The sequence below is a fragment of the Glossina fuscipes genome, unplaced genomic scaffold, assembly GCF_014805625.2.
Source record: "Glossina fuscipes isolate IAEA_lab_2018 unplaced genomic scaffold, Yale_Gfus_2 0, whole genome shotgun sequence".
Classification (NCBI taxonomy): Eukaryota; Metazoa; Arthropoda; class Insecta; order Diptera; family Glossinidae; genus Glossina; species Glossina fuscipes.
The window spans coordinates 19,157,809-19,292,837 of NW_023998414.1; the positions used below are offsets into that span (position 1 = coordinate 19,157,809).

Here is a 135,029-nt window from a genome sequence, read left to right on the forward strand (position 1 = left end):
CATAAAGAACATTAAGCACTTGTCAATTAATCTTTTAGAGATTTGAAATAATTCGCGAGTAGAGCTAACAAACAGTACTGACGGTAATTTTTGTTATTTTGTTGTGATACATTCTTTTTCTGTTTTTTGTTTTTATTTTTTATTGATTCACTTGCAGAATTGCCAGGCATCTATTTTAAGTGCACAGAATGATAGCTTGTCTCAATAAAAGAATTGAAGAAACAGTAACATTTTATCTCTATATGAAACTTTGCAAAAAAAAAATTACCTGCAAGCATGTAAATATTACATGATATTTTTCTTTATTTATCTTTTAGATTTTGCATCTCGAGTTCGTTAAATAAAAGTCGATCAAGAACAATGGCTTGTGTGTTGCCATTTTTTAATATTTTTCAAAAATAATATTTTATTTAATTGATTACCTATTGCAATCGTTTCTTCCCTTCAGTCTGAAATAAAATTTCTTTCTTCTTCTTCTTTATTCTAATTTTACCATATGGAATGGATTTTTTTCTTACTTAAAAACTATATAACTAGTTATCAAAACTTACGAATCCTAATCAAAAAGTGAAAGTTCTAACCTAATTAAAAAATTTCTATGGGAAATCCTCATTGCTTTCAATGTGTTGTTATTTCAAACGACAAATCCTTAGTACAACGATATATAGAGTGAATGCGAACTTTTAAGAGCACTTTTATAAAATTTTCCTTTTATTGAACTTTTCAATTTCCGATAGAGTTTCCTCTCTATTGTCTCTTTGGGAACAATGATATTTTTCTCATAATTAAATAATCGTAGAACTGACTTCGCTTTAATAGCGTCAACAAAGATACATAAATAATATAAGTAGAATGCTCAAAAAATGTTAAAAATATAGTTTAGCTCGCACATTACAAACTATTTGAAATCTCGTTAACTTAGCAGAGATAGCGGTGTTACATCAACAGCCAAATGACTAGTTTACTCTTTTATTTTTATTCTTTAGATGGGCAAAAATATTATTCTTAAGTCCGCTTACCATACATATACCATAGGCTACGCGTGTACGGCTACGAAAATGAAAAACGAGGTAACAAATATAATTTACTTTCGTTTCGTCATTTATATTTATTAGCCCACTTTGTATATTTCATCAAATGTTTCAATTAATTTCAGTGGAAATATGCCACATGAATATGATGACGTTTTTCATAATTAAAAGAAGTCACATTGTGGGAATAATTTACTTTTGTTTAATGCAGGCTAATACATATCATTATTAAATTCAAATGTCACCCATAAGGGATTGCACACCGCTAGATGGTTGATTTTTCGCCACATATTTTAGGCTTACGCCGCCTAATTTCTTTAATTTAAAAACGAGAAAAAAAGATTATAGCGTATCGCTGTACATTGTTAATACCTTATATCACCCTACAGTTATTCATATAACGGCTTTTTAAAATAAACTGTTATATGGGAAATGGTGGTCTGATCCGAATCTTTTTCAATACTGTTGGTCCTTGAACCAAAACACGTCAGGTGATCAATTTTCATCGGAGTATCGCAAAAATTGCGACCTGCAGCATGAACACAATAAATAATACATGGACAGACATCAGACGGACGGATGGGCAGAAGGGCTTAGATCGATTTAGAAAAAGATTTTGAATTCGCCTTTCTGGGTGTTCCATAGGTCTACACTAATTTCCCTATATGAAATGCTTCTAACGTGCTAATGTAATGCTTAGTGTAAAATTTTGGTGTCCATCTGTTAACAATTCTTACATTTTCTTTTTAAGGCATTGCTGTAATCGTTTGTTGATATTCTTTCTTTTTTGATAACAACATGCAACGTGCTTGTTTCATATGATCTTCACTGAAATCACGTAAATCTCAATACAAAAATATAGATGTCATGTCTTTTCTGTTAATTACCTTTGCAGCAATATGTATGTTTATGCTGACACCAATCATTTCAAACCCAATGTAGGCATAAAAAACGTACAAACTTTTCTTGCTAAATTTCCTGATGCCGCAAGAGCTCTCTGCTCCCATCGGTTGTTTCGATTCTACGAAATCATTTGAATTCTAAATAACCCTGACCACTTCGTAGATGTAAATAATCAACTTCGCTTAAGAAATCATCTTAAAAATACTATTCTCTCATCTTTATATATTGTATTGTAAAATTTTATTGATCATATGCTTGGTTTACATTAAAATCCAATAATGGCTAATTTATCGATCGCAGATCTTAACCAATACGGTTGCATTTTTGACGAACTGCCATCAGTGTATACAGAGAACGGACGGACGGACGGACGGACAGATGTATCTTGAAAAGATATTAGAAAACTTTATTTAACTAGCAACTCAATCGCGGATCGCGGGTTCAAATCACAAACGCCGTGGAGTTTTCAAGCAGTCTCATACTTCCATAAATATGTAAATTTATTTACAAACTGTTAAAGACAATAAATAAATAAATTAAATATTACAAAGAATCAAGCAATAATAGCTTACAGTGAGAGATTTAAAAAGAACCTCACATGAGAGATACGCTCCTATGCGACTGGTTTGTTTCAAATGTAATTTGTTTTGTCCATCATTTCAGCCTCATCAGCAATAGAAAGATGAAAACTCTTATGTCATATTATCTTCGCTTTAATGGGTCGTATCGTAAACTCTCCTTGACAGATAACAATGAGGTTATGAAGAGACCGAGGCCGCCTGACAATAATACCTTATGCTCTATAATGGATGAGGTATCCATCCCCTAGTTTCACTTAGATTCACTTGGAAGATATCTGTTTTTACTAGGATGAAAGCTTATCTATCTTAAATTTCGTAACCTTCGAAAACGCTTGTAGCACCCAGAAGGATTTGAGATAGGCGGATCATGCCAAGAAGGCCTAGTTGTTAATATTTTAAGATGGAAATTTGCTCATGATAGTCATTTGATATAAAATGATTTCGAACGAACTTGAACCACATTGGCCTTTTGCTTGGAACCCACTTCCCATGCATTAAATTCTGAAGAATAGTAGGACCCGGCAGGAAAAGGTTTTAATTTTTAATGGTGCGAAATTTTGACCACTAAGATATATAGGGATTATTATGAAAGGCAAACTTTCTGTGTATGAGAAGAAAGCGTCATTTCTAATTCCGGACATTATCCAATAAGCGGGCTATCGTGAGTAGTGTGTGTATTATTGCCGATTGATATATTATTAGCGAGACGAGTGAATAATTATTATTGTCAATGCCGTGTAGGGTAATTAAGGGTCGGCCCGGCCTGGCGCGGCTATAATGTCTTCACTTATATTAATTTTCTTTCTTTTGCTTCGCGGTAAATTATAATATAGCAAAGACACGACCCTAAAAGTAATGAGTTATCTTGGTGAGAGATTCACTTCACTTCTTCACTTCACGGTTCCGTGTCAGTCAATACATATCTGCATGCTTCTGACATTAATCCCCCGCCATTCGCTCAATTGAAAAAAAAAAAAAAAAAATGAAATAAATAAATTAACTGTAACAAGTAAGCAACGATGGGAACACAAACCGCAAACATATTTCTTGTAATTTCTTTATTGAATATTGATAATCAAATTTAAAATGTAATTTATGTAATAGTGACGACATTTCTATTTCCTTCCTATTTTTGCTTTTTCATTTTCTGTTTTTGAATTTTTTTTTTTTTTTTTTTGCTATTATTTTAATATATTAATTGTTGATATTGAATTATGCAGAACGGAAAAAAAAAAAAAAAATTGCAAGTATGCATTGTATGCTGATCAATTTTCATAAAATTTAAAATTATTACTACTACAATAAATGCGGGATTATTAGTAATGTCTGCATATTTATTATTGTTAACATGCATCTCTTATTTATTTATTTATTTATTTTTTTTTTTTTTTGTTGTTCTTTAAATTCTTATAATATATGTATATGTAACCATATCGATAACCTATGCGATTCCATACATTATTCATGTGGAATATGCGTTAGTGTCATTAATAAAAAAAAAAAAATAATATTACAACCTTTTCGTTGACATCAAATCTCAAACCAAATCACAACTTAAGAAAGTTTTGAAATCCAGAGCTTTTCAATTGTTCTTAATATTGGTGGGTTTTCATATTTATTTATTTATTTATTCATTCATTCATTTATTTATTTATTTATATGAATATTTTTTAAAATATACGTTTATTTATTTACCTTTTGTTTTTTTTTTTTTTTTTTGTTTTTTTGTTTTATATATTGTTTACAATTATAAAGGGAACGCATTCTAAAATTGAATGGAATATTTATATTCTCACAATAAATAAGCATAGCTAGGCATAAGCATAGTATGTATATATCATTATATTCATTATTATTGTTGTGGGAGCGAGTGGTTGTGCATGATGGATGGATGTAACTGCCCGGATTTAAAAATTCAACAAAAGAAAAAAAGAAGAAAAACTCATTCTTAAGTTTATGAATCGGTTTAGACCACACGAATCGTCTTCGCGAATCGTCTTTCGAACAATTTCATTATTATTGCCATTATTTATTTTAACACTGTTGAAATAGAAATATTTAAACCTTTGCCGGGGAAAAATACGATCATTATGTACTTAGGTACGTACGTACATCCCTGTTAAGTTGTTTTACAACATGAAAATTCGTTTCATTTATCGGTTCTCGGTGTCGCGGTGAACATTTGAAATTATCATTGATAGATAGTCTATAAATTTATAAATCAGTTACAATGCGTACAAGACTCCCGCCCCGCTGATATTCGTCGGGCAGGAATTTAACTTACGCCATTTTCTTTTCATTTTCCAGAATATTTAAACAAATTTTTTTTACAATTTTTTTTCATAAAAAAGGCAAAATTACCCAGAACAATGATTTTGTTATTAATTAGTATTAAAAACGGGATTTTTCTGAACTAGAATCGATAAACAGTATCACAGTTAATTCATTCATTTTTTTTTTTTTTTGTTTTGTTTTTTTCTTTTTTTTTTTTTAAAATAAAAGCCAAACGTTTGTCTAAGGCCTGTACGTAATTTTATTTAAAATATTTTTTTTTTTTTTTTTTTTGTCCATCATTTTCGAATAAAAAAACTTGTGCTTTTAATCAAAAGCGAAACAAAAATCGCAGCGTATGCTTACAGCGTATAATCGAACCGTGTTTGTTGTCTTAATTTCATTTATTTATTGTTTTTTTTTTAGTTTTTTATCGCATTATTTGCATTTACTTTTTAAAGGGCGGACGTGGTTTGTGCAGGTTACCAAACCATAGACAATTTTCGCATTAAACTCAATCTTGAAAAGTTGAAAGACAATTTTCCTTGTATTTTTTTTTTTTTTTTTTTGGTAACGCTAACCTCAGATTACGTTTAAAAATCGCAAAAATACGAACAAAACTAAGAAATACATATCCAAGCTTAAGAGTATGAATCACGAGCAAATTATCGAGAAACAATGATCTTAAGTGCTATTGCCGATAGTGTAAAGAGCAGTCGCCTTATAATACCCATTATGCACAGAATGAGGGGAAGGAGGAGTGTATCTGCTATTTTATCGAAACAAGCAAGCTTCAAAGACAAATTCTTAACAGATTTAATAATGTCTATCCGGCCGTCCTTCTATGTAATGTCATGATCAACACTATCCTGATCACAAAAATGAAGCTATCTATATCAAATTTGGCGAAAACATTGGACGTCCATATTGAGAATGGAGCAAGTTGGCCAAAGCACGCAGCCACAGCCCAATATAGATTGAGGCCGCTTTACTTTTTTTGAAATTAAAAAAATGTTGCTAATTTGTAGGCGATATCTTCGTTTAGGAAACGGGAGAACGCCTACTACGGGTACTACACAGTTAGGTGGACGAACGGACCGGCATGCTTAAGTGTATTCCGAATTTGAAACTGGCTAAGAATTTGCATATACTTAAGGTGTTCTTCAAGCATGCTTCTGCGCGCTATAAAGGTCTTGAAAAAAAAACAATAAATTTTCATAAATTATACTAGGTCGAGACGTAAATAACTTGCGTTTTATTATCAGGCATTTACTTGCCTTATACCTCTTGCTATTACTGCGGCTATTGCCTTCATGAAATGCTCAAAGCATTACATGCCGAATATACGCTTCTTGGCTTTCCATTTCAGAGATTAAGAAAAACAGTTGTAACATTGTAATGTAACATGCACCACATGAAACTGTTGACAGGAGACTAATTGAATCCTGCTCATTTATGTAGTGAAAACAAAAACTCGTTTGTTTCCGTGACTGGACCTAATAATATTAGATAGGCGTGGTCAATTTTTCTCTTTTTCTGTACAGATATTATATATATATATATATATATACTCTTTTCGTATTCTCAGCGTACGTTCTGCCGAAGGCATGTTCTTCGACCGATTTGACATACTTTGAAGAACTTCCAATGGTCCTGCCAAATTTGAGGTCGATACCTTCACTCTCGCGGTCAGAGGAATTTTTACAACAGACATTATACCGAATTTGATGCTGATCAAGAATATATATATATATATATATTGTGGAGGTTCTAAAGTTTGGAGGTACAAAAAAGAATAAGGCTAATATTTCGGATAGGTGGATACGGTACCGTAATCCATAAAGAGCATAAACTCTCTTCCATTCACTATATGACTTTTAAAATGAAAACATTTTGACACGAGCGAACGTTTATGGGCGTATATAACGAACGAAATGAAAACACAATCGTATACTTTCCCCTATTCGGCGGTTACGAGTATAAAAGAAAATAAATCCACAAACTCTTAATGTTCCGATCTTTGCACGTGTATGCAATTAATACTTTTTATAACCATTGCCAGCTGTCCATACATACAAATACCGATGATTGTATTTCACTGCAATATTAACGAAAAATGGTGCAAGAGTGTAAAAGAGAGTAAAGCCAAAAATTTAGAAGATGGAGCACGCATTGGTTTGGCAGTTGCAAGCTTAACTCTTTTGCTACAGATAATACGCTATATTATAATAAACGTTTCTTTTCGTTCAAAGGCTAAAAGAGAAAACGCATTAGCTTAAACCGAATAGTTTGAATACTACTACTACTACTACTACTACTACCACCACTACTACTACTAGTACTTCTACCGATACTGCTACTATTAGTTGTTTTCCTTGGATTTTCGGCAAAAGTACTCACAAAGCTCAAGGAATATGTATTGATTACTATCCCCGAGTAGCTTTCGCTTAAAAATTGCAACAGCAATGTTAACACAATCGTACAACTCCAACATAACATATAGGCTGACATTGTTAGAATACCATTCGTGAGCCTTGTGTATAAACATGACATAGGAAAACGTGATTAATGAAGTAAAAAAAGATACACTAAGAAATGTACTTATTGTTTTATACCCTACACCAATTGTGGTACAGAGGTATATTAAATTTTTGCGGATGTTTACAGCATTCAGAAAGACTTGAGATAGACTCCATCAAACTTTTATTATACCAATCGATTCAGGAACTTGTCTATCCACCAATCTAACTGCTGATATATGTCCATGTACTCTTATGTTTAAGTACACCCAACGGATCACAATTTTCGAGATGCTTTATAGAAATTTAGTACACTGATATGTTTTGGTCCAACATCGAACACTATTGACCGCAATTGCTTTGGATCCGATATATTTCTCACTACAAACGATATATTTCTGACTGTAAACCGATTTGAAAAATTTGTAAAATTATCCTGACAGGAGGCTTGGACACAAAAACCTTCTAACTGGTTATTCTACTTCCAAGTTTGTATTCATAAGTTCGTCAAAGAACAAATAGGGATAAATTTATTTCACTATTTAGAATGGTCAAGTGTAATTATAATTTAACGAATCTCCGATGCATATTGCCATGCGCTACATATAGTTGACAAACCCTTGTATCCTTGTGATTTTGTTACATTGGTAACGATATGTTGTGGTTACCTATATATTTAAATATTTCATTGCTACTATTCCTTTCTTACCTTTCTCTTGATTATGATTAATTCTATTATTTTCTAAGCGTTTGAGAGAACAAGCGAAATAATTATTCGCAATATTTTTTTCTTTTGCATTCGCTTGCAAAAGTTGTTGTTGTGCACAAGATAGAATTAAATAAGTAAAAAAGTTATATTCGCTTTAGAACGAATCTTAAATACTCATCACTTAAAGTCGAAAATTTAATTTTTGAGTTAATACGAACTTGCGTTTTAAAATTAATATTTAATTATTGAAATACGTTTACGTCCGCATATATATAAAACTTTTAGATGAAAAATTTTCTTCAAGGTAATTTCAGTCTTTTGGCCATTATAAGAGTCAGTTCGTGAACAGATCAAATTTTCGGAAAATTAAATTAAGCAAATATTTAAGAAGACTCGACGTTTCTGTACAATTTCCAACAGCGAAAAGTCCTCTTAACGGACATACAAAAAAAAAAAAAGTACGGAAGCGGCCAACTAGTAATTCCTTATCTTTGCGTGATGGGTATGAATATTATACATTTAAACGTACAAATACTTTCCACTTAAACGTAATACTAAGCTGTACAAATGACCTTTAATTTATAATTATTATTGCTTGATATAATATTAGGAAGGGTTCTTTTCCCCTTTTGCCATACATACGCACGCGCATTCACATACGTATGCAAGCATGTCTGATTTCCTTATATTTCCTTGATTTTCAAATGCCTGATCTGGTAACTTAATTACTTAAATTTTCAATACGATTGGAAGGTAAAGAACCAATTAAAGTGTTGGCATTACCTGGTAGCATGGAATTACAAACAACTGAAGATACACTGGTTCCGCCGATAACAACACCACCGCCAATATTTGACGAACTGCCTTCACTTTCACTCTTCCACGAAGTGACGGGAATGTGAGGAGCTGGCAAACAGCTGCGCAAAGTTTGTATAATTTGTATGGTATCCACAAGAGCTTTTATAAAAGCAAAGGTTATATAATAAAAATGTAAAACCAATAAGCATACGCTAAGCCCATCATATTAATAAAAATATAAAACTTACTTTTCTGCAAGGATTCACTTTGTTTTCCGTATGGCTTGCACATTGACGGTCTTATGTAAGTTTTAATGCGAGACATATTCCGCATTAGCTCAGAAAATATACGTATAATCTTGTCTTGTCCTACTGGCAAATTATTACTATTCGAATCGTGACCACTAGAAGTCCAGGCGCCATTATGTAATGCAAGTAAATCCTTATTGGATTCCAAAGATTCCAAATTTGAACTGAAATTATACTCGTTGCAAGTAGTGGAGTATATCGGAGGTTCACTTTCTACATACCGTAAGGTTTCTACACTTTTCTGAACCATTTGTTCTACCGAGTGCACGGAAGTAGAAGATGAAATGTCATGACGTGAAGAGTGTATAGTTGGAGATTGCGTTGGCGGTGGCAACTGGTGATGAGCAGCATGATGATTGTTACCAGGATTTAGGGTGTTATTATTGTTGGACGTTGGTAGACCTAACGAAGTACCTGGCGAAGGTTGCGCCGCTGAATTTTGGCCAGCTGCAACCGCAGCAGCAGCTACAGCAGCCGCTTGGGACTGCATCAAACCTTGCATTTGCAAGTTAGCGGCAGCAGCTGCTACAGCCATAGTTGTTGGATCAAAATGCTTAGGATCAAGTTGTGAGAGAACCCTTTGCTTTTCCAAAGCAGACAAGCTACTAAATTTCTCTAAGCTTTGTTGAGCTAAAGCACGATTTTGTTGCTGTATTAGTGCAGCAGTGAGATGCTGTTGTTGTTGCTGTTGTGCTGCGGCAGCAGCAGCAGCCGCAGCCGCCACGGCAGCCTGCTGCTGTTGCTGATGATGCTGTTGTTGATGTTGCTGTTTAGCAGCTGCCGCGGCTGCTGCCGCAGCGGCTGCAGCGCTTATTTGAGACAGTTGTGATTGTATATTATTTTGTTGTTGTTTAGTCAAATGCTGAAGTTGAGTGGGCACTTTGGCATGCGAATTGTGAGATTTCGCAGACAAGTCTACCTCGCCACTACCTCCCGCTGAACTGCTAGTAGTTGAGCTACTACTACCTGCTGAATTAGGACCGCTTCCAGCGCCACTCACAGTTTGACCACTTCCTATATGAGAACTATGGGTAGGCGGCGGCGGTGGTGGTAGGTGAGGCAAGTGCTGAAGAAATTCAGAAGGATTAACTCCGGGAAATTGTTGGTCGATAAATGGTAACGGAGAAATGCCAATATGGTTTTTATAATAACGGCACGGCGCATTGGGGCACGATTGAACCACTTCAATTATAAACTCTTTTTCCATGCCGAAATTTTCCCGACCTATGGTATAGGATTCCATAACGGCTCTTACTGTTGCGTCGACGCTCAGGTGGAGGCCATGAGGACCAGACATGTGCTTGAGCATGACTGCATTAGCAAAGTGTTCGTAGGGAAGAACAATCTTTCCGTTTTCTCTTAAAATAAGACGACCTTGTGCATCGAGGGTTAAACGGCTGGCTAATACTCTAGAGAAAACCAATTGTGAGTTATTAGAGTATAAAAGCAAATAAGTAAAAACTAGAATATTAAAGAAAATCAAATTTTTCGGATTGGTATTATATTTAGCGACTTACTGTAAGTATGCTGCACTAGGCAACATAGCATTATCTTTCAAATCAGAGAAACATTGCAGTAATTCAGCGCTTGGATTCCAGCCTTTGTTTTGCAAATATAATTGCAATAGCATATATAATTTTTCAGTTACGTAGCCGGCTCCGGACAAACCACTGTTACCAGTATTCATCTCAGAGCTGTGACCTCCGCTGGATCCTGAAGGAGCTAGCATATTAACACCGGACCCTGGAACTCCAGCAGAAGCTGAATTAGAACCTCCTTTAGACAATGCAGCCTTCATTGTTTCCGACAAATCTAATTTATAATTTTCTGGATAGAAATTCTTTACGTGGTCCTTTATAGAGAATAAAACACCAAATTTATAAAAAAATATACATTTACATATGTATGTATGTATAAAACATGCACATATATTTACAAATCGCGAAAACGTATACATATGTGTATTTATACATTACCAAATTATTCATTTTTCCTGATGAAGTTTTCGCAGTGGCAATGGCCACGACAGAGCCCGGCGAAGGTGTCTCACCCCCCCTAGATGCCGCCCAAGGACTATACGACCTAGCAATTTTTAAAGCCGTTTCTCAAACACTTTAGAGATTTCAACTTAACGGTAAATCAACTATAATAAACTTGTACTAACAATCAGCAAACCCATTAGTTTCAGATTCTAATAAGATTGTTAGTAAAATTTTTGAGCTGCAAAAATTTGTTGAGACGCGAAATGAAAAATGAAAAATATATGGGTAGATATTCCTTCATGCAGGATTTTTTGCGCTTTTCTTTCATTCTTTGCGAATTGCTTTTAACTGACATTTCATTGTAATATCGTATATCGTAAGATAAAAATGCAACTTTGTTAGGAAATCCATCTTAATCAAATATATATTTGATTATATTTAACATCCCTGATTTCGTTAAATACAATGTTTACTAGAACATTCATTTTTATATAACAAAATACCGCACCGTACTTGATTGTTGTTAAGGTAGTATCGTGCTGCAAAAGTAGTACCGCGCATGTATTTTGATGTTGCTAATCTGGCACCGTCTTCTTGTAATATTGGTACCGTGCGTAACTCGTCGTTGCATTTTACGCACATGTTTATTTGTTTATATTCTTCAAAATTGTTGCTACTTCGGTGTTAGTTATCATATTTTTGTATATATGTAACTGTTAATATTATTGTTTATTATCATCAATGTTTAAAATCTTTACTATCGAAAAAATAATAAATTACCAATTTCACTTTTGCATCACTTCTTCTGGCCCACTTAACTTTTATAGTACATATGGTACTATCAAAACATTGTCAATGTGCTTTGCGGCATATGAGCGCTTACGCTTCATGAGACTGTTGATGTGTTTTGTCATACTTTACTTTCATCTACGCCATGAGGGTTGTTTGGTGAAATACTCACGTTGCGCACGTTACATTTGGTTTGTTAGATAATTTGGTCCGTTAGATAATTTGGTCCGTTAGATAACACAGTTGAATGGCGTTACCATTTAAGTTGTTAGTTGGGCACTCAACCACAATTTCAAATTATTAAAAGAGCTTTGTAACTCACGAAATCTGTTAAAGGAGCTTTGTAACTCACGAAATCTATTAAAAGAGCTTTGTAACTCACGAAATCTGTTAAAAATCATTGCAAAATGCAAATTAAACGTTTTAACGTAATATGAAACCCCCTTCCACTGTCTAAACGTAAGTTTTTTTTTTGGATTTACCTGAGGATAAAATTTTATTTTTGAGAATAAAATTTACTTTGCTGCACATTTTTTATGGCAACGTTAGCAACGTATTCTCAACCTGAAAGGAACGAAATGGAAGGGAAAGTTTTTTTTCAAAAAAGCCCAATGTGTGCACTTAAAACCCTAATTCGTATCTGATGAGGAGCGTTTTAACTTTAAAATGAAGTTTTTCGATTCTAGACGGTATATTCAGAATTGTTAAGTGGATCTCCTTTTAGATTTTAGATAGACGGACAACAACAATCCATAATAAATGTATTTTTATATTATGAAACGTGGCTCCCCAATGCTATTTGATCAATATTTGGGGAAATATATTGTAATGCTTAACTTGTTAATGGCAACCTTACCTCAACGTTTTTGAAAAAAAAAATACTTTCGACCGCTAATTTAAATACCGTTCATAACGCAAACTATATATTGCCAAATCAATCGTCTCAATGGGAAAAATATTGATATGAAATGTTGGTACATGTTTCAGCTTGTTTAGTAAATTTACAAGTTCTCAAAAATTATTTCTCATGTGTTTCATATCTCAATGTTTCAGAATTCAGTGTCTCATTCGTTTATGTGTTGGTAAAGCTGATTGTTATCATCGCTTATTTTTTTATTTGTCTTTCGTACAAAAGTAAATTGACATTTCGCGGTTCTATGAAATCAACACGAGTACTTATTATTAAAAATTAAGTTCTGTGTAAAAAGCAACACGGCAGGGAATTGAATTGGCTCCGTAGGAGGTTAAACACAAAATGAAGGTGCAAATGATAAGCCGTAATCCGGATGATTACGTTAGAGAAACGAATAAAGAACATCATCGGAGTAAGATTAATAAACTTTCAAAAGTTTGATTTTCAATTGTTTCTTCATTTTTTTAACAATTGCTCTTATTAAGTACCACGTAATTATGATCCCGCTTTACATCCTATGGAGGCTGCCCGGGAATATGTAAGAGCTTTAAATGCGACAAAACTCGAACGTGTTTTCGCAAAGCCTTTTGTAAGCAACTTAAGTGGTCATCGTGACGGTGTTTCTTGCTTTGGCAAGCACCCAAAAAGGCTCTCGACTCTTACAAGTGGTTCCTATGATGGTGAAATCCGCATCTGGGACTTAGCTAATCGCGAGAGTTTACGCTGTTTTGTAGCGCACGAAGGTTTCATAAGGGGCATCTGTTATTCCACGAATGGCGAAAGATTGTTTACTGTCGGCGATGACAAACTAATTAAAGTGTGGAGTTCAAATGCACCCGATATAAATGAAGATGAACAGCCCATTAATACAATATTAAGCCGGACTATTATTACTAGCATTTCACACAATCGTAAGCAAGCAGTTTTCGCTACTTGCGGCGAAGTTTGCTCTATATGGGATGAAAATCGTAACGATCCCGTGAAAGTATTAAAATGGGGCGTCGATACTCTTCATGCCGTGGCTTTTAATCCGGTTGAAACTTCAATCTTGTCTTGTTGCGCTAGTGATCGCAGTATAATTTTATACGATCAAAGAGAATCAGTTCCTTTACGTAAAATTATTTTGTCTATGAAAAGCAACAAATTATGCTGGAATCCAATGGAAGCATTCAATTTTACGGTGGCAAATGAAGATTGCAAGTAAGTGTTGCCATTAGTGATATTAATTATAATTTTATTAAAAACAAAACACTTATGCGCCTTCTATAGCCTTTATACATTTGATACACGTCGACTACGCAATCCTTTAAAAATTCACTTTGATCATGTCGCCGCTGTTACTGATGTTGATTATTCCCCTACCGGAAAAGAATTTGTCTCCGCTAGTTATGACAAAACGGTACGCATTTATAATACGCATTATTCTCACTCGCGTGATGTTTACCACACTAAACGTATGCAGCACGTTGTGTGCGTAGCTTGGTCTCAAGATAATCGTTACATATATTCGGGTTCCGATGAAATGAATATACGTATATGGAAAGCTAAAGCCTCTGAGAAATTAGGTATCACTCAGCCACGTGAACGCATGAATTTCAATTATCAAGAAGCGCTTAAGGAGAAATATGCGGCACATCCTCAAATCAAACGTATTGCGCGCCATCGTCAAGTGCCTCGACATGTGCTCAATAGTCAGAAGAAAATGCGCACGACAAAAGATAAAGAATTACGAAAGGAAGCCAATGTTCGTAAACACTCTAAGCCAAACTCGGTACCTTTTGTTTCCGAGAAAAGGAAAACAATCATAAAAGAAGAGATTTAGAATAAATTAAATAAAATTTTTTAAATTAACAAACTGAATGATACCGATTCTATTTTTAATTTTATTAAAAAGACCATTAAGTACATGTTTTGCTTACGTTATTAATAAGCCGAAACTGCTTCTTTATGGTCGTTTAGCTTCTCAAATCTGCTCACTGGCGACGTTAACGTTTAAAATCTTTTCATTTAGAATTGTTAAGTAAAGTCCAAAGTCCAAATGTTATATGTATAAAATTAGCAGACAGACTGTTCAAAAAAAAAAACAATACTAGCGACTTATGTTGCCAAATTTAGAAATGAAGTTTCCTGACGTACGGATATTTAACGCAATTTTATAAAGAGATAAATATAATACTACCAATACCAGCACATATTTATTAAGCGAGCACAGATAATGCCAATTATTAAAATAATACAAACTGCGAATTGCTTTTCTTATTTGGAGAGGGATTAAATTAAACGTCGCTCGAAGGTTGCGCTAAGTACTATGCATCATTTACGCTTTAACACGTTCTTCTCATTACAACAAAAACAATAACTTTAATAGAATTGGCACGTAATGACAATTGATAAATTTTTCATTTCATTTTCTTTTTTTCTGTTGGAGCATAGCTCTCTGAAAATTTTGTAAAAATTACTTCTATTAAAACGAAAAAAAAAAAAACTGAAAAACGTGTAAATTTTTGATTATTTAAAAAATCCGTAGATGTAAAATAGTTCATAAAAAGAAAAAAGAAATAAAAGTTTGCCTTAAGAGAGAGAAAAAATTCAGTTTTCTCTTTAAATATTCTGTAAATTGATTTCTCTGAGTGGCCTTACGATACGATTACGGTTGTTAAATTGACAATGGACATATTAGGGGATTTATTAGCACCTTATAGCAGTGTCATTGCCAAATGTGTTTGTACGGTAACATGCTTGCACTATATGTCTGGCGCTTTTCTTTTGAATGAAATACGCAAAGTGGGATGCAGCGACGGTTTTCCGCCGGATCCATTCCTAGGCGGTGTAGTTTTGTAAGTAAATTATATCAAACAATTGCAAATAAAATGAAAGAAAGCATTATAATCGGACAAGCGCTACATCACCTCACCTAATACATTTCATTCAATGATATACTTATTCATATTTATAAATTATTTTAATAATGAAAATTTCCAATTGTTAGAATGAAGCTCTTGTAATAGCAGCACGAGTAGGCACAAAATGTGGGCTAACATGTAACGATTTAAAATAACAAAATGTATTGAACGTATATTCTCTTCTTTAAAAAATTAAAAATTCTTCTTGGAAAATGTTTTGTTTGTAAAGATTCCAATTTGCTGCACACTTTTTGAAAATGTCTTTAGAGAAAAAATTGACAAATTTTTATGCAAGATTAAAAAAGCTCCAGATGTCCATTTCAATATATGAACACGAATCAGGACGTTTTACATGTTATAGCATAAAGTACTTTATCGTTGTTAATTCCGTATAGTTATACCTACGTCATTTTTGTTCTCCCTCGTATGTTTAAGAGGAAAAACCGCCCTGTACAACTTCTTTTTTTTTTTTGACAAACGTCTTTTAAATGTGTTTATATTCATAGAGATAACGGTGGCTGAGAGCGAATCGAACGCACTCAGCGTCTTTGATAAGAAATTAAAAGTGTATAATGAAATTGTCGATCTTAATTATGAATTCGGCTTTAGAACTGAAACCTGAGATTCGGTCCTCGCCAAATGCGAGAAAGCTGACCTTTCTAATAATAAATCTTCAAAGGAAGAGAATGGGGAAAAAATATTTATTTGTGGAAGTTCAGTTCTATAGTCCCCGGATTGCAGACTAAGAAAACATTAATAAAAAATCTGTTATAGTAAAAAAAATATCTATACAGCATTTTAAAAGTCTAGACGCGTTCTCCTCGGAACACGATTTTTCAAAACGGGGCGGGATATATCATTATAGCATCCTTAAAATAACACTATAGCGAATAAAGTAGGACATTTGCGAAACGTTAAGTTTCCCATTTATAAACTAAAGGTAATTGAATCGGACACTGAATTTTTCTTTCAAATACTCGTCAATAGTTTTAATATATGCTTCGTACTCCTCTAATTAGAGATACGTGGATTAAGTGAATTATCTTTTCTTTCGTTTAGATTTAAATTAGTGCCAGTTCCATTGCATGGCCAGAAGAGTGTTGCCATATGTAAATATTTTTCAAAAAACATATCTTTCTTAAATTTAAATATATGCTTAACAAATGAGAACAAACATTATTATTTGATAACTTTTGCTTCGATTTCAAACAAATGTCCAAAAAATCCACTACTTTGGCTTTTACCTGGCGTCCATCATTAATACGTCTTGATTTCCTACATTCTGGTTGCTGTGATTGTTTGGTACAGGTATTTCAACATGAGAGCGACAGGGAGGGCGAGATCGAATGTGTTTGCAGCGCATATTTGACGTTGGGCTTGATATAATATTTTGGCTTCACATGCGTCTGTATGTTTATTTAATTGAGTACCCATCACCGTAGCATGGGATTATATTCTCTTCTGCGACAACGTTCGCAACATACAGAAGAAAGAACAAGAGCTGGGGACCTCATAAACAATGCATATTCTAGATCAAAACTAAACTTTGAATCGACTTAATTCCTCTTAGCCGCGTCTTCAAATTTTGCAAAAATATTAAAAATTTGTACACACGATAGTAGTGAAGACAGACTAAATCAGTTGAGGAGTCCACTCGAGTGTTCAAAAACAAAGTAAAAGCTTTACTCACTACTCTTCAATTTCAAAGTTTGCAATCTTTATACAAAAATTGGGAAAAATCAAGCACGCCCACGCAATATTAAAGACTGTCGAAATTTCATTTCCGTCGAGTTCTTTTTTAGAAAAAAAATGCTAGAGGAGGCAACAGGTTAATATATTTTTAGCTTAGCTTAGTTTTTAAGCATTTCCTTTTGAAAATGCTTTGATTTTAGAGCTGTTAGACTGACGCGTCAAAACAAACAGTAAAATAAGTGATTGAAACTTCGGGTAGTAGTAACGACATGGTAAAATCTACAATTTTTCGTCTTTTGCAGAACAGTATTAAGTTGCAAGCTGGGTACATTGATGGGCGATGAGGCAATGGTGAAGGTGAATATGTTCGGGTTTTGTATTAATGTTATCTTTACTCTGACACACTTTTGGTATGCGTCGGGAACTTTTAAAATGAAAATTTGGACAAAAATTGGTGTGGCCGCTGTATTTACTATAACCTGTTTAGCTTATGCAAACTTTGAAGATCCTTATAAAATTGAATTCCGTTTTGGTATGCTAATAACTGGCTTGCTAATATATTTGGTCGGTATGCCTCTGCTTGAATTGGATGCAATCATAAATAGGAAGACAACTGATGGCTTGTCGTTGCCGATGACATTAGCCGGTGCCGTGGTATCCGCGGCTTGGGTTATTTACGCCATTTCCATAAAAAATTCCATGCTAACGGTACGTGTAGTAATTTTATCATTTATTATATTTACGAGGTCACTTCTAATTCAATCGAATTACTTTTTTTGCAGTATCAAAATGCTTTGCTTTTAATATTGAGTTCGATACAATTGTCACTATTTGCTATATATCCGAACACAATTTCTTTAATGGACAAGAATCCGTCATTATTATTCTTGGAACAAAAGCGTTCTAATAAAAAGACTAGCAATCCTTCAAAAGATATTCATAATAAGAAGTTTAATTAGATGTATTGCAGGGTTGTTGGCTTTCAAAAAATTGGAAAAGAAAAAACAAACTAATTATGTACTACGAAACCATGTGATCTCCAAGACGTTCGAGCTAAATGTGTCGAAAACTAAAACTCAAACAACCACAAATCATTAATCAATTTTATAAACTTTATGACAATAATAATAATCTTCCAATAAAGGTAAATTTAAAAATATAGCTTTAAAATTTAGCTCTTGTAAATTTAACTTATGAAATTGTTAATACGTACAATTTATTGCAGCTTAAGTCATATTAAAAATGAATTAAAAATTTTATAAAATAACATTCAAAATATATATTAAAATGAATATTGTAATAAAATATTAGCGCGCTGTTTGCTTATACATATCTTGATTAAAAAATAAATAAAAATATCTTCAAATATAAATATTAAGAAAAACATTTTCAGCGGACAATTTTTTGCACATAATTTTACAAGCCTTTGTTCAATTTGTTTACGACAGAACATATCCCAACTAACAATGATGATAACAAAAAGAAGAGAGAAAAAAAAATTTGACGCAAGCTATTCGCCGAATAAAAAATGTTAAAACATTACTGCAGCGTTACGATTATTTTGTTTCACTTTCACTTTAGTTTAAATACCTTTCGGCAGGGTTCGTTTGATTGTCGTCACTTGGGTAATCACCGTCAGTTGTAGCTGCGGATAACGGAATTGTGGAGTTGTAATGTTCACCCAAACTGTACATATGGCGGTGATATGTAATAACTAACGGATCGCCGGTGAACTCGTCACCTTGTATGGTGGGCGAACCATCGGCCTGGATGATTTCAATTGGAACTTTCAGAACGGAAGAGAGAGCTTTCAACTCAATTTGTCCACCCCAAGCTGGAGTACTGCGTACATCGTTGCAATATTTTTCAAATTCATTATCAGTAATTAAATCGCCGGTTTCTGAGTTGGTCATATAAGGTAAAAGCATATCCTTATTTATATATATGTAATTTGCAGTTTCATAACGTAACTGCTGCACCGTGGGCGTACCCAAGTCATGCCGCATAAGCTGGTGTCGTATTGCGTTGTATAAACAATCACCATCGGAGGGTATATTGTAAAGAACCAAGTCTCGTTTCTTTAATTTCGATTGTAATTTTCGAGCTTCAATTGTTTTTGGAGTATATGTCGTATCCTCGGAAGCCGCTAGGATTTCTTCTTCTCTCAATCGAGCCTCCCGAGCTTTCTTATCTCGTCTCTTTTGCGCTTTCGTTACACGCACGGCAGGCTCGCACTTCATCTTCTCGTCACTTTCTAACACTTCAAAGTTTTCTCCATTACTTTGACTTTCCACTAATTTGGCTGATTGCAATTCTTCTGCTACTTTAATTTCATCCGCTTGCTTCAGATCTAACTCCGTTTCCATACGTGCCACTTCCTCCATGACTTCCTTACGTTTTTTCTTGTTTGTTTTTGGCGTATTTTTCTTAAGGGCTTGAATTTTTGCCTGTAAATCCTTACGTTCACGACGATGTCGGCATTGCACATCTTCCAAAGATATTTTAACCAATTTCGCTGTTACGGCCGTTGTGCTTCCACTCTCCGTATCGTCCATTAGTTTTTAATGTTTAAATGTGACCAAATAGAAAAAATTCCTTTCAACATAAAATTTACTTTTTTAATAAAATTGCGAACAGATATATGAAACAAAACAGCTGAATTTTGTTCAAAATGGAATTCCAGGGTTTCCACATCTCGTAAGAGATATTTTATTTCATATCATTTTTTTGGATATCAAACTGCCAGCATTAAGAAACGTACGATTTCGTATGTACATATGCTTACTATAAACTCAAACTCTCGCGACAATTTCAGCAAATTGTTAAGATATCATGTTCTTGCTATAATAAAACGCTCTTATCGCTCCGATCTCAAAATTTTCGGAACAGTCTCGAGTCCTTGCGGTACGATATCACCTTCTGTTTATAAATAGGAGACGTGCCAAGATAGTTATCAACCTCATTTCTAAAAGTGAAGACATGGGAAATGATGTTTCTGTTAACGCAACAGAACCAATTTTATCTAGTTGACCTTTCATTGGCTTTATTGTTAAAGCTTGCTAGTTTTCTTTACGTGACGTCGCCCTGTGTCGCATGTTTATACATACAGAACAGTCATAAGAAATGTACGCCAAAGACAACAAATTTTTCTTGGAAAAATTGAAATTTATTTCAATTTTATCACTTTTGAATTAAATAGGCAATGCTTTCAATTTCAAATTTTATAATTTTTAAAATCAGTATTTTTTTGTCTCCACAATTATGGTATAAACTTTGATTTTAATTGTTGTTGTTACATCCAATTAGATTCCTTTAAATGCCACTTCTTGACAAAAATTTTATTAGCAAAACCATCGTGATAAAAAGCAATGAAATCGTTAAATCATTGCATTGTTCATTTAGTGGACATAAATTGCTAAAATGCGGAACTGGCATCAAATTATATATCGTCGTGCGCATATTGCGGCGTGTGGAACGATGTAATTACGGGGCTGTTAAAATCTTTGTCAGCAACGTCACGTGAGCCATTTGCAAAAGCAATCGTCTTATGTCTTAAATATAGTTCCATTTAAATACAAATTGAATCTTAGTTTATCGGAGTTTGGTATATAGAGAGATTAAAATCGGACATGGAAATTAATTCATATGGAAAATTTTGCAAAACTTTTCATATCTACTATACAATGAGAATTTATATATTGATTTGACATCGTTGACGTAGAATTTCAAGGTACACTATGGATTTGACATATATAGGGTCTTTATGTAAGCGTGCTATAGCACGGTTTTCATATTCATATTAGGGATTACTGCCGACACAAATAATTCTTCTGCAGATTCGGATGACGAATCTGATAGTATGGCTACAGAAGTCTTCAGTTGCCTACATAGCAGCAACTTCGCAAATCGCAATGCCTATGTTACGCATATTTGCGACCACATTATATAATTAAATTTATTAGTAATATATAAGATTTCCGAGTATAAAATAGTAAATAGATATACACATAGCACTGGATTATAAAGAATGTTTTTGTATGGGTGGATTAAGCTTTTGTCTTATTGAAAGAAAAATTTGATTGTAGCCAAATACGATTTCCTTTTCGATTTTTTCTTTTCTTAAGTAAAGCAATTCACAGAATGGCAAAAGAGGAAAAATAAAATATTATAAAGGTTATTTTATGATCTTATTCTTGTGTTTTTGAAAACGGTTTACACCTTGGCTACCATCTGCTTCACTATTTGAACAATCGGTCGCTTTAAATACAACACATCGCGGAATTCTTGAAGATATCATATACCAACTCATTGCAGCCTCGAACTCAGCGTGATAGGGTTCTCCTTTAAGCATTTCCAAATTGACTATTATATTTTCAGGATTGTGGGAAGACCCAGGCGAATACAATTCTATGCCTCCATAATATAGAGAGTTAACATTTACTGACAATGACTGATCCAAAAAGAAAACTGTTTGCAGCCAATTCGTTAGCGGTGACCAAGGATCAGTACTAAAGGCCAAACGAGTATGCGACTTGGTAAAATACACGTGAAAAAACAAGACAATACCGTCCATGCGTCCACTTCGCTGCATATGCAGCTTATATTTGCTACGTATATAGAGATCCTCGCAAGTGGCTTTGTTCAAATTTAACATATGAATCGGGTATTGTTTACTTAAGAGCTAAAAACAATTTAATGCAGTTCTATTTTAATTGTACAAACTACCTTTACTCTTCAATATTCACCTGTTCAACTTTTACGTGGTGATGTCTAGGTTCTCTTATCGCGACTTCTCGCAGACAGTTCATTTTGAATCCATAGACATGCTGCCACCATTCGATATTTTCATTTTTATATCTCTCATCTTCTATGGCAGCCACAAATAGTCTCGCCTTATCTGGGAATATAAGGCCGCCGGACTTCTTTAGCCATTTATCGCGTGCATACAAAACGTCAACGCAAGTAGACTGATACAACAACGCCTGTCCCATCCAATCACAAACAATTATATCGACCTCATCCACTGGCAATTCTATCTCAGTAATTTCGCCTTTCATCACTTCTATGATATCATTGTAGCCGTTATTTTGTACTATTAGCTTAGTGTAGTAAAGTACATTTGAATTGTCCACCGCAAATACTCTAGCCGCGCCAGCTTTTGCTGCAAACAAAGCAAAAAGCCCTACGCCGCAATTTAGATTTAACACGACTCGGCCCCTAAATAAATGTTTGTTGTGCAGTATGGCACTTTTAAATGACACAATACGGATCTTATCCTTTAGTGATTGAGTAATCATCTCAATGCGGGCCCGATCGTCCTTTGAAAAATCAAATGATGTCATTTTGTCTATTGGGGAAGTCAATGGAATCGTAAAAGCGCTTTTATTTTCAGCATGTCCGGAACACTTTATTAACTTTTTTAGTTTTTTCGAATTCATAACGGGTCTTCCTATAAGCGCCCTTCTATTTATTTCTCTGGGGAATAAGCGTCTTCTTTTTTAAAAAACTATGAGCACAAGCAGCAATGGAAACATTTGTCAAAGTAATTTTATGAATAAGAAATTATATTATTATTGTAATACAAAGTTATAATTATTTGCAAGAAATACATATATAAGCAACAAAAAGACTGCGGCCAATATGTTAAATGTAATTGTGGATTGTTGTGTTTTTTGTAGTGATAAGAATAGTGTTGCAAACTTTCGCTGAAAAAGGAGAAAAATACCGATTAAACGTAAAAAAAAATTATCGTATGACGCTCGGTTTTTGCTGCAAAGAGAAACCGCGGAGACCACCATATATAATCCGACAATGTCAAAAGAACTTCTAATACCATCAAGCGTGTGATATCTGAAGATGAGATGTTAAGCAGACTCAGCAGACTATTACAAACCTCACAGACATCATTTTTAAATATACTTCATCACTCACGAGTCTGTAAGGAATTTTGATTTCGCAGCAATTTAACGAAGCCCATGGTATGCGTTTACAGATAAATCTGGGAATTATTTTACCGAAAAGGCGAATGCATTTGGCGCGCACAGTCTCTTTAAATTCATCATTTAGTTTTTGGAAGTTTGAAGTCCATGTACAATATTATGGATTAAAAGCAAGGGCGAAGCACAGGCTGAAAATATCGTAAAAAGGCTAAGAAAGTGGTCAAATATCGAAATTGTTCTTAACGCTCTCAATCGCCGAACAGTACGTTCAGGTGTTTAAAGGCTTGATAGTCAATAATTCAATCGCGTGGTCAAAAGGAAAAATCTAGGTTTTTTTTTTTTTTTTTTTTTTTTTTTTTGTTTAGAAATGGATTGGACCAGTTAAGTTAATGTTAGATCCATAATCCAGAAACGAAGTTGAGAGCGATTGATGAAAAAATTTAAGCATAGGTAGACTGATGTGGCAGAGTGTTCGCAATGAGAGGCTCTGTACCGCTGTCAATCCATAAATCACCGTATTTGGTACTGTACTGTCAAGATCCGGCTAATAATGCCGATAAAAGAAAAAGTGTAGGCGATTCGTAATTGTAATAGAAATACTCAATGTAAAATTAGAATGAAAACTCAACTGATTTGATAAAGGCAGTCAGTCAAATGCCTAAAGTTACCAGCACGAAAAATTTCATATAAATTGTTATACAGGTTAAATATACTGAAAGATTGTCTAAGGATGTCAAACCTCCTGCACTCAAAAATAAGGTGCTCGGCAGACTCAGTAATATTGCAATCCTCACAGATGTCAGAGGAGGAGACTTTGATCATTTTAAAATAGACCTTGTCGTAGGTGTGATTACTCATAAGACGGTGAAGAACTTTAAATTCCCATGTTGTGAATTTTCCTTTAGGTAGAAGCGAGGGTGTCAAAAAAGGGTAAATTTTGTAGAACAGCCGGTCACTTTTTTCTCTAGCTAGAAATCTAGATTTAATTTAAGTTCTTAACAGTCCCATCAACAAGTTTTTAAAATTCCGATTGCTTTATTTTTCTTCGTAACTTCAAAATTATTAAAATTTCTGAACGTGCGCATATATATAAATAAGGTTACTGACTATGTGTTCTTCGTTCTCATTTAGATAGCGTATCTTGAAAGTTAATTGGTTGTTATATATCGCCTTCCTTATTTGAAATGATTTCGAAAAAATAATGGAAAAATTGGACGTTTATTTGCTTACAATGATATAATGAATGACAAAATCATACGAACGTAAATAAAAGCAAAAATTATACAAAATTTTTGATAAAATGAAATATTTTCATATAATTTTCTATTTCTATTTATTAGGAAAAGCTTGATTCGTAAACTTAAACTTTGAATTTTAATATACATCGTATATATATATATATATTATAAATTACGAGTATTAATTAGATAATTGGAGTAAAAAGCAAAACGGAAAAGAAATTAATTTAGTTACCTTTCACAACTTTCAAATTTGTTGCTTTGTTTCAGCTGTTTGTTTGTAAGTAAAGAATTTTGATTGGAATTCATTTTATTTTTAATTTACAGCTGTTTTCTCTTATAAAATACAACTCTAAACAACCAATATTTATTATAACCATAGCTGTCTTGCTTGTGCCTGATTTGAGAGAACGTTTTTTGCACCTTCTGTGCATACATACAGCAAGGAAACTCGAAATAAAATTTTGCGAGCTTCATGCACATTCAGTGCCAAGTATTCGCATGTAATTTTTATCTTGTCATTGGTTGATTTATTTGTTTTATTGATCGTTTCTAAACGGTTAATCACGTAGTTTTATTTCAAAATAATTTTAAAGCAGTTATTTCTTTCATAACAAACGATCAATTGGTTAAAAATAAGTTAAAACAAACTTGTTTTCTGTAACACAATTAGAACATTTCTTTCTCCAGACATGAGTAAAATTTTACAATAACAATACTGCCAAAAATCCTCTCAGACAACACAATAAAAGAGAACATCATAAAAGTAGAAAAGAAAAGTAGAATAATTTTTTGTATAGTGAAATATGCACTCTATCTAAGAAAATCTATAGAAAATTTTTACTAGCTAACGTTTAGTGCATATAATAGTGTATACAAGATGAACGCCAACAATTAAAAATGGACCGGATGAGATGGAGAGCATTTTATTAAATGTCTATGATCGTGTGGCCGTCGAATAGGTGAAAGGTAGTAAAAACAAACTACAAAACTGCCGACGAAAATGGCCGAAGAAATCAACTGTTTGAGGCCAGCAACTAGTGTTCCCGTAGCCAGTTGTGAGGGCGAATATACTTGGACTTACCGTGAACCTCTTTTGCATTTGCAAAAATATTCGCCGCTAATTCGTTTAATCGATTTTGTTGAAAATATTAAATGTAAACGTTTTTACGAGCCATCGGAGCGCTTTCAAATGTTAATGTCGGCTTGCATTCTGCGCCAAAATTCACCATTCTGCCAAACTCGTCGTTTTCCTGAAGACTATTGGGTCAACTTATCAGTAGGCCAGATGGCCAATGCCTTAGATAATCTTGTTACTGCGCTTGATATACCTACAACCGAATTTTATGGTCACATACAAGTGGCCGCAAGCGATCTGGACAACTACAAGCAAAAATTTAATTCTTCAATGGAAGAACTGCGGCGTTTAGTATACTGCACTGATTTAGATAAATTAGCTGACATTGGGGTTTACAATCGACAAACGTTTGAACAACGTTTCAATATGCAATGGTACGAGCATGGCGGACTAAGAGCTTGAACAACTGCGTGTATGCGTTTTGGATCTATATTTCCATATTTGCGAATCTTGTCGCTGAAATTACTTAATTAGAGCATGTGTCAGGATAATTGGAATTAATTTTAAATTATTTAAAACTTAGCTTTAACTCAACATTATGTTAACACGTATGTGTATCATGCCGCTGAATCGGCTGGATTACCATATGTGCCAGGTTATATAAATTATTACTTTAATAGAACAAATATATTTCCAAACGCTGAATATCTATGCTGTGATGGGATGGCCAAATCTTATTATAACTTTTAAATAATAATAATAATAATATAAAAAAATTTGCTATCCCTAAGAATCGCAACTTTTTTATGGATTTCATCAATCTTGTAGAGTTACAAGAGTATTAAAACCTATATAGAGAAATATATTATAACTGTTACATCCAATTAATCTCGATAAGTTGTTGTTTTTTTATAAAGAAAAGAATATGTAGAAGTACTACATTCGCTTACCAGTTGCTTCAAAGCTCATCTTACGTCACAATCATCCATGTAACGCATATCTCATGCGTATAATTCCTACCGACAAAAGCAGGAGCATCGCAAATATATATCGTCTTGAAAAGCAAGAGTCGTTGTCATCGTGTCCGAATTGTTATTGTTACAAGTTACAAGTTTGAGGGAGAGAAAGTTCTAAGTTTGAGTTCGACCAAACGCGTCCATAGCTAACAAAAAACGCTTCGAATTTGGACGCGTTAACGATTCGCCTCAAATTGAATACAATTTTTTCAGTTCATTTTTGCGTGTATCCAGAAACGTCAATTATTAGTAATCTTAATAAGCAAGGTGTTATGTGCATGTGCTCTTAAAAAAAAAAATACATCAAATCAGAAACACATTTCGTTTGATAACTCTTTTGTAACATATGCGAACATTTATTGGAAATGGATAGATTTTTTTAAAAAGAGATTATATGCATGTGTAAGGCAAAAGTTAAAAGGTCTGTAAGATTTTGGTGGAATGATCGGCCAAACGTTTATCAAATTGCATTCTGTGTTCATTTTTAAGAAAACGTCTCATACCTTGTAACATGTAAAAAAGGCATGGCTTGCCTAACATTTGGAATAGTACATCCATTAAATCACCTATGGTATTGTCAGTCTTATAAGATATTAAAGCGGCAGAGAAAGCCTTAAAATCGTCCGAGGACAGGGAACTACGTAGCTAAGAGTGATATTGTTATAATATGAAAAATAATACATAAATGAATTGGATATTAACTTACCACTCTTAAGAACTCAACACGTTCTTCAGGAGCTTTTTTGTTTTGATCATTTTCTAAACGAGGCTTGTCGATAAATTTGAACTGATCTAGTGAAATTGTGGGAGTACCTGAGGATTTTGATGGCAGAGAAGATGTGAGACGCGTATTGTCTACTAATCTGTATTTCCTTTTTCCGTCCGTATCGTTTCTAGCGGTGGAAGACGTTGAAGGTGAATTTGTAGGACTGCGCCTTCTTTTGTTTATCTGAATTTGACTATTCGAAGGAGTGCCCACATCTTTGCTATTAAAATCGATAGTTGAAACATCGCCGTCCAGGCGACTCATAAAATCCGCAACGCTCGGAAGTTTGTTGTCAGACGGTCGCGCAGTAGCTTTAGCGTAATCGTTGAGAGACCAGCCTTCAATCATATTTGTTTCTTCAGCTTGACTAAGAGAGCACCAACGAAGAGCATTAACAGATTTGATATGAAATTAGCAAAGCAAAAGCTTACATGGCATTATTTAAAGCCGTTTGAAATCTCCTTCTACCGGGCACATTGTTTTGGGAGTTGGGAAAGTATTTACTGCTAACGATATCACGTGCGTTCACGAATTCGCAACCTTCACTCACCAAAGACTCGACAATACGCTCGCTGGCTTTAGGCATCTAATCGCATGCAAAAAAAAAGTAAATATATAATGAAATCATGAAAGTTAAAAAACTTATAAAACTTGCAGTTTTCTCAGCGTTTTTGAAAAAATCGCGCAATTCTTTTACTATGGGACCAAATAATGAAGATTTTGGCTGATTGCCTAATATTTCACGTATCCATTTCGAAAGCTGTTGCACTTGCGTAGATTGCTGAAAGCGTACATCGCACAACAATATAGCACCATAATCATGACGATGTCGTATAACGCGCCCTATTGCCTGATTGACGGCACGTGTAGCTTCCAAAGCATACCAAGCTTGTCCAGACAGTAACTGATAATTAAGAGTTTACAAAAATATATATAGAAAACAAAAAATGTTGAAAAATTTTAACCTGATTTTCTTTAGTCCGATTGTCATCCAAATATTTTTTTTTTAATATAACCTTTGGATCTTTGAAGGGCGGAAACGGAAGACCTGTAATAATAACTGCACGACCATTGCGATCAGCAAAATCTAAGCCCTCAGACACTTTGCCGCGACAAACCGCCATAAAGCAAGCGCCTTTTGAACTTTTAATACTTTCGTAAAATCCCTCCATAGTGTTGAGGAAATCATCCTTCCCTTTTGGTTCAACAAAAATTGGTTTAAAACGAGATAAATCTGCCCATAGCCCTGAAGCTTGCCAGGAATTTACACACTGGTTAAGTAACGGATACGAAGGGAAGAATACTAACAGGCCATCGGGTACAATGCGGGCCACATTCAAAATTGTAGAGCCCAAAGAGCTAACATATTTAGGATTATCCCTGCATTGGTGTATAAGGATGATATCGCCAATTTTCTTTTAATAATTCACGATTTTACCTGTTTTGGAAATTCGACATCAGAGGCTCTCGATCGGGCCCAGAACCAATAATTTTTACATAAACTTGCGATTGCGAAACGATGTGAGGATTTTCAAGCTGTTGCATAACCGGTAAAGCCAATTCAGCAATAAGCGGTTTCAATGGAGCCAACGTACCGCTTGTTAATATAATACTTCGTATATTTTTATTCAACAGCTGCTCCATCCTTAAGGAATAGAAAATTTTTTATAAGTATTCAACTTTCAGTTCACCTAAAAAATTATTAGCGATGTCTTACCCAAAGCCTGGGTTAAAGCACCAATAGTTTATAATTTTTGCAGCTTTCTTCTCGGAATTCGCATTGGAATTCTTCGATAGCCATACGTCTTTATTCGAATCGTGTCTTTGAGATTGCTTAATTTCTTCCAGTTGGATGTGTACTTTAAAGCTTTTATAAATTTTTTCAATTTGATCTTCCTTGTTGATAAATACGATGTTTAGCATGTCGGCTAAAGTCTGATAGCTTTTGCCTTTCCGCAGTCTGCTGGTTTGCGATTGAACAGCTAAAAATTGTACTAATTTTTCCAGAAGCACTATGACGTGTTTTGATGTTTTGTAATTCAGCTAAAATGTGAAGAGCAAGAAGATAATAATATTAAAAATTATTTGAGGGAATATAACACTTGCATAAATTTATCTTGGTATGTTCTTGCCACAGATGATGATTTCTAGATATGTTAAGCGACCAATGAAAATTGCTTTCAGGTTCAAGATTATATATATACGAGAGTAATTTTTGTGCATCTACAAGGACTATATTAAAACATTTGAGACATGGTCTATGAACTTTTGCCAATTTGCCAAAGAAATAGAGCGGTTGTCACACATTCACTTATGAAGATAATGTAAATTTACCGAATCTTCAGAACGTTAATGAGTTTCAAGTCTTAAAAATTGCTTCCCGCTGGTCAAATCAAAACTTTCTATTTATTTAAATTTTACGGCCTATAACTGTTTTTATAAAAAATGTAAGGTAAATCCGTTTGTCAGACACTTGGAAAAGAGGTCAAACCAATGTTTTTTTTTTTTATCACATATTAAAGAACATTAACTAACATTTGCTTTCCCAAGCAGGTCGTATATATAGGATGCTGGAAGTGTAACTCCTTCTATTTTGTTTTCCACTTCAATTTCATCGATGGCCTTTTCCAATTCTAAAAGCATTTCTTTAAGCAATGTCAAATCATCGAGTGTAAAGTCTTTAGATTCGTCTTCGCAATCTTGGCCATCAGAGCCTGAAGCTTTTATAGCGGCCATTATATGAGTTGTATCATCGATAGCCATGGCAACATCCGATGATTTTATTTGCACGGACGCGCATTCTTCGCAAATCTTTTCAATGTTATGAGCTTCATCTAATATAATTATTGTATTATGCAATTCCACTTTATTTGCCTTGCGAGCTATAGGATCAAGCAAATAATTGTACGGCATAAATGTTATATCGGCATCAGCTACAAGCTCTTTAACCGCATAATATGGACACATTTTTAGTTTTTGTCCCACTTTAACCAAGTCCTCTATATCCATAATTGTGGGCCCTCGAAAACTTGGATCATCCTTACGAGATTCTACGCGAGAGTGAAATGAACATGTGCGAGTGTCTACCTTAGCTTTGCACATTTGCACCTTATTGGCATTGCCTTGCTCCCTCATAACTTCTGGATGTATACATAATTGATCTCGTGAACCCAAAACTACGGCACGCATAGAAGAATAAGCAGTTCGTTTTAATTCTTGCATGGCTTGAGTTAGTTGGGAATGGGTGCGAGATGCATAAATTATTTTTGGGGCACCCCAGTTAGCGTCTTTTTCTCTAAACCGACCTTTAACTTCTATTTTATCTTGCTTATCTGAAGCACTTCTAGGAGCAATGCCATTTAGGGTTGATTTTGCTATTTGTGCTTGAATTTCTTGTTTCTGATGTAATAGCCAGGCTAAAGAAGAACACAATAAGCTTAAAGTTTTGCCAGTGCCGGTAGGGGACTCCAGGACACCGTTAGTACCATCACGTAAACACATTATAACTTTTTCCATATAAGCGCGCTGCACTTCATAGGGTTCGAATGGAAAAACCACAGGTATACCAGCTACTATTGATTCCGGCATCTTATTTTTTCTTTTATCAAGTGTTAAATATTATATTTCGAGTGATAAAATTATTTATTAAAACTTGTACAAATATTTATAAAAAATCGAGCCTATTCATATATATCTTCTTCTTCTGCAAATTATCAAATCAACAAGCAAAGAAAAACGCAGTGTTGTCTTAAAAAGGTCAATGTGAAAACTAACTTTTTTCTGTTTGGGCCCTAATAAAGTTGATAAATTACTTGAATATAGATACATAAATGTTATGCGTGAAATATCTATATATATATATTAAGGTAGGTTGGCGGGCAATGCAGCCAGGGTACTCACAGCTTGATTGTGATTCTGTGTGAGATTTGGATATGACGGCTATGACCGATATGAAGAATACATTGAAGTTAGTTGGTTAGCCTTAAGGCACGTTTAAAGTTACAATAAATCCAATAGGTTTTTTTTTTTAATTTTCCACAATTTTTGCGAAATTAAAGAAAGACAGCAGCTCAACTTATTTGCGGAAATGCAACTCAATGTTGATAGTTCGAAACAGTAGGCACTTGGTAACGATAGTAGACCACTTTAACCGTTCGTTTTGTAACATTTCGACCCAGGCCTCAGATGCCGTTTTTCTCACCTCGCTTGCTTATCAGGCCACAAATAGCTCGAACATGAAGAGTCGCCTGCGAAGGGTTTATCGCATGGTTTGAGGAGTCGAGATAAGGAAATCAACGAATCTGTTCTAATCGATTCAAAATTTGCTACCGATGTAGAATATATATACTTTGCATCCCTCTGAGCGCTACCGTCTTTTCGACAAAGTGAATAAATTGCTCACTCTTCGGTGATGGGCACTACTTTAACATAAAATAACTTTTCAGTTAGCATATAGTGTGTATGTTTATATACCCTACACCACTTACGGAATAGCGGTATATGAATTATTGTGCGGATGCATGCAATACCCACACAGACATGAGACGGATCCATCTGTTATTATACTGATTGATTTAGATAGTGACCCCGAATCTGAATCGATCTAAGTTTGTCACTTCGTCTATCCGTCCATCCGTCTACCCATCTTGTTGTTTTTATTCAACCTACAAGTCTCAACTTTCGAAATATTCTGGTGAAATTTGGTACACAGACATTGTTTGGTCCAAGAACGAACGTCATTAAAAATGCTTCGGATTGGACCACTTTTCTCACTACTTCTAATATAAGACTTTATTTTCAAAACTCATCACACGGATAACTGTACTAAGCGAAGTAGTGTATGATATTTAATGGTGAGAGAAGAATTTCCAATCTTTCTCCCAAAATTGAAGCCGATATGTTCATTTTTGCGGTCAGGTGAATGTCAACGAAGTACACCATCTAGAAAAATAGGCAGACTTAAATTAAACAAAGAATAATCAAAACGGAAGAATTAACAGAGTAAATGCTAAGAATTCTTCATGGTGCACAACTATCGTTAGTAACGCACATCTAAGAATTCGAAGGAATGTTTTGACGAAAACTAATGCCTACCTTTCCGCTTTTGTGGGAGGACTCACAAGACGAACGGACTCACAATGTTATTGATAAATAAACTGGTAACTCATGTTTAAGCAAATAAGAACATTATAGTCTATACATGGTGTATGCCAGCCCGATCATTAGATACCCTACACTACTTTGCCTAACATAGTTATGCACTCAATGTGTTAGTAGTAATACATCATGCAAAGATATACTTTTCATGAAAGTCTACATATTGGAGGATGCCCAAAACATCACAGGACGTGATCCGAGTTTAATAACCTTTACCTCTTAAAATCCCGTTATAAATAAAAATCTAGAAATTATACTTTTTCTCCAAATAAGGGCTTGCCTCTCTTTGGAAAATTGCAATTTTTTTTGAAGCGGTCGAAAAAGTGGATCGATCCGAACCGTTTTTTGAAAATAATTTTAGCGCAAATGTACATTTACCCACATCAAACGGAGAGACAGACGAACTTAGACAGACAGGCAGGCTTAGATCGATTCGGAAAATGGTTCTGAATCAATTTGTATAATAAAAGGTGGATTTATCTTACGACCTTCCGTTTGTTACATATGTCCACGCAAACTTAACACACCTCATGCCACAAGTGTGTTAGGCATAAAAATAGATATGGATATATACTAAATAACAAACATTATGGATAGGAACTACACTGTCGTATCCGTCTAGTCATCACTTTAAAATACTTCTGGTTTATGATTTTAACGTTATAAATATATATTCTGCGTAAGTACTTCAATTGCGTAAAACAGGAATTTATTATTATTTATTATTGTTATAATTTATTTAGACCAAACTTAGACCTTCTAGACCAAAGAAATGAATCTCAGGATTAAAAAAGTTGGGAAACGTAAAAATACAAGCAATCAAGATTAGCTTCTAGCTTTTTTTTTTTTAAAGGTCGATTAAACGGCCATTTCAGTCGATTTGATAAAGTTAATTATTTCATTGACAATGTGTTCTTCAGTTGCTTTCAAAATGTCCGTGTGGTTAGACGCTCAAAAAATAAGTCTTCTAATATTAGAAAGGCTTCGGTGTTCATAGACTATATTTTTAATCGTCCGATTTTGTCCACAATTGTAAATTGGAGCAGAAGATTTCTTAAGGATCAATAGTGTAACCAAAGCGGTTTTCGATCTTGATATCCTCAGCGTTGTTTCTGATATTGGGATGCAACGAAATAAGGATTGACATGCGTATAGTACAAATGAGGTAGCACCTCGTTTTCTTTGCAATATACTCGGGCAGGTCAAACTTTTGAATCGTGCTGTCCATTGCTCAAGGCACCGAAACGGTGGATTTGGCTGCTAGATGTGCTCGCTCATTCCTAATTTAATGGCCGATTAGAGGACTCGGTTTACAAAAGATTTTAAGTAAGTGGCAGTGATATTCCTAATTTGTTAATTGTATTCCAGTTGGAATTTAAAAATTCCCCTCTAACTGCCATTTCAAATTTAACGCTTTATTATATGTTAGTTTTACAATAACGCCTATACATACATAGTTATATGAGGACTCAGTACCTCTCCTTGTCTTAAGATTGTTTGAATGTCACGCGAGCTGGCGTTATTGATAGCCTGGGTTATGTATGTAAAAAAGGACTATTGACTGTCGCCAATAAGTGTGTCAGATATGTATATAAAAAGGCTCTATAGTCTTATTGGTGCAACAATTAATCAACCCCACACCGTTTTTGTTTTGTCTAATAGAAAAAACCACAACTTTTTGATCTTTTGGAGTTTCTGTCAATTGTCATATTTCATTTTTTAATAGTGATTGGTACTCCTTTTGCATAGCTTGCCTCCACTTGTCTGCGCATTCACTACACAATGGGGTTTTAACAGTAAGAGAAGCTTCATTTTAGCGTAGATAGAAGCTAGTGTTGTGCTGCTTTTTCGGTCTGCCTACTGCACCTGAACGTACTATTTTGGTCTAGCAAAGTCTCTGTTTATTAAAAGCAGCTTTGCTTGAATTAATTCGAGCTCACATTCGGTCGTCGTCTGGTGTTCGATTTGATTTTTTTTGCTGGCCCTGATGCTGATATCATTGCCATGTTTTTTTATGTCTCTGCTTACAACAAGTTTGCGATTGGATTTATCGTGCAATCTATACCCTTTCGAAGCATGTGAGTAACCTCGTAAATCGTTACGATGTAGTTTTCACATCTTCGAACCATAACCTATTTCAAATTGAATGTCTTGAAGTAAAGTGTCTTGATAAAAGTGAACTCAATAAAGCAGAGAAAAGTGTATTCAATGTTTATTTGACAAAAGATTTTGTATACAAACACTATTTTAATTTTTCGTTGGAAGCAAGTTGTAAGCACAACCGAGCATTTCTCGCACTAGAAACACGAAAATAAAACTTAGCTAACTTAGCCATACCCAATCAGTGGCATTATGACTCTATTATCTTTCATCCACTCTCTCAGACATTCTCCTGGCAATAAAAATGATGATATTGACCTCAAATTTGGTAAAAATATTGAAGATTCAAAACAATAAATATAACTTATTATCTCCCAAACGGATGCAAAAATTGAAAAAAAAACAGCCAAGCCCACCTAATCTAAAAATATAAATAAATAAAAAGGAGACGGTGGGTATAAAAGCTTTACCCGCAACTTGACAGAATTTTCTCATTTGTTGGGATTTTTCTTCTTTTTCGAGAAGCAACTGGCGAAATAACCCTATGTTTATAGGCACTGTAATTGATAAGAAGAATTATAGGTAGGATGAGAACAGCAAGAACCGAACTCCTGTTGCGCCAATAATTGTGTGTAGCACGGGCAGTTTTCCCCACGTTATACGAATCATTTTTCTTTTTACAATTCAAGAAGGGTAAAAAAAAGCATCAAGTAGAGAATTTTTCTTAAAAATAGTTACAGTTAACAGATATATATTTGTCTGATTTCTGTAAAGTTCCCTTAAAGGAGAGTGTAGTTCTTATACCCACCACCGAAGCATGAGATTTTTGTTCATTTTGTCAAAGTGTTCGCAATACCCAAAACGAGACTTCAAAGTCCTTGATTAGCTTTAAACTCTGAATCGAGTTAAATATGCCAGTCTGCACCTTTGTGTAATATGTGTTGTAAACAAATTTATGGACGCAAAAATGCAGCAGGCCAAGTTGAATTTTTTGTTCATTGTTCGTATCCTAACTCAGATATAGTAACGAAAACGTCCATGTATTCCAATATTGTAGAGTATGGGAATTTAATTTTTTTAGTTTTCTTCAGATAAAGATTGTGGATGCAAAAGATTCGATCACATCCGTATACAATTGTTTACTTGTTTAATTTATTGTTATTGTTCTTTCACAAACTTGAACATTTTTTATTATTTAATAAAATTCAAATTCAAGTGTTTTATTCATTTTTCTCTTTTTATTACCCAATTAAAATTAAAATCGTTGCCTGAAATATTTAACGTAAGCCTACGACAATAATTTTATATTGTTTTCAGGGAATCGATATTATTTATTTGAATGATTCGTGATTATGCTTAATTTGAATTTCAACGACGTATCATATTTGCCGGAAGAACGACTTCCCATCGAGAGCAAATTATTGTTTGGCTTTTCCGCTATGAATAGGCGCAGAACTATTTCTTTCACAAGAAAGTTTGACTTTACACGTATACGAACCGCGATTTTAGCAACGTATATACTATATATATATATATATATTTTTATTTTTTTTTTAGATATGGCATACGAATGGACTAAGTCAATGAGAAATGCAGCTTATATGTACATATATATTGAGCTTCTTAGACAATTTATGAAGCTATGGCGCAACAAGTTGGTCTTCCTAATTGTATCTAAAAAAAAGGAGAAATATCGAAAAAGTAGTTTTTTCCTAGTTGTGAGTGAAGAAGAAAATAATTTTAAAATGAACAAAAAAGTGTTCAATTTACAACATATTGTTATGGCTTTCTGATCCTTCTGGTTGGAATTTCACAGCATATAATAAGCAACAATTTAGCAAACTCTTGTATATTTTACCACCTGTTTAACTACTCCTTAGACGATTGCTAAGTCTGGCAAGGCACCGTGTTCTTTACCGGACTAAGGTCTTACCACACAATGATGCGTTATTGCGTTATGCGTGTGTCGGGTAAATAAGTTTTAAATGGGGCCGCACATTCGTTCACAGATCTGGGGAATAAATTAATATCTGAATAGTTGACAACGAAAACCGCGCTCGCCTGCTTTACTTCATCATTTTTTAAGGAAAAGTAACCCAGTTTTTGTAAGCAACTAACATATGTTTTGAGTAGTAAAAATGGTGAAATTAATGTACGAAATTGTAATGGTAAAATTAATTCGAAAGGAAATAATCTTTTCGAAATTGTTTTGTGAAAAAAAGAATTTAAAAAAAATGAGTTTAAAAGAGAACGCGTATTGGTGCGTTTTACTGGCGGGATTAAATAAAGCAAAAGAATTGTTTAAAGTTATGGAAAAAAATACAGCCTTTGAACCAATAAATAGACACGTGCATAAAAAAATTCAAGAAAGCACAAGGATAAATTCAAAACGTTTTGATTTGTTATGTAAACTTATCGAAGAGGAACTTGATAAAAGTTCCGACCGGTCTTTTGTTCACATTCATGTAAATATTACTATGCCAGAAATGCACACAAATGCCCATGAAGATTTACCAATTTCGTTAAAGGCTCGCAAAAAAATCACCAGATGAATTGGGCGGTCATATCATTTTGGTTTGCATTGCATTCCGTAAGTTTAGCGTTTATTCCTCGGCCTGAAAACTAAGTGCGGCTTCATTGTGTGAAGGGCTTAATCATAACAAATATTCTTCTCACATTTGGCAACGTTACCTAATAAAAGAAGAGTATATAATAAAGTAAAAATTGGCGCCTATATTTATTAGAGAGGAGATAATTTTACATATAGTTCCCAATGAGCAAATCAAACAGAATTTTCGCAGATAAAGCCTTCGAACTGGTGAAGGAATTGGACCGATCTTCCCAAATAATGCCACCGTTCGATGTAGGTATAGTTTAAAGTGTATAAAATAGAAATATTTTAGACGAGAGATTTCTATTAACAACAGGATGATGGTGTAAGAACAGTTTTAGAGGAGATTAAGGCTATATTTGAAGAAAATTGCACACAAGCGTAAGTTTTATAATCAAATGGAAAGTAAATTTACTAGATTGCGTTATTTTAGCGTCAACTATTCCACATCTGGCGACCGTACTTTATGGCCTTTGTTAAATTTTCGGCACGCTGCTTTACAGCGTAACAAACGTTGCTTGCTTACATATTTGCATCAACGTTTACTACGAATTAAGGCTTTGCGTTGGGAGTTTGGGCCTATTATACCTTCAGATATAAAATCACAATTATGCGAACCTGAAGTTACGTATTTTAATTCGTATGCCAAATCGTTAGCAAGTTATATGCGATCTATTGGAGATGGCCAAGGTTTAGACTTGACCGTAGATTTACAGCCACCAAAGTCATTATATATTGAGGTCCGTTGCGTCGAAGATTTTGGTAAATTCGAACTTGATGATGGTGAAGTTGTTCATCTGAAAAAAAACAGTCAACATTATTTGCCCAGATCCCAAGTAGAACCATTAATTAGGCAGGGTATATTGCAGCATGCTATTTAAATACGGAAATTATTTGTCTGGTCTCTATTTGAACTCAGATATAAATCTTTTATTGAAAAGCTTATGGATTTTTTTTTTTTATTTTGAATCATCTGGGGTATTGAGTGGATTTACTCCTGGAAAAGATAAACGTGCACAATAGAGGATCATTTAGTCATTTATGTTGCACTAGTGTGTGCATTAGCATAGCACGATATGTACGTTTTCATTAATTGAAAACTTCCCATTTAACATAATTCCAGGCGAATAATCATGGATTAAATGATTACATTAATGTTTGTTAAGAAAATAAGTTCCAAATAGAAAAATAAAGCAAAAAGCACCTAAAAATGCCGACCACTGCGTGTTACTACATATTTGTATTGCGATGCTTATAGCGTAGTGAGTAAAATCATAAAGTAAGTAAACGTATAATTAATTTATTTTAGTTGTCTTTAACAAAATGCTGGGCAAAACTATTGAACGAGGTGAAAAAGCTAGCAAGAAAAACCAGTCTCATTAATACTCTTCGTTAATTGTATATTTTACATCCACGTATGCCACCGAGAAAGATCGGCCCGAAGTTTAAAAAAACTCAATTTAGAAATTACCTACGAAAATAATTATATGTAAATGTATGAACACGGCCAGCAAACACATTACAATTATTTTTTGAAAGACTCTTTAACACATTAGTAAGTAGAAGCTTCATATATCTTCTCTTTTTTCATACGATTTCAAGTCAAAGGATCTAATGGATACCTCGCAATTTATAAGAAAGCTATCTTCATTGAGTGTCCATAGGAAAACTCTGGTTTTCTGTAAATTGTTCATAGATTATCGGGGCATACGAAATTATTTTCTATTATTATTAGGGCAAATTTAATACGTGCAGATATTGCAAAACATCTAAATCAAAAACGTTGGTTAACAAACGAAGCGTTACGTGTTTTTTTTTTTTTTTTTTGGGCTATTACGCAAATATCCATTTAAGGATCTTAATACCGTTTTTAGTATTATAACTAGCTTTCTCACCATTTTATTTTGTCATTCAATTTATGCACTTTCAGCTAATGTTAACAAATAAAATAAACGCCCAATCCGCCTGAGTGGCCGAGTAGGCAAGAGTCTCGACTACCAACTCAATGATCGTGGGTTCAAATCTCAAGTGCGGTAGAGTTTTTAATAAAGCCGAAAGCCTTAGATGCTAGTGCTTTAAGACTTTAGTCTTAGAATTTATTCTCTGGCTAAGTTTATAATAATAATAATAATAATAATAAAATAAACGCCTAAGCAATCAACAGGTCATAGTGCGAAAAATCTATTTTTCGATATTTTGTGAAACTCAAACTGCAATTTCGGCACTCAGTGCTCCTGTACTAACCAAAAAATGTTTTTAATAACATAAAGAAACTAACACGTTTTATGAAATTAGTCGTAGGTGAAAACAGTTAACAGAAAATTCGGTATATGCGCCACGAAAAGATATTATAGAGAATAGAATTGCTTCTTAAAAAAGACATCAGATTATACGATACGTTATTGACTAATGAGGCTATTAATGTCTGTAATCAGCGCTTAAAATGTGACGTTTGCTTTTTATATCTTCCAACCAGGGCTCCCAGATGAAAATTTGTGAAAGTTTCATAATAGATACAATGTGTGCATATGTATCTATATGAGTGTAAGCTTTCAATCAAATATACCATTTAAATTTATATTACCACAAGGTCATTTTAGGATATTTTAAATTCTCTTTATATTTAAGCGTTGTATAATAGTTTTAGAAAAGTTTTATTAATTAATGCTTGCATCGAAATTAATTCTTTTGTAAACAAGCTTGAACATCTGGCAGCCTTATATAAATGTGAAATGAATACTCATACAATGGAAAAAATGCAAAGTATCTCGTTTTTATTGCTTTACCATAGGATGAGTTTGACAGTTCGTTTTTTGCTTTTAAATGGAAAGGTTGTTTAGTGAAATTAGTAATACATAAAGAAGTATAACACGGAAAAGTCATTCAAAAATAACAAAAGAGAAGTAATCAGCCCAACTACAACAACAATTAGCAGCAACAATAAGCAGAGAGGAGCCCAGAGTAAAGAAAAAAATAAAATAAAAAAAATAAATAACAAAACATAAGAGAAGAATTGTTCGCCGCGCTCCGATTAGTGATAAATTTTGTTGTAAGCGAATAGTAAAGAAAAAGAAAACAATATTTTTTGTTGATTGCTTTTATAAGTATTTTCTGAAAGATTTGGTGTGAGCGGTGGATAAGGATGATGTTAATGGTATCGTGTTATTATAAAAAAAAGAGAAGAACCAGCACAATTACTGTTGTAGTGAGTTCAGTACTCAAATAGAACAAGTGGAACAACTGTAGATACTTTAAACCGAACACTCTATATCCCTACCGCACAAACTGCAACTGTTATTATAACATTATTATTACCAGCTTACAACAAAACTGATAAATAAACGTGAAAATATGCAATAAATTTTCCATTCATTCAAAATTTTACAAGAAAGTTTTTTCCGAGCTAATTTTCACATAATTCATGATTTATAAACAGAAAGACGAACTAAATACAACCGTGTTTTGAGGAAGGGTTACGAGAATTCAAAAACAATATTGCATTTGCGAGAAGGCAAAAGTAACTCAGTCTATAAAGACACAGTACGTATAAGCTCAATAACATAAATAATGAAGAAAAAAAAGAGCTTCTCGATTTAGAAAAAGCAAAAGACAATAAACGTTTCTATTTAATAATAACTGAACGTTTGCAAGCAGATTAGATATATTGTGATGGATCTGTGCGTTGTCTGCAAATTATCTGTTTTGTTGAATAATGGCTGGCGGTGATAATATCGAAGCAAATCATTACTCCTACAAGAACAAGCTAATCTGAAGAAATTGGATTCTTTTAAAGGAGTCTAACATGTGAATTTTGTCTGGTAACGATTTACAATAACTCGAATTTGATTATCAGATTAGGTAGTTGAACAATTTCGCAATATATATGCATTTTTTTGTTTGTTTTTTTTTTTTTTTTTGTACTTGAGATATAAAACTAGCTTCCAAAAATTCATCGGCTACTGTTGGGAAACACGACCAAATTAAACATAGGCATTGATCTCCTTAGGAATATCATTTTTATTTACTTTGAAATTAACGGTACTGAAAAGTGAGCAAACACACATTATAACCGCCAATGCGCCGTTAAATAAATTTAGATCACTTGTTAATTACTTTTCGGTGAAACGTCTTTTAAGGATGTTTGAAAATTCCGCAAACAGTTTGTTATGTGCGTGTGTGTATGTGTGCGTATGTGTGTATGTTTCGAACATAAAGTTATCAAAAGTTATTAATATACGCTAACACTGAGAGTTCAATATGAGTATATATAATGACAATATACATTAACTGTGTTAAAGACGTGTGCACTTCTACACGCAAAATTAATACCCCGTCCCAGTTAGCATGCGTTCTTAATACGATCTATAGGTAATGCATTCATTTCGTCCGGAGGATCACGCTATGAACGGATCCTGGATGGCTAATGGCTACACTACTCTCCCCCCCTGCATCCCTCTCAGAAGAGCAGAAATGGGAAGTACCTTTAAATAATGCTAATTTGATTAGTTCATTTGTAACACATAGAAATGCGGCGCTACAATAACTAATATAGTTTAAAAAAGGAAAATGCTTGAAATTATGTTCTTAGAAAATAAAGATGAAAACGATTTGAATGTTGACATAATTATTTGGTATCGCATGGATAAATTTAATCTGAAAATGATGTCTATTAGTCCCGCTTTGACCTGCTTCCCAATGAACAAGATCTGCATACCATGAATATTCGTTTAAATTGGCGCGTTACTAAGAATTACTCCTCGGCCTGTGTAAAGTGAGCTGCATTACTCATATATATGTGTTAACTATCAAATTCATCTGCAAATTAGTAGCCAATCAAATTGAAATCTCTGCAAAGGCAAGAACAACTTTAAGAATTTTCTCTTTTTTTTTTTTAAATCGGAATGATGAGTAACTAAAATTCATTAAAGTCGGACTATAAGTAAGCAAGGACATTTTCTCATTGATCCCACAGTGGATGTTGGCATTTTTTCCAATTTGCCTAAGTATTACATAGAGATTATCCGCCTGAGTGCCCGAGTAGGCAAGACTCTCGACTACCAATTCAATGGTCGTGGGTTCAAATCTCAAATGCGGTAGAGTTTTTAATTAAGCCGAAACCCTTAGATGCTAGTGCTTTAAGACTTTAGTCTTAGAATTTAGTCTCTGGCTAAATTTATGATAATAATAATAATAATAATAATAATAATAATAATACATAGAGATTCATACAATGATGTTGTCGCTGTTAAAAACGTTTGGGAACAAAGAGCAAATGAAACTTTTTCCTCTAATTTTTTTTTTTTTAACCAAATTATTACAATTAACAACAATTTGTAATTTGTGTAAGCATCCATTTGCTGCTGCGAAGTACTGAATTGAAGTTTCAACCATCCGACAACCAATTTACCCAAAATATTTCACTTGCAAATTTCCGGCTAGTTTCGTCTTCCATATTTTTCAACAATACCCGTCTAATATTTGAAAAATTTTTTCATTCAGTTAAAATTTGGCTTTGAAATCGAACTTTTTCTCATTTTATTCAAAAATAATGTAGAGTATGTTTTTTATTCCTTTTAACTTAATACGAAAAATATTTGTGCGTAACTTAAATAGCAACGACTCAGTCATTTATTTATTCTTTTTCTGATTAGCAATTAGAATGTTACGGAATGAGACGCACGAAGATAATTTTAGCGAAAAATCAGTAAAAGTTTATTCACATTCCATTAGAGCGGATAAATCCCAAAAACGAACAGAAAACCGGTGATGGTAGTAAGCTGTTCGGTTTCGTGAAGTTTTGCAAATTTTTTTTTTTTTTGCTTTTTATCGTTTTTCTTTATTTAGATACTAGACATTAGAAATGTAGAGTGATCAAATTGATCCTCGGAAAACAATCGATGATCAATCTACATAGTTTGGAATAAAACGTGAAATTGATTCATTACTGAAAATCAAAATATATGCAATGTGAGTTCATCATACACGAAAGATTCATTGTTAGGATATTTTTCGTATCATTCATAACAGAAGTTACTGCCATTAATAGAGAATCAATATATATATATCAGTATTTGGATGTGTTCGGGACACATATGAATTTTGGATACCTGTACAAACATTCTCCCAAAAACCCACGGCGGAGTTTTTCTAATGTTTGTAAATTTTAAAGCATGAAAATTATTTTCTTATTGTGGAAATAGTTCCATCTCAACATGTCTCGTCGCAGGAAATTTCCCCCTCTTGAGCTTAGAAAGGGAGAAAGAAAGTAAGAAAATTTTATATTTTAGATAGTCAGGGGGAATTATTTGAATTTGAAATTAAAAGCAAAAAAAAAAAAAAATTGTATGAAAATTTTGTGTATAAGAATGTGTATCATACTGTTGTAGTTTCGCTTCTGTACTACTATTTAATGCGCGCGAAAACAAAGGAGTCCTGTGTAAAGGTCCCTATGCTACAAATCCTAGACATGGTTTTCATGTTTGCGCTGCTTTGCTTTCGTCGACCTTTTATCCTTAGGCATTGAGATGTTTTTAAGCTAATGCGAAACGTCTTTGATTAATGATTAGTATGATATGCATCTTCCTCAATTTAGGGTAAAAAGTTAAAAACTGTTTATTTTTGTCCAATTGAGATTGTTTGGTGGAATTTTCAATTGCAAAGAAAATTTTTCAGTTCATTCCACTTTTGTAACTACTATATGTGTCTTCCTTCTTTTTTTTTTCTAATATTTACAGATAATTTTTGTTTTTTCGGGGATATGTTTTGAAAACAGCGATCTCATGCGTTGAATGGTGCGATTTAATCGTACGTATCTTCATTCGATATAATTTCAAAGGATTTTTTGTAACAAAAACCCAACAAAACCGAGCTGCCAATCAAACGCGACGAGCAGCGAGCCGAGCATCTAACACTCTACAGTGATTATATATAAAGTTTTCCTTCAAATTTTATCGGCTAGAAGAAATAGACTGTTTATTAATAATAGAAGATAGACAGAGAGAGAGAGAGAGAACGAGAACGAGAGTGTGATAATGACAATTATACTTTTCCTGGTCGACACATCGTCGTCCATGTGCCAGAAAGCTTATGTGAATGGTGTGCAAAAGTCATATTTGGATATTGCTAAAGGAGCTGTCGAGACATTTCTAAAATATAGGCAGCGTACCCAGGATTGTTTGGGTGATCGCTATATGCTGTTGACATTTGAAGAGCCGCCGTCTAATGTGAAAGCCGGGTGGAAAGAAAATCACGCCACTTTTATGAATGAGTTAAAAAATCTACAGAGCACTGGTTTGACGTCTATGGGAGAGTCGTTAAAGAATGCTTTTGATTTGTTAAATTTAAATCGCATGCAATCTGGCATTGACACTTACGGGCAAGGACGGTGTCCGTTTTATTTGGAGCCTTCCGTAATAATTGTAATAACAGACGGCGGACGTTATTCTTATCGTAATGGAGTGCATCAGGATATAATATTACCCTTAAACACTCAAATTCCAGGCACCAAGTTTACCAAAGAACCGTTCCGTTGGGATCAGCGATTGTTTTCTTTGGTATTGCGTATGTCAGGAAATAAAATTGATGAACGAGTGGAAGGCAAAGTTCCGCATGACGATTCCCCAATAGAACGAATGTGTGAAGTGACTGGGGGCCGTTCTTATCGAGTCCGTTCTCATCACGTGCTTAATCAATGTATTGAGAGTTTGGTACAGAAAGTACAGCCGGGTGTTGTTCTTCAATTCGAGTCTTTAATACCTAAAGATCCCAATAATTTGTCCAGCGAAGCTATGCAAGATTTAGTATTTCAACCTTTAAAGAAAATGATTTACGTACAAAAACATTTATCGCAAAAAACTTTCCCAATAGGCTTCTGGCCTCTTCCAGAACCATATTGGCCGGATCCGAAAGCAGTAACGCTGCCGCCACGAGATGCTCATCCAAAATTAAAAATTGTAATGCCAGCTGTAGACGAACCACAAATGGTGCATAATTTTCCTGTTGATAAATACGAAATTGAAGCGAGTCCGTTAACATTGCAGATATTGCAGAAAAGAGAATTGAAGAAATGCTGGCAAGTCATAATATCGAATGGTATGCACGGTTTTGAGTTACCATTCGGATATTTAAAAGCATCATCGACCTCCTCTCAGGTTCATTTGTACGTTCTGGCTTATAATTATCCAGCATTATTGCCACTGCTTCACGATCTCATTCATAAGTATAATATGAGCCCACCAAACGATTTGATGTACAAATTTAATGCATACGTTCGCTCTATACCGCCATATTATTGTCCGTTTCTGCGAAAAGCGTTGCTAACAATTAGCGTCCCATATCAATTACTACAGTTTCTGCTACCGGATAACGTAGACAATTATCTTTCGCCCAATATTGCGAATCAATTGAAGCACATTAAAAATACAGCCAAGCAAGATCAGGAGAATCTTTGTATGAAGGTGTATAAGCAATTGAAACAACCGAAGCCGCCGTATCGGCAAGTGGAGACGGCTAAATTAAACCCAGGAGTGCCGTTAAGAAGAGATCTTGTACGTCACCCTTTACTACGCGACACGTTTACCAAATTACATGCTGAAATCGAGACTCTAGAAAATTATACAATTGTAGTGCCGCAGCTCACACGACAAGCGTCAGCCAAATCATATCGAAATCCATTTGATATACCTCGACGCGATATAATCGAAGAGATTGGACGTATGCGGGAAGCTTTCTTTAAGCCTCAGTCTGTAAGTTTAATAGCAAAAGATTCTGGCCATTGCCTGCCTATTGCCGAAATGGGCAACTATCAAGAGTATCTTAAGAATAAGGATAATCCTCTGCGTGAAATCGAGCCAACAAATGTTAGGCAGCATATGTTTGGCAATCCTTATAAAAAAGACAAGCATATGGTTATGGTAGATGAAGCCGATTTAAGTGAAGTGGCGCCGATGAAGGGAAATAACGGTGCCACTGGCCCTGGAGGATCTGTCGGGCCCTCAAATATAGCCAAGAAAATTGAATCATCTCGACCACGAAAACGTAAGGCTGGACCGCTTCGCATGGATTACGTTTTCAGACGTATTTCAATGGATTCACGCCCTCGCACTCCCACATCAAATTCCGGTCTCTCTTCACCTAGCTCGGTAGTGTCTTCTTTATCAAGTTTGGATAATGAGGACAACGATTCTGATACGTCTTCAATTGGTTCAAGCATGACGGAAGATGGTGATTCCGATCGTTTAGTTGTTGCTTTTCCCGATTTTTCAGATGAAGAGACTACGGACAACTATTTTCCTCTTAACGGTTACGTCAGAGACTTTATTAACGGTGTAGGTACAGAAAATAGTTGTGATAATAGCAATGCCGACGTAGTGAGTGGGTCATCTGTGCTGGTCACTAGTATCGTAGGATTGTCATCGCCGACACTCGAACAATCCCCATCAATATCGAACGGAAACTCATCGCCAAGCCAACAAACCCATCCAGCACTTTTACCTGCCGCTTCTGCACATCATTACATGGTTAGCTATGGTATTAGCTCTTCCGATTCTTTAACGGCATCCTCACCGCCCACTGGTATAATGAGTCCTTATATGGGTGTGGCGCCACAACATCAACAGCCGGTAAATGGTGGTATATTCAACAGTTCACATCTACATGGTGCACTGGTAAATACTGCATCGACAGTGAATCTCCCTTCAACGGCGGGATATAATCACTATTCACCGTATCCTCATAATGATATCAACGACGCTCAGGAGATATCACGAATATTGCAACAATGTCATAACGGCAACGCTAGCAATGGAAATAATATTACGCCCGCAGTAGAGCCCAGAGCTTGCAGTTCTGATAATGTAAAATTAGATTCGGAATCTGCCCTTATGCCACCGCCAAATGCTGCGAATACATTCAACACTGCCAGTGCAACATCACACAGCTTCGATTCCCTAAAACGTGAATTGAGCGGCAATAACGGTGATATCAATTGTCACATGAGTAATCATCATTTCACAAATCATAACAACAATCATGTCCTTACTGATGAGCAACGCGAATTGGCGCGTAAACATAATTTAGATTTGCGGGCTCAAGTGTTTCGCGATATACGACGACCAGGCCGCAATTACACGCAGCTGTTAAATCATTTAAATTTAATGAAGGGTGACTTGGATATGAAATCGAGTTTCGTACAAATGTGTATTAGCGAGTCGTTACGATTTCGGCGTAAGCAAATGGTCAACAGCATTCAAGAGTGGTGGGAAAAGAAACAAGAACAATTGCAGACCATAAGTTAACAATTTCCGGATCAATTTAGGCCTTTGTTAACAACGGTCGATTCTCCCGAATGTGGCCCCTTACGATGGTAACATACAAACAGATACAGATATACAGACACACACACACACACACACACACACACACACAAACGGTTCAAACATCTGAATCAATTAAATGCAATGTAAGACTGTAAAGCGCCTCCAATTAGGTTCGAAATTGTCACTTAATTGGACTGGATTGCAAACTTTGGACAGAGTATAATCGAAGAAACACGAACAAACAATGTAATGTACAATTTGTAATATTCTTTAAAAATGTTTCATTTTATTTTTTAATTTTTTAATTTCTTTCTTTGCGATTTGATGTACTTTACGGTCACGGCATAAAGTTGTGCCGTCCTTATTGAAACAGAAACATCATGTCATCATATTAATACGATTTTAATTATTATATCGAACTCTTTCCTAATTTGTTCATATTTTTCTTTTCGAATTTCTTCTATTGTCAAATATTTATTTTTATTCGTTTCCCTATTTTAGAGAAACGAGATTAAATATATATATATATATATATATATATATAACGCAAATAAATTCGCGACCTAAAACACATACATATTAGATGTGAAGTATTGGGTTGTTGGTCCGCATTGCATTTTTGGCCTGCTAAGGCTAAAATAAATTAAAAATATCAATGTAAAGATTTTTATTTTTAGTTTAATTTATTCTTTTCTTCTTCTAATTTCAAGTAAGCCTTTTTAATTATTTTTTTTTTTTTAACTTTATTGTAAAGACCTTTGAACCAAATTGCGTTTGTAAATATTCTCAAAAATTGCCTTGAATTAAAAACTTGTTTGTTTGTTTGTTCTCTTTTTTTTTTTTTTTTTTTTTTTTTTTATCAAACAATTATTGTTTTCTCTAAAAGTATACAAAAATTAGTTTATATGAGCGATACTTGTTTTCCTCTTTCGTGATTTAGTGAATATTATTGAAAACAAAATATATTTTCATCATATTTAAAGTAAATTTAATTTTAATCTAAAACTTAACAATATTTTTTATCATAATTTTGCTAAGATAGGGAGGATAATAAATAATTATTTAGTAAACATACTTGTTTAACAAAAACAAAGAGAAGATAAAGAAAATTATTTAAAAAAGACTCGTGTAGTTTCTATTCTATATTAAATATCATTTATACTTTTAAAGTCAATTTCTTCTTTCTTGTTGTTCTTCTTCTTCTTCTTCTCATTCTCCTTCTTCTACTTATATTATATGTATATATAGATACATATGATGATGAATGCTATTTCGTATGTTGCCAAAACACTTTCTTAACTTAATTTTTTCTTTTTTTTTTTTGTAAGCAAAACTCCTATACGAAAGCAAAGAAAAAAAAAAGGAACGTCAAGAGACACCATATTAGCAGATCTTTCTTATATCTTAATATCTATTATAGCTACTTCCTATTTTTGTCGATCAACAATTTGGTAAGATATCCGCCCAAATGCTTTCCTTATGAAAGCATGGAAGTAAAACACCTCTCGACTCCCGGGCACGCACAATACACTCAATATAAACGGCATCCAATTACTATATTCTACCTACTTAATGCCTCATCTCTGAACCTTATATATATATATATATATATATATATTTTTTTTTTTAATATTATTAATGTTATTTAGGCGGTGTGTATGTGTGTACTTCATATTTTTATGAAAAAGTCGCGAATTTATCCATGCAAGTTGTATGTATGGCTGTGAAAATGTGATTTGGATTGATGGATCATGGATATGGTTGGAGCTTGAGAATGAACGGGGACATCCTATTATAGGTGTAATCAAAATTTAAATGAACTTTTAAAATTGACAAACAGTTGCAAACAATATTGGCTTCAATGCGTACGCAGCAATTTCTTGTAATTAAGTCGGGTAAGGCCGAGCTTTATATATCCTACACCGAAAATTATACATTATTTTAATGCAAATGTATAACGCAACGTAACGTAACACCTAGAAAGGATTGAGGTAGACTCATCTTTCATTTTCTGAATCTATCTAAGTTTGTTTATCCGTCTGATCCCTGTTCACGTGAATTTGTGTTTAAGCTACACTTTCCAATTTTCATGAGATTTGATGTACTGACGTGTTTTGACCCAACAACGAACGCTAGTGAATATGGTTTGGATCGATTCATTTGTTCGACCATTGTCCATATAACGTCCTATTTTGAAAAATATTTAAAATTTCTGAACCGAAAATTCGCTCCATAGTAGTATTTGAAAGTTCTAAATTTGTGTGACAAATTTGCTTCAGTTGGGGCAATATTTTGGAACGTGTTGTCATATAACCGCTCGAAATTTGCTGCGATTAATTTTTATGTAAAAGAAATAAAAAGCCTTATGATTAATAAATGTTGATCATTAAATAATCTACGTCATCTCATCTAATAAAATGTTTCATCGCGGAATACTAACAAATAAGAAAATTATATTCGGTCGTGACCGAATCGGTTATATTCGTCACCGGGTTACTGTAAAAAAGATTTAAAAAAAGGCAAAGAATTAAATTTTCATGCTCTGTAGTAATGGATAAGTGCGGCTGGTTTTCTACCATCAAGATGAAATTGGAACAATTTGGAGGAGGCATGCGAGTGACGTATTATGAGTAGCAAGCAAGAAAGACGGGAAGCAAAAGTATTCTCAGTTCTTGTTCTGTATATGCGCGTGGGCACTGTTGGTGTATCCTTTAACCTGTTTAGGTAGGCGATATCTTTACCTTTGCCACATATACTTCACAATTGGGCAGACGGACAAATGGACAGATCAAGAATTTATATACTTTACGAGGCTTTTGGAACTTGCATCTGCATGTTGTACAGGTAATGAGAAAAAACTAAATTTTGACTCACTGTAACATTGGGTAGGCGTGGTCAATTTTTGCCATGTTTGTACAGTTTGTACTCCAGCATCGTCTATAGAATATACGTTTAAATTTTTATAGGTTTTTGTGCTATAGATGTGCTGAGTGATTAGCAAGAAACCAATTTTTCATTCCGTAGAAGTTCTCAATTTGCGCGGTATTGCTAGCGTGTGCTTCGACCGATTTAGCCCACTTCCAATAGTAACCTGCGTGCAAGAAATTCATAGGCTTTTGCCAAATTTCAAATCGATCACATCATTTTTGCGGCCAGGAGCATGTTTCCAACAGACACTGCACAGACCGACAGACAGACATGCTTAAATCGACTTCAAATTTGATGCTCATTCTTCCTTTCGGGAGTTGCAACCGTTTTCACAAAATATATATGTCGGTGATGGACATAAAAATCAGCCGCGTCCACTCAATATTATAAACTATGGACATTTATTTCTTTTCCTTTTCTTTAAGATAACAGTGAGGGGTATAAACGATTCAGTGACGGTCGAATATAATCGTATTATTTTTAGTTCTTCAGATAGGCAACGTGTATTTAACGTATATATGTTTTGAAAGTATGTTTGAAAGTTGACGGAATCGAATGATCACTATCTATCTGTATTATGTCTGCTTTAGAAGTTTAACTAATGAAAATGAATTATTTACAGCTTTGTGCCCAATCAGCGTAAATTAAAATTCCATGGTTAATGTTGTTTCTATATATATGTAATGTAATAATTTTCCCTACATTTAGTTCAAGTACGCTGTAGTAATTTTGATAGCTTCTTATCTGCATTCAAAAGAATATGTTCAGTTTGTTTACGTGGAAATGATCTTTTTGTTCCAAGGTAAAAACTTAAAAAAGGTTCATCTTGAAACACACCGTTAGTTCTACTCTCCTCAACTCTCCTCTTATGCATCATTCTTACGTTCAACTTGTTATTGTTAATTAATATCTTTTGATCACTTTAAGTCAGGTGACGCGAACTCCGTCAGGTGAAAATGAAACAACATTAACTCCCCCAAGGGAGTTTTCTTTGTCCTGAGGATGCACAATCAAAGATGTTTTCTAAATTGTAAAATTGTGTGTGCGCATTATGGTTTGCATACTTTGTATACTTTAGTGCAATGCTGAAGTTACACATAAATTTTTATACCCATCTCCGAAGGATCAGAGGTGTATTCAATTTGTCAAAACGCTCGCAACTCCCAGAAGGGAGCTTCAGCGACCCCACAAAGTATATATATATATATATATATATATATTCATGATCACCATCAAATTCTGAATCGATTTAAGCATGTCCGTCTGTCGGTCTGTGTAATGTGTGTTCTCAATATGCTCCTGGTCGCAAAAATGACGTGATCGATTTCAAATCTACCAAAAACATACAAAGTGCTTGCAGGCAAGTTAATATTGGAAGTGGGTTAAATCGGTCGAAGGACACGCCTATAGTACTACGTACGCTGAGAACATTTTCGGTTTTCAGAAGGAATAAAAAAACCTTTGAAGGTGAAGCTTTTGCGAAATAGTGGCCAAAGATATAGTGACGTTTTTAGGCTGTAAAACTGAAGGCTTAGCAGGAACCAGCACATACCAAAGACAGTAAAACATTGACTGATCACACTACCGAAATGTGCAGGAAACAATTTTTAATTCGCCATCGCGACACATATATGCTTAAGAAACGTGTAATAGGTGCACTAATAAATTCTATCCTGTCAGTCGGGGCGTTGCCTTCATTCCTATTTTTAACTGGATTGAACTAGAAAGAAATGCAACTGCATTAACGGCAGTGTTTAAGTTAGTCTGGAGTGAAAATGCGATAAACTATGAAACAAAGTGCTTGAAGTGGATGAAATTGTCACATGTCTGTCCGTCTCTTGCACAAACAATCCAAGAAGTGATCTTCAACTTGGACTGGAAGTGTCACTTCCGATGAGGGATCATTCTGATTAACCGATTAATTCTGATTCAGATCGATGCAATCATATTTAGCATTTCAGCAGTTATTTGAATTTGAAAGAGAAAGAATTTTGAACGTCCCATGATTAGCGTCAGCATACGCTGAATAAATAAATAATATTGAATGGAAAACGATTATCCTAGGCAGAGCAGGGTCAACCCTCGACTTCAAGCATTACGTACTCTAGTATTTCCCATTTATCCCAACATTTTTACCTGCAGAAATCACTGATCAATATTTTTGCAAACTCCTATTAAATTAAAATTGATTTCTTTATGGACCCATAATTGGCTGAATTGGTTATAGTATTCGTAATTCCTTTATATTGGAATTAATTGTTATTTATCCGAGCAATATGCCACAACTCCAGCTTGGTTGGGTTAAGAAAAAGTTGCAGAATGACGAAATGGCGTCATTCTAATAACATTCGGCAACGAACTGAAAGCTATAGATTTATATGTAAATATTATTATTTTCCTTATATATAGCACATACAAGCAAATCATTTTTTATACGTCTGTCTAGATAATGGAACTTTATGTATTCTCGCTATTTAAAGACGTATGAGTTAGCGCTACTTTATTAGGATATTCATGCAGTATGGTTCACCTACCTATAACCTACAAAGATTGAATAAAACTTACTTCCTGACCTTTCGCTTCCGTGCTCTGCGCACGAATTAATGCAATGAGACATGTATATGTAGGATATGTGTTGGTGGCCTTTAAAATTCAAAGAAATTTCTTTGTATTTTAGCTCGGCTTTATTAAACCAAATTGATGATATTCTGATCGACAATCCTTCTCCACTTTTCTGGTAAAATCATTATACCATTACACTAGAATTTCTGGGATTTCTGAGCGAATTATTAATCGTCACAGAAATTCTTCAATATCAACTTAACACCGCTAAGAGAATTTCGCTCAAGACGAAGCAAATGGTGATCACATGGACCATGCGGTAGAAGCATCAAGACCTACTAGCCCATTCCTCTCAATTTTCGCCGAGCCATCAAACTTATGTTAAGTCTAGTACTGCCACGATGGAACACTACAGCTTCTCTGTTCATTAATTTTAACGACTTCACCCCAAATGCGCGTTCAGTCGCATTAGTTATTACTAAAAAGAGGGCAAATTCAACTCTCTCGCCATGAAAAGGCAGTTCATAATGCATGATTCCGTGGTTCTATTAAATACAAAAGATTACGTTAGTTAGAAAAATTACGCGACCTCAGAGCATCGGTTGGCAGAATATCCACGAACCAACACTTTATTCAATCGATATTTGCATGAGAATTGCTTAACATTGTTTAACTAGTACCTACTGAGTGGGATAGCTGGTTTGTCGTGACCTTTGCCGTGACTAATTGAATAAAGTAGCGAAGCGTAGGCTTGAAAGTATTCCTTTTCTACAACTACAATTGCATTTGAAGGCAAAAGTGTGTGCGCTCAATTATGGGCGCTACTGAGGATACCAAACTTCCCCCTTTTGTGACTTTCGAAAGAAAGAGAGCTAGACTGACGTCATTTACACGATATTCTGCAGCTGAGACAAATCATATCTAGAAAAATTATCCTCAGAAAGTAATAATAACACCTTCATAAAAACTAATAGCACCATTGCCTGCATGTATTTTAGCCAGCGACATCTATTGGTCAAAATGAGAAAGTCGTGCGAAGTATCAATTTAGATAACGATTATATTCGATGATTTTGATCGGGTTTTCCATTTAATATTGTTGAATTATTCAGTCCACACGGACGATAATCATCGAAGACTCAAAATTGCATTTTCAACATTCATTTCTTTTGTTATTTGATTTGAAGGAATCTGCTGTCAAAGTACATCAAACACTTTTAGAAGCTTATGGTGATGTTACTCCATCATATCCCAATTTGTACGATTTGGTTCCAACGGTCTGTCAATGGCAAAGGAGGACCAAAAAAGTTCAACGATAATAACTTGCAAGATTTATTGAAACTCTCAAAGGACTTTCGAACAGCTTAGCAATTGATGAATCACCTATTCGTAGACGCTTACATGCGATTAGAAAGATCGAAAAAGGGGGAAAATGGCTGATGAAAATGACCGAAAATGCCGTTTCGCAACCGATTCAACATCGCAGCTTAATCGTTTGCCAGGCAATGAAAGAACAATTTTCAGTGGCGTATTGTGACTGACGATGAAAAGTCACGGGTTAGTTCAGGAGAGCCATCCACATCAACACCGAATCGGATTATTCAAGGTTTTAAAGTTTTCCTCTGCATATGATAGGATCAGCGAGGTATAGCTTAGTACGAGGTGCTAAAATCGTATAAAACTATTACCATAGTTATCTACCAAAGCCAATTGAACAAACCGATCGATGTATTGTTTCAAAAAGACCAGCAATAGCGGCTAACAGAAACAAAGTCATCTTATTGCATGACAACGTTTGGCCAGACATCACCAGAGCACTTGTGGAGATCAGTGCAGTATGGTTTGGCTGACAAATCGTTTCGAAATGCTAGAGAAATGCGAAATGGGTCATTGATTGGATCGCTGCCACACCAATATTGTGTTGTCGACACGGCCAAAAAGACGAGAAAAAGTTCTAGAGGCAAATATTTTAATTAATATATATTGTACCAATTTTTCTCAATAAATATCCATTTCAAGCGAAAAATTATCAAAATACATTCCCTAATGCATTACATAATGCACTACATTACCTAATACATAATTTCATTTATTACGAATAGGTAGCAAAAAATAAAAAAAAAATTAAAAGCACGGAAAAAATTAAAACTGCTCCTGATAGTGGAAAAAATGGATTGATTCACAATTTCGTCATTATAGAAGAAAAAATTTAGTATATGCTTTTTGATTAATGCGGTTATGGAAATTATTATTTAATGGTCCCATTAGTTGCTTTAGCGCACACGATGAATCATTGTCGCTTGATAAATCCTCTTCATCCTTTAAATTTTTGTTTGAGTTAAACATTTTCTTACATCTCATCTGCGCCCACTTCGACCGAACTGCCAAGTAGGGCAATAATTATTCATAACAAAATTTTATGCAAACATTTATTGACTAATAATAAGCAAAAGCGCTTCAATATTTACAATTGAAACTAAAACCATTCAAGACGCAAGCAGTACGAATGAGTGTGAAAACAACAATTTTGTTCTTATGTCATACAGACTTTCTGTGACAGAGCTGTTTTGGAAGCTCGTAACTTCACAATGGATTATGATTAATAAAATAAGATATACATACCTTCCCCCATTTGCGGGACCAGATATGAAATGCTTCAGCTACCAAATCCTGTCATAAATGCTTGAAAAATGGGCAAACTTATTTAGCAGCGAAATGTGCGCTTTCCGAAGCATTAATTATGAGTTTCAACATAATGTTACATAAAAAAATGCCTTTTGCCATTCAATACGTTTTACGCGAATCTATATAACACCCAGAAGGACTTGCGATCAATGCAGAATCTTTTTTTTAAGCTTATCTACTTATCTGTCTATTTAATATCTAATTCACCCTACAGTGGAAACTATTGAAAATAAATTGGATGACGTATTGTTATTATCACTTCTCATACAACGTATTTATTGCAAACAATTCGTTATATGAAAAAAATTTTAAAAATATGATATTTTCCGGCAAAGGTCGCTGGCCAATAGCGTTCCGGAATATTAAATTGATGTGAAACATTTGCGTCGGATGAACTAATTTAGTGAATCCATGACGACATTTGAATGACAATTCATCTGTTATAATAATAAAAATATTTGTAATAATAAATGACGCATATATAAAGTGAAAAATAAAGCAACTGACACATATTTACAAGAAAAGCATAATTTACATTCAATCAGAAAAGTGTTAATAGAAAAATCGAACAATTTTCAACTTTAATGTAAGGAAATTAAAACAATATCGAATCATACATAAACGTTAGGAAGTTAAAATGGCCAGAAAGACAAAATATATACATCAAAAAAAGAAAGTTGCCAAATGAAAACAATTGCGTAGCAATACAGCGGCGAAGCTCTCTCCGAAGCTAGTTTATTGCGTCAGTACTAGACATCTGTGCCTAAAATACTGCAAAACAAAAATGATAAAGTAAAAAGTCGTTAGCACGAAATTATCGGTAAAGAAAAAGAACGCGAATATTATTAAATTGTCAATTTTACTATCAAATTCAATGATAGAAAATAAACTAATTACAGTTTCATGAGAGAAAATCATTCCTCGGTTACAAAACAATTTGTTACAAGCCTTTAATTTAAGAGAAGTCAATAATACCTTGTGTTTTTGTCATATGAAGAATGAAACAAATCGTCGATTATAATACAGAAAATATAAATGCCTTCGTTACTGTTGAATCGAAACAACCGACATGTTTTTAAAGACTTCACCTCAAATTTTCACAATTACATTTATAAAATCGCAAAGGAGACTAATCGATGAAGAATTCAAAAGCTAAAATATCTGAATTTAACTTGCTGTTATATACTGCTAATAATAACAAAATGCATATATTAGTACGCACTATGTTATATATATACAATTAAGATAAAATTTTGCGATGTGGTAATCATATTTCTGAGTGTAAGACAAATCGCAAAATGTGGCATCACTATTTGTTTTATGTCAAATAAAAACAACTTTCTTCGTGATATGTAAAACAGTTTTATAAGAAATACGTAACTGCGCGGAGTGGTTCCGGAGAAATTAAAATCGTACTGTGCTGCCATTAGTAGTGTTAAATCTAAAAATAACTTGTTGTCCATACCAAAAGAATTTTTGTGCCTGTATTAACTTAACGGCTCAATAAGAAACTAATAGCGTTCTTCTCTGCAAAACCATTAAATTATTCTCATAATGGCCGATGCTAACAAACGTAATATTCCGATCAAATTGGGGGATTTTAGCGTTATTGATACGGAGTTCAGCAGCATTAGAGAGCGTTTCGATGCCGAAATGCGTAAGATGGAAGAGGAAATGGCTAAATTTCGTCACGAGTTAATGAACCGTGAATCAAATTTCTTTGAAAGCACCAGGTATATACATTTGTAATGGTCTTGTAAATTATTTATTATTTGATAGCGATAACCTCTATTTTGTATATATCTCTAAGTATCTAAGTTAATCTCTGTATAGATACCGCATTATATAACGGCTACTGTTTAAATGTTTATGTAAATCGAAATTTAAGTACTCTTGCAAAAATTGAACATTTTATTTTAACAATGCGTTTGCCGTTTCTTGAGAATTTGTTGTTGTTGACGAAATGATCTTAAAATATGTACGAATGGTTGTTGGAGGGCTTCTGCCCTAAGTTTCAAAAATGTAATCATACATCAAGAGGATCTGAAATCATCTCCCACACATTTTATTTATATGTATGCCTATAAGATATGTGTATGTAATCATTTTTCTCATTAACATGCTTTGCGGTAAACGTTTTCATTATGTGTTAGTTTTTGAATAAAAGACACACCTCTTTCTCTCTATAATACACCTGTTACGTTGAAATGTATGAAATTCATAACTCAAATTGACATTGAAATCAGAAGTTTCAAATCTATAAATACATAAAGGTCTGGCTCCCTCTGCACCTCAAATACAGTTTAGATCTTTATTAGAATATGCGATTTTAATACGTAGTTCGACATTACATTTTTATTCATAACGATCGGATCAGATCATGACAGCAGTTAGCTCTCTTCTCTATACCATTCGCGATACAGGGGTTAATTATACTTGTGCGGGCATATGTGACGTCCAGAAAGACTTGAGACAGATCCATATTTTATAATACCGTTCGACTAAGAATCGTTTTCTGAATCCATCTAACCTTGTCCGTTTGTCCGTCTTATGCTCTTGCATTCAACCTGCCATCCATAATTTTTGAGATATTTTGATGAAATTTACTATGCTGATGTGTTGTGGACTGAAACGAACTGTTCGGATCGGACCACTTTTTGTACCACTTCTCATATAATGCCTTTTTAGGAAATTTCGTTAATTTGAATAATTGAATTGGAGTGGTGGAATATACCTAATGGTGGATCGTGATCCACTCTAGTGCTTTTACTTGTTGAGAGCATATTTGTTCGAGTGTATAGACTTTGCATATGGTGAAAATCTTCTGGATTTATATATGGGATGAGAATACATGTTCGTGTAATTGATATATAAACGAAAACACGGGATGACCATGAGGTGTATATATGCGCGTCTTCATTCTAACAATGTTGTGTTCATATAATTAAAAATAGAAATATTCATTTTTTTTTTTTTTTCTATATATATATAAATTTTTTTTTTTTTATATCTAGAAATCTTGTAAATGTTGTTGGCTTAGGGCACACATGTAAAGGCAGATCTGTTCATTTGCGTATCTCAATTTTTAAGTTTCTCATTAGTATCTAAGGCGAAAAACAAAAGAAAAAAATTATCGAAAATATGTTGTAAACAGAAAAATTAGGAATATGTAAAGACCTTGAAGCATAGTTGACATGCATTTACTAAAAGTAGCACCTATTGTACTTTTTCTTTTATTTTAAATATTTTAATTTTAAGTGCACTGCGCGGATGCGGTTGTCTACAGTGCATTCATCTCTGTATGTGCGTGTTCTTGTATATATTGAGCTCACATTCACTCATATTTACATTTAGAATTAATCAATTCTATCATTGCTATTGGGCTTGATACTTTTTATGGCTGCATTTTTCATATCTTTATCTATCAAAACACTGTACCTTAACCCTCTATAAACCAAACGTAACATAAACTTTTGGCAGATCTCTCGTTTGTTTGCTAGACTTTTAAGGTGTATTGAGAATATATATGACATTTTTTAACTCCCAAATATAGACCAACTTCTTGAAAAAGTCACAATTAGCAAATAAAAAAAGGGTCTTTTTTTTTTGTGCTCAAAAAACATTAAAGACTAAAGGCCTTTCTATTTTTTCCTTGTGGTCGATCATATTTGATGGAAAAAAATAATTGCATTGGAATTGTTCCAAGTGAATTATTTTGCTTTAATGTTTAATTACTAAAATTTAACAATTTTCTGCAACCAGTGTTTGCTGGCGATATCTTCTTATTGCGCATCGTTACGAATTTCGGATATTCAACTGAGCAAAATATCATTCCCGGTATATATTGCATTTTATACAATATTTTATATATATATATATATATACGTATGTAAATATATATTATGCATGTCGTACATTTTTAAATCATGGCGTGATCTCATAGCTACTTAGTTGTAAAAAGCAAACCTTATTTTGATACTCCATCTTTTTTATATATGTCGGTTTTTAATGTTTGTGGGCGCACCCTCGATTCTCTATTAATGCAAAATTTTACGGTCTACTTCAAAATTGCAAAAGTGTTTTTTTGAATTCATAGTTTTCACTAAGTCCAAAAATCATCTCAACAAGTAAATCGATATATAAAATGTATATTATGTACATTTATCTAAACATATATATATATATATATATATATATAGCAGATCATATATTATATATATATATATATATATATATATATATATATGTAGATAGATATAATTCACATATACGACATATATGTGTACGAAGTACACATAAAATATATGATCTGCGATATGACATACCACGTGTATTGAGCAATTGAAATTTTCCTTTATCTTGCAATTAAATATTGGACAAGAACGTTTTACTGCTTATTATAAAAAAGTTCAATCCAAGCCGAATTCCCTTAATGTATACGAAAACTATTATATTGATTAAATTTCGGGTACATGCGAAAATTGTATCCATTTTTCCTTAGTCTTAATAAGCATTTAGTTGTAGATTTAGATCGAGTCTATCAATCGGGTAAATTTGAATATTCGCAATCTTGGAATTGCGTTCATGAGTGCATTCAACTTTGGAAAATTCAACTTTTTTGAAAATTTTGCATTTTGCATTTGTAACGACCGACAGACAGACAGACAGTCAAACAGACAGAAGTGTGTAAACGCACACTGATCAAGAATATGAATAGCGTCAAAGTGATGATATATAATAACTACCCCCTCATATTCGAATAAATATATATAAAATAATATGCAATTGGAAAATGAACAACTTACTTATATGTACATACAGTGGATGCCGCCAACGTTTATAAAAATAATTGATTGAATAGAAAAGCTGCGTAACTCTTATTATCTGCTCTCGAATGAATATTGGGTTTTTGTTTACTTTCTTTTTTTTTTCTTTTTTTTTTTTTTTTCTTACAAACAAATTTATTTGCTTACCACACATAGAAAGATACATAAATGTACGTAGCCATGCATGCCTGTACGAAAATGACGATAAAAAGTTTCAAAGTTTATTTTTAAACTATCCAACCATGTGTGCTGCATGACATCATCGGTGAGAGGATTGCTGTTTTCGTCGTCGTCGTCGCTGTTGCCTTCGCCGTCGTCGTTATTTGGATGGTTGCTATAACATGTGGGATGATTTGTTGATTGCTTTTTAGCTGGCATGTTGGCCGCCTGGTTTGTTTCAAGGTTTTAATTGTGTTGATTGGTTTACCTGGCAACGGGCTTAAGGAATAGCTTCGGAATAACGTCACACTTTTTATTTTGATTTTCTTTTAAATCACAATTATGACTAACACAGCCGGCCCCCCACACCATAGCATAAAATATTTAAAATTTATATATATATATATATGTGAAAAGGATCCACCCTCAGTGCTTGCTTTTATTAACATTCAACCATATTCGGTTTTGAAGCATAGCGTTCTCGTTTGTCATTTCGGTGCCCATAAAAACTGAGATAGAAAGAGAGCCAGACAGAGAGAAAGAAGGAAAGAGAGCTGAAATATAATATACCGGGATGATAATTATTGTTATTGAAAATAGGTCCGCGTTAATCCACACATTCCACGTTTGCTGCCCATATTAGGTGGCCATCTTATCTTTTAAAAAAAGGAAATTATGAATGAATAAATCTTATCGTCTTTGGCAGCACAATACTTCGGAATTGCCAAATACCATTTCAAATTGTTACCTATGGTGAAAGTGTAGCTGCTAAAAATTTAATTTCAGGTAAATTTTTAAGTCGATAAGGAAGTGCTTTATAAAACTGGTCGAAAAAGAAAAAGCTGGCCGGCTTGGCTTGTCGAACAAGGTTTTCTTGGCAAGGAGATATCATAAGCACTTTTGATAAATGAAATAAAATAATTGATAATTAATTGCAGGCGATAGAAATATCGTTGAAGTATCGTGTAAATAGCTTCAATGGTCCGCATATAATATCATATTTTGTAGTAGTTCGCTATGTGAACTCTAAAATTTGCATTGGTCTGAACTGTGTTGGGAAACATTGATCTGCACAATAAATGGGCAAAGTTCATCGCAGCTAGCTGAGTTTAGCACACTTCGTAGGCGTTGTTCTCAAAAGAAAATTTTTTTTTATTCATCATAACTAAGTCTAATTGTCGTCCTAAAGTGTCACCTATGGGTTTAATCAGCTTCTCTCTTCCCCTTTTATTTGCGTTCGCGTTTAATTAAAGCGCAAGTAATGCTTGACCTGATTGGCTTGAGCACAAATGTGGTGATATTGTGGGATTTTTCTGACTCACTTAAATTGATCAATTAGTAAGTATTGAAAGGATTTTGTCTAGACCATTTTTTTTTCCGCATTAACTGTACTAACTATATGAAGAAGAAACCTGCATAGGCAGCAGAACGACCAAAGCAAAGTAAGTTTAGCTTAACTTTGGATCACATGTAACTAGTAAGAGAAAGGACCGAATAAAAAAAAAAAAAAAGACCCAAGCCAGTATTCGTCTAATAAAGGTACAGATACTACATGTGCTACATTCGTGTCCATCACTGTACACATATATATATGTAAATAAATAAAAAATTTATTTGCTATACTTTCGTTTTGTCATATTTATATGCGTGACTGTGCACTCTTTTTAATAATTATTATTGTTATAATAATTTTTTTAGTCTAATGAAATAAATTCTTAGATTAAAAGAAAAAAAGAAAAAAAATTGAGAACAAGCAAGGTAGACGACTGTCGGGGCTCTATTTGAAGAAAAGAAAATTCGATATTGGGTAGAGGAGTTTTACCATGTCCACAGGATTAGTTAATCCGAATGCTATTCTTCCGATAAAAAAAAGTTTGGACAGTCACGAAGCCAGTGCTTTGTTGTAAGAGTTTGACCAAAATTGCAGATTGGGGATGAATCCAATGTTGTCTTGCAATTGTATGATTACGAGGCGAGTTCTCGCATATGCTTTCGTTTGGATTTTGTTAATATTTTGTAGGGTGGATAGATGGATGGAATTAGGTGAGCAGAATTAAGGATAATAGTATCGTAGATTTGCTTCCACAATTTTCTCTTTAATTTTCCTTCTAATATATCGTTCTCTCAAGCTCGAAATTCTCCATGATGTCGTTCATAGTTAGAACTGAAGAGGCAGCAAAATTCGACGCTCGATCAGTTTGGTCATTTCCTAACGAACCGATACGATTAGTGGGTACCAAAGGCGCAGCAGGATATGATTTTCTTTAACTTACGTTAACGGTCCAGCTCCAGTTGAAAGTCGCAGAATTCCGGATAGCTTTTAACCTCCACAGACTGTATCCAATTTCAGTTTATTTTTATGAGGAAAGTTCATAGGTTGAAGAAGGATAGCTCTTGCTTCAGTTGTAAAATGATAAGCCACAATATTATTTAGAAAGTTGGCGCGAGAATAAAGTTCGTTCAAAGAACATGGCAGCAACAATCAAGATTCGGCCTACATTTGCCATTTAAAGATAGTTAAAAACTTCTCGTGGATTTCCTTGAGAATACCAGGTCATAGTACATTTCCGAAACCGGACTGAATTCCAATAAGAATTTTTATTTGTATCAAGTTAGATATTTTTTGAGCAAATTTCCGATTTACAAAACGTTTAGGACGGAGTATATATATAATTATTGTAAACCAATTTAGTTCGTGGAGTATTTGTGGATCCAGATATCTGCGTTGATTGATGAAAGATTACAATTCCATGGGCAAAACTTGGCACACAATAACACACAATTTCGATTTTGGAATTTCAAAAATCAATATTCGTCATTACAGTGCACAAGAAGCTGAAAGAAATTTCGGTAAAGCTTTTCAATAGTTTACAAGTTTTTCTCATTAACTGAGAACAAGTAAAAGGCATTAGTCACGCGACCGGAAATGGAAATGGTATGGGTCGACTTGTTTGCAAAATATATTAAAGAAAAGTTATGTGCTTATCATACGTGGAATCTAAACGATGGACTTGATTTTAATTCTAAGGGAATAGTTTTGCATAGTTTTCACATATGCATATATATATATATATATATGCAATCTACCCTTATTATACTCTGCAACACTTGTGGTACTATATCGATCGGTTAACAGTCATTTTCTAAATAGATCTAAGCTTGTCTATCCGTCTGTCCGTCGTATTTTTTTGTATTCAACCTGCCGATTGAAATTTTTAATATACTTTGAAGAAAATTTTGGTACACTGACGTGTTTTGATTCGCTATTGAACGGTATTGAAAGGCGTTCGGATCGGATCACTCCTCATACACAGTCTTATTTTGATGAATCATTATAAATGAAAAACTGTAATAAGCGAAGTGTTATACGTTATTTAATGGTGGGGTGTGGCCGACTATAATGTCCTTAGCTACTCTTTTCTATTATGGTGACGATATCCCGTGCTCGTTAGTTTCCTAGTTTCAGGATAAAGTAATGGGAAGCGAACGCCGCTATACTAATTAACACTAGAACCGAGGTTTGACAAAAAAATTCCTTGACCGTTGACGATATACTCTGTAATTCTAGTCCTAATATATTTTGATACATCTTATAAACGTATTATACGCTCGAGAGAGGATTTTTTTTTTATTATAAAATAAAAAAAAAATTCCTTTTATTATTAGGTTTTTTCTTTTTCCACGCAAACGGAATATTTGATAAGTTCTGTTTAGCGTCCAATTGTTTTACTTATTCTACGCAAACATTTAAACAGTAGTTGTATTGTATGCTTACGTAACTGTAAAATTGTAAACTCTGCGTATATGTAATTCTATTAATATATAATAATATCCCCCACCGAATAACCGAGTAACTCTTAAGAGGGAGGTATCTGCATTTCTATAAAAATATTCAAAAAAAATTTTTGGAATTTCCTTTCTTTAATATAAACGCAATCAGCCTCACCGTGGTATGCTTTGGCATTGAATATTACGCTCTAAGAAAAAACAAAAAAAAAAAGTAAAAGAAAAATAAATAATTATAATAATATTAATAATAATAATAATAATAATAATATTTCTTTTCAATTCTAATACTAATTCTATGGTTGTGTTCTCTTTTCTTTTTTTTTTTTTTGTTTTTTATTTCTTAATAAATTAACGCTTCTTATTTCAAATTGTAAAATGGCGCTTGTTTTTAAAAAATTTTCCCACATGCGAATTATAATATGTACTATGGCTTCGTGCATTCCTTTAAATCAATCAAATACTTTCACTTCAAATGTAGTACAACTAAAACAACAACAAGCAGGTATTACAAGGCATGAAAATGGCTTACCAAGTTACTATGTTTTTTATGTTAATAAAAATTGATGTATATTTATATAGTATACGCACATTATGTTAATTTAATTTTACATATTTCCATCAATTAATTTTAATTTAAATTTAACAATAAATAATATTGTTCATATTTATTGAATGCAAATTGATTAAATGATAAATTTTTACGATAGTTTTTTTTTTATCATTTAAAACTAATTTCTTATCGAAAATCTTGTATATAATCACAACACACACATATTATACGTATATATATATATATATTTATATAAATACATATAAATATATATATATGTACATATAAATATAAATATATATATGCATATAAATACATATAAATATATATATATATGTGGGACATTTTCATAATCGTAAAAATTGAGAACTGAACCGAAAGGTGATATTTTGTATTGTGGCGTTATTTGTAGCCATTTTTTCAGGCCCAATTTTTTTTATGCCCATCACCGAAGGAAGGATGAGAGGAGGATGATTCATTTTGTCAAACCTGTTTAAAACAACGCGATAAAAGTATGCTTCACAGACCCCATAAAGCTGGTCAGCATCAAAATTCTGAATTGATTTAATATATCCGTCTGTGACGTCTATGCAATGACTGCGCCAAAACATTGTCCTGGTCAATGCAAAAGCAAATCTGTCAGATTTAAATATTGATAAAAGCATTAAAAATTTTTGCACATAGGTTGATATTGAAAATGAGCACATATTGACCGAAGGACGCATCTACAGTACCGCGTAAATTAATTATTAAAAAAATATTTTCTTTTTGCTCATCACGCATAAATTGCAGCAGATGAACGCGAAAAAAATGCAATCTATATTTTACAGGCGATACTTAGATGCAGAAGCTTGGCCAAGCTTATCCAATATTATAGAGTAAGGAAATTGAGTTTGCGTTCTCAATAGCTTTTTAATAAGAACATAGAAACATGTTTCTATGACCCCATAGAGTGTATACATTCTTGGGCACTTGCAAATTCGGAATGCACCTAAGCATATCCGTCTGTTCGTCTGTCCATCTGCCCAACAGTGTAGTATTCGTTGTAAGTATTCTCTCGTTCGTAAAAATGAAAACATTGCCTATCAAAGGACACGCCCAAGCAACAAAAATTGAGCTCACTCTCTCATAACTACTCATAAAATACAACACATGCAGGATATAAATTTCCACTTTTATTCCAAAAATAGAATATATCGACTATAGCGCCTATATATATATATATATATATATAGATGCAGCAGGTTGCCCAAGCTTACCCAATATTTCTTTTTTTTTTTCTTCTAATTTTTTAGCCATAGGCTATTAGTAAGTATAGATCAATTCCGTCGAACGCAGTAAAGATTGCTTAAATGATCAATTTACTCTACCGGTCTACTGCCCTTAGATAAAACCAGGTATTCTTTAATTTTCTTGCCTCTTATAGGATAACGATGGTGGGTGTCAAAGATTCGGTCACATTCGAATACGGAATTTTTTTTGCTTATATGACCATTGCACTTATCTCAATTTTTGAACGAGATAGAACGTTAACAGACCTGTTTTGGAGCACATTTTGGATTCGTTTTGAAAATTGAACGGAAATGTCTTGAGATTTAATTAGCTTTTAAATTGATTAACTGATAATTAGGTAAATAGGACGGTCGTTCTTAAATTCATATTATGGAAGCTTTCGTCATGAAACTGTTTCATGCTTCCACGCTGTGAGATAAGAACGCTTTATGCATGCGATTGTGATTTGCATTCGTAGAGTCTGAGCGAAAAATTCCTATTAATAAGGAGATAAATTGCTTAATTTCATTGTCGTCCACCAACGGAAACTGGTGGGGTATTATTTAGTAACCTTGTTATTATCGAACTTGTTATATCGAACATATACATAAATGGTGATCATCCATTTTGTGGTTCTGAAAGTAAATGTGAATATAAAACATTTCTAATTCGGATTTGGATAAAGTTTTTTCTTTTGAATTTCAATTATTTGGACTTTGCCGTCATAAGCGATTACGTTAATATGCATAAAATTTCCAAATTCATGTTTTCATGTCATTTAAGCTGTGACCTGAAAACTATTATTATTAAGAATTTGTAAAATGTGCGTGTGTTTAACATCTGGAACTTATTTCATATATGTTGCCATTAATCCGGCAGGTCAGTTTTGATTTTATTCATAAATTTATCCCGCACATGACAAAAGGCATTTTTGTTAACACTAACAAAATGTGAAGCGAATGCAAATATAATTTTTCCGTTTTTGTTTTTAAAACTTTTAAAACTGTTTGCCCGAATCGATGTATCTATGTATGTATATGTGGATGTATGTATGTATGTATGTATGTATGTGTGTTTTTATTTAGATATTTATTCATGTTCGGTTCGCTCATTATGCAGTAATTAAACTTGACTATTTCTTTAGTAAAATAATAATTATAATTAATTTTCATTTATGATTTTTAACACAAACACGCACAGTGCAACAAACGCTTCTAGACCGAAGCAGAACTATATTTCGGATATTAACTCACCTTTAATTCAGGTAAGATTGTAATGCATTTTTATATAAGCGACCTCGTCAATATCTGCCTTAATATAAATTGTTTTTAATCGCAGGAGGATGGGGATAATAAAGTGCTTAAATTACGTTTCGATGTAAGCCAATATGCCCCCGAAGAAATTGTTGTCAAGACTGTCGATCAAAAATTATTGGTAAGATTTTTATAACGCATCGTGTCTATTTATATGCATAAGTCCCGCATTGCGAAGCAAATCTTGAAGAATTTACCTGACATTTTTTCTTTTATATGTATTTGATGAAAATATTAAAACTTATTGCGTATTAATCTGTTCAGCTATTTTTTTTTTTTTATTTTTTCTTTTATTTTTAATATATTGGTGTCAAGGATAAATAGGAATAAATAAAAAGCTATTGTGTATAAAATTTTTTAATTTATGTTATATATATTATAAACAAAGCACACGTCAGTGGCATCCCACATTCTAATCTAATTCTTTGTGAATGAATGAATAATTTGAATCATCCTCTTGAAAAAAAAAAATTAATTAATACATAACATCATATTCAATTATTCATCCAGTAAGATAGCTTATGAAATTCAATTCGATTTATTTGAAATAATGTTGATGTCACTTTTTCTCAAATGATTGTTATTGTTGTTGTTGCAAACCAATTAGATTTTTTCAAATAATTCTCATCGGTTTCATTATAATATACCACCAATTTTGAATAAATACATTTACAAAAACGGATTCCCCCCGCTTAACACGATTGCCTTGCCGCTGTGTCGAAACATTTTCTTATACCCATCACTGTAGGATGGGGCTATACTCATTTTGTTTTTTTCCTTAATGCATGCAACACCTAAAAGGGAGAGGAAGGACTTCAGAGACCCTATAAAGTATATAGATTCTGAATCAGCGTTGATCTAGTCATATCTGTCCGTCTGCGTGTCTATGTGGTGTGTGTTTTTGGCACTCTCCAACAAGAAAAACTTGCAATACCACTCATTTGTCATTTCAGACCGTCTGTTTAAACTTTGGGAATGCGGTCAGGTATGTTTAATAAAGAAGAAGAAAGAAATTTCAACGGAACGAATTTATTTGTACGCAAAATAAGTTAACTTAAAAAAGCAACATTATATGATGGATAACAACAAAAAAATCAAAAAATAATAATAACTATCGATAAAATTAATTTTCATCAAACAGCTAATCTACTTTTTTTCTCTTCGCAAAGTTGGTTAAAGGGACGCTTCCTATTAATGATAAAAAAAATGAAAAATAAAAAATGAAAGGAAAAATCAATGGAAAAAAACCCATATTTGATTCTTTGGATTCGTCTTATAATACTTGCAAATTTTGTACCCTGTTCTCTCCAAACACCGTGTTAGGCGCGTGACGCCTCCATACATACATATAGATTTCTACTTATAGTAAAATGTCAAGTAAATTCTCTGCCTATTGCCAATATAAAACTAGGCGGTGACAATATCATTTTAATACAAGTTTTATTCTAACATTATTTGTTATCATCAATTATTTGACAGGTTCATGCAAAACATGAGGAAAAATCTGACACCAAAAGCGTCTACAGGGAATACAATCGTGAATTTTTATTACCGAAAGGCGTTAATCCTGAAACCATACGTTCATCTTTAAGTAAAGATGGAGTACTCACTGTAGACGCTCCTTTGCCGGCTATTACTTCAGGTGAAACTATGATTCCCATTACCCATAAGTAAGGGCGTAAGATGGCAGCAGCATAACATGTAACAGCATTCATCAGCGCTATCAATGCTAGAATTAAATAATAAAAAAAAAAAACGAAAATAATTAAATAAATAAATAAAAAAAAAATCGCAAATCTATTTTTATTATAGGCAGCGAATCTTATTAAAAGAAAAATATTTTATTTTAAACATATAACTGTTTTTTGTTTCAATGTTCGTATTTTATATTTGAAATTCCGTGGCATATTTAACCTTAACTCTTCTTTGTACGTGTGAATAAAAATTTTTCATTATTTTTTTATGTGGAGATTTTTTCAATAAAGTTTTCTTTTGATTGCAGTTTTGCTTTAATATCCAATAAGCAATGAGACGTGAATAAATCGATTCCATTCCATATCATCAAATTGCACATACATATAGGTTTGGAACAACCAATTATACATTCCGCTTCAATTATATACATCACTCTGTCGGTAAGTCATGGATTTGATACATGGATACCAAATCCAAATTACTTTTTGAAACTGACAATCCTCGAATGACGTATATGAAAATTCCATGCTATTGACACTACTTTCGCTTAAAAGCGGCGGGAAACTTTCATGGTTTGATTAAAGATGGCTTTTGGTTTGTAAGATATGACGGCAGCTCTTCTCCATTTGCTGATGTGAAACAGTGACCCGGTAGAGGGGCTACATGAAAAAAATATTCAAAAACATCTTCGAAATTATTCTCAACAAAAAGAAAATAAGATGCTGAAAATCGCCTACAGCGTAATTATATCAAAAAGCAGTACATAAAAAGTTGGCCATCAAAAATGGGTATCGCCTCGTTTGCTCATAATGGGACAAATTCACCGATATGGTAACAAAAAGGGTTAAATTTTCAATTGCTGCCGCATTCATCGTAGTCTCCAAATTTGGCTAATTTTTTTTCTTAGTATTGCCAATCATTTAAGAGATGTCCGCTATACGTGCAACGATTGGAGAGAGATGACAAGAGAGAAAGAGATAGAGAGCGACCGCAACCTGGTCGCATTGTGCCCTAATTATGCCTTTAACAACGTTTATTTGCTGGCAAGTCTCAAAAAGATGCTGCAGGCAAAAAATTGAGATGAAATGATGGGATCATTATAGTAGCTCAAGCATAATTTGAGGATGTCGGCAGACTGTTCTATAAAAAAAGCCATCGCAATATTAGATCAACAAGTTTGAAGATCACGATGTTGAAGAAAAAATTGAATTTTGCAAAAGAAACATTTTTTCTCTTACTTATTCCTGAGTCCTACTAACCGATAGGTTAGTTAAGAGTGCTAATTATCTATTGAATTTAATTCAAGAGCAATTTTGCCTGCACTTTTAGCAATCATTTGATTTGATTAAAGTAATTTCAATGTCCTGACTCAACTACTCTTTATATGCAACTTTATATGTGATGCACGCATTTTTTGCTTAAGTAGGAATCAAAATCACTTTTACCATATAGCCATATTAAATCTGATGCATTGTTTCACTTTTGCTCTTAAGTCATCGCAACTTTCCTGTCATTCATCATTCCTGCATAATGCTTTAATATCATGGTTTTATCATTTGCCGATTCAAATTTCTCCTTTGCATTTTATTGGTTATCAATCAATTCGCTAAGTTATGCTTATGTTTTGTCATCACGCTATCGTGATGTTGCTTTATTTTGTTTACTTTCGGAAAGTAATCTTTCATCGGGCAATGTGTACAGCGTAAAATGTCGTGAATGTACACCGTCCTAGGCTTTCAGCTATAGCTTTCAAAGTTTTTGTGTGTACATCGATGATGGGCATACAGGGTTCGTCTCAATTTGAGTATAACTTTTTTAGCTATTTGTTTCATTATTTAATTGAGTCGACTATTCAGTCTGATCAAAAATATCGACATTTTATGGGATTTTTTGTATGTAAAACATCGGCATATAATTCCAAGGACTAAAAATGAAAAAATAACTTTTTTTTATACAAAATTCGACTTCGTTTTCCAATTTCATAACACCTTCAAGAGCGACACATTCGGCCCTCGTAATCTTCAAACTATCACTTTCTTCAATCATTTCCTAACGAATTATCTTACATTTGCGGGTAAAAACAGAGATGCCGTCGAAATACAATGTAAACGCAGTAAATTTAACTTGTAAGCGCAGAGATGCCTTCAAAAATATAATGTTAGGGCTAGTGCTAGCATTCCTACACATGTGCTAACATGGCACAAAGAAAAATATTCACTTTAGAAGACATATTCCAGGAAAAAAATGGAAGAAGAAATTGACCATAGTACGATCCACACAAATCTTATGTTATTCCCAATCCTACTTCGTCATTCAGAATATGAAGATCACAGCATTTGCATAAAATTTCAGGACATCAATGGATCCTTAGAAATATATTACATTTTTCAATATATATGTAATTGCGATCAAAGTTTTACCTGCATCTGGAAGCACATTACGAATAAATAAAAATTGATTTCCTTTCTACTTATTCCCACAAAATCTTTTTCAAGGGTCATAGATAACACCAGATAAATCCTTTAGATTGCTGCCTTGATTTAAAACTGTGCAAAATAAACTGCAGGTCAATACTTTCTTACGGAGGTGCTTGAAAAGAGCTGAACAAACTGTGCAATTAAAGCTCACAAAATTATTGTCTTTTTTTATGTAAACATTTAAATTATTGATTGTATTAAAAAATATATATTTGAACCTAAATATTAATGAATTTATATCACTTTCACTTGACTTAAGTCCCGCTTTTCAATTAAACGTATTTGCTTCTTTTTCATGCGCTTCAATTTGGCGGGATTCTTAATGACTTGTACAATTTCTGCACGTTGCTCGTTGGCTAAACGTTTTTCAGCGCTTTCCAATTGTCTTTGATGTTTAGCAATAGCAGCTTGTTTACGTTCATCCTTTATTTCTTTTGACCGCTCCTTAATGGCACGCAGCTCACGACGTAATTCCATTTTCTTTTCGAACGTTAAGCGAGGTAGGGTTTTTTTAATGGTGGCAAATCTGAGAAACAAAAGTGAGTTTATTTGATCCGTTAAAGATATGGCTTGTTCAAGAAGTATTACTTAGTTTTCGGCGTTTTCCAAGGTCTATTGGATTTTGCTTTACCACGAGGTATTTCATTCTTGACTTTTTTTTCAACTAATTTCAATTTCTTTGATATAGTTGCCATGCCTTCCATTTACTCACTAAACGTTGATTATTGTTTCTTATATTAGACTTTTTTTTTTCTTTTGTCACGTTTCTATAAATTTAATATTTTACAGAAGTAGAATAATAAATTATTAAGACAGCTTAATAAATATTTTAACTCTTCTTCTTCTTCTTTGATATCAACCTAACAAGCCAATCGCAATTTTTGGATCGCGTGGACCGTATTTATTTGTTAACCACAGTGCTGCATTTTCTACTTGACATTAACTTTTTTTTTTTTAAATCGACCAAATGAAATTCTTTGAAAATAAATGCGCATTCGCTAAAGCAAAATTTTTCCGATAATTCGGCAATATCGCAATTGATAAAATTTGCCTTCCATGATATGACTGCGTCACGCACTGTAGTTATGTAATAATGAAGCACCATTTTCAAGAGAGTACAAACAAAGAGAATATAGTATAATATATAAATCAAAAAATAAAGCTTGATGAAAATTTTGTGGAAGGATTTTTGGCATTATTGGTGAATTAAATACTTTGGCTACTGTGTCGTACGGTTCCAGAAGTAAAAACACCAAAAAAAAAAAATCGAACAAGTCTAAAGCATCTGCAAATTGTTTGAGTTATTTAAAGAAAACGAGAGCACATATCTACATTAGCATATAATCCTAAATAAGGAGACTATAATTAACTGTACAAAACAAAAATAAACCGAAAAGCTGTAATAACAATAAATTAAAATTAAATTAATTTTTAAACTAAACCTCATTTTTGTTCGTCAGTTTGTTCGCCGATAATAATTGGTCATTGTACTGGTTTACGTTGTAATGATAGAAAAAGGACTTGCTATATTCGAATGTGGAAATCATGATAGCACAAGCTGGTGCTACCTTGAAAAGGCGTGGTCCAAGACCGGCAAAAATACCTCGCATGCCGCTGACAGCGTATATGCTGGATAAACGTTGACTAATTGTACGACTAGGAACTTGTTTTTCAGGTTTTTCTGGAATAAAAATTACAATCTTCCGATTTATTTATCTTGGCTTCGTCAAAGTTTACTCACCTGCAAAAATAACTTTTTCACCAAACTCGATTTGCTCGTGAGTTTTAATAACATCAAAAGGTGTAGTAAAGGTAGCTGCCAACTAATGACGAAATTATACGATAGGGAAATTATTAATCAATTTAATAACAAATTTTTTATAATATTTACCGAACCAGATATGAATCCAGCTAAAAAACTAAAACCAAACGAAGGTTCTTTGACATTAAAATGCGATTTAATTTTTTCATAACATGTCCAGTATATGCCAGAAAACGGTACATCTCGTAATATGGTTGGTGGCAGACCACGCCACAAACCCCATATGCCTTGTGTTTGTATTACATTCCTTACAGCAGAGTTCATTTGTGCGTATGTCATTTTCTCTGATTGCATCTTAGTGCGAATGAGCTCAACAGGACTAACTACTGTCACGGCACATATACGCGCCGTAACACCCGATAATAACGGAATAAGGAATGGTACATCACGACCCATCGGTGAACCCTTTACTTCGGCCAAATATGTGTAATGGAATTCCATGTAACGGGCTTTAAATTGTTCATAAGCAACGAAGTAAATTATAGTGGATGGCAATGCCGATACTAATGTAGGACTAAGACCAGACCACAAGGAACTTATACCTTCCGCTCGACTTATTTTAATAAAGGCATCCTAGAGTAAAAGAATCGATAAAATTAATGCAAGAGAAAATATTTGTAAAAGTACCTACTATTGTGCCATTCAAATGTTGTTGAGGTTTTAAACCAATAAATGGTGATTTCGAGTCACACGGACATAAGTGATCCATTAAGCCATTGCAATACAAGAAACATTTATTAGACAATTGAGTTTGTTGCGCTTGCATGCGAGTTTTAATAACATCCAAAGGCGTCACTAGAAATTATAAAAAACAGTTTGAAATCAACATAAATAAACTCGCTCGCGTAAATTACAAGAACTCACTGAAAATTGCTGTTATCATTGCTCCAGTGCAAGCTGAGACAACTTGTTGTAGAGGCCTTATACGAAACCGGGGATCATCTAGTAACAATTTAGGCTTTTTGCGAGACTTTATTCCCCCTAATTCAGTGTTTTGTAAGTTTACTAATTTTGTGTTGCTAAGAGCCGGCTGGTTTGTAACTTCTGCCGCTTCACTCTTATCTTTACCCATGATAATTTTATATAAATTTATTCCAATCAATTATTGTTCTCCGTCTTTTTTATAGCTGTATCCTCGCTTTATTATTTTCAAAAATTGTGCAGTAAGTTCTGATAGTTTAATGAGCGAAAAAATTGAAATTTTTCAATCAAGTTAAAAAAAATGTTTTATATCTTTTTCAAATGACAATATCTGACAGCTAAAAATGTGATTTGACACATGTAACGAGGTTCTTGAATGCCACAGAGTCGCAAATAATGGTAGCGTTTATAAGTTAATAAAAATTATAAATATGAGAATTTTTGATACATTTTTTTATTTAATGCTCAATTTTAAAGTTACTAATTAAACGGTGACTTTTTGCATTTTTCACAAATACGTTATATTTTAATTTTGAAGCCTTTCATTTTTCTGATTACGATATCGTGAACGTAATATTTTGAATTGAAAATTTATGTAAAACGATTTTATTTTTTACGTCTGTCATAGTTATAAAAGTAACGATTGCCGCATTCAAATACGGATATCATTATAGCACAGGCTGGCACCACCTTATAGAGACGAATCGATAGCCCGGAAAAAATTCCTTTCATGCCACGATTGCGATACAGTTCATTTAAGCGCCTTGCTATAGAAAGAGATTCAATAGTTTTTGCTAAAACGATAATGTATTTATAATAAATCAAATCACAACGACTCGGATACGAAATTACATTCTAGCACCTTTTTGCACCACTTTCTCACCAATTTCCAATTGAACATGAGTTGTTACCACATCGAAAGGTGTTGTTAAAGTAGCCGCCAACTAAAATATTTAAAATATTAAGCAGTTACTTTAAAGTTAATTTAAAATTTACCATCCCTGATATACCGCCAGAAATAAACGAAAACAAAAACTTCGATCGGTACTCTGGGAACTGGGATTTAATGGTTTCATAAGTAGTCCAATAAATTGCCGAAAATGGTACATCTCGCATTATAAGGGGTGGCAAACCATGCCACAAGCCCACAATGCCCCGAGTATCTATTATTTCTTTTAATGTTTCGCCTAACTGCCGGTAACTCATTTGTCCTGACTGCATTTTGATTCGTACCATTTCGAATGGTGTACTTGCAGTCGCTGCTAAACAACGTGCTGGCATACTGGAGGCAAGTGGGACAAAAAAACTTGCATCTATCATATAACGGTCATGGATATGATGTGTTAACTTAAGTAATTCTTTTTTCAATTCCTCGTATGTTAGAAAATAGACAATCGTAGTTGGTAAAGCTAGTAAAAGCGTTGGTCCTAGACCTGACCAAAAACCTTTTACACCTTCAGATTTTCGAATGTTTAAAAACGTTTCTGTAATTCCCTTAAGATTGACCGACATTGTCGACTCTTTTATCTTTGGTGTTTTTGACTTTTGTACCACATAAAAATGATCCATCAAACCATTACAGTATATATAACATTTTCTGTGTTGCATCTGCATTCGGGTTTTTATTACATCCATCGGTGTTACTAATTAATATATCTATTAATATATTATTAAACAGCACAATTTTCGTACTTACTTATTACCGCAGTCACAACAGCTCCAGTAAATGCTGAAGCCATTTGGTATAATGGTCCGATTTTAAACGCAGGATCGTTCATTTTCCACTTTCTAACTTATTTTCAAATGAACCTGATTTTGAATAGTTTACTGTCATTTCTATTTTATATATATATATATATATGTATATATTATTATTATTATATATTATTTTCTTTTCTTTCGCAAACAATTGAAAAGAGTACATTTTACTCCCAATAGAGTTTCCTCTCCATTTCATTCGATTCTAATTCTTTCAGGCTCTAAGCAATACTACTCAACTTCAAACGTTTCTCATAAGCACTTCACTTTTAAGAAATCATTTATTTGTTGCTATTCTGAATGCATTTAAAACTCTTTTTAAATAAAGCTGGGAGCTGGCACAAACTAAAAACTACTACCAAGGAAAAGATAATAGTAGAATAGTTGAATAGAATGAGTGAACTAAAGGACGGAAGCCACTGCACATTTTTTGATGTATCAGTTTAATAGATGGCCTGCACCTTCTAGGCTATGCGGAAAAAATAGAAAGAGATTTTGCCGCCGAAAAGAAAAAAGCTTAAGAAAAAGAAAAAAAGCTCTTCTGGGAAGTTATGGCGGATAGTTTTGTGAATTGACTTTAAACTTTCTTAGTCCGCTAATAGATGCCCTGAGAAATTGCCTAAAATTTTCTAAAAAGGGTTAAAAGCGTTCCTAAATAAAAATAGCTCAGCTTGGTCGAAACGAGTGAATCTCGCAAACACCGATAGCATACTTCTGTGAGTTCATATCATACGAAGGCTTACATAGCGCAACTCGCAAAGATGCTTGGAAAGAAAATCTGCAGTGTCGGTATATTTGATTATTTAAAAAAAAAAAATTTTTTTTTTCAATACTCAATACTTTGCGGATTATTTAAAAAACGAATTTTTTTTTTTCAATACCTAAATCTATGTTCAAATGTGTCGTTGAACCTATTCTATTACCTTAACTTCCATCTCAAAAAAAAGAGATAAAACAAAAATTACACAAAAATACGCTTATTTTTAAATTGATAAAGTTGCTTCCCTTTTTGACATATAATATATAGGATTTTCCCAGCAAAATTGCCATTTACAATTTCTCATGAATGGTCTCATCAGCTATTTGGCAGGTGACATCATGTCCTGCTGGAAATAAACGTCGTCCAATATTTTTGAAACTTAAACGCAAGCCCTAGAATCTCAGCCCACGATTATTGATCATGATTGCAGAGAGGGGAGAGGTGTACGTCAGGTTTTCGTGGCTTCAAATGCGAGGATTTTGCTTACAACTTCTATACAGAACTGAAGCAATTCTTCATAAAATTGCATTTTGTAGAGAGCGAGAAAGAAATCATTAGGGAGGTGCATTTGTTGTCAGTTTCATTACTCGTCTATACGAACATTTTCATTTGTTGCTATCACATCATTAAACATGATAATCGGAAAATGCTCTTCATGCAGTTGCTTGCCTTATCAGTGAAGCAGATTTTGCGGGTTTTTTAAATGTTTGGCTGAAATAACTGCCAGCTTTTTAAAAGTATAGAATGCGGAGGGTGGTAATGGTAGAAAATACGTTTCAAATATCTTGTGATATGAAATACCTTATAATCTGATATCCTAATAAATCATTTCATTGGTCAGAAGTAATTGCTACGATCTAGCGACCTCTCCGATGAGCGTGACCCAAGCAAAGTAGTTTTGCTCATCCAGGGGGAAAAAAGTGAAAGGAATTGTCTTTTAACTTGAACTTCATGTGACCTACAAAAAATTTACAATTTTTCTTTCTCCCGTATATATGCTTTATTCGCGTCCCTTATATCGCATCTATTTAGTTTATGCAGCAAATGTACTTTTCTGCGAATTTGTAAAATGTTTTTCAGAACATTCACTTGTGAGATAGTCGCACGTTTTCGCTTCCTCGCAAGCTTATTTGCAAAAATGAAAAGATTATCAACTTAGGCTATGTCCATTTCACTTGTTGGCGCACTTACTAATAAAATGTGTGTAAACTCATGCTGCGAGGGAAAAACCAATTGGAATAATGCGCTAGCACAATGCATGCCTTAAGCGCTGTGCGGAATGAATGCATTTACTTCGTGCATTGTTGTAGTGATTGCTGTTTCGCCTTTCCTATCAAAGAAATTGTCCCGAATGGTAATAAAGATTGTTGGCGGTGTAATATTCATAAATGGTAAACAATTGTTATCACTCCAATGATCGATGTGTATCGATTCTTATCCGAATACTATACAGAAATGAAGGCGAAAAAACTTACATTATCAGTTAGACGGTGAGTATGATGACGAGACCTTTTATTCGGAAACCCACGACGACAAAGATATTTCCATGGAAATTGATCCATTATTATATAAGTTACCCTCAAGATGAGATGAAAATCTTAAAGATATTATAAAGCGAGAGGTAGAGCTAGTTTTCCAAGTATTGATAAGTTATTATATATTTTCTGTAATTATTTCTAGGCCGTCGATAATGTTTCCTACGCGGAGAGTAAGGAGAGCGAAAATGGACTTAGAGAAGATGACGGGGAATTAAAGACCCCGAGGATACAATAATATTAAAGAAACTTCCGGACAAAACCAACGAAATGAAAGAAATTGTTCTGTTAAGTGTTTGCTTTAAAAGGAATTTTTAAAGTAAAATGAAGCTCTCAAACATATCGGAAAACACAAGTGACGACCAATCATCTCAATTCAAATTCCCTTGCAGTAGTCTTCGTACAAATTCCGATCAGCTGCGTTTACATAGATCTGAATTGCGTAGTTTGCTCTTACAGGCAACCATTTGCTGCAAAATAATGGCATTCAACGAAGTGATCAAAAAAACTACAACTACGCATAATGTTCAAAGAAATTTTGCACTCGCGTAGAGCTAAAATTGAACGATGGACATCATACTGTTGAGCGTTCATACTTACGCACGCTGTGGGGCGAATTTTTTTTGAACTTCAACCGAATATCGGGGCCATATTCGGCGACACGAAAACAACCGTCCCCCTAAGTGTGATAAGTAAGCTTTCTCGGAGGCTATCAAATGCGCAGATAAACGTACAGCGTCGTGCCCTTAATACCCATCGGCGTTCAAGTGTAAACAAACATGAAGAGCACTTTTGAAAAATGCTTCTCATATACAATCTATACAATGAACATATACAGCTTGCATTATTGGGACAAAATCATAGAACATAACCACACAATAAGATAAATAGAAATAAAACGAAAAATTTCTTTGAAAATTGATTTTTTGTTAAGTAAACGATGTTTTGTAATTTTAGTAAGTTAAAAATAAACAGTAATACAATATATGCAAGTAATTAATAATCTTTTATATTGCAACAAAATCGTACTTTGAATATTAAACTATGCGGCAATATTAAGTTATGCAGCAAAATTTAAACTTTTCCAATTTTCCGGACAAGTTTAACTAATACTCATGTTTCGATATTTCAGTGCACGATAGATTCATTCCGTACAGCGCTTTACTGCAATGATAACTAATAAAAAACAAAGAAGAAAAACATACAAATATACAGCTTGCACTGAGTTATTGCAGCAAAATAATGTGGTCTTGTGTAATTAATTTTTTTTTTTTTTTTGGAAATGCTGCAATGCTGCAATGGATGCATGCAAGCTTATGCGCATGCGTATAAATTTATCAGATTTGTGCATTTCAATGCTTTGCGTTCAGCTTTTAAGTTATGTGCGATTACATTGTTTGGGATTTATGGGAATTAAGCAAGTGTTTCATTTATCAATTGTCAAAATTTTATATATTTTATTGATTTTTTACCAAAACGTCAAAGTATCATATGTGTGATGTGTCTTTATAAATTAGAATACAACACTGCCTTTCTGCTTAAGCAATTGCTCAAGGATTGAATTGTACTGATATTTTCTCTTTTGTGAAAAAGTAAAAATTTTTACCGGTCTTTTAATAACATTAATTGAAAACATTCATTTTGACGGCATAATTTGCATATTGAAGAAATAGAAAAAATATATAAATAAGTTATTCAATTCTGAAAACATGAAGGGCCAAAGTTTATGTGGTCTAATAGTGGTAGTAACAATTTTGCCATTGTTGGCTTTGGAAGAGATTGTCGAATCTGAAACAAATTTTGCTGTACAGTTGACGGGAGACGACTTTAATGAGGCTATATCCAAAAATAATCACTTCATTAAGTTTTATGCGCCCTGGTAAGAAACGAAAAAAAAGAAAGAATAAATTGTTATCACATATAAAAATAGCCGCTGATTTGGCGATTGTATAGTTTGTTTGCTTTGAGCCCTAAATGTGTACACGTTAATGTTGTTATAATCTTTCATATACGCATACATGCGTACTTTTACACATAATCTTCGCGTTAAGAAGAAAGTTTCCTTTGCTTCGTTTGATATATGTGAATGATAATATGGAAAGCCGATACCATTTCTAAATAATGATTAAAAAATACTATCAATTTGCTAATAATTGAGAGATTACTTAATATGGGACCTTTATTTTTAGGTGTGGTCATTGTAAACGCCTGCATCCGCTATGGGAGCAATTGGCGGAAATGATGAATGTGAAGGATGATCCACGTGTCGTCATAGCGAAAGTCGACTGCACCCAGCAGCATGAGCTTTGCACACAACATGAAATTACGGGCTATCCAACATTACGTTTCTTCAAATTGGGTCAAAAAGGATCAGTAAAATTCAAGGGTACCAGAGATATGCCAGCTATTACGGAGTTTATTAATCAACAATTGAACTTGGAGGAACTAAATGAGATAATGGATGAAGATTCTAAAATGGAAAGTCCACAAACTGTAAAAGGTGCATTGGTGGAACTTACCGAAGATAACTTTGCTAAACACGTATCGAGTGGTAATCATTTTGTTAAATTTTATGCACCCTGGTGTAGCCATTGTCAACGATTGGCACCTACTTGGGAAGAATTAGCTAAAAGTTTAGAAAATGTGGACGATGTCAGTATCGCCAAAATTGATTGCACAGTTTATAAATCTATTTGTCAAGACTTTGAAGTCAAAGGTTATCCTACGTTATTGTGGATTGACGATGGAAAAAAGGTTGAAAAATATTCTGGTGGTCGTGATCATGATGCCCTGCAGACTTACGTTAAGAAAATGTTGGGTATTGACGGCAATAAGGACGCCGCCACAGATAAGGAGGAGGAAATTAAGAAGGAGGATGACAAGTCCAAAGTCTTGCAATTGAATGGAGACAACTTTGAGACATCTATAGCCAAAGGCATTACGTTTGTTAAGTTTTACGCTCCTTGGTGTGGCCATTGTCAAAAGCTTAGCCCGACTTGGGATAAATTAGCCGAAAAAATACGCAGCATTAAAAAAAGTGTAATTATTGCCAAAGTCGATTGTACGGCTCCTAATAACCGTAAGTTGTGCGTGGATCAACAAGTTGAAGGATACCCTACTTTGTTTGCTTACAAAGATGGAAAACGTCAAAATGAATACGACGATAGCCGCTCTCTTCCTGAGCTTCTAAATTACGTATACAAATTGGCAGGCCATGATGAACTATAAGTTATAGGGCAAATTTGAAAAAAAATATATGTGTAACTTGTACTTTTTTTAATTTCCATGTTGATTTGATGCATCTAATATTGCAGGTTTGGAAAGTTTGCTGTATATTTCCCTATGCCTTGGAGTATATCAAAAAGTTTATAGATTTTTCATACAACAGACATTCTAAATTCGATCTAAATTGATGTTTTTACTTTTTGAATAATTTTAACATCCAGATTTAATATTAATTTAAAGTAAGTTATCAATCATCATTTCGCTTTTATTATCAAATTTTGCTGAGTTTAATAGAAACCTACCTGCCCTTTTCTCACATTTCCAGAAGACTTTCTCAAACGGTCAAAACATATAAATACTTGTTTTTTAAAATAAACCTTAACGTGAATTGTTTTCTTTCCAATTTGAAACTCTAAGATGTATTTGCATGCAAAAGGGAGCTATCGCATCCTCTGAATTGGCGATTTGTATGAATCGCTGTATAGGCTTATTTACTAAAGCGAGATTTTCTATCGACATTCATTCATGTTTTGATCAATTTTTTGCCTCAGCAGAATTAAGATTTTCTCCCGTAATAAATGAAAGTAATTAAAATGTTTAACATGAGCGTGTCGCAGTATCATCTAATGCTACTCAGCATGGCCTACGTTCTATGCTAAAACTGTAGTAAGTAAATTCTTGTTATATTCGGGCAAGATCGACTATTAAATTTCCTACTCCACATTGTCTAACACAATTTTTTATTTTTTTATGAAATTACTATTACGGGTCAATTTTTATCAGTACATATTAAAACCTAACGTTGAAAATTCATTTTTCGCTATATGATAAGGGATTTAAAAATTTCTTTAGCCGGTCCAAAATTTTCATACCAATTTAGAATGCCGAAGTACTACTACTTAGTCACATTTGTGGAGAAATTGTAAAATTGCCATTTTTTCCATACAACGGACTTTTCAGAATAGAATGGTATGCGGAATGTGGTCGAAAAAGCGGTCTGATCCGAACCATTTCCAATAGCGTTTGTTCTTGGGTCCCTGCACCAAATTTCATCAAATATCTCAAAAATAGCTACATATAGCTTGACCACAAACATTGCATGGACAGACATCAGACGGACTTAGATCAATTCAAATTATGATTGCGAATCGTGATCATGATGACAATAAAACGCGTGTCTATCTTAAGCCCTTCTGCGTGTTACGCGTGTTCTGTGTGCACACTAACTTAACATACACTGAAACACAAGGAGTGTACGGTCTAATAAAAAACTACTCGTACGATTTCATCTTTTGCTGGCTTAGTAGCAAAATTTGTAATTTCCGAAAAAGACTTGTATCTTCAGAAAATTGGGGAAGAGAGAAGATCCGCAAACGTAAAGCATGAAAACGATCTTCTGTGCCATCGTTTGCCTCTATAAAAACTCTAACTTTCAAAAAAGAGATATTTTAGTTAACTTTCATCTCGGGTTTGTGAAATAAAAATCTGGAGGAGGCTAGAGAGTAAAAAATCTCCCAACTAGTTGATTTCAATGAACGCAGCGATTTTTATCGCAAATCAATGCTGATATGAATAATCGCGAGAATAATAATAAAAATTTAAGTGTTTATTTCGAAATTTGTAGAACCCGTAATATATTTACTTGTTGGAAAGGATGTAAGTTAGTCCACTTGTGATTTCCGTACAGTTATCTGCAAAATTGAGATAAAGGAAAATCGAAAATGGTTTCGAATTAATTCTTACATTAAAAAAAAAAAAGAAAAAAACAAGTAAAAAAGTTCTATTCGCAGAAACAAACTTCAAAAACTACTTTTAAGTATATAAGTTCTTGGCCAGTTATTATATGGATGATATCTATATATTATCGATGGCAAATCTTGCCTCTTGAAGTAAATTAGAAGCATGAAATTAATGTAATATCACTAAACATAGAAAAACATAATGATAGAAATTAATTGCAGTTATTGTTGGTGCAATATAATTTTTTATTTAAAGGTTATTCGAAAGTCGGATCGCCAACTTAGAAATTTGTATCAATATTTAGATTTAATTCCATTATTATACACACCGCGAAAATACGACGAGTATTCTCATTTATCATAATGTTTGCAACGCCCAAAAAGAAGATTCAGAGACCCTGCAAAGTATGTATTATATATTCTTGATCAGCATTAAATTTTGGATTGATTAAGCCAACGGTACTTACGTATTAACGCCATCGCGGCAAAAAAATCCATTAAATAACCAATAAAAAGCAACCTTTTAAACTTTTAAATAAAATTTTTTTTGGCTTCTAAATATAATAAGATTTTAATAATAATATTTTTGCCGCTGTGGCGTTAATACGTATGTACCGCCATGTCTGCCCGTCTGTGTGGTGTCTGTTATTGACGCTCTCAGGCTTGCAAAAATCAGGATATCGATTTAAAATTTCGTAGAAAGAGGTTGGACTATTAGATTTTTTTTGCCATTTGAATTTTGAGGTTTCGTAGAATTGGGATGATTGTATGGGAGGGGCTTCAAAAAGTTATCACCTTCGATTCAAAATATTTTAAAGTCACAAATAAAGACTTGAAAACGAAACGTGTCTTGCACAAAAAATAGAAATGAAACATTCGTATGGAGAATATCGTAAAAAACCGAGAAATATATTTCTAGTTTCTACAGTTTAGCAGCACTGGAGAACAATAAATGTGTAAAAAAGATAGTACATTATAATAAAGAAAAGAATTTTCTTTAAATTATAATTAAATCAAAATTCGAAAATATATTCAATCTGTTAAATTTATTGTCGAAACTGAATGATTGCATTTTTCGCGTGTTTTAATCTAGTTGTGTGTATCGTAGTTTTGCATTTTTTTAATTACTTTAATCAAAACGTTCTCTCTCAGATTTGTAGACGATTTTTTCTTATTATAAAAAAAAAAATATATATAATAATAATAAACCCAATTAAAAAAATTGTTAATTGCAAATATCGTATGAATTGTATAAATTTTGAGAAATTATTAATCATGTCAAAAAATTAAATAAAGGAAGGTGGCCAAATAAAGTTGGAATATTTAGTCTCAGGTAAAGACGGAGAACATATTTTAAAGTTGATGTACAATAGCCTGGAAATAAAAATGTCAACTAAATTGGAACCGGAGGAGCAAAATAGTCAAGATTCTAATAGCGTGGTAAAGAGAAATATAGTTCGAAATTTATAATTTCTATATATCATTTTATTACAGCAAGTTATGAATAATTCTAACAGTGTGCTTGAGAAGATTGCTAATCTATATGCCGAGCAGTTAATGTCCGATATTATATTGGTGGTGGGAGAAGAACAATATCCAGCGCATCGAGTTATTTTATGTGCCAGTAGCGATGTGTTTCAAGTTATGTTAATGAATCCCGAATGGAATGAATGCCGCAAACGTGTTATTGAATTGGTAGAGGAGCCCTGCTGTGAAGCCGTATTCCCACAATTTTTAAAATACTTATATGTGGGTAAAATGAATATATCACTTAGTACGGTGATGCCTATGCTCGTTTTAGGACATAAATATAATGTTAAAGACTTAGTGGAACTATGTGTGGATTATATGATGAAGCACATCGCAAAAGCTGCTACACAAGGCTTTTTGATTTCTTGGTTGCAATATACAATCGCTTTTACACCACAGCACATAGAGCTAACGGAGGCTTTAAAACGTTTTCTAAAATGGAACCTTGAAATGGTGTCCGAGGCAAGAGATTTCGTCGAAATGGACGAAGCTGTAATGGTGCTGTTATTGCAACAAAACGACTTAGTAGTCAGTAGCGAATATCAACTGTTTAGCATACTTCAAAATTGGTTACTGCGGCGCAAAGATTTAATTGACAACGATGAAAATATACCGGGCAATGAGAAACAGGAACATTTTATTAATCTTATCGAGCAAACCGTTTTCCATATACGATTTCCGATGATGACACCACGTGAATTAGCCCATCTGCTTATATTTCCGATTCTGGAACATCATAAAGAATTCATAGTACAACGTTTAGCAATTGGCATGTCGTATCAATCCGGTCAAGAAGAGCGCGTAATGGAAATACGAAATAGTCCGGAAGGCTGTTTGCAATTTACACCCCGTCTATATTTGAATGACACATGGAGCGTCGGAATTGAAGTGCAGAATTTTAATCGGCTCGATAATTACGTCTACTATGTAAAATGCTTTTTTTCGCAAGGTCATATTGCTGAGACAGAAGATGGTGAGTACGAATGTTATGCACTCTTATTGTACATAACATAACAATACTCGATTAAATCGTATTAATCGAGTATTGAGAAAACGGTTGTAAAAGAGAAGGTGATATACGGATATTCAGCACACTTTTTACCTACTGTAAGCATATCCGCAATAAAAATAATCAGTATTGTTTATTCGAATATTATTTCGCGATTTTGCAGATCAACCTATAACTTGGGAGATAGAATTCTATCCAAAAGGTGTAAAATACGGTAGAGCTAAAATGGTTTGGGGAGAAGACGTGCCCGAAGTCTCACTAAATACTGTACGCTTAAGGGTAACTTGTCGGTATCCGCAAATAGAGGAGCAACGTTTCAAAGTAAAAATATTATTATTAAATTTATCGACGTGGCTTAACGTGTATTTTAAAATTACAGATTGCTGCTCTCATTACGGGTGTTCAGAATAAAGTCAATCATATATTAACGTTACACGAACGTACCGAGTACTTTTCCCGCGAACACAGAATTCTTAACATGGACAATTTAATCCCGTACGACGAATTGGCTTTATCTTCCATAAATCTATCGCCTCATTTAGTGGGCCCTAAACGCAATGATTTATTATTACAAGTTATAATAGCTCCAATGGGCCCCTATACCTGCCGCGAAGCTCCGCCATTTGATTTTAAATAAATCAGGAAAATGTTTCGCATCACCCCGTATAATATTTATTTCTTATCTTTCTTATATTTCGTTCAATGTAATGAAAACTAAGTCAAACATTTGTCGCATTATATAATTTTTGTAGATTTCAATTTATGGTTAAATCGTTTTAATTAAAAAAAAAAAACAAGGCATCGGAAAATATCCATTGAAAAAAAAGCTTATTACCAATCTTTATTTTACTCTTATAAATATTTTTATATTATATATAACATATGTGTTCTCTTTATGCATTTTGTTAAACGACTTTCTTTTTAACTCTGTTATGCGATTCATACAATTCTAAAAATAAAACGTAACCCTTTTTCAAACTATCTATAGCTCTTAAATAAAAATAGCAGTTCTTTTACCCTTAACAGGGTACCAATTATTTTCCATCTATGCTTAGTGAATTGAAAACCAATATATATATATATTGTTTAGGGTAACAATTGTGTTCTTTCATTTTGAACGGTTGTTGTTGTATGTTAAACCAATAAGGACTGTAGAAAGACCCATCTTTTATTGTAGCTCTCTACCCGTCTATCTGTCAGATCTCTGTTAATATAATCTTTCCTTTAGCCTAAAAGTCGCAATTTTTGATAATTATTGACGAAATTTGGCGCAATGATCTGTTTTGGCTAAATGATGAGCCGTTTTTAATGAACGGATTAAATTAAATCGCTTTTGGGAAAAGTGTGAATAATTTGGGTTAGATGAAGCAAATCTTTTGAACTTCCTCCCATATAAGTGTCCCTGCGGGAAGTAAACCTTTGCATGTCAATAAAATATTAAACGATGAAAATTGACTTATAATTTAACATTAAAATGAATAATTAATTAATAATTTAATTAACAATTTGACATAACTCATATCATGTAAGGGCTCTCATCAAGCTTCGTGACAAAAGCGTCTTAATTGTTAATATTTTATGATGAAAATTAGTCTATGACTGTAGTTTGACATAAGACTTAATCATGGTAGATTCGGACTACTACAAGGTCATCGTTTGGGTCTGAATCTATAAAAACAATGCATTCATATGGAAACAAGACGCAATTTTTGGCATTTTATCAAAAGGATACATGAGGGATTCTACTAGGTGGAAGAGTGTACGGTAATTAAGTGTTCGCGTTGCCCGACTATAATGCATTTTACTTGTTAAGTTGTTCATTTTAAGAAAATTAAATGTATTAGCTAAATTTGAAAGTAGGCGAATATAATGTCGGATCGTATTTGCGTTTATTGATTTACCTATAGCTTTGATAAGATCGAGCCATTCATCTTGATTGATTGCCTCTTATTATAGTAGTAATTTGCGCACATATTTATTAACATAAGTTGTTCGAAGAAATTTAAACCTCAAACACAATAAAGTCTTCCATTTCAAGGTATTGAAGCCTTATTTTACAAATAAAAAATTTTTATTGAAATTACAAAACAGTCTGGCTTAGAGGCATAACATTATATAATACCTTTCGTCACGACACTTGCAGAAAAGTTTATCGTACGCTTTAAACCAACTCTGAGGTGCACACATTTCCCTCATGTCCACTGCTGGAGGTTGCAGGTATTCCAGGAATATTTTTCCGTTACTCTGCGCCATTTAATCTTTGTGTCGATATGATAAAATTTCTAAACAATTTCCGAATACCTTCATTAGATTATGAATGATAAGTGGAATTTTTATTCTCTAATCAATGCAACCAATAAAAAAATTGACTAACAATATTACGGTGAGTCACCACGCCTACCATTATATAGTCTATGTCACCTTATAGTTATCCATATAATGAGTTTTCAAGCTAAGGCTTTATATGGTAAGTAAAGAGCGAAAAAGTCATCCGATCCGAAACATTTTCAATAGTTTGCGTCCTTGAATCAAAACACGAGCCAGCGTCCGTGTTAAAACATATCAACAATTTCTGAAAACCTGTAGGTTGAACACAAGAAATCAAGACGGACAGAGGGACAGACAAATCTTGAACAAGTTAGAAAGTGAGTCTATCTCAAGTCCTTCTGAATGTTGCATACATCCATACATAGTCAATATACCCTTGTGCCACAAGCGGTAAAAGGGTAAACAAATAGAAAGTAAAAAGCTCTTATTTTCATCGATAATTTTCTATTTACATTAGATTTAAATTAAAATGCTTTAGGTATTGGTTTTTGGGTGTTTTATTGATCTGTTTATATCGCCAGTGGTTGTTTGATGATTTTATCTTTTTTTTTTTTTTTTTTTTTTTTTTTTTTTTTACAATTATTCACTTTAAGAATTTGTCGCTAATATTTATTATCAATTGCTCGGCCGTTGTAATTAATATGCGTACATCTTAATCAATTAGGTACATAAATATTCTAGTGACGTTGGTTATTTTTTTAAAATTTTCTTATATAATAATGACGTTATTATATAATATAGGAAATAGCTGATGTCTATCGCGTTTTACTTCATTTCTTTTTCTTTCGTTATTAATTTTTGCTTTTTATTCCATGATGGATGATATTAATCCTTGAATATATATATGCATGAGTATACGCATATATGCTGTCAATTTTTCAATTTAATGCCATTTTTAAAATTCAAAAACGCATACCGCACCTTATCATATGATCTTTGATTTCTTTAGTTATCATTATTATTATTAATATTATTATTATTATTAATATTATTATTATTAATATTGCGTCAAAGGCTAGGACGCTATTCGATGATATTTAATACGAGGCTAAGCAGGAAGGAAGATTTGCAGTGAGTATGAGTGACTGTAACTTGTTATCAATATTTCTATAACAGTAATAGCGCTGTGAGAACGGTGTACTAATAACTTTATAGTGAGGCGAAAGGTTGTGTTGTGAGAAAGAGAGAAAGATCATGAAGCAACTGATGCGTTTTTGTTTAAGTGTAAAATGGATAAATGGATTTATGTTTCTTGTTTTTTTTGCTTTTTATTCTTTTTTTTTTTTCTTTTTTTCAATTTATTATAAATTTTCTACTAAATTTGTTTTCTATGCGGATTTTGTATATACTTTTCGCTAAATTTCACTAAATATTAATGTAAATTATTAAATATATGTATGTTGCATATACGTAAAGATACGCGCATACATACATATATATACACACACACATGTATGCATCCATACATCTGCACATACACATGCACTTTTACAAGACGTATGTTACGTTATTTAGTATGTACACACATATATATATATATACATATATATATACATATATATATATATCTATATATATATATACATATATGTATTAATCTGTGTTGATCATATGGATTATAGAACGGTTTGCTGCAGTGTTGCTGTAGTAGTAGTAGTAGTAGTAGTAGTAGTAATAATAGATCGAATTTCGATTTTCATTATGGCTTGTATTGTTCACATTTACATTGTTTTTTGTATGTGTGAATCCCTGTCCTTATTGGATACACAGCTTTTCTGCAGTTTTGACTAAAAAACTCCAATTAATCATTGACTCTTCTTCGTTCCTTTTGCGTATATTGACTGTATTCAATTAATGGCAATGTGATGTTTACTTTTCAAATATTAATTCACCGTTGAGAAATGGATTCATATATGATTGGGCATCGTAACCGGAGACAGTCGGTAATGTCGGCCGTTTCTTTGCCAAAGATTTGCTAATACGTTTTTCACTATGGCCGCGACCGCCATGATTGTGATTATGATGGGGCCGTTTATCTTCCTTTGAATTTAGAATCAAGGGTATAGGTATCGAGGTATACACTGGTTCTTGAATTATTGAACTGGGTGGATTTAGAGCTGCCTCTGCATATTTTGAATTCTTGTCCAATGCGTCGGCCTCGTCTTTTTCACTTTTCTGATGATTGCGATTTCGTCGATGATGCTGAATATGTTTGCGATGCGACTTTCTTTTAACGTAAGCAGGCAGCGTATCCAAAATTGGAAGAGTTTCAATCGGTCTTAATTCCGTAATTTCGGGTTCAGTTTCAGCTATCCCTAAGGGTATGCGCTCAGAATCTAGGAGGGTCGTTTGTCTGGCCGCATCTAAAAGGAATGTACCATTGGTTGGGGTAACAGGCTTATTTATTCGATCATTAGGATTTGATTGTATTATTGTCGCTGTTGCGAATATTTCTTGAAATTTATTATTGCCCGAGGCAGCCAATTGTTGCAATTGTTTATGTTGATTTTGAAGAAATTGTTGACGTTGCAATTGTAATTGATTCAATATGCGATACTGTTCAAGTATATGCTTATAGAACTGATCGGCCGTTACTTCAGATGAATTAATTAAACGAATAGCAATTTTTTCGGGTATCACAATTTTATCTGAAAAAAAAAGAAAAGAGAAACAAAGCGACACAGAAAAAAAAGTTAAATTCGTTTTAATGCAAAGGATCGTAAATTATGCGCCAAATCATTTCCTACCTTACTTGGATGGACTTATAATTATTTTGTTTTGCAAAATATTCTACTTTAAAAGATTAGTAGCGTTCATGTATGGGCACGCAATAAAGCAGATTTTTCCCATGGATATAATACAATAATATAGGTACGGTTTGGTGGTGGGTAGGGTTAATTAGCACGGGAAGGAAATTAATACTTTCGACATAATGCACTTTTACGACTCTTTGAAATCTCGCGCATCAACACCTCTTGGTGATAATATTTGCCCGCTTCGCATAGGATTCAGGCCAATCCATTCCGTGCATACGACAGCCATGAAATGAATATGAAAGAATTTGAATTCAACTTGCTCACATTCGGGCACAGACTCAAGACTTTCAAAACAATATGACTTTCTCTAAAGCCATGATTTTGTTTCAATTCATATGTGGCTCAACCCGCAGCAATTCAGTTATATCTTCCTTAATAAAGTAACAGAAACTCTTAAGAGAAGATCTTAATTTAGCTGAATTTGTATTTTTGCCCTTGGTAAATATAATCTCTGCCTTATTGAGCTAGGTCTTCCCTACCCCACAGATTGTAAAGCCTTTTTGAATAGTCTATTTCGATACTAGATACCCTTGCTTAGTTCATACAATCAAGCAATCGTTTGTGAATGGAAATGGCGATAACGACGCACTTGCTATCTCTGTCCATTATTGATGAAAAGTAAAGTTTGCATAGGCGCAGATGCATTGACTGCTTGGATGCTTAAATGATCTAAACATTTTTCATTGCAGATTGTCTGTGGTGGCGACCTTCACATTTTCTTTACCTGGTGGGGACGTATTTAAAAGGCAAAAGTGCATTTCCAAGCGTTCTCAGATGGAATTTCACATCTCTAAGCATTCGATGCGATCATCGCAAGTCAATTTTTTCTTTTGTTTTTCGAAATTAAATATGCAAATGAAGTTGTAGCAGCTGTTTCGCGTATACAATATAGTAAGTAAAGTAAAGTAATATATCAAATGTCCATTTTCAGTGAAACAGTGAGACTGCTTCAAATTTCCAATAGACATATGCAACTTTACATTGAAAAAAAAAATGCATTATTATTAATATAATGATGATTCTCTACATCTTGATCAGTGCCAATGACGCTATCAGTTTAGTGATCTATGTGCGTATAACAGTCTTAGCTTGTTGAAGGTAGTTACACCTCAACACTTTCATCTTTAATTCTTCCCTTCAAAATTGGAAAATGCCAAAACTGTGGCTGGAGTCTGTGGCTCGAGTTTCCAGAACACCATACCAATGGGAGATAGTCCCTCCATATTCCAAGCAGAAGTCTACGCAATCACCGCATGTGTATCTGAATGCTTAAGAAGACAATGCAGGAGAGAGCGGATCTGCATATACTACGACAGCCAAGCCGCCTTAAAATTCCTAAGGGGGCGAATTTTAACATTCAGGCTTGTATTGGAAAGCATTCAAACACTAAATAAACTAGGCGGGCACAATGATGTGCACCTAATATGGGTGTGTGGCTATGCGGGTGTTGAGGACAACGAAAAGGTTGTCTGTCTAGCTAACAGGGGAATCCAAGGGGCCATGGTCGGTCCTGAACTGTTTTGTGGCGTACCATGAAACCACATTAATAGGCTGGTTTCGCAATGGGCACAGAAACAAGTGGATTGCCGTTGGAAGCCATGTGCGGGACAGCGGCAGGCAGAGAGATTCATAAATTCCTCCGGTAGTGCACACAAACTACTGGAAATAAGAAGAAGCGATCTTCGTTCACTCGCCGGCTTCTGCAATATTCATAATTCCCTCAGGTGCCGTCTGAAAAATATCGGTATGTATGATACCGATTCATGCCGATTCTGTCAAGGGACGAGTGAAACGTCCCATCATATTCTATGTAAATGTGAAGCCAACTGCAGAATCCAAGACACCAAGTGGTGTGTCATGGTGCTCCGATCCAAAGAAGCTGGCGGGATTCATAAAAATTTTGAAACTGGAGGGCTAGGGACATCGGCGTGTATAATAGATTTTCCAAGTCGTGCCCAAGTAATTAATTAATTAATTAGTTAAATGCAATCTACGAACTTTATTTAGAGTATGAAATTTGATTAAAAATATTTTCTTAGTAAAATTGCATAAGCGAGATCGCATCAATTAAACCATTTGTGCTTTTCACCCAGAATTTCTACGAAAGCATATATAATAAATAAAGCGGACTTTTTGTTATCAGACCAATGAAATAAAACCTTCGATTTTTATTTTCGTTTTTTGTTACGTGATCAATCAATTCAGAGGATGTCCACTATTCGTGTAGAAGTGAGGAAAGGGAAATAGATTGAGAAGTGATGCCCAATGGATATGTGTGGTATATCTTCACCGGTTTAGCGCTCGCTAGACTACGACCAAAGTAAACTTTATCGCATTGATATTTGAACCCACGAACACAGACTTGGTAGTCGCGACGCTTACTTAGTCGGCTTCTCACACGGACGAATTCTTGAATTAAAGAGAAAAGAATTGAGCATTAGCTCCACTTTAGAAAAAGAATTTTAGGAATTGTGTGTACTTGTTCCGCGTGCAAGTCGCCCTGATAAAAGAAAAGTTGAGGTTGTCACAAAGAAGGCGCCTTATTGTCAAAGTTTGTCCACAATTGCAGATTGGAGAAAAAGATTTCTTAAGGACCCATTAGTGTACTGAAAGCTGGATATATAGTGGATAAACAAGGTGAGGGTGAAAAGATGACCAACGCTGATGATAATATTGTAGATTGCGTTCCATAACTTTCCTATCAACTCTCATTTCAAGGTACCTTTGAGGGTCTAACTTTTCCTTGATATTGGCGATGTACTCACATATCATTTTCAGCTCGCATATGGCACTGCCAATTCATACAAAGATCATATAAATAACTGAAAGAATTCTAAACACGTAAAGTCAGGCAAGGTCCACTTTTAATACCCTACACCATTTCATCTAACACAATTGTCCTGATAAAAACTACAAAATATTGTAACTTATGCCTTCGTAAAGGCACGCTGGCTATACGAGAGTGAACCTTGAACGTGAGCTGAATTGCTCGAAGCTTGGCAGAATTAATTAGCAGATGACGTCATGTGATGCTTTGGGCATTCTCCAATATGCGGCCTTCGCATGAAAATAATATATACGTTTGGTGTATTATCAACAAAATGTGTGAACAAGTGTGTAAAGCAAAGTGACATAGGGTATCTAAGGCTCGGTCTTGCCCGACCATAAAGATCTTATTTATTTTTTACCTATTTGTATTGTGAAATACAAAGTTCAAAATAAGAGTTTACGCGAGGAATAATCGCAAAATTTGTCCAATTCCATCTGTTCTCAATAAGGGCCGTCCTTGGATCAAAGCACATCAGTGTACAAATATATATTAAATTTCTTCAAAATTTCCCAAAAATCGCGCCATGTAGGCGGGCAGACGCCCGATGGAGAGAAAGGAAGAAAAAAATTAACAGACAGACGGACAGAAAACGACTGTAGATCGGTATAATAAGCGGGAGGTCAAACCCTAACTCTACGTAAAAAAAAAGAGAAGGGAAAAAAGTTCAGTTTTTACTATTTTATAATGAAAATAGATGAAGAGTAGTGAGATATTTGATAAGAGAATTAATTTCCGTAAATTTGAATTAGATGACGTTCACGTTTTGGGTCCGGTCGTATAAAAGTATTCTATTATAGGGCAGCAAGGCGCATTTTTTGATATTGTAACGCAAAAATGAAGCAAAAGTTGTATAAGGTTGCTGTAGAGACACCTGCGCTTAGAAAGCCCGTTTCTTTAAAATCACCAAGAAAAAGAGGATAGTCGGAGTGTGGACAATCCCTATGGACCGTATTAAGCGAAATGGTGTAGAGTATTTAACTGGCCGATCTTGTCCGACTATAATTGTTTTACTCTTTATTATATCACGGTTTTGTTTTGTAGACATACATGCACACACACACATAAAGACACACGTGCAGACAGTCTGGCATTTTCTCTGCTTAATATCAATCAATTAGAAAATGTGCGCAAAGCCTTCGTGTTTATAATTTAGTAATTAAATCATCCGTATTACCGAAAAGACGAAAAGGTAGTTTATTGAAGTCTTTGCAAAAACGGGTAACCTTGAAGGCAAAATAAGGAAACAGATATAAATATGTATAAGTATGTATTAGATATGATGTTTGATGATGCGCAGATTTTTCCAGTGAATAGAATGCATACGTTAAGACAACCACAAACACACAAATAAACATACACAATATAATAGCATACGCATATACAACACAAAGCACACACGTATACAATACATATATACCCAAAGGAATCCAAAGACACGCACACACAATTACCATCGCACACCCAAAACGCACGTACACGATTTACTTAGATATGTATATCCATATCTATTTGTATCTATTTGTATATATATATATATATGCATATTGTATCTATATATATATATACATATAGACACACACGCACATACAATCATATATATATATATGTTTTTCTTTTCCGCCATGGAGTTGTTTGGCAAAAAATAGGTTAATTTGACCCAAAAATTTCAAATACGAATCAATATGAGTTGATTCAGCCTAATTAAAACGCAGGCATCTAGAGGGCAATATTCTACACTTGGGGTTCGTTAAGGCGGCACAAATGCATCTTTATCGATATCGATAATAAATAATCAATTTGACGCATGCTTTGCTTGAAGACTCAGTGAATTAGTAAAATAATTTTTATATGCGAAAACGTGTCATCGTAAATATTCGAATCGGTTCGATACCCTTTAAAAGCATATTATTCTTTCGTTGTCTGCACTTACTGAAATCACTTGAGCCTTGAGCGGGAGAACAAAATAAATAGAGAGACAATCTCTGACCTAATATGATCCCAATGCAATGGGCACAAGAATTTGAGAATACGATTGCCTAGCGATTGATATAAATTTGAATGAAACATTTCTCATATAACTTTTGAAATATGATTGGACACTGTCTTTGTTATGCTTGCCGAATGCTTATTATTAATTGTCACACCTATTTATCTTAGCATAGAAACAATAAAAGTCTTGTGAGGTTAATTTAGACTACATGAACTAAATTCGCCTTTCGGCAAAATTTTGAAGAGAGCAAGAAAGAGCGATGTAGAAATATTCAATTCAAAAATTAATAACAAGAAAAAACAAAAAAAAAAAAGAAAAAAGAGAAAAGAAAGGAAAACGTAAATATATCTATATATAAAAATAAAAAAAAAAAAAATTGTTGACCTATAATTGATATTTGCAGCAGAGGAGAGGAAAAGCAAAGAGCAGCAAGGAAAAGCACTCGATATGAAGAAAAACATTCCAAATACACTAAATAAGAAAGAGAACAATATATAAATACATGCATGCATGCATGCATAGATGTGTGTGCATATATAAAAATATACGATTCGATACTACAACCCATTGACCTAAATTTTGAAATGTCATTATACCTACTAATATATTTAACTGGGCTGATTTTGCTTGTCAGAGTATTTTTTTGCATTTGAAGCGTGTAAGTGAGTGCAATTGTGGGTGCGATGAATAACTGTAACCACAATAACACAACTACTGTTTCTCATATTTGTAAACTGGGTGTGTTGTCAAGCTTGCAATGTATAGGATGACACTACGTTGTAAACATATTATCATACTCGAAAAAGTGTTTCTCGTCAAATGTGGTTTTTTTTTGGTAAAAATAAGATTCAGTTTTCAGTTGTGTGGTACATAAATAGCAAAGAATTCTTTACATTCAACACTTAATAGATAATGCTGCAAAAATACTTCAATTAGGATAAGTTTAAGAATTTACGCAAAAAAGTACAAAAATAATTCTTTTTCTCTTTTTGGAAATACTTTTCTAAATTATTTAAGTAACTTAGCCTAACTTTATCAGATAAGACTTTTCCATAGATATATCAGGTTTTCTGATTACTGAATATAATGTGCGTGTATGTATGTGTGTGTATGACATACTTGTCTTTATTTACAATAAACATATTTGCTATAAACCATACTATTTGTAGCGAGGTAACATACAAATTTCTATATAACGCATCTAAAGCTCAGAAACATGACGGACATGAGAGAAGGAAATCGAATGCTTAGTCAAGGTTTTTTCTTCTTTTTTTTTTTTTTTCTTTTTTCTTTGATCATTTATATTCAATATTAGAGAATGTAACAGGAAATGAAATTGAATGAATTCAAATTATAATATGGTTTATGCGGAGATTTTCCATTATAATCTGGTTAGATGTGCACCAAAATGAGGCGACAAAAATCAATTGTGAAGTTTTGTCAGAACCTATAGCCTTCAAGCATTCAAGCATTTCTTGGGTGTGTTCAGCGCCTGCTTTCTATAGCCATGTTGCGAACACACCTCTAGGTCATATCGTATATTTTATGTCGACGATTTATTTGAAAGTTAGTCAGCCTATCTATCTATCTTGTAAACAAATGCAAGAATTTGCAAAATTTGCAAAGAGAATTAATATCTCGCATCTTTCACTATCAGGTCCAAGTATTCGGGGTGATAGTGATAATAGATCAGGCCAAAGAGATATTATTGTTATTATATTTCTTTTTTTGTTTTTTTTTGTTTTGTTGTTGATTGGAATGAAGACCCTGTACGTGTGTGTTTGAAATGAAAGGGAGAAGAAAAGTTGATCTTTGCTCGTTGTTGGATTGTCAACTTTGCAGAAGTGAAGTATTTTTCGATATGTTGTCGTTATAATGCTTACCGCAGCTATTTCCTTTCGTCACAAATGGGCGTATTGTTGGATCCCATATGAAAATGTAATAGAGGGAAAGCATTATTGCCGCCAGGGAAACACACAACACATAGACGGCTACAGTTAGAATGCGAATAACCTTACGGTTACCCTGCGGCTGATAGCAACGGCTGATGGTCTCGGTCGGCGGTAATTTCACTTTTTCCTCCAATGAGCCAACTTTCGAATTCATGTTTTTGTAGTTCTCTTTAAATTACTTTATACCTATGAGCGTTATTCTTGTTTTTGTTTTTCTTTTCCTTTACTTCGTTTCACTAAAATAATCGTTATGTGATGATATTTGTTGTGCAGATGTCTATTGATATGTTATTAATAAATTCCTTGGATTTTAAATGCAATTCATTACGATTTCAATATTATTTTCGATTTATTGTCGTTGAATTTTAGATTGATTTGTATTTTTTTTTTTTTTTTATTTATTTATTTATTATTTTGTTTTTCTAATAATTTTATTAATTTTTTCGTTTTACTGTCTGTTTTGTAAGAAAATATATTTTATAGTTTTGTTTACAACTTTTTTCATTTATAAATTTTTTTTTTTTTTTTTTGGTTTTTTTTGGTTTTTTTTTTTTTTTTTTTTTATTACTTTCAGCTCAGATAATGTGCAAGAGAAGATTATTTTTAATTAAAAGGAAATCAAAAAAACCAATAAATAAATAAAAGAACCAATATTTTGATCCATTCGCAAATACTTTCGTTCCGTTTCGCTTTACGACCCAACAAACGTTCGAAGCAGCAACCGAACCGTCTAGCCGTACAACTGCATTTGTAATGAATTCATAGTCAAGAATCCAATGGTGAGTGAATCAGAGTGGAAATTGAGCACAACATATATACCACAATCTCATATATACATATACATGTGTGAGAAGCTTCTTGTTAAACATACGAAAGCGAAGGAAGTCAATCGTTTTTCGCTCTCGTTTCATTTAACGAACATTTACAAGTGTATGCGTTTGTGTATGTGTATGTATATTTTATTTAATATATATATAATACAATATATAGGTTTATATGCCTTTTCGTTATTTGCTCGAGGCAAGAAAATAAGCACAAGCAACAACTCATTCATATTCAACTATGTTTGCTCCCTAATACATGTATACCGTCGCCACATACGCGACATACTATGTTACATATCCGGAAATTCCCATTTTTCTTGGTTTAGTTCCTTTTGTTTTTGCTTTGTTTACGCATAAATTCATCCGTGTATGTGTATGTATGCATTAAGTTTTACTTTAACTTCAGTTTAATCGCGTAGAGGATGCACACATCCATTTATTCATACATTGAAGGGGTTAATTTAACTGGAGAAGAATTATAACAACAGCAACAATAACAGCAACAATACCAGCAACGATATATAAGATCAGCTTTCTACAATTTTTTTTATTTTCTTCTTCTCTTCGATACGATGAAATATCGGTTTTCAGAGAAATGGACCGAACGACCGAGTGTCCGAGCGACCAATTGATAGCAAGTACTTCGAGAAAAGATGCAAGCAAACGGAATAGTATTAGAGACGAGCCGTTGGCGATCATAGAAAGTGAATTTTGCAACCACCATCTCTTGCGGCCTGACTTGAATTCAAATTCCTGATGAAGAAAAATTTCGCAAATTTTTTTGTATCGATGACATCCGCTGGAGAGCCCACAAACAAGGTAATTAGAGTTAGGAGAAGAGTACACGCAAGTGTAAAATTTTTTTTTTTTGATGCTCAAGGTATCTTCCTTATCCAATTTCCTTTTTTTATCGCCACAGTAAAGAAAAGGAAGGCAGACCTGCGTACCTGAGTGTTCATTAACCAGTTAATTCTTAATGAAAAATACATATATCATGGTATGTCCTTCCATCCTTGTCGCAATTTCCGCATTAAATTTTAACATTATGAATGTGTATTTGCCATAACAAGGTAACCAAGAAAAGTGATCTCTGTCGTTTTGTCAAAATCCTTTCATTACAATCTCATTGCATATTCCATATACTCTGTGTTTGACAAGTATACGAGCCTATCGTTTACACAGTTAACTCGTTGAGAGCCCTATTCTGAATAACATCACCGGGACGTCGCAAGTTATATTCTGACAAAAACGATATTGAAAAGTTTCGTGGTGACTATCGCTTCGGAATACGATATTTACTACAAAGTTACAGAAGCTATGGCAAGTGAACGTTTCTTGTTCCCTCTAACGTCACAATGGTCACAAATGCCGCAATGTGGTGATAAACAAGCCATTTTTCTTCATCTATTATCTATTCTCGATAGGGTCATCTCATCTGCTGGCTAATTTATGCACTTCCTTAAATACTATAACCAAAAGCCACGAGAACTTTATGCATATATGTATTAATATTTGAATGTCTCAGGTCATGTTGATTAATGTGCGTATAATTCACTCATGAAATTTTCCATACATTATGTGTGTATTGGTGGCTGCATTATTTACGGGATCCATATAAAAGACGTTGAAACGAATTAAATTGGCCCCATACCGAAGCATTAAAAATCATTAAAAAACTGCTTATGCAAAAATTAGGGGCATCCGTAAGTGATTAACTGTTTGCAACGAATTAATTTTTCCTCCAGTTCTCCTCGATTCGTTCGATTCTTGAAGGGGAAACACATATGTGTTTACAGTTTTCATTAAAGCAGTCTGTATAGGAAATTTTTTTTGCAATTCTGCAATAAAAAGGCTGCGTTCGCACCTTCTGGGGATCATAACCCGTCATTGCATGCTTCTTCATCTTCATACTATGTTTCGTTTTCATGCAACGTCAATAACAAGGCGACGAAGAAGTTGAAGTAGGTGAACAAGCATCAACTTATTAGTTCAGAAGATTTGCTGCTCAAGTTTCGGAGTGGACGATAATATATATACCCTTGAGTGGAATTCGATCGAAAATTAAGGACAGCAGAATTATCGAGAAGCCTCAGGCTCACACGTGGTCAGCTATTATACACAATTATACACCTAAGCGAAATTGAAAAGGTATATGGGCAAGAAATATGGATACCGCGTCAATTATCTGAGGCAAGAGCAACAATAATCGTGGATCAATTCGCATTTAATTTCTATCCAGATTGTGTAGAGATTGATGCACTTCATAGCAGAGTTGCACCACTGGAGATGAAAAAAACCGATTTTTTATGATAACGTAAACTGTCCCAAGTCATTGATATGAGAAAATAGAGAGGGGAAGAGAGAGAGAGAGAGAGAGGCCTCGATTTTGATGAAATGTAAATAGGGAATTTGCCGGAAAGATGGCAAACAAACTGTACCGAAAATTATGAATTATAATTGCTTAAGGGTCCCTCTGCTACAGCTTCGTGAGGATAAACTCTACATTTAGTATTAACTAACATAATCACATCAATTAATCATGTTTCGTTGTTTTGCGTGATTGATTTTATATCATATGCATTGAATGCAAGTTAGTTCGAAATGCAGGTCGTAAATATTTCACTGATTTATTACGTATACACATATATATGCCTAGAAGACCTTATAAGCTCAAATGTTTACATCGAATTTATACGTACATGCATATATATGTGCATGCGAAATTGTTTTTCTCTTTTTCAAGATGTTGCTACAATCAAATCTTTCCACTTATATTTACATGCTTTTGGGGTTAGATAACTGTGTCATAGATCGAAATAACTTTTTCTCTTTTTTTTTGTTTTTGTTGACCTTTTCACTTTTCACGTTGCTCTGCTCATACACGCATGCTTGTGATTATTTGGCAAGCATTCCCTAATTCCAATTATATATATATATATATTTACCTACATAAATGTGCATCGAAGACTGTGTATACATATATGCAATACATATGTGCATATGTATAGATAAAATGAGTCTCCATGGAGGCCTTAACTAATGTAAACAAAATTTACTTTTCATAAGAGATCAATTAAGTAAAAATTGCTACCATAAAAACATTTCACATTTGGCACATACACGCAGGGCACAGTAAGGTCTATTTATGCGAGAATTAATTTTTAAACAATTTGGAAATTATGTGCTTTGTCTTTGTGAGGTGCGAAGCACAGTGGGCAGGTATGAGTTTTTTCGCGTTCGGCGATTCCTTTTTTATGCCTTTGCATATGCTACCCGCTTATCAAGAACAAGTTGCGATTCCGTAGCCTGAAGCGTTCTGTTACTCAATATGTTAGCCGGATTTCTGGAAAGAAAAACGCATCTGACAATTTAGCAAAGACGCAAAGACGCTAAGATGCAATCAATCCATGGATTCAAATGCATTGAAATTGCTTTTCTAACCGATTGCGACTGCGGAAATAACACATTTTAATGTCAACACCTGTTCCACGTATTTGTGATGTGATGGTGCGACCGAAAGAGAATTTTATTCAAAACATCACCTTCTGAAATCATTGTCTGAAATTGAAACGTATTCTATTAATCTAAGGTAACTGAATTGAAAATTTCTGATTAATTTTTTTTTTGCCAGTCAGACTTTCATTCCTTTAACATTTTCAATATTAATTCGCATTTATTCGCAACATCAATTCGTCTTGGGCATGCTCTTGCAATACACCTATGCACGTATAAGAAATCCACTTGTCCTCTTTGCAACTGTGGACAAGATCATACGATTAAGTGTAGTCCTTATGAAAAATCAAAAACTCTTCAATATGGCGAAGATCCATTGTTGGAGCGCCTAATCTTATACTATATAGTGTAAAGTGCCTAGAAGACTTACTATCAATGCGGTATTCAATTTGATTAGAGACCAAATTAATTATTTAGTCTACCCTTTAAAAAGAACCAAACTAGGAGGGCTATTTTCAGCCATATCCCATCGGCAAGCACCCTAAACTGCCCTATAATTATTTATCGAATGAGTTTTCAAAATAAGATGTTGTACGGGAAGTGTAGGTTGAACAACATAGGAGAACAAGACGGAAAGACAAGATGGACAGACAAGATGGGTTTATTGCAATATACCATAATATACTATTGCACCACAAATGGTGTAGGGCGCAGAAACTAAAAACTTTTAGTCCTGGAATTTATCTCTTTGGTCTGAATAAATAATAATAATAGCAATTAAACATCACGCTCTAACTTTTTAAAAAAATGTACACTTCGTGCAATTTTAAGATTGTCTAATACTCTGTCACTTTCTTTACTTCCTTACAGGTCCAATCACCTTCAATTGCCTCTATGCTTGTATATTTCAGATACAGTTAGCTTTTTACCTTAATCACTTTTCGCAACAGACGACCCACAGGCAAATAGGAAGACATATGCACAGAATGCATCGGCCATGTGTTACAAATGCAGTCACAAATTTTATATATCTCGCATAAAAAGACACCTAACTTTAGGTATATAATTTTACATATATATTTATACATATATATACATTTATTTATTTATTTATTTGTCAATAATATATATGTATATATATATATATATATATATATATATGTATATATGCACATATGTGTACTGAAAAATTCTATATAACTATAACTTGCTGTATATGCTTTTTTCCTTACTACATATGTACATAATAGTAAGCCATATATGGAAAAAACAAATATAAATTGCATTGGGCTTGAATGGAAACTTTTGATGCAAGCTTTAATGGATGGATATATAGAAGACAATAGAACATATTTTACAAAATTTAATGCGCGTATTTCTCGCCAAATGTTTTGCTCGCAGGATGGCGTGGTTACAGGCAAAAGGATATTATTGAGAGTATAGAAAACGAGAGATATAACAACTTTGAGTTTAGTACATTTGTGATTTGTGGGGCAATGTGTGGGTTTACACACAAAAATGAAACATTTTAAATAAGCACAGCTATGATATGATAGCGGAACGATTGAGTTAAGCGTAAAAATATATATATATTTTTTTTTTAATAAGATTTCCACAAAGTGAAAGGATTTTCTCACATTTTCAAGATTTTCATTTATCACTATTTTTCTTTTATTTATTTATTTATCATTTAAAGGTAGTTCTGTTGTTTCATACAAGTGTTTAATAAAAGAAAAATCATTATATGTACGTACATGGATAGAAGTCTTTTCATGAATATTTTTTTCTTCTTAATTACATTTTGTAAATTAATTAGAAATTGTTTGTGGTATGTTTACGAAATGTCTTTGTTTTTTTTCTTCTTTTTTCTGTAATCTGGCAGCTCTGGCTTTTCAACAAAATTTAAATTTTATTATGATTATATTCTCTTCTCTCGGCACATTTGTATTTTTCTCTTGTTCGCTTTCCTTTTTTTTTTTTATTTCATTACATCTGGTTGCTTTTCTATATATATATATATATATATATATATATGCATGTATGTTCCATATGCATTCGCTTTTCCATTATATGAACACACAACCAATTTACAAATACATACTTACGACACACTTACAAATAAGGCTAAATGCACCTCTGTGTTTGTGTGTGTGTGTGTGTGTGTGTTTAAGTTAGCGCGGGTTAAGAAACTTTAACTAGGTTATAAGGTCAATATGCAATTTTAATCAAACATTGTAAAGCACCGAAATCACTACTTGCACACAATACATATATGTGTGTATATGTGTATGTAAATATAGAGAAGGAAAGGGAAGCAAGCTAATAATTGTATATCGTATTATTTCATACTTGCAAAAATACGAAGAAGAAACGAGATATTGGATGGTAGGAAGGAAGTAAGGGAGGAAGGAAACGAGGAAGGAAGGAAGGAAAGATGACACACACGTAACTAAAAAAGAATTTTTTTTTTTTTCTTAGTTAAATATATCGAAGGTAATAACTTGAATTTTTTTTTTTTTTTTTTTTTGTTTCAATTTTGAAGGCAAAGCACTATATATCATATATCATACAATATGTCGTAAATTACATGCACAGAGGTTGTGCATACAAATCATTTTTTGGTTAGAATTCAAATTGTGCTCAGCAAGTTTGCCCATAAATTCTATTCATCGAAATGTTTTAATTCCTTTTCACATTTTCCTCCTATGGTGTGCTCAAATTTCCTATCAATGGGTTAACGTATAGATTTATGCGAAATATTTTATATTATATAACAACGAGTTCGAAATATTATGAGAGGGTGAGATTTTATTATATGTTAACGCCCTATCTATATGGCAGACTATAGCTTGCATATAGGTGTAAAATAATTTAAGAAATTGTGGAGTGGGAAATAATGAATAACCTAAACGTGTAGAAGGGGGCAAGCGAATACACTGTTGGTTGGTAAATATACGATCAATAAAAATCGTGTTCGCAATCTTTAAGAATTATCTATTAACAGAAAACTATCATGAATGGCGGGATAATCTTACAACAAGCCGAAGGCGAGGAATTTCGACTAGCAAGTCAATGGTCGTGGGTTCGAATCTCAAGTGCGGTAGAGTTTTTAATAAAAACCGAAATTAATAATAATAATAATAACCTTACAACAAGGGCGGGCAACTTTTTTCATTAACGGGCCAATTTTAATTTTCATACCATTGCGGAGGTCAGAATAAGGTTCAACTGTTATTCAATATGCGGAATTGTGCATCAACTTTCGGTCTTTTTAAATCGCCTCCTTTAACGCCCTATGAATAAACGAAACACTTTAACACATGTTACTCGAACCCAGATACAACATATTCGCAGCATTGCTATGTGTGAGTAAATTGAATTTTTTAAAATTTCAAACGTAACGGATCGGATTTAACGACGTCATGGGCTGAACGTGAAATCCGGGTCGGGGTTGCCCATGTCTGCCTCACTCTTAACACTATCTTTGTTGAATGGTTTTTAAGTTAATGTTGCATTGCTAGGCAAAAAACTCATATTTTCATTCAGTCAAATAGGTTTGGTCTCCTTTCAGATTTTTCGGTGAAAAGGTTGTCCTTATTTACAGTTAGGTTTATTTGATCTACCATACTTGATTTAAGCCGAATGTAATTTTTATGCAATTTTTCTATTTTTATATCGAAACAAATAAAAAAACTGTAATGGGCCACGGCGAACTCTAAAATACTCTACACTACTCTACACTTATTCGTATCGCGACGACTTTCCAAAACAAGATGTTATCGGAAAAGTGTTCAATAGCGTTCGTTCTTGGGATAAAACATGTTAGTGTACTAAATTTCATCAAAGTATGTCGAAAATTGCGAAAACCTATAAAATGAATACTAGTCGAACAGGCGGACAGACAAGCGTGATAAAGGAAAGATATATCCATCGTAAATCCTTTTGGATATTGCCTATACCAGTATAAACTTCTTACTATATATCCTTATCCTACAAGTGGTGTAGGGTATAAAAGATATTCTATTTGTATATGCGCATAATAAGTTTTTGAAATTCTTGCAATCAGGCACTATGAGAAATGTAGGACATTGCGAATAAGTTTAAAAAAAAAAAGAAAAAGGAACATGTGCATTATGTATTTAATCCGTTGACGGCCTTATAATGCGTTATAACGAATGTATTGCCTGAAGAGTTCAGATATTTTTCAGTATTTTAGTTGGCATACATTATTCATTTCATTAATTTAATTATTTAAAGCAACTTAACTACGATGCTATTTAAGTAGAAATAAACAAGATAGAGAAACGAAAAAAACATGTACACGCATCGACATAGATAACATATGTACATGTTCACAGCCAATGAACATAAAGCTATGTGCATATAAGCTGAAACATAGTAACCTAGATGGACGCATACAAGTAAAAGTTCGGCAATCATTTATATATATATATATATATGAAATTTTATATATTCCAGTAGAGCAATGCTTTAATTTTATTACTCGATTCAGATATCGAAACATTAAGATTTTAATAAATTGAATTGCTGAGGAACGAACGAGGAAAAAAATAAGGTGAGCTTAGCCTGGACCTAATAGGCAGCCGTAAAAACAAGTCCACGTTTCCTATGCCCTATAAGGGCAAATTATGCATGCTTTATGGAGAGATTCAATTAAGTCAATAAGTTTCTGACAGCAAGGGGACAAGACAATGAAAATGTACTTAACAATCATGTTCCACATGGTTGTTAGGTCATCGAAATGCTTAACAAGGCTTAGTTACATTTTGCTTTGCCCAACAAAGTAAAGTGAATTTTTATTTCACTGCTCTCGCACCGAAATCAGTTTTTAATCGAAAATTATTGATATAAGAAAGTAGAGAGGGAAGACACAGTTAAAAGATATAAGATATACTCGAGGAAGAAGTTTGTTAAGATATTAAAGTAATTAAAGAGCACTTTAATTGAATGTCTTCAAGAATACCTGAGGAAATAAAGACGTGTTCCATTTTCGAAAGACTTCACCATTTTCAAGTGCCGCAGAATTAACAAAATTTGATAAAGTCTTCTGAAGGTTTTAAAAATCGGTACAAGCAAAATCTGCTTTTCACATCTTTTGATTGTTCCAAAATGATGGGATCCTGATCTAGATTTGACTTTAGTGAATCCATTTAATCAACTAATGAAAATTACTTCTTGTCCGTTACGACTTAATCATCGAGTAATGAGGTCCATGTCTCTATGAGTTTTAATTAAATTCGTTTTATTTTATCTTTGCCAGGGACTAGGATATAACTAAATCTGGCTTAAAACTGTAAAAGACTAATATGCGGAGGTAAATGAAACATCATCATAGCCTAATGCAAGAAACTGTTCTTCATAAATGAATCAATGCTTTAACGTTAGTGATTATATAGGTAAGCGCAAGAATATTACAAACGCGAACAGTTATATAAGGTTAATTAGAATGCACGATAATATTATTAGAATAATTGCGATGTCAGAATTTTTACAAGCAAATTAACGAAAACTGAAATGTAAAAGTATATGCATTGATGGCATATAATCATAAACATTAGCTGTGCAAAAAGTTGTTCTCATACTCGTACATTATGGAAAAGTTTTCTCTGTGAAGCCACTTAAAAGTTTGTACAGCGATAGAGATAAAAAAAAAAAAATAAAAAAAATTTCACACAAACATTTCTCAGCAGCGAAGTCTTCATCTTTGTCATCTTTTCATAATATGATAACTATTGTATATACATATGATAAATATTCATGAAATTTATGCATTTTTCCGCATCCTAAATACTCAACTTTTTATTAAATAATTATTCTAAATGCCTTTACAAATACTTAAATGCGAACATGTGTGTAAATTTACGTGTATGCTAATTAAAGAGGCACACACCAAATAAATAAATATATTATTATTCATATAGCATTTTAAATATTTATATCTTACACCACTTCTAGTACAGAGAATATTCACTTTGTATGGATGTATGTAACACTCGGGACAATCAAGATTTATTATCGAATTATTTATCAGTTTCTCAATCGATTCAAGACTGTCTGTCCGTCCGTCTACTGACCTACGTGTCGCAATATTTAAGACTTTTCATTGATATTTAGCGCAATGACGAGCCTTGATTCAAGGACAAACGAAAATCGTTCGGTTCGGTTCACTTTTTTGACCGTTCTCCATATAAGAAAAAATAAATACAGTTTTGATCACAAAAAAAAAAAAAAAATAGACCAAAATAATTTATAAGCAACGGAACGGAAACTAGATCGCTTTACCTTAAAAGTAGTCTTAGATCATATAAATGGCAATTCTCTGGTAATTTCTCGTCAATCATTTTATGAGGTTATGTTACTTTCAAAAACGCTTTAGCAGAGAAAGGTCGCGCCTACTAAAATAATATAGTGAAGAATCAATGATGCATAGAGCGATAGATAGATAAATAGATAGATAGATAGATAGATAGATAGATAGCTATAGATAGCTCTTCTGATCTGTCATTTTTTTTGTAAGGTATATCTAATACGAATATTACCAGCGTACTTGAAATAGTATTGAAAATTTCTAGTAAATATTATACATGTACAAATGGGAAATCATAACCAACCTATGTAAAATCCAGGCTATAATATACATGTGCATCAAATTACACAAACAAAAGCTATTGTTTCAAACTGTTAACGTATTTACCATGACTTTACCATTTCACAATATTATCGAATATCTGTTTGCAGTTCGTGAAAGAAACTTTCATTTAATGTGCGGATAATACTTGCACAAGAAAAAAAATAAAAAAACAACATTATCAGGATGAAAAGCTTTGTAACTGTTAACAGCATACACTTTGAAGATTGAACTAATAGAAATTTACACACACATGTTATGTAAGACTTATTAAACCTAAATTAAACAATAAAGTAGTAAAGTAGAAAAAGTCATTTAAATATTTTGTAAATTCCGATTGAAATAAACAATTCAGCAAACATACGGTACAATAAACGCCAAATATATGTGATTTACTACGCAAAAACACTATAGTAGAACACAGCTCACTTAATACAGTTACTCATGTAATGACTTTTCAAAGTGAAGTGTTATTTGGGAAGTGGACGAAAAAGTAGTTCGTTTTGAACTATTTTCAATAGAGTTCGTCGTTGAGCCAAAGCAATTCATACATTGTGGCTTACGGATAGACGGATAGACAAGCTTAGATCGATGCAGAAAGTGATTTATCTGAAGTTCTTCTCAATTTGCATATATCATCCGTAGAAACGTAATGCACTCTTGCACCACAAATGGTGTAGGGTGTAAAACGCATATCGACAAGAGCGATTGTTGCGACAGTATTAGTTTGTCTACTAACGCTGTGTCAATAGACAGTTTACAAAATACATTCACCGACATATGCATATATGGTAATATTAACGTTAATAAAGGTTAAACAGGTTAACTGTTAAATATCTTACACAAAAATCTATTCGCCTACTAAAATTTATATGAATTCTGATAAGCAGTAGATTCTGAAAAACTGGCTTTGGTGTGTGGTTGAAAAACTTATCACAATTAATTTATATCACATCCTAAATTATTAGAAATTAATTCTCGTGACCGCATAAGGGTTTACTTTTTTGTAAAAACGCTTACATGGAAGCTGGTTCATAATTTTCCATATTCAGCTGATATGCAAAACTAATGGTCTTTGTCGAGAACTATCAAAATTGAAGATTTACTGTTTTTTCTTTCATATAATTAATCACTTTTTCAAGATATAGGGAACTGGTTGTAAGCGTTCATTTTCCGATGCAATTTATTTTTACCACTGTCCGTCCTATATTACAAATTTGATCAAAATATGTTCAGATAAAGACAGTTATGTACACTTTACATTACACTGCCATTTAAACAGAAAATACTGTGTGTGTGAAGCATACGATTATTTGCTGTGCCTTAAAGACCTGCAAGCAGAAATGCGACACCACATTACCCACATTTTCTAATAATTGCGTCAACATGTTTTGAAAAATTTTGTGAAAACAGTGAATATTTGCCGTCAAGGCCGTCACGCCAATTTGTCATGTGCTTTCCATCGAACGTGCCCTTTGCGACGTCACTATCTAATAGAGCAAAGGCATAAAATATATTTTGCATAAAATCTTATAAATATCAACTTAAGTTGGTAGAGCTTTCATTACACGAATAATAAAATCGATTTTCAGCATGAAAATGAAAAGGATTACATTTTTCAGGGTCAATTCTAATAAGACTGTACAACTTACTTACGCACACGTAAATGACGAACGACATAAAAGACTTCAAATATACTAATAATTATGTTAATCATTGAAAGGAATCTGGCATATCTATCACCTGAAGCACAGGCATACATAAATACAAATATTTGGATGAATAGTGGACGTGTCAGGGTCGAAATTCATGCAAATACAAATTTTCTAAAGTAAGATTAACAGCTGTACTCTGTGAAAAGGTATTTTTATACCCTAAACCACTGATGGGGCAAGGCATATTAAGTTTGTGCGAATGTATGTAACACGCAGAAGGATTCAACATAGGCCCACCAGCCTGTCTATCCCTCCGATGATTGTATATGTAAATTTTGTATTGAAGCAATATTTAAGATATTTTGATGAAATTTAACAGATGGGCGTGTTTTGATCCACGGATGAATACTATTGAAAATGGTTCATAACGGTTCACTTTTTCGATGCGTTATTTTGAAAAGTTGTTATATGCGAAAAAACTCCAATTTTTAAAATATTTCGACAAAACATCTTCTCCGATACTGTATATCGATATGCAAAATTCAGTTCGGCTGGAACAATTTTTTTAGGTGCTCTCTCATATAACATTTCCTACGACAAGTGCACGTTTGTACGGTGAAAACATATAATTTTCATGGTGAAAATCAATTCATAATAGTAAATTGAAAAAGAAATCAACCTTACTGAATTTGGATCTTGTAAGTCTATTTTGTGCATACCACTGCATAAAAATATTCTCAGGAAATGGATACCTTTATATGCCAAAAATGGTTAATTATAAACGTTTTATGATGAAAATTTGTTCATGACAATAATTTGACATCAAAATTACATGGGCCAAAGCACACTAGAGCACACGGGTCTACCTCTCGGATCACTCTCCGTAGAAGTTTGCTCATAAATAATGAGTTCTTCCGAAAAAGATTTAATTTTTCATATTTTATTGGAAATTGTTCTATAGGAGCGATTAACGATACGGAATTTGGGTCGCATAGATCTATTTTTTAGACCCCAACACATATTAAAAAAAAAGCATGTCTTATTATGGAAAATGAAAAAAAAAATAAAATTTTTAGGACTTAAAATAAGTTTGTTAAATTTAGATCACACCATATGATGATTTGGGCACCCTTCAACAGGCGGGCTTCATGAAAACTATGCCTTTGCATGAAAATAATTAATGTAATCTTTAGTGTATTATTATAAAAACGAGTCAACAACTGTGGTAGGGTATCTAACTGTCGATCTTCCCTACTTTACGTTCGTGCACGTTTTTAATGGGTGATGCGGTATACCGCGGTCCTACAAACACCGATGATGTTGATCGCTCTGGTCACACGAACTCGGCACTTGCTGCAGGAAACCTAAAAGACGGACACAACATCGTTTTGGAAGACCGAAAAATGAAGCTTAAAAAAAACAAATGGCCGTCGCGAAGAGAGATGGGCTCGACGAAGGGCATTTTGAAGGGTTTGCCAAATCGCGTCGAGTGAAAGTTGGACTCTTGAAGTAGTATATGTTAACGAATTAAGTCGAATTTTGCCTAAAAGTTTTTTTGTTTTAATAGTGATATTATGAATTTACCGATTGATGTCTTAGATCTGAATGAAAAATAGCTTGTATAAGTTGTGTGTGCTGACGATTTTCGAAGGGTTAATTTTTTTTGTTTTTGATTTTAGTTTATGAACATTTTTTATTTTTTTGATTCACAAAAAAAAAAAAAAAATGACGTCCTTAGTGGCAAGCAATAAAACAACAGACGATGGGTGAAAACACACACGAACACGACTAATTGACCATGATATGATTGGCTATCACATGCATATATACATATGTATATATATCTGAAATAGTCATATAAAAACATGAAACGACCTGATCCACATTTAGTATATTTAACCTCTTCGTGCCCAAGAACGAAGAATTGAGTCTTGTCGACATATGAAGGTGTAATTTTCATGAGATCCTTATAGTGGGGCGTATGCGATAAATAGATCAATGTGATCCACATTTCTTACACCGAATCTATATATCACGTCATTATTTTGTATCTATTCCCTTTATAAGATATTATAATTTACAACTTGCGATCATCTACTTCTATGCTTATATCGCATAGGGTTCAAAAATAGGATTTCTTCCCCATTTTTCATATAAATTTAATTGGAAAACATTCTATTCTGTTCCGGTTTTTGTTATTCCTCGAGAAAAAAGTCTTTAAAAGAAGTAATGATGGTTGTGAAGGGGCGACAAATGATTCGATCCAATTCATTATTCCATAGATCAAATTATATCAAAAAGTTGTGACAGAGATGTGCATGGGCGGACATTAGACGAGCAAATGGACAGATAGACTTGAGACAATTCTGAATCGACATATGTAGTATAAAGCGAGCCTGATTCAAGTCGGTGTTGTCGGATGTCGAACTTTACAACAACAAGTGATGTAATAACATTATGCTACGTATGCGAATGTTGTTTGTTGTATTTGTCCCTTTTCCTTTCGTTCAGAGGAGTTGGTTTAGCAAATGCCATGATGTATGCTACTGGCTATAGAACAGTATCATGTTACGAGGATGTCTAAAAAGCCAAACACGTGCCCACATACATACGAACATTATATTCTCATTAGAGTGCAAATAGTTCAATCAAATCAGACAATCTTAAAGCAGAAGCTATCTTACATACATATCCTTCTATATGAAACGTGTCGGCTTAATCGGCGTGGAATTTCAATGTAACCTTATATTGATTTTTGCTCAATCCGCTAAATAATTGTTATTGATTAGCTAATTTTGAAAGGTTTCTTTTGTTTGGTAAAATAAAGCATGTAAAGCATGACAAAACATTTGAAAATGAGTGGGAAAACAAAAAGAACACAACCAAGAAAAAAATAAAAAAAAGTACAAACAAAAATATAATAAATTTGCTAAGCTTGCGTCACCCTAACATACACCTTGATGTTCGTTAATATCGTTTATTAGAAATGTTTATATAAAAATTTTTACATAATTTTGAAAAAAATACATGATTGAACAGATTTCGCTCTGACATGAAATGCAGATAAGTAAAAGACGTAAACCACCATTATGTACCCTACATAATTTCGCTTAATACAGTTATTCCTACAAACACTTTTCAAAATAAAGTATAATATGGGAATTGGTCGAAAAAGGGGACCGATGCGAACCATTTTCAATAGCGATCGTCCTTGGATCAAAACATGTTAGCGTACAAAATGTCACCATAATATCTCAAAAATTGGGACCTTTAGATTGAATAAAAGAAAGCAAGACTATAATCCGACTATGGTCGGATTGCAATAACTTGAAAATGAATTCTAGTAAAACTTAAGTCATTTTTTTTTCGCTTGTCGGCTATGATTTCCTTGGCATCCGTCAAGTGGTCCGTGGTGCAGATATAGTGTTCGTTAGGGCAAACTCCCCTCTTGGGTTCAGACTCAACTGTCGCTATGGTGCTGCGGATCATGTCAATTTAATGGTAATTCGAAGCTGTGGCTTTCTCTATTTTACGTTCTTACCATCACAAAATTAAGATTGATCACTTGATGCCCTATCGTGCCTCTCATATTTTATGGTGCGGAAGTGTATGATAGCTTTGATCGTGTCTGCAGCAATAAGTTGGAGGACCTCGTCAGTGAGTGTGCTAGATATGTTTTTAATAAACGTAAATGAAATCGCGTTAAAGAATATCGCAGTTTTCGTTTACGATTTTAGATTCGGATCTTCAAACATACTTTAACAGTAGAAATCTAATCTCCTTTCACAAGCTTATCTATACTCGAACACCAAGATATTTATATTAAAAACTATTGCTTGCTAACGCACATTGAATCTAATCCTACCTGACCATAAGTACTCAATATAACCGAGTTGTGGAACTCGTTACCACTTCGTATTGAAACCATTGTAAGCCTGAGAGGCATTAAACCCGTCTATTATCTAAAATTGCATCTGTATCTTTGTCTCAATCGAATACTGTACAACATAGTTATTATCCATATCGATATATTATTGACGTTCGTAATTGTGCCGCAAGCGCCTTTATAGTCCTATTGGCACATTCTGACCGTTAATAATTTTTATTTATAATTAATAAACTAAATTAAATAAGATGGATAGACGGACAGACAAGCTTATATGTAAAAATGAGTGCATTTCAATGCCTAGTGGGTGTTGCATATGACCGCGCACACTTAATATACCCTTGTATCAGAAGTATTAGAAGGTATAAAAGGGAAAACCTTGAAAAAAAATTGTATTCAGCGGTGAAGGAAACCGCATACAATTAATTAGCATTGTAATGATGGATGCCGTAGTTATGGTTTTTTGGTTAAAAGAACTCACATTATTTTGGACAATTGAATTGATTTTGGGAGTAAACGAGAGCGTTTAACAAACTGCAAGTTTCTCTCGGGTTAATTATTTTAAGGTTCTTTTCTTTTTCCTGTTGCCCTTTGCTAAGCCTTCATCTAGGATTAAGTCCAAGTAAACGAAAGTTACGTAAAATGATATCGCCAGAAGTGAAACAAAAATTTCCGTTTGCCGTGATTTCTCACCCCTACCAAGTCCATCTACATATCCATTAAAACTGTTTTCGTAACCTTCAAAGTTTCTCATATTTCTACAATAGCACGCACGACTTCAAATGATTGATTAGATCAACTGATCTGGGGTAACAATGCGTGAGACAAGTAATGCGTGCCGGAAAATATGCCTGCGCTACTCCATACTAAGGTTAATGAATTTAAAAAATTTTATTTGTATCCCGTTGGATTGAAGAAAATAAAAGTGTTGTATATGTATAAGGTTTGATATTATACCTATACCTGCAAGGGATGTGAGAAAGAAAAACAAAGCTAAAGAATAAAGAATCGTAACGCACGCAAGTCGAAAGAACGAATTCAGAGAGTTCTCGACACTGCCAAGCTCTACTCTATGTGCATGCATGTATGGCTTAATTAGTAAATTGAATTTTAATATACACATATATGTGTATTTGTGTGTGAAGAGGTAAGAATACGCATAAAGTGCTTGCCTATATAGATATCGCATATATTTCCATATACATGTATATATAAAATATAATAACAATAGGAAGAAATAAATAAAATAGAAAGTCTTTGAAAAACGTACCTTATGAAGTTTGTCATTGTGTAAGACGTGCTTAAGATTTGGGAAACAGTGGTTTTTTGGTCGGTTTGTAAACTGGAGGCATTCGTGAGTCCCAAAAGAAGATATAATAAATTGATAGAAAAAAACCCAAACTACTTAGGCCGCCGAGATAGATGATCAATACCAGGTAACGCATGAAACGCTCAGAAAATGTTGGTTCGGGAAATGAGACTTCCTCATTAGCTAAAGGACGAGCCAATTGCGAGCGGAATGCGGCTACGCCGGTTGGCGACGGCGACGACGATGACGATGACGATGTGTTGAACGTAGGCGAACGACATGTTTCAGTGCTAGCAGCATCAGTAACGTTAACGTCATTATCATTAGCTATGGTCTGAATTATAGTTACGACCTTTTGCTGATTATTATTAACCATATTTTAACAACTACTTAATTATTCCTCTTATGTATTTATCTATTAATTTGATTATTTTTATTATTATTATTATTATTATTTTCTTTCTTTTTTTTTGTTTTTTTTTTTATTTTGTGTTTTCAACTATAAATCACGTTTAAATTGGGCAGATGATGTTCTCAAATTGAACGAAAAATCTTTACTTCACTCGTTTATTTACTGTTTAAAACTATTCCAGTTTCTAAAGTGTATAACTTGATAAACGTACTTTTCATTGCTTTGTGACAGGGATTTAATCAGATGGAAAAAAAAGCCGATTAATTCGCATTGAAATTGCTAACTAGTCATGTTTACCAAGCAGATACATGTGATTATGATAGGTGTGCAATAGTTTGGATCATTTGTTTTGCGAATGTCTGCAAAATGTGGAGTGGGTGGTAGGCGTTAATGCACTAGCGTATAAATAATCATTAAGCACACAATTTTTTTTTTTTTTTTGTGTGTTATGTGTACAATTGATGATTACAGACAGACGACTTTCATATAAGGAAAAACCTTTTAGTAATTATTATGGTGGTAGTTTATATATGTTAAAAGTTTCGTTTCCTATTTACACAATATCTAGGCAATGCTGATATATATATATATATAAGTATATATACTTTAGCAATATGTATATACTATAGCATTCATTTATAAGATGTGATCAATGGCTGAGTGAGGCAGACAGGCAGACAGTTAGACATCGTCACGCATACACACACACACACACACACACACACACACACACACACACACACACACACACACAGACAGCAACCCATAAAACATACCTTTATCCGATATGATGCGTGCCATGCTTGAATTCGGGTAATGGCGGCATACGTGAATCCCATATAAATAAATAGTAAACGGCCAAAGTCATACCCAATCCACTAACACCGCCCATATATAACAATAATGTTATTAAACGGAAGGTTTTCGATTCGAAGAAATCATTAGGTTTGGGCACAGCAATCTCTTCATCATTATCCTTATTGGCTTGATTCGGCGCTGCAAGCATTTTTATATTCTATTCTCTATAATTCTCTATCTATATATGTTAACCGTAAATTGATAGTGAATTGATAATCAAACACACATACGTATAATAGATAAACCTATATTACGTGGAAATAATTGAACAAAATATCACTTTGATTTTATTTATTAAATTAAAAATGCTTGCTTTTTAGTTTTGGTCTTCACGTAGGAGTCTCAATTACTACTGACGACGCTAAACGGCTGCAGCCAATTAAAAAAACAAGAACAAAAAAAAAAAAAAATAAAATAAAAAAATAAAAAAATAAATAAATAAAGAAGAAACCACAATTTCTCGCATTCGGTTAAGCATTTGATTTTGCGGTTTTCCATTTTTCACTTTCTCTTTTATTCTCTGCAATTGGTTTAGGTGTTCTTTTCTATGCTTCTATTGTCCACGTTAAAATTATTATAAGCACCACTGCGAGCTAGAAGACACAGGCACAGACACAGCAAATAAAATTTAATAAACTTTTCGAAAAAAATAAAAAAAAAATTCTCTATTGAAGCTTTTTATAAAATCATTTACATACATGTTTAATGATAAGACAGTAGGATGTATAAAAAACAAAAAAAAAAAAAAAAAAAAAAAGATTTGATCGTCGATGTTTGACGCTTCATATATATATATATATATATTTTTTTTTTTTTTGTTTTTTTTGGTTTTTAATATTATTATTCTTATTCGGAAGATGTTTTATGCAACGCTCGTCATTCTAACCTAATGTATGAACGAGTGCATTATATTACACCTATAGATTTTCTATAAGATAATATATAAACTGTTAGGAAATACCACGCACTGTCAAGTTATGCTGCAGGTAAGTTAAGCGTATTCACTGAATGCGCGCCCATAATGGCACTAATGTGTATGTTTTAAGTTACACGAAAGCATCCGCAATTTCCGCACCGCATGAAAACGCTCTTTCATTGTGTAATACTTTTCGCAGCGGAACTGTATCGCATGTTGACTTATATGTGCTTGTGTTTATGTATGCTCGTCTTTTCAACTATATTTATAAATAAGAACGTATCTTTTTCTATACCAGTCTCTATTGTTTACATACACGTGTGTGCATATGCCCGTGGAGCTTAGATAGATCAAATGCAACCAACATTCTACAGGTAGCTACAAGCGAGAATTACGAAAACGGTTCAGTGCGGCGAGAAGTATTATATTGTGGTTAGCCGCTTATTATAATGCAAAGTCCCAAGATTTATATAAAACATTTATTTAATTTTTTTTCTTAAATATATTACTTGTGACTTGTCGGTGGGGAACATTTCAGATTTTAATATAAAGTTACATAGATAGATCTCCTTCATGTCCGTACTCCTTTACCTGCCCACCACACGCACATTGTTGTGTAGACACATCCCAGATACCCTTCATGTCTACATTCCTTTACCTCCTCACCACGCGAACATTGATGCGTAGACACATCCTAGATTTTCTTCATCCTTCAACACCCTTTATCTCTTTGCCACACGCATAGTAATGTGTAGACACATCCTAGATTCCTAAATTCTCTTTATGCCTGCAATCTTTCATCTGCCCACCGCACAAACATTGATGTGTGGGCACATCCTAGATTGTCTTCATAGTTTCATCCCCTCATTGCCCCGCCACCCGCACATTGATGTGTAGATATAATACATCCTAGACTCCTCTTACGCTATTATCCTTTTATCTGTACCCTACAGTAGCATTGGTGTACGGCACAGTGTTTGCATTTTTATATCGATCAATTATAATTTCACTTAAATAGCTGCCTCTCAAAAGTTAAGAATGCAAGACATGCTTACCTTTTTTTTTTGTGTTTTAAGTGTTTTGTAGCCTCTGCATTAGTCGGCCGTTAACGGAAATTGGAAATTTAGTGTAAATCTCGGGAAGGCGAGAATCAAAAAATATCAAATAATAAAGGGACAGTATCATGCCCAGACCGCTGATGCCGCTCATATAGAGAATAAGAGATAACCAACGAAAAATTTGCGAATCGAAAAATGATGAATGTTGTGACTGTTCTTCCGGTATTGTAGCGTCACTGCGTGGTGATAATGATTGCGGCTGCGAATTAACTGCTAACATATTCAAGTCAAACCGAATCGAGTTAACCTCAAATTATGACTATGGATGATGAATGAAAAATTTGATAGCTTCTTATTTTATAAACATATAGTAGTAGTAGTAGTAGTAGTACTAGTAGTGGCAGTTGCAGGGCTTCGTGCCACTTTGATTATAATTGACATTTCCAATTGGATTATTAAATTATCAAGTCATGATTGGCGCGTATGCGTGACAGATTTTAAAAAGATTCACGTAAGGTTCGCATGTCTTATGCATTGACTGACATTTAATGTGAAAATTAATTCACTTCTCTATCGATTGTTATTAAAGTGCAGTTTATGTTTACTTGCGCGACATATCTAAATATTAAATATTATCATGTCTTCTGGAAACGTAATTCATAACGGAAACTAATTTATTAGTGTTAGTTTATTGGATAAGGCATCTGTTTCGCTATTACAGTTAATATAATCTATACAATGTTATAAACGACTCACATTAATTAGTATACGACATATATGAGTTGCTTGCAAAAAGCCATAAATAGCTTTCAAAAACATTAAATAACTTTCAAGTTTAAAAGACATGAGAAACAAAAGCACATGAAAGCATAGAAAAGCTACCGGATAGCTTAATATAATAGATAAGAAGCGAGGCGATCAAATCGGCATATATGGGTTCAATTCTCAGTGCGCTAACCCATACTTTAATTACGATAGATGTGTCGCAGCAGCTATTGTGAATGCTTGGCACTTACTTACCGATTGCATAGGTTATGTACTCGCTTCCCCTGCCGATTACCGCCTTTATACACGTAGGACAGGGACATTCCCTGAACGATTACGAAAAAGATGTGCAACAAAACAGGTGGTAGTAGGCGAACCGAATAGTCCGCAGACTATCCTTCCTTTCTTCTCTTACAAAAGGAATAAATAAATATGAATGCCTTAATTGTACATGTGAATGTGTAAAGAAACATTCACTTTGTAAATTTACCTGCATGCAAAATAAAAACGTATAAAGTGTCCAGAAGATCACGTAAGAAATGATTTTAATAGAAAGCATAGGTATATTCATATAATTCATATAATAAGTGCACAAAGGTATCCAGTATAGCGTATAATACAACATAACGTGGATCGATTTTGTGTGGAAAAACACTGCCCACTTGTTTATTATTCCATAATCCATGCAATAAACTCTAATCGCTGTATGCGGGCGATAGACTTCAGTTTTCTCAGAGTCAATTGAATTTAAATGGCAAGCGTGGTAAGCATGAAGATGTAAATCTTTCATTAGAATCTTTCATTAGAATCTTTCATGTAGGTAGAGGTTCTACAAATATCCAATTCGTGACCACGGTGATGCATCGGTGTCGCTAGACTGTTTGAGAGACTTTCGCGGATCATTTGTCAATCGACTTTGTGGTGAAAAACGGCAAAAGTATTTAAAAAGATTTTCTAATAATCTCTGCATCGCTTGTGAAGTAGAAATAACTATTCTGTACTGTACTGTACTGCGCAAACGTCGAAGCACCTTTTATAACCATAATATTCCCTAAAACACGAGAGTTACATTGGATTCGAATCTATTTTTATTATTACAATTAATTAAGCTAAAGCCTTAAAACCCTGGCCTGTAAGGCCATTGGCTTTATTGAAAACTCTACATAACGTGAGATTTGGATTAGAATCTAAATAAGCAAAATAAAAAACGACAAAAATTTATATTAAATGGCGATATTAATGGGCGATATCAGTTCCGGCATGAAATTCCATTAATAATTCTATAAAAGTCTATGTCCTGTTCCTGCAAGACAAAATGAAAATTCCTAAACGCATGACAAGAAAATGAGGAATAAAAAAATTCACATTTGCCTTAATATTAAGTATTTGCTTAAGTTGGACATGGCGTTAAAATAGAATACTTGTATTAACGGATATTTTTGGTTTGGTAAAAATGCATTTATTATTAGTATTTGACTCAATCTTTTTAAAAAAAAAAAAAAAAAAGAAAAGAAGCAAATCCTTTGATTTCATACAGGACTGAACATTAAATAAATGGACAATGCTTTCATGCTATCTTGATGAAATCTTCGATTTCTTTAAGGCATTTTTCGGCATAAAATAGTTCCAATATCAATAATAACAAGTGCATAATATATTTGAGTCTAATATGAATCTTCGCGATTTGCCTTCGATGTCTTAGCCACACTTACATTTATGTCTAATTATCTTGACTTTATTTGCTTGTATTGTAAATATGCTTACATTAGATATCGTAAAATCTAACTAATCAGGTACGTATCGTAACGTATCTAGATTTTGTTAATTATTTACCATAGAGCATACTGTTTGATTAACCGATCGAACATATCATCTGCTAATAATGTATCGCAATGCAAATTAAGACTTTGAACAAATGAATAACGCAGTTGATTAACAAAGCGGTTTACTTAACAAAGAGGTTCATTGCTTGCGCTTGCGATTTTTAATCTTTCTCTTCCATGTTTAAAGGCCATCGATTTTTTTTATTTTTTTATTTTTTTTTTAAGGCAAAAAAACCAAACTCCTTTTAATGAACTTTCAGTAAATTCGTTGATAGAAATAAAAAAATCATCCAATTTTCTTTGACCCGTTCTACAGCTCCGCTTTTATGCACAACCCATGTCATATAATAAAAGGAAAATGATTGCAACGCCTCTTGATGCTAATGTTAATAGTGATAGTTCGGTCGAATACCGGCTGTACTTGTCTTTTTTATTGTTAATGATGCGAGTAAACCTTTCCTAAATAATTCCTATCATATATATTTTCTACTACCAGTTTGATATTTGATATTTATTTAGTAGAAACAATATTAATCCGTAGAGACGTGAAATGTAGATAGCGTAGTATCAATAGTAAGGCATTCGTAGCAGCAAGTATAAGTACATAATGAAAATGAAAATGCTTAGAAATGCTTAGTACAGTGCGATTATAAAAAAATCAATAGTGTAATTACCTTAAGATATCTTTCTAGATTAGCTAATTTGCACCTCACATTGCTACGTCGTAGACTAATCGAGTATGACCAAGGCTGGCAACGCATCACACACTCACAAACTCAAGTTTGTGCACGTACGCACGTACAAGTTCGTATTATTCTTCAGCATTCATAGCGCAGCAATAAACTTTTATATTATTCAAAAATCATTGTAGACACTTGGAAAATTGTAGATATAATTGGGCTGAAGTGTGTGGATAAAGCATACAGGTTAGATCTTGTATGGAGAAATATCCTGATTTTTGTTTCTACATTGAAATGAGAAATGAGAGATCAGTCCTAATACCATTCCAATTAAAACAGGCATGTCTTTATAACTCGTCGTTATTACTCGTCTAAAGTGTATAAATATGTTTCTATTTTCACGATTTTTTCAGACTCAAACACTGGAATCCGTGTGAAAATAACAATGTTTGAACTTTCAGCATCTTTGCAGTACTCTTCGAAAATATTATATAATCACGAGGACAATTTGGCAAAGTCGTATTTATATGTGTTATCGAAAACATTTGGAAAAAGTTTTCATATTAATAGTAAGAGCATCGGCCTTCTGAGTCTCGTTAATTCTCCCAGCCAATCTTTAAAAAGTTGATTTATTTATTTATTTACTCCTTTCTGACTCCTATATACAGTTAGTCGAATTAAACAATTAAACCGATGACGGGTTAAGAGTGGGCTAGAAGTACTAACAACCGATGGGTGGAAATAACTATATATGTATAGCTAATATAATGTATGGTCGTCTACCGCACTGGGATTCAAATCCGCCAGCACCGATTTGGCAATCGTGGGTTTTATCCTCTCAGTTGTACGGTAGTCCGTCAGGGTCTTGCCCGACAAAGATGTCTTATACTTATCTTACATTATTTGTATTATATTACCTGTTGCCTGTTACGCAGTTGCGAACCTGCACACCTTGCATGCGGTCTAGTAAATGTCAATTTATTATTAATTTCTCTGTTAAATTGCAATCATGTTGAAAGCTTTTGCTGCGTCGGACCATTATAGAGAAATACTTTTCTACGAGCTAGTATTCTCTGCTTCTCTACGGCGCAATTACGTTGCCTTCCATGCTATGATTTCATTGCTTGGTTTATCGATCTGTTTTGTTGTAACTTTAAAAAAAACAAAAAAAAAATTACGTAGGATATATGGTAGTGTCACATCACTCAGTAAGCTGGTAGGATCACTAATAAAACAACCAGTCGTACGCCAAATTCTTTAAGACAATGCCTTTCAAAAGTAGTAAAGTCCAAGTTCCAATGCTTCTCTAATTCGCTTTTAAAATTTGTGCGGCTTCTTCCATTTGTGTTGCTTGAAAATAGGCTTCGGTTGCATTGGAGCGATATCTCTTTTCGGCGAGCAATTTTTTGAGATTTGCGAACAGTTAATAGCCACTAGGGGCTAAATCTGGATGTTACAGTAGATTTGGATGCAATTTGAAATGCATACTGTGGTCGACTTGTGACGCGGTGCCCTCATTTTGGCAAATCCATCAATAACGTTACGTAATATTCACTTCACACAATACTTCGTTCGCCTCTTTTCAAGATAGCCGATATATATATATATATATATATATATATATTAAGAGCAGCCCTAATCTTCGCAATCAACTCTTTCGTTTTTGGCCATTTTGGATGGTTTTCGCCGCTTGGTGTTCGCTTGGCCTACTGCCCATTCGATTTTAGAATTCCATGTTCCGTTCATTGTCATCTGTTGCTTAAACAGTTCCAAAGCGCGCTTTGATTCATCAATACATTGTTGTTTGTGTTCAAAAGTGAGCAAACAAAGCGCCTTCACTTCGAACAGAACTTTCTTAAAGACCAATATCCCAGTAAAATAATAAATACGTTGCCTTCCGATATCACTAGGGTGTCACAGCTATCTCACTCAGCTTTACTTTTCGTCCTGCCGGAACGATTTCGTGTACTTTTGCTTATGTTTTCTAGAACAATTGCAAGTTTCGTTTAGCAGCAAATCACTTCTCTACCATTTATCGCGATGGATCAAAATTCAAATATCTGGAACGCAATCAATTCCACAATTCAGATTTTTCCTTTCGAATTAAGTTAATTAGTGGTCGATGTATCATGAAATTCTGAACCATTTCGTTTAAACGTTCGTCCTGTCTAACAATCACTACAGATTTGTGCCAATAGTGTTGACATCTAGATGTTTCGTTGAGTGATACGTTAAGTGACTACGAATTGGATGATGTTTCTGTTCAAGTTTTAAAGTTTGTCTGAGCCTTATTCTATTCAGTTTTTACAGTGTCATACATAGTTTACAAAAAAAAAAAAAAAATTAGGAATTATTCTGGATTTTCATTATACATAAGGCTTTAATGTCTCGCGATTTTTTTTTCGCGACCAAATCGTCTATTTTGTTCAAATTAGTTTAGAACTCAACGTATCTGTTAGCAGTTTTCAACTCTACGGTTTGATTGTAGATAACTTTGACCTATACCCTAAAGGAAAGTAAATAGTTGCAATAGTCCGCGATTGCTGAGTTCAACATCAAGCCCATAAGGCATATTGTTACGTCGGCAACGTAGATAGATTTTTATTAACTAACCCGGTAGGTTGTTAAGTTTTTCTTAAAGTAAATTGACACTCGTCTACAAATATTTTTCGTACTTAATTGCGTAAGAGTTTACCAGTTTTCAAGTGGCTGAAGCCGGTTTTTTGATCATTCAATCGAGGTTGATTCACTAAAAACCTAAAAACCTTGCTCAAATACGTATATATGTAAATTTGTATGAAATATTCGGCAAAACTTCTTTTTAAATTAACACTGACTACTTAATATTGTTGGTGATAATGGTCAACGAAATTTTCGCAATGTCGCGAAAAAGGAATATTGCTCTCCCGATAGCTATTTGCAAAAGTGCAGGTGTGAATGCATGCATTCCTCTACCTCTTTCTTAGTTCGAACAATAATACATTGGTCGTAGCGATAGTAAGTGTTCTGTCGATAAGTCGATAAGATTTAGCGATTACGCACACATCTACTATGCCACTGCGGCCACCACCACCTTCTCTCTATCTTTCTCTTTTGCTTTACTTGTTTTTGACCGGCACCGTGCCAGACGAACAGGAGACATCACCTGATTAGCCAATATTTTAGTTGAAAAAAGCGTTCATTTGTTTCGTTGCGTTGCAAAAACTGCGGCATAAATTTTCCTTTGAGTACAAAAAAGCAAATATCGCCAAATATCTGTCAATTTAAATAGATTTCATTGAGATCAATGAAGATAAGGAAAAGTCTGGGCTTATTATTTATTATATTACGTAGATCGTAGGGGGAGTTTCATTTGTTGGGCTTTTTACACTCGTTAAAGTATAACAAAAAACAAATATAAAGGTAAAAATTCGACTGTATACTCCGTTCCGACCATGTCCACCCGATACTGTAGAATACCAGTACAACATTTTATTTCAAATTTTCCAAATTTTTTGTTTTACGCTACATGGTATGAAAGATTCGACCACAATCGAAAACAATTTTCTTACTTGTATTTTATATGATTTGAGCGCCATAAATTGGGTTCCCGTAGAATTTCATCCTAGACATTCAATCTAACCTTCTCGGTCATTTGCTTATATTTTTACTTTTGTTTTTTTTCCATACACATGTACTTGCCTTCCTTTTCCATAATTAAAAATATCCAGTTCGACGGACTGCGATTGCCTTTTCTACAAACATTCTAATCCATTTTTTGCAATTATTTCTTGTTCTATTCACTTTAAAGGATAACAACACATCTGGTTTTTGTTTGTCGTATTCGTACCGTGCAATTGTGCATAACATTGTTGTGTTCGCGTCGCGAATGTGCAGATCATGTGCGCATGTGCACATGTATGTATGTACGCAATAAAATCAGTTTTAAGTTGAACATGTATCTATGTTTTTCAGATTAAATCATGCCTAACGGTATATATGGTGCGATATATACTTATTCATGAAGTATAGCGCAAGCGCGACATTCCGTTATTCATAATGTCAAAGATAAACAGTTAAGAAAGTTAGAATTTATTATGCCTTGAATAAAAACTAACGACTATGGGCGTATCAATCGGTCATTTTCCCTAATTTTTAGTAAATATAATTACATCAAATTTTAGATTGAGACCTCGTCTAAATCTTTATAACTGCTTTTTTTCTTTGGGTAGTTCTTTCGAATTCTTCTACTACTATCGTTATTACGACTAAATGTAGATCCGGTTAAAATTTCTTAAAATTCATAAAGTCATACAGACCTAACTTGAATTAGTAGATAACTTTGATTAAATCCGCGCTTATACGGTAGAAGATCTGTGCCAGTTTTTGATTGTAACAAACGATATCGACAAACTTAATGTATGTTGCACTAGAGTAGTAGCCATAGAAATTAGAAAAAATGTTTACAAAAATTCCTTTTATGTCAGTTTTACTTTGCTCTCCGTTATTGTATGACAGCTATTAGTGGTTCTTATAGAATCCAGTTCGTTTTATTGAAACTCTCAGTCGGTAACTATTTTCCACATAAATTTAAACGAAAATAAAAAAAAAAAAAATTCTCATTATCTATCTTTCTTAATTCATTTTTAGCTAATTGAGAATCGAAACAAAAAATTGCTAGCTATGCAGCATTTTACATCACTGATAGATCTATCGTACAGTATCCTATAGAGAAGGTATTTCGTCATGTGTAAGCATTAAACTATGGACAACGTTTTGCATAGAATTTAATATTTCAAAGTCATCTTTTTACTTTATATAGGGTGCCACGAAATTTACTCAAGATTTGAACTAAATAGAAAACATAATTATTTAGTGTTTAATCATAATTTTTTATTGAATTTTAAGGTGCGTAGGATAGCGGTATATGTCGAGCAGCAGATCGACCCAACGGCCCCCATGGCTTTGCTGGCTGTTTTATCGAAGTTCTGATCACCGAAACGCGAAAGTGCACGATCAGGTAATGTCTCAAGCAGTAACTGAATTGTTTCACGGTATGTATGGCATGTGAAACTGTCCTGTTGGAACCACATGTCGCTCACATCAATATCATCCAATTTAGGCAGAAAGAACTGAAGAGAGCAACGCGTGATAACGTTGCTTCATTTTTACTAATCTTGGCGTATCAACTGTTAAACTATTTTTTTTTTTATCTGTCCGTCCGTCTTTTTGTTTTCAGTTTACAGATCGTGTTTTGGCCTAAGCACGAATCCTAAAACGCTACAAACAGTTCAGATCAGACCGCTTTTTCGGTCACTTCCCATATAAAATCTTATTTTAAAAAACCGTAATATAAGTAATCGTATTAAGCAGAGCGGTACAGGATATTTAATAATGTTTTTCGAAGATTTTTTTCATTTCTTTTGCATTTTCGACGCGTAAGTGAATAGATCGCCCCCAGTTTTCAATCTCACATTCTCCAATCGATAAAGGAACGTTTGTGGCAAATTTCAGGTCGTGAGTTTGTTTACGAAATATTATTAAAAACCAATAGCATCTAAAGACGACTTCCTTATGCTGAACTTTTAAAATTGAAGATCAGCCAGAACGGCAGGTACCATACATTTCGTATTAATTTCATATATATCGTAATATTTATACCCTACACTGATCGATTAATAAACACTTTCTAAATCGATCTAAGTTTGTCTGTCCATCTGTCCGCTTGACGTCTATCCATATGATTTTGTGTCTAATCTACAGGTCGTAATTTCCAGTTATTTTGATAAATGCCTTCTTTTTTTATGCTGACTTGTTTGGACCGAAGGACGAATATTATTGACAATAGTTCGGATCGGTTTACTTTTTCGACCACTCCTCATATAATGCATTAATTTGGAAATCCGAAAAAATTTCAATTTACAAATTTTTTCGAGAAAACTCGCAGAATACAAGTACTTCGGGATTCGCAATTGGAATGAAAAATTTGGTTAGGTTTGGGTTATTCCTTCTCCCTCCCATATAACCGTTGCAATGAAAACGAAATCTTCATATGGCAATAAGGTATAATTTTCAATATTTTAAGGTGCACATCTTTTCATAATAGTAATTTGAGAAAGAAATCAACTTTGCCGATCTTGGACCACGTAAGTCCATTTTTTGGATACTATCGCTTATAAGAATTCTGAAGAAATGTTAACACTTATATGCGAGAAAGGATTAATTCTTGATGTTTTATGACGACAATTTTTTCACGATAATAATTTGACACAAAAACAAATGAGAAAATTGTATGCGGTCGTGACCGAATCTTTTATACACATCACCGTTGTTCTGAAAGAAGACAAAACAGTAAATGAATTAAATTTTCATGCTCTATGATATGGGGTACACACGGCTGATTTCATCTATTTTTAAAATAAAGGTTGTTATTGCATAGGTGTGAGGGCGTTGTAGACATGTCCTTTTAAGAATTTAGGTCACTTCCAAATTGTTTTGCAAATTTTAAGGCGATATATTCATTTTCGCTAATGGGAGGATGTTTACCACAGATAGTAGATGGTCGGACAGACAGACATGCTTTTGTGCATTCCGAATTTCAAACTTGCCAAGAATTTACGTATTTTATGGGGTTTTTGAAGCTCGCTTCGGCGCGTTGTAAGAATATTAAAAATAAAATTAAATAGTAATACACTATAATATGATGCAGGTGTTCTCAATTTTTCTCATTTTTGTACAGATACTTCCGCAACGCCCATAGAATATGCGTTCAAACTTTTGTACATTGATCTGCTACAGTTTATGAGTAATGAGTAAAAAGACAACTTTTCCAAAGTTTTGAGAAACAGAGGTGTTTCCACTGTATATACTATATATACGCAGTATATTTACTATTTTCGTACGCTGCCCCACTTTTGGTACAAGGGCATCTTAAGTTTGTGCGGATATAAGCAGCGTCCAGAAGGAGTTAAGATAGATCCAGCTTTTATTATATCCATCGAATCGAAATCACTTTTTGATTTGATATAAGCTTATCTGGCCGTCTATCCGGTTTGCTCTTGAGCGACTTTGATGATGTGCTTTGGTCCAAGGACGAATTCTATTGTAAATGGCCCGAATCAGACCATTGTTTCCACCACTTCCCACACAACGTTTTATTTTTAAAAGTCCTTACACGAATAAATGCAGGATAGTGTAGGATATTTAATGGTGATCCCTTGCCTACTCTGGTGTTTCTCTTTTCAAAAAAAGTAAAAAATGAAATTTCGAATAAAGAGTCGATGTGTCAATCAAGTAAAAACTTCTCATTTATTATCAATAATCGTTCCAAGATATTTTTGTATGCGTTGGCATTGCAACGCAATAACTCAACAGCTTAATTCTTTGAGTGTTAAGATTTATCCTTTCAAAATATATCAAGCAGAATGCTTAACTGAGGCTTAGGGGTTGTCGATTGTTGTAATCAGCCGGAGGCCCCGGCGACGGCCAACATACATTTTTGAGAGAGAGAGAGATAGGTAGATAGATAGATAGATAGATAGATTGATAGATAGATTGATAGAGAGAGAGAGAGAGAGAGAGAGAGAGAGAGAGAGAGAGAGAGAAAGAGAGAGCAATCATACAAAGTGAGCGCACACCTGACAATAACTTTTCTCCAATGCAAATATATCATTATATATATATCATTATATTCATGATATATCATTATATATATATATATCATTTGCTTATATAAAAAGCTATGTATGTATGCACAAACGAACTAATTTCTAAATCCATCTAGATAAGCAGATGTAATAGTTATTTGATGCGACAGAAAAAAGAAAATCTAATAACCCATACAGAACTGCTTCTTTGTATGAATGTGTAGAGCAACGCTTAAGCTCAGACAAGATTCTAGACTTTATTCAACTGTCTTAGCCTCATTATTGAATATATGCTGGCTTGCGTTTTTGCACTTATTGCTATTATGTAGTAATTGTTGTTTTTTTGTTCTTTTTTTCTTCGCGTCTGTTAACTAACAAACAAAGTTTCAGAAGCTGGTATTTGAAGAGCGCTTTGAAGGAAAAAAGCATTTGTAATCAGCGTGAAAATAAATTGAAACAAGTTGCAGAACTGTATACGCCTTGAGACGAATCTTTAACACCCGTCACATATAAATCACACATATATATGCAAGAATAGCCATAAATATTGTAGAAGAGATGATGGCATCAAATTTCCACCGTAGAATATTATTTAAAATGTGCGTACAATTGACTAATTAAATTTAAAATCCTTATCTCGAAACTGTTTTCCGATCAATGAACAAAATCCTAAGAGAGACGAATGAAAAGAGTGACAATTCTGAGCACATTGGAGTTTATATAGGATAAAAGCGATCTGCATTTTTCGAAATATTGTGATAAAAATTACAAGGAATAAGAAGAAGATATTGCTCGGTTAGCTCAATGAAAACAAATGATGAATAAAATTGCCAAAGCGGTAGCGAAAGTAGTCAAGGAAAAACGTGATCTTAAATCTGAAACTAGATAAAAAGTTAGCAGTCATGTTAACGATCAAAGAGAATCAAATGGATGTGTTTGAGACACTTTCTAACGAACCGACTACCAAGCAATTCGTTCAATTTTTCTCACCACTGTATATATAACAAAAATTTTTATAATACATTCATTCGTTCGTTCGTTCGTTCGTTCGTTCGTTCGTTCTTTCGTTCGTCTATACATACTTACATATTTACAGTAGTATATATGTGCATACAAAAATATAGACACATTAACACAAAATCTAGCGGTTTTTGCAGTTAGTTATTCAGAATGAAAATAAACTCTTTCAAGCAGGCGCAAAAACTTGTGATGGTAGCAGCAACAACTACATACACTATTGTATTTAGTAGTATGTATGTTGTATTGTATATGCAAGTAAATATAATGGCACGAACGTATGAACGAACGTATATAAGCGTAGAAAAAAACAAAAAAAGAAAAACTCATGAAGCCGTTTAACACAAAGTTAAAAGTGTCCGAAGGCTGACTAAAATACTATTGTCTGTTTGCGTTTCATGTTTTAGAGATAAGAAGAAGAGTGTAGAAAAGGCAAACTGGGAAAAAACCAGAAATCCAGTCCAAATACTTTAGATATTAAAGGAATGCGAGCTACTTACTACTTACTACTACAATTGTATTATTGCTCAAAACTCTTTCAGCAAAACGCGGCCGCTGTCTCTCACTCTTCTGCCTCATTGAAGTTCAAGTTCACACATGCTTTCATGCTTTCATGCATATGCATATGCATATGCATATTCACATGCAAAAATTCAATGCTTTACCTATAGTTAGTTAGCTGGTTTGGAGGCGAAGGGCTTATCGCGATGCATTATTAAATAGTGGATTCTAACATCAACCGTCTCTTAAGCACTTCTGAGATATGTATTTTTATTTATATTTTTTTTTTTTTTTCATCATGTCTGGATCATATTTTCGTATTGTTTTGTCGGTCAATGACGATAGAAAGCATAGGCAAGCAGCTTAGGCAAACAGCATACGCCTGTAGGCAAGTTCTATATTATTTCTTATTGAATTAACAACAGAAGTTATATCAGGCAAGTTATCAACTGTTATTATTATTATCATTATTATTTTGTTTTTTTGTATATATTTAATCAGTGTTTCGTTAATATAATGGTGTCATAGGTTGGGTTGATTCCTTATCTGATTGGTTGTTTAATTTCTGACTTGTTAGGCTTAATAGTAATAATAATAATAATAATCATAATAATAATAATAATAATAATAAAAAGCGAATGATTCTCGGGATGTGATGTAAAGAAATAAGCTCCACTCAGCCACGTTTATTGTGACTGCGGGAAAAGGCTTACGTCTAGGCTTGCTCTCTATGAACACATTGAAATTGTAAATGGAACGTTATTTGAACGTGTTTTACTCAAATGTTGAAACATTTATTAGAAAACTTATAATTATTTTTCGTTTTCTTTAATATAGTCTTGCAGGTTAACTTTTGTGGTAATTTTTTTTAGATAATAACACAAACAGAAAAATGTAAAAAACCGCATTCCAAATCCGGTTGGCTGTAATTCGTCTTAATTTGAAATGCGGTTTTTTACATTTTTCTGTTTGTGTTATTATCTAAAAAAAAAAAAAAAAAAAAAAAACCTGCAAAAAAAAAAAAAAAAAAAGCCGAAAGTCTTGACTGACTACTTTTCTCCATACGCTAGGCTTAAGCTGAAGCAATTCGCGACAATACAGCTGCAAAAGCGACTTTTTCGCATCGATTGCACACATTATGGTTTCATTTAGAGAAGAAGGCCAGCGCAACAACTGTTTAAATAGCTTTTTATCACCAAACGACCAAACAATTGCAATATAAGAAGAAGACAAGATACTCTGGTAAAAATCGACTGACCATTAAAGAAATCCATAGACAAACATGGTCAGAATTGGTATGCTGCTGCTCTCCACATTTTTGAGTTAAAAACGTTGACGTGCCACTCCAGCGCTTGCGTCTAGACGAAAACTAAATCTCTTAGTCCATAAATCTCCGTATATGCTCACACACTCAAAACCATTCAGCGAAAAATAACAAAAAAAAAAAAAACAACAACAACAAAAAAGAAAAAAGAAAAAAAATTAATTGCTCACCTGTACCACTTTGCATGTGATTGAGAAGCAAACACAAGAATCATTGAAGCATTCTCAATGAGAAAAACTGAACTGAAGTCGTAATCTGAGGCACTCGTACGGGTTAGCAAATGAAACGGTAAAAGATTTTGTAGAATCGTTTAAAGCAGAAACACCGGCAGCAGTGGCAGCGTTAACAGTGACAGCGAAAGCACCAGCAGCAGCAGCAGCAGCAGCAGTGGCAGCAGAAGTAGCAGCAGCAGCCACATCAACAGCAATGGGAATGGCAATGGCAATGGCAACAGCAGCCACAACCATATGCTGCTGCTTATGTTGTGTGACCATCAACTTGAGCAATACGAGGCCAAAGAAAGTATCGCTTTTAAAGTGCGCGTATTTCGTCTTTGTCGCTCATTCAGTTAACACGTCTGCGCGGTTATTTTGTGCCTCGAAACTGGGATAATAACCCTCTGCATAACAAACAGTTATATTTGCCAAGTTTTTGTTTTTGTATTGTATCGTTAACTTTGAAGAACAAGTGCTTTCTTTTTTTTTTTTTTTTTTTTGTTTTTATTACACTTATCAGTTTGTTCGATCGTTTGGTGTGCTCTTCTTTTCTTTTTTTTTTTTTTTTTTTTTGTGTTGTGTTTTACGCTACCTAACTGATCAACAATCATCAGTCGCCAGTTTATAGTGGAATGAATAAATGAATTTTAGTCCCTGTGCTTGTGTGTGCTGACGTGCAATGTCTTTATACATATATACGCATTCAAACGCATAACTGTTAGGTGCGCTTGTTCAACTTTCAAACTTGCGACGAATAATATTCCGGTGCATTGTCTTATTTCTGCTTTTCTTTAATTTTTCGGAAACCAAAACAAAAGAATTAATCAACATTAATCAGCAACGAGGATCACTAATCTCACCGGGGAATTGTGTTAATAAGGTGCGAATCTTATCATCAAATAATTTCATTTATCAATCGATCTGTTAACGGAATTATTTCAACTATTTAAACGGCATGCGTGTGCGTATGCGCTTGCGTAAGCCTGTGTGCTTGTGTGTTTGTTTGTGTTTTTTTTTTTTTTTTGTCTTTTTTGTCTTTTGTTTTTTGTCTTGGGAAAGAGATAGGCAGGAATCTTGTAAAGATATCCACTGATCTGTTTCAGCGGAAGGCACAATTCGGTATATCTCGCGTCTACACATTAGATGGACCCCTCATACTTGCTCGTACACACACATATATACACACACACACACACACACACACACACACAGATACACACTTCTTCCGCTATTCTTCTAAACGAGACCACCATCAGGTAATACTTCCCGGGAGTGCGGATTACTATTGGTTGCGCTTCTTTTGATGAAACCTTAGTGGATCGCCTTATCGATTTTTATTAAGCTCTTCTTTTCCCAATATCTTCGTAACGAAGCTACATATTTCGCAAATTTTCGACCATGCCCCACAAATACGTTGTGGGGACTTCATGTCAGCGGAGCATATGCCACAAAATTTTGGACAGTACCCTCGTCGGCGTCCACACAGCTCGAGTATATTGGCGAACTATCACGTCCGTATCTATTTACAAGCAGAGTCTACGGTTGTTAATTATTTCTTCGCGTCGTCTCCGACAACGACTGGCTGCAGTCTGTGTGTGTGTGTGTGTGTGTGTCTGTGTCTGTGTGTGTGTGTTTGTGCGTACACGTGGCGGGGAATACATAATGCTGCATGAAACGTAAAGAATGCACTCGCAATGAAAAAATGAAAATTTTAATACTGTAGTGAAGGTAACCAAAATTACATACGTTGTTTCAATTTGAAATCCCAAAGTCAATAAAAGTTCCTTGATCGATTTAAGTTAAGAATACTATATTTAATAATTGAAAAATTGAAATGAACATTGAAAACAGATGAAAATATAAATGTGCATATAGGTATGAGAAGGTAAACGTAGAGGAACAGAGGGTAAGAATTACAAATATCTAAGGTCGCGCATACAATTTGAGTGTGCATTATTTGTAGGTCTAA

General features: G+C 33.7%; 16 protein-coding genes across 27 annotated transcripts; 8 read left to right on the plus strand and 8 right to left on the minus strand.

The window, feature by feature from the left end:
- Positions 1–7,456: 7,456 nt before the first annotated feature.
- On the minus strand, positions 7,457–11,958 carry LOC119638424. 2 transcript variants are annotated; one of them, XM_038035200.1, is made up of 5 exons: positions 11,097–11,408; positions 10,638–10,972; positions 9,342–10,529; positions 9,061–9,284; positions 7,457–8,971 (listed from the first exon to the last, which is right to left on the minus strand). In XM_038035200.1, the coding sequence occupies exons 1-5, from the start codon at positions 11,106–11,108 to the stop codon at positions 8,736–8,738; spliced, it is 1,995 nt and encodes a 664-aa protein (XP_037891128.1). In that variant the 5' UTR covers positions 11,109–11,408; the 3' UTR covers positions 7,457–8,735. The 2 variants fall into 2 exon arrangements, with proteins under 2 accessions (XP_037891128.1, XP_037891133.1); XM_038035205.1 differs by lacking the exon at positions 11,097–11,408 and adding an exon at positions 11,883–11,958 and having other exon boundaries at positions 8,736–8,971.
- Positions 11,959–13,146: 1,188 nt separating this feature from the next.
- Positions 13,147–14,642, plus strand: LOC119637009 (DDB1- and CUL4-associated factor 13). Its single transcript, XM_038032786.1, has 3 exons — positions 13,147–13,216; positions 13,290–14,004; positions 14,074–14,642. Exons 1-3 carry the CDS (start codon positions 13,147–13,149, stop codon positions 14,624–14,626), a joined length of 1,338 nt encoding a protein of 445 aa, XP_037888714.1. The 3' UTR covers positions 14,627–14,642.
- A 692-nt stretch (positions 14,643–15,334) lies between these two features.
- On the plus strand, positions 15,335–18,881 carry LOC119639011 (sugar transporter SWEET1). Its single transcript, XM_038036188.1, has 3 exons — positions 15,335–15,641; positions 17,702–18,107; positions 18,182–18,881. Exons 1-3 carry the CDS (start codon positions 15,472–15,474, stop codon positions 18,356–18,358), a joined length of 753 nt encoding a protein of 250 aa, XP_037892116.1. The 5' UTR covers positions 15,335–15,471; the 3' UTR covers positions 18,359–18,881.
- Positions 18,882–18,958: 77 nt separating this feature from the next.
- LOC119639001 (deubiquitinase OTUD6B) lies at positions 18,959–20,030 on the minus strand. Its single transcript, XM_038036181.1, has one exon. It carries the CDS (start codon positions 19,952–19,954, stop codon positions 18,977–18,979), a length of 978 nt encoding a protein of 325 aa, XP_037892109.1. The 5' UTR covers positions 19,955–20,030; the 3' UTR covers positions 18,959–18,976.
- Positions 20,031–20,317: 287 nt separating this feature from the next.
- On the minus strand, positions 20,318–23,058 carry LOC119638992 (protein arginine N-methyltransferase 1-B-like). Its single transcript, XM_038036170.1, has 2 exons — positions 22,145–23,058; positions 20,318–22,080 (listed from the first exon to the last, which is right to left on the minus strand). The coding sequence occupies exons 1-2, from the start codon at positions 22,835–22,837 to the stop codon at positions 21,574–21,576; spliced, it is 1,200 nt and encodes a 399-aa protein (XP_037892098.1). The 5' UTR covers positions 22,838–23,058; the 3' UTR covers positions 20,318–21,573.
- Positions 23,059–24,956: 1,898 nt separating this feature from the next.
- LOC119640711 lies at positions 24,957–26,427 on the plus strand. The gene has a single exon (XM_038038910.1). The coding sequence runs from the start codon at positions 25,580–25,582 to the stop codon at positions 26,114–26,116; it is 537 nt and encodes a 178-aa protein (XP_037894838.1). The 5' UTR covers positions 24,957–25,579; the 3' UTR covers positions 26,117–26,427.
- Positions 26,428–26,691: 264 nt separating this feature from the next.
- LOC119640697 (regulator of telomere elongation helicase 1 homolog) lies at positions 26,692–31,095 on the minus strand. Of its 3 annotated transcripts, none has more exons than XM_038038892.1 (9): positions 29,972–31,095; positions 29,154–29,479; positions 28,875–29,081; positions 28,402–28,816; positions 28,092–28,340; positions 27,868–28,022; positions 27,377–27,803; positions 27,174–27,315; positions 26,692–26,955 (listed from the first exon to the last, which is right to left on the minus strand). In XM_038038892.1, the coding sequence occupies exons 1-9, from the start codon at positions 31,022–31,024 to the stop codon at positions 26,885–26,887; spliced, it is 3,045 nt and encodes a 1,014-aa protein (XP_037894820.1). In that variant the 5' UTR covers positions 31,025–31,095; the 3' UTR covers positions 26,692–26,884. The 3 variants fall into 3 exon arrangements, with proteins under 3 accessions (XP_037894820.1, XP_037894824.1, XP_037894814.1); XM_038038896.1 differs by lacking the exon at positions 26,692–26,955 and having other exon boundaries at positions 27,027–27,315; positions 27,377–27,429; positions 27,484–27,803; XM_038038886.1 differs by lacking the exon at positions 26,692–26,955 and having other exon boundaries at positions 27,027–27,315.
- A 6,322-nt stretch (positions 31,096–37,417) lies between these two features.
- On the plus strand, positions 37,418–38,426 carry LOC119643439 (DNA replication complex GINS protein PSF1-like). The gene is made up of 3 exons (XM_038042787.1): positions 37,418–37,556; positions 37,621–37,685; positions 37,738–38,426. Exons 1-3 carry the CDS (start codon positions 37,467–37,469, stop codon positions 38,183–38,185), a joined length of 603 nt encoding a protein of 200 aa, XP_037898715.1. The 5' UTR covers positions 37,418–37,466; the 3' UTR covers positions 38,186–38,426.
- Positions 38,427–40,114: 1,688 nt separating this feature from the next.
- On the plus strand, positions 40,115–56,334 carry LOC119637488 (integrator complex subunit 6). Of its 6 annotated transcripts, none has more exons than XR_005247262.1 (2): positions 40,115–41,122; positions 56,009–56,334. XR_005247262.1 is itself a non-coding variant. In XM_038033533.1 (2 exons), exon 2 carries the CDS (start codon positions 44,336–44,338, stop codon positions 47,597–47,599), a length of 3,264 nt encoding a protein of 1,087 aa, XP_037889461.1. In that variant the 5' UTR covers positions 40,128–41,162; positions 44,039–44,335; the 3' UTR covers positions 47,600–48,075. The 6 variants fall into 6 exon arrangements, 5 of the variants coding, with proteins under 5 accessions (XP_037889461.1, XP_037889450.1, XP_037889477.1 ...); XM_038033533.1 differs by lacking the exon at positions 56,009–56,334 and adding an exon at positions 44,039–48,075 and having other exon boundaries at positions 40,128–41,162; XM_038033522.1 differs by lacking the exon at positions 56,009–56,334 and adding an exon at positions 44,039–48,075 and having other exon boundaries at positions 40,128–41,122.
- An 800-nt stretch (positions 56,335–57,134) lies between these two features.
- On the plus strand, positions 57,135–69,503 carry LOC119634671 (heat shock protein Hsp-12.2). Of its 2 annotated transcripts, XM_038028961.1 has the most exons (5): positions 57,135–57,527; positions 65,047–65,070; positions 67,591–67,654; positions 67,729–67,824; positions 69,183–69,503. In XM_038028961.1, the coding sequence occupies exons 1-5, from the start codon at positions 57,349–57,351 to the stop codon at positions 69,375–69,377; spliced, it is 558 nt and encodes a 185-aa protein (XP_037884889.1). In that variant the 5' UTR covers positions 57,135–57,348; the 3' UTR covers positions 69,378–69,503. The 2 variants fall into 2 exon arrangements, with proteins under 2 accessions (XP_037884889.1, XP_037884897.1); XM_038028969.1 differs by lacking the exon at positions 65,047–65,070 and having other exon boundaries at positions 57,136–57,527; positions 69,183–69,502.
- A 2,503-nt stretch (positions 69,504–72,006) lies between these two features.
- LOC119634682 (coiled-coil domain-containing protein 86) lies at positions 72,007–72,679 on the minus strand. The gene is made up of 2 exons (XM_038028983.1): positions 72,464–72,679; positions 72,007–72,401 (listed from the first exon to the last, which is right to left on the minus strand). The coding sequence occupies exons 1-2, from the start codon at positions 72,577–72,579 to the stop codon at positions 72,110–72,112; spliced, it is 408 nt and encodes a 135-aa protein (XP_037884911.1). The 5' UTR covers positions 72,580–72,679; the 3' UTR covers positions 72,007–72,109.
- Positions 72,680–73,071: 392 nt separating this feature from the next.
- Positions 73,072–75,023, minus strand: LOC119639821 (solute carrier family 25 member 40-like). Its single transcript, XM_038037496.1, has 5 exons — positions 74,562–75,023; positions 74,329–74,492; positions 73,767–74,270; positions 73,617–73,698; positions 73,072–73,556 (listed from the first exon to the last, which is right to left on the minus strand). Exons 1-5 carry the CDS (start codon positions 74,767–74,769, stop codon positions 73,312–73,314), a joined length of 1,203 nt encoding a protein of 400 aa, XP_037893424.1. The 5' UTR covers positions 74,770–75,023; the 3' UTR covers positions 73,072–73,311.
- A 201-nt stretch (positions 75,024–75,224) lies between these two features.
- LOC119639846 (solute carrier family 25 member 40-like) lies at positions 75,225–76,396 on the minus strand. Its single transcript, XM_038037921.1, has 4 exons — positions 76,315–76,396; positions 75,615–76,261; positions 75,481–75,562; positions 75,225–75,412 (listed from the first exon to the last, which is right to left on the minus strand). Exons 1-4 carry the CDS (start codon positions 76,394–76,396, stop codon positions 75,225–75,227), a joined length of 999 nt encoding a protein of 332 aa, XP_037893849.1.
- A 3,912-nt stretch (positions 76,397–80,308) lies between these two features.
- Positions 80,309–81,951, plus strand: LOC119640931 (thioredoxin domain-containing protein 5 homolog). Its single transcript, XM_038039333.1, has 2 exons — positions 80,309–80,550; positions 80,861–81,951. The coding sequence occupies exons 1-2, from the start codon at positions 80,381–80,383 to the stop codon at positions 81,897–81,899; spliced, it is 1,209 nt and encodes a 402-aa protein (XP_037895261.1). The 5' UTR covers positions 80,309–80,380; the 3' UTR covers positions 81,900–81,951.
- Positions 81,952–84,837: 2,886 nt separating this feature from the next.
- Positions 84,838–86,921, plus strand: LOC119640878 (BTB/POZ domain-containing protein 17). The gene is made up of 4 exons (XM_038039203.1): positions 84,838–85,075; positions 85,130–86,138; positions 86,338–86,495; positions 86,554–86,921. The coding sequence occupies exons 1-4, from the start codon at positions 84,998–85,000 to the stop codon at positions 86,809–86,811; spliced, it is 1,503 nt and encodes a 500-aa protein (XP_037895131.1). The 5' UTR covers positions 84,838–84,997; the 3' UTR covers positions 86,812–86,921.
- Positions 86,922–89,776: 2,855 nt separating this feature from the next.
- Positions 89,777–117,177, minus strand: LOC119640997. 3 transcript variants are annotated; one of them, XM_038039519.1, is made up of 2 exons: positions 117,055–117,177; positions 89,777–91,150 (listed from the first exon to the last, which is right to left on the minus strand). In XM_038039519.1, exons 1-2 carry the CDS (start codon positions 117,077–117,079, stop codon positions 90,372–90,374), a joined length of 804 nt encoding a protein of 267 aa, XP_037895447.1. In that variant the 5' UTR covers positions 117,080–117,177; the 3' UTR covers positions 89,777–90,371. The 3 variants fall into 3 exon arrangements, with proteins under 3 accessions (XP_037895447.1, XP_037895523.1, XP_037895375.1); XM_038039595.1 differs by lacking the exon at positions 117,055–117,177 and adding an exon at positions 110,037–110,067; XM_038039447.1 differs by lacking the exon at positions 117,055–117,177 and adding an exon at positions 98,022–98,443.
- Positions 117,178–135,029: the final 17,852 nt, after the last annotated feature.

Excerpts from the sequence above, each read along its gene's own strand:
- LOC119638424 (XM_038035200.1), bottom strand. Across the intron at positions 10,530-10,637 it reads CCTAGTGCAGCATACTTACA|AGTATTAGCCAGCCGTTTAA; the intron begins GTAAGTCGCTAA and ends GGTTTTCTCTAG. Across the intron at positions 8,972-9,060 it reads AAGTGAATCCTTGCAGAAAA|CTCTTGTGGATACCATACAA; the intron begins GTAAGTTTTATA and ends CTTTTATAAAAG.
- LOC119637009 (XM_038032786.1), top strand. The coding sequence starts at position 13,147 with ATGAAGGTGCAAATGATAAGCCGTAATCCGGATGATTACGTTAGAGAA. Across the intron at positions 13,217-13,289 it reads GAATAAAGAACATCATCGGA|TACCACGTAATTATGATCCC; the intron begins GTAAGATTAATA and ends GCTCTTATTAAG. Across the intron at positions 14,005-14,073 it reads GTGGCAAATGAAGATTGCAA|CCTTTATACATTTGATACAC; the intron begins GTAAGTGTTGCC and ends CGCCTTCTATAG.
- LOC119639011 (XM_038036188.1), top strand. The coding sequence starts at position 15,472 with ATGGACATATTAGGGGATTTATTAGCACCTTATAGCAGTGTCATTGCC. Across the intron at positions 15,642-17,701 it reads TTCCTAGGCGGTGTAGTTTT|AACAGTATTAAGTTGCAAGC; the intron begins GTAAGTAAATTA and ends CGTCTTTTGCAG. Across the intron at positions 18,108-18,181 it reads TAAAAAATTCCATGCTAACG|TATCAAAATGCTTTGCTTTT; the intron begins GTACGTGTAGTA and ends CTTTTTTTGCAG.
- LOC119639001 (XM_038036181.1), bottom strand. The coding sequence starts at position 19,954 with ATGGACGATACGGAGAGTGGAAGCACAACGGCCGTAACAGCGAAATTG.
- LOC119638992 (XM_038036170.1), bottom strand. The coding sequence starts at position 22,837 with ATGAATTCGAAAAAACTAAAAAAGTTAATAAAGTGTTCCGGACATGCT. Across the intron at positions 22,081-22,144 it reads ACCACGTAAAAGTTGAACAG|CTCTTAAGTAAACAATACCC; the intron begins GTGAATATTGAA and ends AATTGTTTTTAG.
- LOC119640711 (XM_038038910.1), top strand. The coding sequence starts at position 25,580 with ATGGCCGAAGAAATCAACTGTTTGAGGCCAGCAACTAGTGTTCCCGTA.
- LOC119640697 (XM_038038886.1), bottom strand. The coding sequence starts at position 31,024 with ATGCCGGAATCAATAGTAGCTGGTATACCTGTGGTTTTTCCATTCGAA. Across the intron at positions 29,082-29,153 it reads TGCTTTAACCCAGGCTTTGG|GATGGAGCAGCTGTTGAATA; the intron begins GTAAGACATCGC and ends CTATTCCTTAAG. Across the intron at positions 28,023-28,091 it reads TCAAAAACGCTGAGAAAACT|ATGCCTAAAGCCAGCGAGCG; the intron begins GCAAGTTTTATA and ends GCATGCGATTAG.
- LOC119643439 (XM_038042787.1), top strand. The coding sequence starts at position 37,467 with ATGAGCAAATCAAACAGAATTTTCGCAGATAAAGCCTTCGAACTGGTG. Across the intron at positions 37,557-37,620 it reads AAATAATGCCACCGTTCGAT|GATGATGGTGTAAGAACAGT; the intron begins GTAGGTATAGTT and ends TATTAACAACAG. Across the intron at positions 37,686-37,737 it reads GAAGAAAATTGCACACAAGC|CGTCAACTATTCCACATCTG; the intron begins GTAAGTTTTATA and ends GCGTTATTTTAG.
- LOC119637488 (XM_038033533.1), top strand. The coding sequence starts at position 44,336 with ATGACAATTATACTTTTCCTGGTCGACACATCGTCGTCCATGTGCCAG.
- LOC119634671 (XM_038028961.1), top strand. The coding sequence starts at position 57,349 with ATGGCCGATGCTAACAAACGTAATATTCCGATCAAATTGGGGGATTTT. Across the intron at positions 65,071-67,590 it reads ACTAAAACAACAACAAGCAG|TGCAACAAACGCTTCTAGAC; the intron begins GTATTACAAGGC and ends AAACACGCACAG. Across the intron at positions 67,655-67,728 it reads TTAACTCACCTTTAATTCAG|GAGGATGGGGATAATAAAGT; the intron begins GTAAGATTGTAA and ends TTTTAATCGCAG.
- LOC119634682 (XM_038028983.1), bottom strand. The coding sequence starts at position 72,579 with ATGGAAGGCATGGCAACTATATCAAAGAAATTGAAATTAGTTGAAAAA. Across the intron at positions 72,402-72,463 it reads TGGAAAACGCCGAAAACTAA|ATTTGCCACCATTAAAAAAA; the intron begins GTAATACTTCTT and ends TTTGTTTCTCAG.
- LOC119639821 (XM_038037496.1), bottom strand. The coding sequence starts at position 74,769 with ATGGGTAAAGATAAGAGTGAAGCGGCAGAAGTTACAAACCAGCCGGCT. Across the intron at positions 74,271-74,328 it reads AACATTTGAATGGCACAATA|GATGCCTTTATTAAAATAAG; the intron begins GTAGGTACTTTT and ends CTTTTACTCTAG. Across the intron at positions 73,557-73,616 it reads TGAAAAAGTTATTTTTGCAG|AAAAACCTGAAAAACAAGTT; the intron begins GTGAGTAAACTT and ends TTTTTATTCCAG.
- LOC119639846 (XM_038037921.1), bottom strand. The coding sequence starts at position 76,396 with ATGAACGATCCTGCGTTTAAAATCGGACCATTATACCAAATGGCTTCA. Across the intron at positions 76,262-76,314 it reads TGTTGTGACTGCGGTAATAA|TAACACCGATGGATGTAATA; the intron begins GTAAGTACGAAA and ends TATATTAATTAG. Across the intron at positions 75,563-75,614 it reads CTGGCGGTATATCAGGGATG|TTGGCGGCTACTTTAACAAC; the intron begins GTAAATTTTAAA and ends TAAATATTTTAG.
- LOC119640931 (XM_038039333.1), top strand. The coding sequence starts at position 80,381 with ATGAAGGGCCAAAGTTTATGTGGTCTAATAGTGGTAGTAACAATTTTG. Across the intron at positions 80,551-80,860 it reads ATTAAGTTTTATGCGCCCTG|GTGTGGTCATTGTAAACGCC; the intron begins GTAAGAAACGAA and ends CTTTATTTTTAG.
- LOC119640878 (XM_038039203.1), top strand. The coding sequence starts at position 84,998 with ATGTACAATAGCCTGGAAATAAAAATGTCAACTAAATTGGAACCGGAG. Across the intron at positions 86,139-86,337 it reads TATTGCTGAGACAGAAGATG|ATCAACCTATAACTTGGGAG; the intron begins GTGAGTACGAAT and ends GCGATTTTGCAG. Across the intron at positions 86,496-86,553 it reads TAGAGGAGCAACGTTTCAAA|ATTGCTGCTCTCATTACGGG; the intron begins GTAAAAATATTA and ends TTAAAATTACAG.
- LOC119640997 (XM_038039447.1), bottom strand. The coding sequence starts at position 98,244 with ATGAATTCGAAAGTTGGCTCATTGGAGGAAAAAGTGAAATTACCGCCG. Across the intron at positions 91,151-98,021 it reads GACGAAAGGAAATAGCTGCG|ATAAAATTGTGATACCCGAA; the intron begins GTAAGCATTATA and ends TTTTTTTTTCAG.